Source organism: Zea mays, chromosome 8, assembly GCF_902167145.1.
Source record: "Zea mays cultivar B73 chromosome 8, Zm-B73-REFERENCE-NAM-5.0, whole genome shotgun sequence".
Classification (NCBI taxonomy): Eukaryota; Viridiplantae; Streptophyta; class Magnoliopsida; order Poales; family Poaceae; genus Zea; species Zea mays.
In genome coordinates, this window is record NC_050103.1 from 16692699 (window position 1) to 16836877 (window position 144179).

Sequence of the window (144179 nt, forward strand, 5' to 3'; positions counted from 1 at the left end):
CGCTGCATTGGTTTAAAAAAATCACCTTCTCTGTCTTCTGCCGCGGCCACGAGGAAGCGCACTACCGGCGCGTGCGGCAGTTCGCTTTTTCTGCACCCGGGTACTGGCACCCAAGGAGTATGACTCGTGGGCCTAGGCCCCCGTGTCATAGACTGGGCTGTTGTTTCTTGCGGCGGAGATGGAGAGGCGCGCTACCGCAGGCGGCAGTTCGCTTTTTGGGCGCGCGTGGCGGTTCACCTTTTCTGCACCAGGAGACCATCACACCGGCCGTATGACTTGTGGACCCGGGCCCCCGTGTTAGGGACTGGGCCGCCTGGGTGTCAGGTGCGCGTCGGACGGGGTTTCTTGTAGCATCTCGGGGCGCGAGCGGGAGAGTCTGCCTTGAAAAGGGATTCACCCCGCGTGCGGCAGTTACGCTTTCGCATTCTCTCCCAATCTCTACGCCCTTTCGCCTTTGAGCTCTCTATGCCCCCTTGCATTCGCGCTCTCCTGCTTTGTGCCCGCGCCGCCGCCGACGCCATGACTTCGCTAGGCCATCTCGAGCGCTTCTAGTCTGAGGGGGCGCTCAACCTGGTGCACCACCTACTCGGATGGAGCGCGTCGGTGCACGCCGGAAGGATCCGCGCCGGTGCCACTCCCCTCGGCGATCTCGCCGCCGGGGAGTTCGTGCTCTTCGTCTCCTACCTCTCCTGCGGGTTAGCGTTGCCGATCTCGCCTTTCTTCTTGCTGCTATTGGAGGAGCTCGGGCTCCAGCTTTAGCACCTCACACCCCACTCCATCCTCCAGGCGGCCATCTTTGTCCACCTCTACGAGATGATCATGGGGGTGCCCCCTGCACCTCCCTCTTTCACCATTTCTTTGTGTTGGTGAAGTCTGGGAAGGCTAAGGACCACCTCGGCGCCTACTACTTCCAGACAAGGCTGGACTTAGCCGTGGCCTACATCCCCACCCTTGGCGGCGCAAGGTGGGAGAACTGGCGCAGCGACTGGGTGATCGCTAGCGCCGAGGCCAACGACCGCCTCGTCCTGCCGAGCGACGGGCCAGCACTCAATCGGAAGCAATGGAGGGCCAAGCCATCGCTGGCGCCAGAGTTCTTGCCCGTGCTGGATAGAATCAAGACCTTGGCAACCGGTGGTCTGACCTCCATGCATGTGGTCGTTGACTTCCTGAAGCACCGGATCGCGCCGCTGCAGAGGAGGGCGCGCCTGTGTTGCTGGTTCACCGGCTCAAACGACATCGACCGGATCCAGTGCGGGCCGGGGACCGACCTGTCCTAGGAGGAGCTAGAACTTCTGGTGAAGGGGATTACTGGTGAGTCCTTCGTCCCTAATCCTCCCCTAGGGCATCCTTGCGCCCTACGACGACCTAGGGTTGAGGACGACGATCTTGGCTACGCTGCCAACCTTCGACGAGAGCGGCGTGGCGGTTCACCAGACCGGCGACCGGGACCCCCATCGCGGGATCCGGATGTCCGATGCGCTAGCTGGTGGCCCCCAGTCTATCGGCATGGCTCCCAGTACCCTCGCCGTGGCTCCCAACGCCCCCGCCGTGGCCCCCCCCTTGGACAAGGGCAAAGGGGCAGCAGGTAGTTCCTCCGCCCCAGGTGGTACCGGGGGGGGGGGGGGTCGGAGGAAGAGAGGCGACGCCGACTGCGCCGCGCCGATGGGTCATTTATTTCGGACCCCCAGAAGCGTCAGAGGACTACTGGTGGGGCCAAGGAGGCCGGCTCCTAGGCCCAGGGCGCGCAGAGGCGCGTCAATCCTTCGCCGCCACCACCACCAGGTCCGCCGCCACCACAACCACAACCACAACCACCACCACCATCGGTCCCGCCACCGCCACCACCACCTGGGGGTGATCTCCCCCAAGGGCACCACCAGCAGCAGCAACCACAGCAGTAGCAACAGCAGCAGCAGCAAAAGCAGCGGTCGCCCCGCTTCCAGGGTCGCTGGAAGGTCCAGGGCCCCAAGTGAGTGTAGCCCCTTTTTCCATTAGTCTATCTATTATGCCGATGGGTCTTAACCCATCCTTTGCTTGTCAGGGCTTCCTCCCCAACTGCTCCCAAGGCACGCGCCTCCTCCGCCAGATACCATGCCCGACGGGTCTGGCTTCCAGCAGTAGGTGTCTACTGGGAGTGGCGCCGGTGGCCCGCCCCCGGCTGCTGCAACTGCGCCGACAGCTACCGCAGCCCCAACAACGACGATGTTGTCGAGTACATCGTCGGCAACGGCGGAGGAGGGCCCAACTGTGCCTACCCCCGCCATCGAGGGCGACACGAGGGGCGTGTCCAGCTCTATCCCGCCGCCCACTCAGGAGGAGACGGAGGTGGTGTTTGGGCGGCGGCTCCGGTCCAGCGCCGAGCCAGAAGCAGCGCCAATTACCCTCCCTCGGGTGCTGTCTCGTGCCCATCAGGCTCTTCATGAGACTGAGGCGGCGATCCTGCGGGAGTGGGAGGCGCTTGAGGCCGAGCACCAGTGCCTCAGCGACTGGCGGACCCAGCTGGAGGAGTGCACCAAGGCGGCGTCCCGCCAGTTTGCCTCCGAGCGGTCCGAGCTCGAGCAGGACCACAAGATTACAAAAAGGACCTCTAGAAGGTGTATGCCCAGGAGCTGGAGGTGAGTCGGAAGGAGAAGAGGCTGGCCAAGAGGGAGGAGGTGGTGATAGAGCTCCGGGCCAAGCTGAGTGCCATGAACGAAATCCCTGAAGAGCAGCGGATCCAGCAGACTGCGGCTGTGGAGAGGATCCAGAAATGGGAGCGGGAGCTGGAGGACAAGGCCAGCAACATTGCCCTGGCCGAGGAGAACCTCAAGGAGAAGGATGCGTCCCTGGATAAGCGGGTGACGGATCTCGCCTAGCGGGAGAAGGACCTCGCCTTCAGGGAGGAAATGTTTGAAAGGCAGGATAAGTTGCTGGCCGAGCATGAGCTCGAGGTGGAGAAGAAGGAAAAGGAGCTGGAAGAGCGGATCCGTCGGTTTCAGGCGGCGCAGGCGGCACTGGGCCCCTAGGCGGTGGAGGCCACCAGGAAGGCTCTTGAGGACCTTCAGGCGGAGCACCGCGCCGGGGTCTAGCGCATCGCCGCATGGGCCGGCGAGGCGAGCATGACACTAGTGCCGCTAGGGATGAGTCCCATCCTGGTGTCAGAGATGCCGACGTCCATCTCCGACGCGCTCCCGGTGCTGAACTCTACCGCCGACCGCCTCTGTCGCCTGGACTAGATCCTTGGCGCCCGCCTGGAGGCCGAGGGCGGTAGGTTCTGCTGGGCGGTAATTGAGTATGTCTTGACGTGCTTCCGGAGCCACGACCCGGCCATATCCTTGGAGCCGGTGATCGCTGGTCCGGTGGCCGACACTGAAGACGCCACCTGGGAGGGCGTTCAAGGCGCCGTGGAGCTGGTGGCCGAGCGCTTCCAGCGGGATCCTGCTGATGACAAGTAATCTAACCTGCAGAGATAGAATAAGGGTTCCGCTGGAGAGCGGTTTGTAATATTTTTTGGTTTTGTAACATATTTTTGAGAGCTATCAATCAAACAACGCTTATCTGTATGCTATTTGTCCTTGCTGTGTGCGGCGTTACCAACTCCTCCCTGGTACTTGGCCCCCCTGGGATGTAGGCTCGACGTGTCGAGGCTAGATACCAGTATACCTAAGAAAGAGTTGGTGACCCGACCCCCAGGAGGTAGTCTCGACTAGGACCTGGACCTGTACACAGCTTCAACTAGGAAGTGTTAGTAGCACACCCATGGGACCCATCGTCTGGTATCTGCCATCCTTTGATTCATGCAAAAGGACCTACAGGAATTAGCCTGGGAAGCCAAGCCTCATGTCCAGACCTACAAGATCACAGCTCCAAATACTAGGGCACCCGTTGCAGAGTGGTGGAGGTGCAGGCTTAGGGTATGGGACCAGGCTAAGCGGCTACACAGCTCCGGACCACTCCAGGAAACAAGCGCCCATTCTCTAGAACCGGACCCGCAGGTTGCTGGACCCCCTGTATCAGGATAGGGGTCCCGAACTACAAGCCTGGCTTACTCAATTTGGATGTCATCATGCCAGCATGGGTGGGAACTGTATGGGTGGGTTAGATAAAAAATAATATCTGGAAACTGTAGCAGAATAAAACCATCACAGAAGCACATCTGGGGGGGGGGGGGGGTAAACCCTTTCTTTATAACTTGATATGCATGGGTGCAGACCAACAGGCCGGGCTTATGAGGGCGGACCTCACCGGACTGACGTACACATATGCACAACCTAGTTACAAAAAGAAGAAACCTTAACCCCTCAGACTTGCTCCCATGGATAGAACTTACGGAGATGCTCTTTGTTCCAGGGGTTGGGAAGAGGCACTCCTTCAGTTGTGGCAAGGCGGACACACCCGGGTCGGCATACTTCCGTCACCTTGAAGGGTCCTTCCCAACTAGGGGAGAGTTTGTGGAGCCCTTCTCGGTTCAGTACTCGCCTTAGGACTAGGTCCCCAACCCTGAGCTCCCTACTATGCACGAACCGTTGTTGGTAGCGCCTGAGCGCCTGGTTGTACCGTGCATTTCGGATCGCCGCTTGCCATCTGCGCTCGTCGATGAAGTCCATGTCCTCACGTCGTAGTTGTTCCTGCATAGACTCATCAAACAACTGGACCCGTGGGGAGCCCATAAGGATTTTCGGGGGAAGGCAGGCTTCGGCCCCATAGACCAGGAAGAACGGGGTCTCCCCGGTGGCTCGGATGGGTGTGGTCCGGTTCCCCCATAGCACGAACGATAACTCATTGACCCAATTTGCACCATGTATTTTCAAGCAGTCATAGGTGCTGTTGGGGACTTGTTCTCAAATGCTATGAATTAAGAACAAGGCAACATAGAGTGTTAAATGTCAACATCCTTCGTCCATGAAACATTATTCCCTTGAGGATAATGAGCCTTGGACGAAGGCTGATAAGAGCATAATTACGAAGCTTAAATCTTCGTAATAAAATTTCAGTAGAAATTATAAGATAACATAAAATAAAAGATATGAAAGGGGTAAATAAATCATAGACGAATTACATTATATTTACTTATTGAGTTATTGAATACAATAATACCTCTGCCTTGGCAAAAGGTTGGATTCCGAAAGATGCGATTGCAATTACCAGAATGTGTGAACAGTAACGGAATACTGTTCACTATTTATAGGCACAGGACGCAGCCTGTGAGGAATTACAAGTATGCCCCTTATAAAAGCTTACAACATTGACTCAGACCTTTATGGACTAAAAGGTCATTCTATGTTTAAGTCGGTTTGTAATGCCGAAGCTTCACGAAGAGGACCACTTCTTTCTATAAGACCTTCGGCGACGAAGCATAGACCCAACAGTAGCCCCTTTCGCGGTGCTAGATCGTTTTTCGTAACGAGCTTGATCCGTGAAAAAAGTCTCTTAAGCTTCGGAGCGCCGAAGGTCTAAAAAACACCTTCCCTGAGCTCGTTGTCGAGAAACGATTCAATCTCCCAGCGTGTAGCGGCCCCACCTTGCAGAGTTACTGTTCGGTCTCTGCGGTCCACCACGCAGCGAGTGCGAGCGGGTGACCGCCTGGTGTAAAAATTCTGGCGCTTCACCTTCTTACCTGCAGCACTATATAAACAGACGAGTAGGTGTGAAGTTACCACAGCATTCATTGCTATTCGCACTGTTTTGCTGCCAAAATTTTCAACCGTCGCCGAAGCTTGTCTGTCGGAATCGAACGAAGCTCCAGCTTGAAGCCTGCTTCGGAGGAAGAAAGTATTAAAGTTTTACAAGTTCATAGTTAAATGGCCAGAGTCCGTTCTACCGCCAGGGTTGAGCGTGAGGGGGACGAAACTGAAGCTTCGGAGACTGTCCCTATCTCCGAAGCCATGCAACGATCCGGGCTAGTGACTTCGGAAAAGATTCCTAGTGATGATGCAGAACAAGCAATCGCTGAAGCAGAGGAAGAAGATATTGAGGAAACTGATCCCGAAGATGACTATCGTATTGCCATGCCAAGCAAACCCAGCCACTTGGACTTTGGGAAATCTACTGTTTCGAAGGCCGATCTGTCCAAGATGGTAAAATCGGGCTTTTTTACTGAAATCAGAAGAAGCTATTGCGCTTCGGGGGAGAAGAGACTACCCCAAAGCCGGAGAAGGATGAAATTGTTATTTTCAAAAGCTTTCTAAAGGCTGGATTAAGGTTCCCCCTACATGGGATTATTGCAGAGGTACTGAATAGGTTCGGTATCTATTTTCACCAGCTGACCCCTAACGCTATCGTTAGGCTTATTGTTTATATCTGGGCACTCTGAAGCCAAGCAGTGGAACCATTTGCGGACAGCTTTTGCCGGGTTCACGAGTTGCATTATCAAACGAAGGCTAGAAAAGATGGATTACACGACAATTTTGGCTGTTATAACTTCGCCTATCGGAAAACTACAAAGTTTCCTGTAATTAGTTACCGAAGCAAATGGGCAGCAGGCTGGAAATCAGAGTGGTTCTATGTCAAGGTTGATGACGACAAGGAAAAGCTTGTGCAGAGTCCACTCGAATTAATCTTCGGAGAAACCCGACCTCGCTGCAATATGACACCCGAAGGTCCAACACAAAAAGCAATGAATGAATTCAGAATTATTGCAGAGCATATCAGCACAAGGGACCTGGTTCAGGAGTTTTTGGCCTTCAAAGTTTTTCCCAGTTTAAAAGAATGGGAAATGCCGAAGCTACAGGGGGAAAAGAAAGAAGGTGAACTTGTATGTTTACCTTACTACTTCAAGTTTAAGAAATACTTTAAAACACCTTGCCAAGAGTGGCTGGATACGATTGAAGCGATGTGCAATGAAATACTTGGCAATTATTCTAAAAAAGAAGATCAGTTGATGACCGCAGCCTTCGGCACCCGTCCGAAGCGAAGACTAAACCGAGTGCTGGACGCCCTGGGTTTCGAATACCCTGATTATGAAAATCTGAACAAAGGTGCCGGAGGCCAAAAAAGGAAAAGGATATCTGAAGCCTTGTATGAAGATGAAAAAGAACTACCAAAGAAGAAAATTCCGAAGAGGAAAAAAGCATCTTCTCCGAAGCGTAAAATATCCGACGAAGAAGAAATCCCCGCATCACCCTCTGTCGCTGATGTTGAGGAAATCCTGAAGGTAATGACTGAATCCTTACCTGCGAAGCTAAGTCCACTGGGGCCCCAACTGACAAAGTTTTTTCAGAAGGACAAGGAGCCCGAAAATCCGAAGAAAATAATCAAAGCAAAGAGACAAAGAATTATCACTGTGACAGAGGTAATTGACAAGACGCCGCCAAGAGCTTCAGCCCAGAAAACACCAGCGGCTGCAGAGGGGACAGATATTGAAATTGCACCTTCGGAGACCACAGCTGCCGAAGCTACCTCAGCTGAAGATTTGAACCTGGAGAGCACAATTGAACACATTGATCAAATACTGCTAGACATGGCTGCAGAAGAAGCTACCACCGCCGCCGAAGAGGCCGTGACCGCAGTGTCGGGGAAAGGAAAAGAAATTGCTGATGAAACTTTAGAAAACGAAGCCTTCATGTTCCAGAATTTAGTTGGAGAACAACTATCAAAAGCTGAAATAGAAGAGCTTAGAGAGTATGCCAAATCCTGTGGATACAAACCTGGGGCACTCCTCTTCGGAGGCGTTGATGATGAAAGATTAAATTGTATTCGAGATCAAACAGGAGCCAAAGTTATCAGTACTCTGTCCAAGAGTATCGGCTTCCCGAAGCTAGAAACAGACATCAGCCGCTACCGACGACAACATGTCGTTGGTAGTTTATTTTATTCCAACTTCAAGGTGAACTACTTGTCCCTTAACTTTTATTGTTTCTAATAATAAAAACATGTCTGACGAAGGTTGTTTTCGTGCAGAGCATGCTGTTGAGCAAAGCCTTGCAAATGCAGCAAGATTTTGAAGATAAGAAGCACGAAGTTATAATTGAAAATTTGGAAAGCAGAATAAAGGAGCAATCAGATGCTTTCGAGAAAAAGAACTTTGAGCTCCATGCAACCGAAGGTTTATTGGCGGAAGCTGAAGCAAAAATATCAGAACTGAACACGAAGCTTCTCCGCCAGTCTGAGCAGTTCGAACGAGAAAAACAAGATCTTAATGCAAAACTTGAAGCCGAAGCTCAACAAAATTCAGATTTGAGAAAACTACTGACAAATCTTCAAGAAAAATGCTTGGAATTTAGCAACAAATGCATTCAACGATTAAGAAAGATTTTTTACTCAGTTGGAGCCAGTAGTGAAAAATTCACCCCCTCAGCTGAAGATCTACCAAAAACCTTCGAACATATTGAGGGGGAGATTGACGAGCTCGACGAAGTCATAGCTGGGCATGGTGACTTCTGTGCCTGGGTGGCTTCTCGAGGCACTGCTGCAGCTTTCCTGAAGGCTGGCTGCGATCATGGAAAGATTGTCAATAGGCCAAATTTCACTTTATCACCATCAATCCTAGATGACATTCCTGATCTCGCCCGAAGTATCTCGAATAGATTTGTAAAAATGATATGGACAAAAGGTGGGCGAGAAAAGGCTGGAGACGAAGCTCGTAGCCACCTTGAACCAGTAAGAAACCATACCTTGTGCTTACCTTTTCCTGTAAGCTTGATTTTGACTTACAACGACCTTATTCATGTAGGATGACGAAGCCGAAGCCGATGATCAAAAATGACGCCGAAGCCGAAGCTCCTTGGAGATTAGATAGTAGACTGTAGACAGTACTTGAGAAACTTTTGAGATAACTTTTGTAAATGTAACTACAACTTATCTTTAATGAATTCTGTTCATACCTTGCTATATATCCTTATCCTTCCATTGATGTATGAGAAATGCTTTGATGTGGACGAAATTTTCTTTTGAGCCGAAGGCGAAAAAACACCTTCCCTTCTTTTCGTACGCAGCGAAGCATAGAAAACAACATTTTCCTTTTTTCCGAAGCTCTCTTTTTGTGCACGAAGCTCTTTCTTCCCCTTCTTTTTCCTCTTTTTGCCGAAGCAACCATTTATGCCATGAAGATGATTATCCTACATATGCCTAGATGAATGTTTATGAATGCAAATGCTATGATGTAATGTGATGTGCAAATGAATGGCCAAACACGTATCCGAAGCCATATTCATAGCCATTATTTTCTTAAAAACAATCACACCTCAGCTCTGCATTCCCTTAGGAACGACTTTGGAGCTTCTTCGCCTTTACTTTTGGCGGAATCAGCATTGACTTTTCGCTGTAAGCTCTGTATTCCCTTAGGAACGACTTTGGAGCTTCTTCGCCTTTACTTTTGGCGGAATCAGCGTTGACTTTTCGCTGTAAGCTCTGCATTCCCTTAGGAACGACTTTGGAGCTTCTTCGCCTTTACTTTTTGGCACTCGATGGTGCGTTCTCAGCTTTTACATTTACATTCCTTGGGGGATTTTGCTCTTATAGAACTAAAAAAGGAAATTACACGTGATGGCCCCATTAAAAACCTTTCTCCCCCTTCGGAAAGGAAAAGGGTGCCATGAAAGAAAAATAAAAAATATGAAAAATTACATCGAATTATACATAATATCGTCGAAGCTCATCCGCATTCCAAGATCTAGGAATGTCGTTGCCGTCCATATCCTTCAATCTGTATGAACCGGGTCTTGACGAAGATGCTACTAAGAAAGGTCCATCCCATTTCAACTGTAACTTGCCCACTGTTTCTGGGTTGGCCACTCTCCGAAGCACCAAGTGTCCTGGCTCAATATTCTTTAGCCGAACCTTTCTATCTCGTCATTTAATTGTTTCGGCTTGATATTTGTTGATGTTTTCCACGGCTTGCAACCTGATCCCTTCTAAAGCATCTTTTTCCACAGAATAATCAGCTTCGGAGCCTGATGCTGCCGAAGCTACTACCCTTATTGATCCGGTTTTAGCTTCTTCTGGAGTTATTGCTTCGTCACCGAATAATAACTTGAATGGGGTAAAGCCTGTAGATCTTGATGTTGTTGTATTATGGCTCCACACCACTTTGGTTAACTGATCTGGCCACTTTCCCCTTGGTTGATTGAAGATTGACTTCATTATTCCTGTCATTATAATGCCATTGGCTCTTTCAACGAGTCCATTTGACTCCGGATGTCTGACTGATGCAAAATGGATCTTCGTACCAATTTGATCACAGAAATCCCTAAAAGCTTCGGAGTCAAACTGTGTTCCATTATCCACAGTGATAGCCTTTGGTACCCCGAAACGACAAACAATATTCTGCCAGAAAAACTTTTGGACGGTGACCGAAGTTATTGTAGCTAAAGGCTTTGCCTCAATCCATTTAGAAAAATATTCCACCGCCACTACAACATATCTTAGGTTCCCTTGGGCCGGTGGTAACGGACCTAACAAGTCAAGGCCCCACCTTTGCAATGGCCAAATGGGTTGTATGAGTTGTGTTAGGGACGAAGGTTGTTTTTGATCTCGTGCACATTTCTGACAACCTTCGCACTTTTGAACTAATTCCGCTGCATCCGAAGCCGCCTTCGGCCAATAAAATCCTTGGCGGAAATTTTTTCCAAGTAATGGCCTGGATCCAATGTGAGATCCACAGAGGCCTGCATGTATTTCTTTCATCAACTCTATACCTTCGGTTCTGGATAAACACTTGAGTAGCGGAGCACAAACTCCATGCTTGTACAACTCTCCTTCTATCATAACATATGGACGAGCTCTTGCCTCTATCCTCCTGTTATAAGCTTCGTCATCTGAAAGGAATTTTCCCTGAAGGTAAGAGATGATCTCAGTTCTCCAATCCTCGCTATAAACAGGAGATATGTTGAGGACTGCTCTTTCGAGAAGTTCCACCGAAGGTGCTTTTATTGTTTCGAAGAACACATCCGAAGGTAAGGGCAGCCCCTGTGCTGCTGACTTAGCTAGCAAATCAACATGCTCATTTTGTCATCGAGGGGTATTTTTGACAGAAAACCCTTCGAAGGAAGCTTCAACTCTTCGAACCATATCCAGATATTTTTCAAGCTTCGGATCCTTAGCCTTGCAACTCTTGTCAATATGACCCGAAACAACCTGGGAATCAGTTTTAAGTATGGCTCTTCTGATTCCCATTGCTTTTAACTTCCGAAGACCTAGAAGCAATGCTTCATACTCGGCAATGTTATTTGTGCAACTAAAATCAAGTTTTGCCGCATAACAAGTTTTGACTTTGGAAGGTGAAACCAACACAGCAGCCGCTCCCGCTCCGAAGGTTCCCCAAGATCCATCACAAAACACTGTCCATGCTTCGTTGTCTTTATTCGTTTCTTCCTCCTGAGCCCCTGGCGTCCAGTCAGCAATGAAGTCTGTCAACGCCTGGGACTGAATCGAAGATCTATGAACATATTCAATACAAAATTCATTGAGCTCTGCAGCCCATTTTCCAATCCTTCCAGTAACTTCTCGGTTCCTCATAATATCCTTGAGAGGTTGTGAAGAAGGAACAATTATGTTGTAAGCTTGGAAATAATGCCGAAGCTTCCTGGAGGCCATCAAGACAGCATACAGTACCTTCTCCAACTCTGTATAATTTTTCTTTGATAAACTAAGAACTTCGGATACAAAATATATTGGGGCCTGCCTCTTGACTTGACCATCAAGCTTCTCCTGGACAAGCGCTGCACTTACCGCTGAGTGCGAAGCTGCCACATATAATAACAAAGGAGCCCCTGGCATTGGTGGAGTCAATGTTGTTAGATCTATTAAATACTGCTTCAGCTCTTCGAAGGCCTTCTGCTGGATTGGTCCCCATTGAAAGACTTCGGCTGATTTCAGCACTTCGAAGAATGGTAAGTTTCTCTCTGCTGATCTGGATATGAATCTATTGAGAGATGCCAACCTTCCTGTCAATCTTTGAGCCCCCTTCTTTGTAGTTGGTGGCTCCATCCGAAGTATAGCTTCAATCTTACTTGGATTAGCTTCAATTCCCTTTGTTGAAACCAAGCATCCTAGAAATTTCCCCTTCTTTACTCCGAAGACGCATTTTTCCGGATTCAACTTTAAGCCAGCTTGTCTGAAACTGGCGAAGGTCTCCTGCAAGTCAGCAATATGATTCTCCTGCTTCGTGCTTTTTACAATGATGTCATCAACATAAGTTAGCACATTTCTGCCTATCTGAGACTGGAGAACCTTCGCAGTCATTCTGCTGAAGCTTCCTCCAGCGTTTTTGAGCCCCTCAGGCATCCGAAGATAACAATATGTGCCACTTGGAGTTATGAAGCTAGTCTTTGGCTCATCTTCCTTCTTCATCCAGATTTGATGATAGCCTGAATAACAGTCTAACAGACTCATGAGCTCTGAAGAAGCTGCTGCATCAACTAAAGAGTCTATCCTTGGCAATGGGAATTCATCCTTCGGACAAGCCTTGTTAAGATCTGTAAAATCGATACACATTCGCCACTTGCCATTGGCCTTTTTTACCATAACAGTATTAGCTAGCCATTCTGGGTACTTTACTTCTCTGATAACTCCTGCACTGAGGAGTCTTTTGACTTCATTGCGAGCACCTTCGGCCTTATCATCTGACATTTTCCGAAGCCTTTGCTTTCTGGGTCTGAAGGATGGATCGACATTGAGCGAATGCTCAATAACATCCCTATTAACTCCGCATAGATCATTGGCTGACCATGCAAAAACATCTTTGTTGTTGAACAAAAACCTTATCAAGGTTTTCTCTTGTGCTTCGGATAACTGAGAGCCCAACAGCACCTTCTGCTCTGCTATATCCTCACATAAGAGCATGGGCTTCGGCTGATCTGTTGAAGCTGCTTTCTCCCTTCTGAATTTGTATTGTTCGCAAGCTTCAGCTCCATCTATGTTATGGATTGCTTTTGAATCAGTCCAGTTTCCTTCGGCCCTTCTGGCAGCTTCCTGGCTTCCATGAATAGTGATGGGTCCTTGATCCGAAGGTATCTTCATGCAAAGATAGGCAGGGTGAAGAATTGCTTCAAAAGCATTGAGGGTGCCACGACCAATAATTGCATTGTAAGGGTATTCCATGTCAACAATGTCAAACACAACTTGCTCAGTTCTAGTGTTGTTGATGAACCCGAAGGTCACTGACATGGTAATCTTACCCAGTGCTACAATTTGTCTTCCTCCGAAGCCACAGAGAGGATGTGTAGCATCATGAATCTTATCTTCTGGCTCTTGCATTTGTCTGAAGGCCTTAGCAAATATGATGTCAGCTGCACTGCCTGTGTCGACCAAGACATTGTGGACCAGAAATCCTTTGATAACACAAGAGATGACCATGGCATCGTTGTGTGGGTAATCCTTGAGCTGAAGGTCCTCTTGGGAGAAGGTAATAGGAATGTGAGACCATCTTGACTTGATGAAGGGTCCTTGCACTCCAACATGCTGTACCCTTCTCTGTGCTTCCTTCTTTTGTTTCTTGTTAGCTGGCTCTGAGGACGAACCACCTGTGATTGGGAGCACCAGCTTCGAGTCCGAAGCAGCTCTAGCTTGATCGTTGAACGAAGCCATCAGCTCGAAAAGTGGAAGTGAGTTCACCGGAGGTGGGCGCCAATGTTGGGGACTTGTTCTCAAATGCTATGAATTAAGAACAAGGCAACATAGAGTGTTAAATGTCAACATCCTTCGTCCATGAAACATTATTCCCTTGAGGATAATGAGCCTTGGACGAAGGCTGATAAGAGCATAATTACGAAGCTTAAATCTTCGTAATAAAATTTCAGTAGAAATTATAAGATAACATAAAATAAAAGATATGAAAGGGGTAAATAAATCATAGACGAATTACATTATATTTACTTATTGAGTTATTGAATACAATAATACCTCTGCCTTGGCAAAAGGTTGGATTCCGAAAGATGCGATTGCAATTACCAGAATGCGTGAACAGTAACGGAATACTGTTCACTATTTATAGGCACAGGACGCAGCCTGTGAGGAATTACAAGTATGCCCCTTATAAAAGCTTACAACATTGACTCAGACCTTTATGGACTAAAAGGTCATTCTATGTTTAAGTCGGTTTGTAATGCCGAAGCTTCACGAAGAGGACCACTTCTTTCTATAAGACCTTCGGCGACGAAGCATAGACCCAACAGGTGCATGTCTTGAGTCCCCTAAGGATTTCTGCATTTGCCCTCTCCACCTGGCCATTGCTCTTGGGATGAGCCACAGACGCAAAGCAGAGCTGGGTGCCGATGCCCTCGCAATACTCCTGGAAGAGCTGACTTGTAAACTGGGTCCCGTTGTCCGTAATGATATGGCTTGGGACCCCGAATCTGCAGATGATCGACTTGAGGAAGGCAACAGCAGCACCCTGGGTGATGCTAACCACAGGGGTGGCCTCAGGCCACTTCGTGAACTTGTCGATGGCGACGAAGAGGAATCGGTACCCGCCGACGGCCTTGGGGAATGGTCCCAGGATATCCACCCCCCATACGGCGAATGGCCAGGAGGGTGGAATCATTTGCAGAGCCTGAGCTGGTGTGTGTATCTGCTTTGCATGGAACTGACACGCCTTGCAGGACTTTACCATCTCAGCTGCATCCTGGAGAGATGTTGGTCAGTAAAAGTCATGCTGGAAGGCCTTACCAACCAGTGTGTGGGATGCTGAATGACTTCCGCACTCTCCTCCATGGATCTCCGCGAGTAACTCACGGCCCTCCTCCTGGGTGATGCACCGCATGAGAATGCCGTTGGCGCCATGGTGGTAGAGATCCCCCTCTACCACCGTGTAGCGTTTAGCCAACCGCACTATGCGCTCTGCGGACACATGATCTTCAGGAAGGATATTTTCCTTCAGGTAGTCCCAGATCTCGGAGATCCATGCATCGGGACCACTCTGAGACACTGGCTGTGGTGCTACAAGGTTGGCAGGACCCGCTGTAACACACACAGTCTTTGGTGGGTTCTGTAGATGGTACGTCACCGGGACCGCTAGCTTCGAGGTGCTAGTCTCGCCCCCTTTGTCTAGCTCGGCAGGCTGGGCGGTGGGTCTCAGCAGCCGTCTTTCGAAGACGCCTTTGGGCACGGGTGCCCAAGTTGATGCCCTCACGGAGAGTTCATCTGCCACCGAGTTGTCAGCCCGAGGAACATGTTGCAGTTCCAGGGCTGTGAAGTCTTTTCCAGCTTACTTACGTGGAGGAGGTAAGCTGCGAGCCTGGGCTCATTGCAGCTACATTCCCCGCGGACTTGCTTGATGATCAGCTGGGAGTCCCCCTTCACGAGGAGCTGGCGGATCCCCAGGGATAGGGCAGCCGACAAGCCGAAGATCAATGCTTCGTACTCTGCCATATTGTTGGTGGCCTTGAACTCAAGGTGCACCATGTACTTCACTTGATCTCCGTTGGGGTCGATGAGGACCACCCCAGCTCCACCAACTTGTTGATGGGTGGATACGTCGAAGAAGAGTATCCAGTGGGGCTTGGTGAAGACCGGACCCCTAGGCTCCACAGGTGTGGGGTCCGAATCGGGATCCGGACCCCCAGGAGCGCTTGGGGGAGGTGTCCACTCCACGATGAAGTCAGCCAAGACCTGGCTCTTGACGGCGTGGTGAGGCTGGAAGTCCAACTAGAACTCAGCGAGCTCCACAGCCCATTCGGCGATGTTGCCTATGGTGTTAGAGTTGTGGAGGATGGCCCTTAACGGAAAGGAGGTCACCACCACGACCCCGTGTGCCTGGAAATAGTGGCGCAGCTTCCTGGACGCAACAAGCACAACATAGAGAAGTTTGTGCATCTCAAGGTACCTGGCTTTTGCTTCATGGAGAACCTCGCTGACGTAGTAGACCGGCCTCTGAACGGTCCAGACCCCTGTAGCCGGTCATGAGCCCTCAGGTTCCTAGCCTTCTTGTGCCATCCTTTCGACGACCAGCACCATGCTCACCACTTCTGCAGCCGCCGCGATGTATAAATACAACGGCTCCCCAGGTTCTGGAGCTACCAGTATTGGTAGGGACATCAGGTGCTGCTTCAACTCTTGAAAGGCATGTTTCACCTCTTCGGACCAAGCGAATGGGCCGGACTTCCGCAACAGCTTGAAGAAGGGCAGCGCCCTCTTAGCCAGCCTTGAAATGAAGTGGCTAAGGGCGGCTAATGACCCCGTAAGCTTCTGGACGTCCTTGATGGGACGGAGGCCTCATCGCCTCAATTGCTTTGATCTTCTCCGGGTTTGCTTTAATGCCCCAGTGTAAAACCAGGAACCCCAGCAATTTTCCTGCGGAGACACCAAAGACGCACTTGTCCGGGTTCAGCTTCGTGCGTGTTGCTCGCAGCTTGTCGAAGACCAGGGTTAAGTCTTCCACTAGGGTCAGCCCTCTCTTAGTCTTGACCACGATGTCATCGACGTATACCTCTACTCTGTCCCTGATCAGGTCCCCAAAAGTCTTACTCATCGCCCGCACAAATGTTGGCAAGGCGTTTTTCAGACCGTAAGGCATTACGACATAGCAGTAAAGCCCATCCACTGTTACAAAAGCGGTATGCTTCCTATCTTCCCTAGACATCTGGATTTGATGGAAACCAGAGTAAGCATCTAAGAAGGACAATAGGTCGCACCCAGAGGTAGAGTCCACGATTTGATCTATACGTGGAAGTGGATACGAGTCCTTGGGACAAGCCTTATTAAGGCTGGTGTAGTCGATGCACATCCGAAGCTTCCCATTCGCCTTGGGGACGATGACTGGGTTGGCCAGCCACACTGGGTGATGAATCTCTTGGATGAAGCCGGCGTCTAGCAGCTTCCAGACCTCCTTTCGGATGAAGTCCTACCGCTCAACGGACTTTCTCTGAGGCTTCTAACTCACCGGTCTAGCGTCAGGGTTGATCTTCAGATGGTGCTCGATCACCTCCCTGGGGATCCCAGGCATCTGCGATGGCTCCCATGCAAACACGTCGGCATTTGCCTGGAAGAAGGCGACGAGCGCGAGTTCCTATTTTCCTCCAGATCACTCGCAATGCGAGTGGTCTGGGGGGAATTCGCGCAGAGTCGGATGGCCTTGTTGGGGACGTCGTCCGCCCCGGATTGCCGCACCTTTGGCACTTTGGTGGACGCCTTGGTGCCGAAGGTCGAGGGGTCCCTCCCTCCGACGTCCGGGCGAGCAGTTTCTGCCACTAGGGTGTGCAACTTCTCCACAGCCGCAAGCGCAGTGGCGCGGTCGCCCCGTACGGTGAGGACCCCGGCTGGGGACGACATCTTGAGGACCAAATACCCATAATGGGCAATGGCCATGAATTGGTACAAGGCCAGCCTGCCAATGATGGCATTGAACAAGATGTTAACCTCCACAACATCGAACTGGACGTTCTCTGTGCGGAAGTTTTCCTCTGTCCCGAATGTAACCGGGAGCGTGATGCTCCCAAGGGGATACACCGGTTGAGCGCCCACTCCGAAGAATGGACGAGAGGGCCCCAGTCGGGACCCTGGGATCTGCAGCTGCCTGAGCGTAGCGTGGCTGGTGACGTTGAGCCCAGCCCCATCGTCGATCACGACGTGATGCAGCTTGATGTTGGCAATGACAGGGGCGGTGATGAGCGGCAGTATGCCGGCCCTTGCCATGTTCTCGGGGCAGTCGGATGCCTCGAAGGAGATAGTGGTGCTCCGCCACCGCTAGTGTGGGGCTGCCTTCGGGACCCCTGGGGTCACCGACAGGACCTCACGGCGCAGGGACTTTACGTTCCTGCGGAAAGGTGAGCTCCCAGCTTCCGCCGTACATCACGTACAACTTCTTGTGGTAGTCGGTATCATCACCGGAGTCGGAGTCTCCAGTGAGGATGTCCTTGATTACCTGCTCGGGGGACTGATACTCGAGGTCCCGTTCTCCCGCGGCCACACCACCGTCGTCGACCCTCTCCTTGCCAGGCCGACGACGAGGTGGGGAGCCATCTTTGGAAGTCTGCTCGCGCCGCTCGCTGACGCGCTTCGCGAGCTTGATGATCTCGTGGCACTCCACGACGCTGTGGCGACTGTTGGGGTGCACAGGGCATGAGCCGCTGTTGCCTCCCTGTGGCCATGGGTTCTTGTTGCGCTTGTTCCGGCCCCCAGTCGCGACCGCGATGACCGAAGCAGCAGACGATGGCCTCTCATCACCGCGGTTCTTCTTCTTCTTTTTGCCGTCTTGGGTGATGGCGCCCGAGCCACCCGTCTGGGCGACTCCGATTTGTGGCGCCGAGTGCCAAGCACGGCCCTCGGCAGCTCTGGCACACTTGTCGGCCAGAGTGAAGAGCATGGTGACAGTCTCCACGTTATGCGTGGCCAACTTCTCCAGCATCTTCTCATCACGTACCATCTGGCGGAAAGCGGCGATGATGGAAGCATCGGTGATATGGGGTATAGCCCCTCGTACCTAAGTGAAGCGGGAGATGAAAGCCTGGAGAGTTTCCTCGGGTTCCTACCTCACTGCATGGAGGTGAGCCTCCATGCCATGCTGCTGATAAGCGTTGGCGAAGTTCGCTGTGAACCGCGCACAGAGCTCTTCCCAGGAGTAGATTGATCCTGGGGTGAGGTTCATGAGCCAAGTCCGGGCCGGCCCAGACAAGGCTACATGGAAGTATGTTGCCATTACAGCAGTGTCTCCACCTGCTGACGTAATAGCGGTGACGTATACCTGCAAGAATTCCGACGGATTTGACGTACCGTCGTACTTCTCCGACAGGTGTGGCCGGAACTTGGATGGCCAAGTCGCCGCACGGAGATGATCCGCCAATGCGGCGCAGCCCACGCCGACCAATGGGACACCCGCCTGGATCCGGGCGCCCGTTGGAGTTTGCGGTGCAACCGAAGCGAAGTCGTGGTCGAGGTTGCGACCCTCGACGTTTAGTCGGTGCTCACGCACCCTCTCCAGAGAGACTCGTGCATCCTCGCCCGCACGCCTACGGTTGAGTTCTACCTGCAGGTCGTTAGACCTCTCCAGAGAGACTGGAGAGTCCTCTCCCGCACGCCTGCGGTTGAGCTTCACCCGTAGGTCCTCAGTCGGTGTGACCCTCACCGAGGGTGAGCGCACTAACGCCGACGCCTTGTGTTGACACCAGGATGACCGAGGCCTGGGCCTGGCTGAGCCAGAATGCGCCATGCCGAGTAGACGATCGACATCGTCACGCCACTGCTTCATGGCCCCCAGCGAGGCTGTGGAGCTAGGAGGGTGGCGTAGCAACTCCCTGGCTGCAGACAGTGCCCCAGGCGCAGCCCTTGATGCCTGCGCAGGAGTGTGCTGCCACGTAGAGCGCACAGCAGCAGCACCAGGCGCAGGGCGGCTAGAAGCCCGAGGCATGGAAGACGCAGCTTCTTCCTCCATCGAGAAGTCTTCGGGATCGAAGTCATGGTGCTCGACGATCTGGACCATGGTGTCGAGTAGGAAAACAAGCAAAAACCTAATGCCAAGCCCCCTACCTGGTGCGCCAAATGTCGGAGAGGAAAATCTCCGGCCGGGTGGCGGAACGCACCCGCCCTAAATCCTAAGATGAGGAGGGGCCTAACCATTTTGCCTGCTAGGTGGATTCGGGATGAACACAAGAACACACAAGGGTTTAGAGTGGTTCTGGTCACCGGAGCGTAATACCCTACTCCACTGTTGTGTGTTGTATTGAGTTTGAGTGAACATGAGAGCTTGAGAGTCCAAGTTGGGTTTGTGTGAGCCTGCCTTGTAACGTAGTGTGCCCTCCCTTTTATAGCTCAAGGGGGGCACGTACAAGGATGCTGAGCCCCGACATGTGGGCCTAGGAGCAAAACAGAGGGAATACACTATAGAAGTAACTAATGCGAGTACGCCTGAGCAATCTCCTGGCGCCATGACGTCCGTAGTCCATGTAGTATTGATATGCTGCAGCTGCTTCCTTGGTGGCGCGCGAGTAATGATGAGCGTAGTGCATGCGGCAGCATGGGCATACTGCCTGCCAGTGGAATGGACATGCACGTCGCCTATGGTATGGACTGGTCGCCGCCTGCCCGCGGAATGGACAAGTCTCATTAAATGCGGAGGCGGCACATTGCCTGCCAGTGGAATGGACAAGGCTCAATAAATGCCGAGGCGGCACATCGCTTGCCAGTGGAATGGACAGGTGGCGCGCCTTGTCCGCAATAAATGCAGAGGCCGCGCAGCCTAGAGGCCTTACGTCAGGCTCCGCCCCATTGGTATTCTTTGTCCCAGAATCCCGAGACCATACTGTGAGTGGCCCGAACCCCACACAGAGGGGTCCAGAACCCATCCTAGGTGTCCAGTTTGCACCCGTGGAGGTCCTGGACCTTACCCGGAGGTCCGGTCTGTATATATAGGGGTCCGGCACTTTCCCATGGGGGTGCGGACTCACTTTTGATACCTTGGAGTTTATCATCTTCTCTGGCCACGCGGCGGCCCCAGAGCCGTCCACGTGGTGGGGTCGGGTGCTATTGCTGGCCCAGAGTAGTCGCCCAAGGATGGGGCGAGCCACGACCTGGTCCCACGCATAGCTCCTTTACCACGCGACTAAAGATAGATGCGTGGGTACTGTGTCTTCATATTGTAGTAAGGGGTACCCCTGTTTTAGGGTACTGACAGTTTGAATATATGGACAAGACCTAAAAAATCACTACATACATATGATCAGAATAGAGGATGAAGTGATTAAGAGGATATATTGGTCAAGGCAAAGTGAATAAGATATGAGGAATCGTGAATTGGCTTGACCATATTACTATCAGTCCATATATGCTTCTATGAGAATCAAACTAGAGCTTGATTGATCTTAACAGTTATATCTAGAAGACATTCAAGCAAGGTTCACAACATTGAAGAAATGATTCTCTCAATGGATGCTCAATATGATGTGACTCAAGAATGGCTTGATAGGGTGAAGATAGCAAGGAAAGGGCTTCGAGGAACTAAGCGAAGGTGAAGGCCAAGCGACGACTTGTGAACCGAGGTACCATGGCTAAGGTGAATAAGATAGTACTTGCACTAAGTCGATGAACTAATCAGCTATGAAGAGTTATAACATGTTGATGCATCAGTAAGGTGACTTGAAGCCATGATTTGAACTCATATATGGTGATATGGTACAAGTCACAGGGTTTGATTTGAGTTTGCTTCAAAAGGTGAGACAAAGATGTTTGTGATCCTTATGAAGCAACACCATGGAGAAATCACACACGAGACACCAATTACTCAAGGAGTTTACTTAATTATATTTTATTTAACTTGAGTATAGGAATCGTCGTACTATCAAGGGGGATCCAAAAAGAAGATTGGTGTTTGCCAAAGCTCAAGCCTTCAAATTCAAAAGCTATTTTTGAAAACCAAAACTCTCTTAAACGTTCTATGGTTGACCGTGGTTAGGTTTGAGAAACTGAGAGTGTTCTTGTTGAAAAGCAACTGAACTTCTTCAGCTGCAGTTGAGCTTTTCACCTGAACTAAACTTCAGCTGAGTTGAGCTTCTTCAGCTGAGTTGAGCTTTTCAGCTGAACTAAACTTCAGCTGAGTTGAGCTTATTCAGCTGCAGTTGAGTTTTTTTAGCTGAGCTGAACTTCAGCTGAGTTGAACTTCTTCAACTGCAGTTGAGCCTTTTCAAGTACAGTTGAGCTTTCTCAACTCCAACTGAACTTCAACTTCAACTGTGAACCTCTTTGACCATACACCAGTTGAACTTGCCTCCGAGCAGTTGAACTGAGGTTTTCTCTCCTAAACTCTCTGGTCAAGACCAGTTGAACTGGTCCTGAGGGGCAGTTCAACTAGTCTCTAACCCCTCTAACCTCTGACTAACAGTCTGCCAGTCAGACTGGCGAACAGGTCGACAGAGTCGTCAGGGGCGGTTCAACCGGTTTGGTCAACTTGGTCAGACTACACTTCACATGAGCCCCACTGTAAGTGAGCTCAGGCACATTATTCCCCACAACTTGTTGAGCGATGAACGCATGTGAGCTCACGCTTGCTGTACTCACATCCCCCAGGTCAAGACATGTGCCACAAGATAAGAAGCATGATGGATGCCACGATGAGTTCGTGAGAGATATAGGTCGTCGTCTCCCAGTCAACTATGGTTGCTGGATCGTTGTCTTCGTATGATGTAATTATTTAACTATTTTGTATAGAACTCCATTATATATTAAAGATGTGACATTCGTTTTTGTACCATGAGTCATCATATGTGTGAGACTTGATCTTAGCACACATTTGATTCACGCCCGGGTTCGCCCCTTAAATCCGGGTGTGACACTAGCAAGCAGAAGACCGCTCGAGGTTTATAAAGAGGCGAAGAAATTCCCGACTGTGCCCTGAGAGATGACCGATCACCGTAAAGACGACATCTGATTCTGAGGGGATGCCACCATGATTTCTCAGGGGACAAAAAGATGAAACATTGTCCGACCCGTCATCAGCCCCCGAAGGGAGATACTCTCCCCTCAGGGGGTTATTGCTAGGGAAGTGATCCATGGTCCCTGATCTCTGGGACTCGCCAGTTAGAGAGTGCACTTAGGAAATAGCCCCTGACCGCTAGGGCCGTTAGTCAGTTGGGAGAGGTGGATCTGTTAACCCAGAAAGAGTCTGCCCTCGGTCAAACCCTACGGCACCGAGCCTAGGGTCGGGCGTGGCGGAACCTTATAGGGGGAGTGTCGGAAGGAAACCACTCGAGTGGAACCGACATACAACCCCAGACTGACCTGCCATAAATAGTCGACCACATTTAACCACGCCTGGCACCAAGCCACAACACACGCGTCGGTCTGCTTCCCACTCATGACCCTCGGGTCGCATAGTACTCATGACCTACGACCCTCCTAGACTTCAACGAATTAATAGCCTGCACATCCCTTGGTCTGCGGCGCACTCATGGCCTGTCGTCCTAGGCCTTAGTGTGCGGACCTCTTGTAGGGCGCTACACGACGCGCCACGCCGATCCCCAGGCTACAGAGGCCAGGGGTCGGCATAGTCAAAATGTTGGTGCTTAGGACCATCACAACCTCGCGTCATCTGCCATGATATATACGATACAACCGGGCAATCCCGGATCCCACGAGTACGCGTGGCTTTACCCCGGGTAGAACGCCGCTTTTACCGTTGCCTTATGATTCCTTCCCAAGGAAGCCACAGCTAGCCGACCCCTCTCTTGACCTATAAAAGGGAGGGGTTGGCCTCCAGGCAAGGGGTTGGCTGGTTGGTCGAAGCGAGTTCTTTCGGACAATACAGAAGATAGCCGAACGACCTTGTACGCCTTTAGATGGAGCACCCACAAGGACAAACAGGAGGAGGAGGAGCGCCAATGAGGACCAAGAGGCTAGATGTAAACCCTAGTGTAGAAAACCCATGACTATTGTCATTGGAAATAATAAAGGAGTCATTTCGATTTTTTGACTTACTCATGAGGCATAATTATTTTAAACAAATATTAAATAAACACATGGAATTATGCATCATGCTGGATTTCCTTGGTTGTGCATTTAATTAGAGAATTTAGAACCTGAAGTTTGAAAATAGTCTAATTCAAAATTGAAATTGAACTGAAACTATGCATAAAAATATAGGATAAAAAAAGAAGGAATGTTAATAAAGTCATTGTTCCTTCTATAAATAAATAAATGGAAAGAGAATAAATAATAATAACAAATAAATAATATCATCTCATGCAAAAGAAGTATTAAAATTTTGTTTGACAATTGAAACCTAGAGATTAAAACAAGAATTTAAACTTACTTTGAAAATTTGAAAGTGCAAATGGAAAAGAAAATGAGATAAAAGGAAAAAGGAAAAGTGGAACCCTGTACTTGGGTCGAAAACCCCTGCGGCCGGCCCTTCCATCCACTACGCGGCCCAGCCCTCGGTTAAAAGCGTCGACAGTCGGGGCCCGCTCGCTAGTGACTCACCACGAGCGCGCTAGCTCCGTCCAGCGCCACTGCCGTGTGGGCCTACCCTGGGCTGGTTGACACACTCTTGCTCGGGCCGTCTCTGGGTAGTGGGGGCCACCCTGTTACCCTCGCTTGGCGCCGCGTATCTCGGTTCCGTCGTTGGTGGGTGGGGCCCAGTGACCAGGCGCCTCAACAACCAGGTCGAATCTACCGGGACTACTCCCTCGCGCCAGCCGCGGCCACCCCGACCAACCCGGGTTCGGTCTCCCTAAGGCTGGTGCCAATGCAGGCTATAGTGAGGGCGATAGCGCCCAGCAGGAGACGAGAGCGAGGCTGGAGGCGGGCGAGAGCGACCTGGCGGGCGCTACTGCCACCGCCCGGCGATAGGCAGGCGAGAGCGGGGCGACGCATTGGCGATGCGTCTTCGCGGGCGAGAGCGAGGGGCGACAGTGAGGTGGCGGCTTCTGATTGGTCCACGTGTGCTATAGCCTGAGGCTGTAGCCTGCTGCAGCCTGTGCATTGGAGCAGCAGGGGCGAGAGGGAGGCTGTGCATTGGACTCAGCCTAATAAAACCCAGGGCGCGGGGTGCCCACCAGATCGATTCATCAGGAGCCATCATTAGGTACCTAGGTCCGAGAGGGACAAATCCGAAAGGAAGAGAGCGGGGGATAGATCAGCCCCCGCGGCGGATTCTTGTCGGCGGTGAGAATCGAGCTTCAATTGAGCTACACGGTGGTGCTCCAGACCCTAGCAAAGTTGTGTGAGGGGTTAATTGAAGGGAGGCCCGCTGTAGTGCTAGGAATTTCTCATCGGTCGTGCAACCTCGCCGCAGATCACTTGTCGTCGTGGCGGAGCATCGTTGCCATACGATAGCAGATAACTGTCATCTCATTCCGTTCATTATGATGTGCGCTGCTTGTAGTACTCTTCGGGGTGGGTATCAGGGCCTAGAGCGTCGAACGGGCGCTCGCTGTCATGGCCCCATCGCCCGTCGGGGGGGGGGGGGGGGGGGGGGGGGGGGGGGGGCGACTACGCGTTCTGGTGACGGATGGAGAAGACGGTCCGCCAGCCGTTGATCCTTCTTTGGACGGCTTAGACTAAATCGCGCTTACCGGTTGGAGAAGGGAAGCCATGGATCGTCCGATCAGGATCTGGCGGCTTGGATTAGGTCGCACTTCATTTGATATCCACTGTAGATCTCCGATCTAGCGGTCAGCATAACGTACCGATTCACCTAATGTTGCGTTTGATCCTCAGCACCCAGTTCTAATCGGACGACCGAAATCAACCCATACCGTTGTACTCTTAGGAAACTAACCCGCCATCCTCTGCAGTAGTAATAATATAACATTCAGGTCCTCGGGTTTATGAAAAAGGTCCCGTGCTTTCACAATATTGTGTCCGCAGTCCAATCAGCTTATTAATTAGTGAAAATACACTGAAATCGAATTCCTTATATAAAGATAATTTCAGAATCTTGTTTAATTCATAGGAAATTCATTTTAACTCCTTTTTGGTCCATTCCATTTGCATTAATTTTGTATTAATATTGTTTATCACCTGGTAACTTTTTTATCATGAACCATAGATTAAAATTATCTACATAGTTTATTCCATACCAAACACTTGAAACTTTGGAAAATCATAACTCTTCAACCGTAACTCCGAATTTAGTGGTTCTCTAACCTACGATCTCGTTACGATGCGTAGAATATTATCATGCATTCTGTTTTCATGTTTGGTGTGATGTTAGTTTCTCCTGTACCATGTTTGTTTGTATTGTTGCGAGTAGACGGGCAAGCAACTAAGGACCCAGGTGCTCAGCAGGTGGAAAATACTGAGCATGAGCTCGTTAAAGGCAAGTTGTGCCTTTGATCACTTCTATTTACCCAATAATCTTCCTGTTAATCATTATGATCTGCATAGGTTAATTTTGATGGGACCTAATAGGTCACCCCAGTTTGGCTATCTTTATACCTTGTTTACCACTGAACTTTTGGGTAGTACCTGCTATTGCTTTATGTGGTTTTGAATGTTAAGACACACAATATTCATGATCATGCTTTTATTACCAATGTGTTATTTATTGTTCATGAAAAGATCATTATGTTAATTGGAACATGGAGCGACAACCCGGAAAAACATTGCTACCACAAGGGTGGTACGGGATGCCCTTGGCTGACTAATTAGGAAAGCTAGTGGAGGACTACCTTACTCGAAAGGGGCAAGGGAAGTAGGGGAGTGGTTGGTATAGGGAGGTTCTTGGGTTGATTTTGCTGTGATGACTTTTCAGACGGGGGATTCCTATACTGCGCTCTCTAGAAACTGTAGCGGGTTTTCTGAAGCTAGTGGAACTTTGTAAAGGCCTCGTAGTGTTACCCTCCCTCGCTTACTTGGTAGAGGTGTATGGCGTCCGATCAACCCCATGGCAAATGGGTTACATGACTTGTGGGTAAAGATGCGCAACCTCTGCAGAGTGTAAAACTTGTATATATCAGCCGTGCTCATGGCCTTGAACGGCTCGGACCCTCACATAAGTAACTTATGGAATTAAATTTAATTGGTAATTTGCATTGTATTGTGGTTTATTTATTAATTGTGATGTCTCATTATTTGGGTTGGTATTTACTTATACTTAGTAACTGCTAATAAAATTTGACCAACTTATTGAAAGCAATGCTAATCTTTAACCATTATTTGTTGATCAGCCTTACACTTCACATGAACTCCCACCTTTGGTGAGTTCATGCACATTATTCCCCACAACTTGTTGAGCTATGATCTTTTGTGAGCTCACCCTTGCGATATATAATCCCACACAGGAGAAGAACAGGTAGCCCAGGAGGAGGTCTACTACGAGGAGTACGAGCTTGTCTAGGTGGCGTTTCCTAGTCAGCTTAATGGCGCTAAGGAATAATTATTTAGTTCGCTTTATTGTTATCATTTATTTTTGTAAGACTCTTCCGCTATGTAATAATGACTGTGCTATTTATCTCTATACACCTGGTCATTATATGTGTTGTTCTTCTTTGGCGCACATATGAGTGAGAGCACCTAGAGGGGGGGGGGGGTGAATAGGTGATCCTGTAAAATCAAACACTAATAGCCACAAAACTTAGTTTAAAGTGTTAGTACGGCTAAGTAGCTTTGAAGCGAGTTCTTGTGAACACAACAATCACAGAGAAAGCAACACAAGAGACACGCGATTTTTATCCCGTGGTTCGGCCAAGCAACACTTGCCTACTTCCACGTTGTGGTGTCCCAATGGATGAGGGTTGCACTCAACCCCTTTCAAGTGATCCGATGATCAACTTGAATACCACGGTCTTTTCTTTTAGAGTATGTTTCCCGTTTGCGAGGAATCTCCACAATTTGGAGTCTCTCGCCCTTACAATTGAGATCACAAAGAAAGCACAGAGTAAGGTTGGGGAGAGCAACACATACAAGACTCAAATCTGCAGCACAACAACGCACACAAGTGAGAACGTGAGCACACAAACATAGCGCGAGGAGTTTACAACTCGAATAGTGCTCAAATCTCAAGAACAATGATACGATTGCGTGAAAGCGGAGTCTAGATGTCTTAGGATGTTTCTTGTAAGCTTGGTGTATCCCTCCATGCGCCTAGGGGTCCATTTTATAGCCCCAAGGCAAGTAGGAGCTGTTGGAGATCAACATGGAAGGCTATCCTTGCCTTCTGTCGAGTGGTGCACCGGACAGTCCGGTGCACCACCGGACAGTCATTGTAGCAGTCTGCTGCGCGATCTCCTTCCATATCTGGCGCATCCGACCGCACTGTCCGGTGCATACCGGACAGTCCGGTGTGCCCAACCGACCGTTGGCACGGGCCATGTGTCGCGCGATGATCGCGCGGCCGACTGTTGGCACTAGCGACCGTTGGCTCACCGGACAGTCCGGTGCACCACCGGACAGTCCGATGAATTATAGCCACGTCGCCTTTTCCATTTCCCGAGAGCGGCGAGTTCATCGCAGATGACTCACCGGACAGTCCGGTGCACCACCGGACAATCCGATGAATTATAGTCGTACAACTTCGTCGTTTCCCGAGACCGGCTACTTCACCGTTGACCAGCCTCGCGCACCGGACACTGTCTGGTGCACCACCGGACAGTCCGGTGTGCCAGGCCCGAGCAGATACTTGGATGTTCACAGCCAAGTCTTTTCCGATGCTTTTCTTCTTTTGTTGGCCCTGTTTCTAGCACTTAGACAAACACATTAAAATAATATACTAAGTCTAGAAACATACCTTACACTTTGATTTGCACTCTTCACACATTTTGCACATAAGTACTCAATTAATGTGTTGGGTATCTAATCACCAAAATACTTATAGAAATTGCCCAAGGGCACATTTCCCTTTCAATGAGACGCACCCGGCTTTATCCCTTAAATCCGAGTGTGACAGAAGTGGTATCAGAGGAAATGTTGACTGTAGGACGAAACCTTGATAGAACTAGACAAAACCCTTACCTACTTACCTTTACTCTGATTCTTTCTATACTTTTCTTGATCCGGTCTCACCTTTGGCTGTTCTACTCTAGCTACTCTTACCTTTTCTACCCTAGCAAGACAAGAAGGATTTCACACCTTGGAATCCTACATCTAAGACTCCCTCAAGAGATAGGAGACCTAAGACAAAAAATATATATTTTCTCTATCTAAAGTGTTTGGATGTTTGTTCTGATGATAAATGCTTGATTTGCTTTTTTGATTGACTCAAATAGTATAGCAGGGCATTCTAGCATGTACTACCATAAGGTAATTAGTTGGTGACACACTACTCTACTGAGCTATTAAAACTGAAAGGGAAATGTGCCCTTGGGCCATTTCTAAGTATTTTGGTGATTGAGTGCCAACACTAGTGGACTTATGTTAATCTAGTCAAAGTGATGGACAAAGTGCAAATCAAGTGAAAAGGTATGTTTCTAAGACTTAGTAAATTGTTTTGGAGACTAATGTATTGTGTCTAAGTGCTGGAAACAGGAGAAATCAAGTTGGAAAAGAGATGACTTTGTTCAGCCTAAGACAACTCAGTCTGGGTGCACCGGACTGTCCGGTGGTGCACCGGACAGTGTCCGATGCGCCAGGCCGGCGTCTGTCAACTGGCTGCTCTCGGGAAGCAATTAACGGCGTACGGCTATAAATCACCGGACTGTCCGGTGGTGCACCGGACTGTCCAGTGAGCCAACAGTCGGTCGGGCCAACGGTCGACCGCATAATCCGGCGCGAAGCGTGGCAAGAGCCAACGGTCAGAAGGGTCACCGGACTGTCCGGTGTGCACCGGACAGTGTCCGGTGCGCCAACGGCTCCATAGCGCCAACGGTCGGCTTCGCCAAAGAAGGAAAGAAATCCGCACCGGACAGTGTCCGGTGGTGCACCAGACTGTCCGGTGCGCCAGGCGACAGAAGGCAAGAATTGCCTTCTTGAAATGCTCTCAACGGCTCCTAGCTGCCTTGGGGCTATAAAAGGGACCCCTAGGCGCATGGAGGAGAACACCAAGCATTCCTTGAGCATTGTTGATCACTCACACTTCATTCTTGCGCACTTGTTCGACATTCTTAGTGATTTGAGCTCCGTTCTAGTGAGAACCTCGAGATATTGTCTTGAGCTCAAATCTTGGTATTGTGTGTGCGTATTTGCTGTGGATTTGAGTGTGTTGCTTCCCTCCCTTACTCTAGTGCTTCATTGTGATTCTTATTGTAAGGGCGAGAGACTCCAAGTTGTGGAGATTCCTCGCAAACGGGAAAAGAGCAAAGTAAAGAAGAACACCGTGGTATTCAAGTTGATCATTGGATCACTTGAGAGGAGTTGAGTGCAACTCTCGTCCGTTGGGACGCCACAACGTGGAGTAGGCAAGTTTCGTACTTGGCCGAACCATGGGATAAATCCTCGTGTCTCTTGGGCTTGTCCTTATTGTGTTTATTGTGCTTCACAAGAGTTCTCCTCTCTACTCACTTGATTTCATTGTTCTAACTCTTAATCAAGTTTGTGGTGTTAAGTTTTAAGTTTTACAGGATCACCTATTCACCCCCCCCTCTAGGTGCTCTCAATTGGTATCGAAGCCGTTCTCTTCAAGAAAGGGACTAATCGCCCGAAGAGATGGATCCTAGGGGCAAGGGGATGGTGGTCAATGATAAGGAGAAGGAGTCCTTCGTCAATGATCCAAAAGATGACAAGCCTACTGACTTGGGCTCAAGCCACAAAAGAAAAGACGGGAAGAAGAAGAAAACAAGGCGCATCAAGGAGATCGTCTACTACGACGACAGCGACGAGTCCTCTTCTTCCCAAAAGGACGACGACAACTACGAGAAAAAGAAAACGGTCAATTCAAACTTTTATTTTGATTATTCTCGTATTCCGCAAAATACAAATGCTCATTTACTCTCCATTCCACTTGGTAAACCTCCTCACTTTGATGGAGAGGACTACGGATTTTGGAGTCACAAAATGCGTAGTCACTTGTTCTCTCTCCATCCAAGCATATGGGAGATAGTAGAGAGTGGAATGCAATTTGATAGTACTGATAGTCCCACATTTATCAATGAGCAAATTCACAAAAATGCACAAGCTACTACTGTTCTTCTAGCATCTTTGTGCAGGGATGAATACCATAAGGTGAGCGGCTTGGATAACGCCAAGAAGATTTGGGACACCCTCAAGATCTCTCATGAGGGAAATGATGTCACCATGCTCACCAAGATGGAGTTATTGGAGGGCGAACTTGGGAGATTCGCAATGATCAGGGGCGAGGAGCCAACCCAAACATACAATCAGCTCAAGACCCTCATCAACAAAATAAGGAGCTATGGAAGCACGCGATGGACGGACCACGACGTTGTCCGCCTAATGCTAAGGTATTTTACTATCCTTGATCCACATCTTGTGAACAATATTCGTGAGAATCCTAGGTACACCAAGATGACGCCCGAGGAGATACTTGGAAAGTTCGTAAGCGGGCAGATGATGATCAAGGAGGCTAGATACGTTGATGATGCGTTGAATGGCCCAATCCATGAGCCTCAAACCGTGGCTCTCAAAGCAACGAGAAGCAAGGAGGCGCTACCTAGCAAGGTGGCACAAGTTGAGGCGGCAGGGCTCAATGAAGAAGAGATGGCCCTCATCATCAAGCGTTTCAAGACGACACTAAGGGGTCACAAGTAGCATCCCAACAAGACCAAAACGAAGGGGAAGCGCTCATGCTTCAAATGTGGTAAGATTGGTCACTTTATCGCTAATTGTCCCGATAATGATAGTGACCAGGAACAAGGGAACAAGAGGGAAAAGAAGAAGGTGTACAAGAAGGCTAAGGGCGAGGCACACCTTGGAAAGGAGTGGGACTCGGATTGTTCGTCGTCCGACTCCGACAACGAAGGACTCGCCGCCACCGCCTTCAACAAGTCGGCCCTCTTCCCAAACGAGCATCACACCTGCCTCATGGCAAGGGAAAAGAAGGTAAGCACTCGTGAAACCAGTACTTACGCTTCCTCAAGTGATGAAGAATCTAGCGATGATGAAATATACTATTCATGTTTATTCAAGGGCCTAGATAGAACTAAGGTAGATAAGATTAATGAATTAATTGATGCCTTGAATGATAAAAATAGGTTGTTAGAAAAGCAAGAGGATCTTTTGTATGAAGAACATGATAAGTTTGTAGAGGCACAAAATCCCTTGCTTTAGAAATTAAAAGGAATGAAATGCTTTCTTGTGAATTGTCTACATGTCATGACTCTATTTCTAGCTTAAAGAGCATAAATGATGATTTGAGTGCTAAGTTAGAAATAGCTATTAAATCAACATCTTGTGTAGAACATGTTGTAGTTTGCACTAGGTGTAAAGATTTTAATGTTGATGCTTGTAGTGAACACCTAGTTTCAATTTCTAAATTGAATGATGAAGTGGCTAGTCTTAATGCCCAACTTAAGACTAGCAAGAGTGAATTTGAAAAACTAAAAATTGCAAGGGATGCCTACACGATTGGTAGACACCCCTCAATTAAGGATGGTCTTGGCTTCAAGAGGGAAGTCAAGAACTTAACAAGCCATAAGGCTTCCATCTTCGCCAAGGAGAAAGGGAAGGCCCCTATGGCTAGTAGTGCTCAAAAGAACCATGCTTTCATGAATCATGATAGGAGACATTCTAGGAATGTTTATAGAAGTTATGATGCTTTTGATTCTCATGCCATGATTGCTTCTAGTTCTTCTATTATGCATGATAGAAATGTGGCTAGGAAAAATGTTGTTCATCATATGCCTAGAAGAAATATTGTTCATGTTCCTAGGAAAGTAATGAATGAACCTTCTACAGTTTATCATGCTTTAAATGCTTCCTTTGCTATTTGTAGAAAGGATAAGACAGTAATTGCTAGGAAATTAGGGGCCAAATGTAAGGGAGATAAGACTTGCATTTGGGTCCCTAAGACTATTGTAACTAACCTTGTAGGACCCAACATGAGTTGGGTACCTAAGACCCAAGCCTAAATTTGCCTTGCAGGTTTATGCATCCGGGGGCTCAAGCTGAATTATCGACAGCGGATGCACAAACCACATGACAGGGGGAAAGAGGATGTTCTCTTCCTACGTCAAGAACAAGGATCCCCAAGACTCAATCATATTCGGTGATGGGAACCAAGGCAAGGTGAAAGGGTTAGGAAAAATTTCTATTTCATCCGAGCACTCTATTTCTAATGTGTTCTTAGTTGAGTCGCTTGGATATAACTTGTTGTCTGTGAGTCAACTGTGTAATATGGGATATAACTGTTTATTCACAAATGTAGATGTGTCTGTCTTTAGAAGAAGTGATGGTTCACTAGCTTTTAAGGGTGTACTAGACGACAAACTTTATTTAGTTGATTTTGCAAAAGAGGAGGCTGGTCTAGATGCATGCTTAATTGCTAAGACTAGCATGGGCTGGCTGTGGCATCGCCGCTTAGCACATGTGGGGATGAAGAACCTTCACAAGCTTCTAAAGGGAGAACACGTGATAGGTCTAACTAATGTAACCTTCGAAAAAGATAGACCTTGTGCAGCTTGTCAAGCAGGTAAACAGGTGGGAAGCTCTCATCATGCCAAAAATGTGATGACAACATCAAGACCCCTGGAGTTACTTCATATGGACCTCTTTGGACCCTTCGCCTATCTAAGTATAGGAGGAAGTAAGTATGGTCTTGTTATAGTTGATGATTTTTCCCGCTTCACTTGGGTATTCTTTTTGCAGGATAAATCTGAAACCCAAGGGACCCTCAAGCGCTTCCTAAGAAGAGCCCAAAACGAGTTTGAGCTCAAAGTGAAGAAGATAAGGAGCGACAATGGGTCCGAGTTCAAGAACCTTCAAGTGGAGGAGTATCTTGAGGAGGAAGGAATCAAGCACGAGTTCTCCGCTCCCTACACACCACAGCAAAATGGTGTGGTAGAGAGGAAGAATAGGACGCTACTAGACATGGCGAGGACAATGCTTGGTGAATTCAAGACGCCTGAACGATTTTGGATGGAAGCCATGAGCACGGCTTGCCACGCCATAAACCGGGTCTACCTTCATCGCCTCCTCAAGAAGACTTCATATGAGCTTCTAACCGGTAACAAACCCAATGTGTCTTACTTTCGTGTATTTGGGAGCAAATGTTACATTCTAGTGAAGAAAGTTAGAAATTCTAAGTTTGCTCCCAAAGCTGTAGAAGGTTTTTTGTTAGGTTATGACTCAAATACAAAGGCGTATAGGGTCTTCAACAAATCATCGGGTTTGGTTGAAGTCTCTAGCGACGTTGTATTTGATGAGACTAATGGCTCTCCAAGAGAGCAAGTTGTTGATCTTGATGATGTAGATGAAGAAGACGTTCCAACGGCCGCAATGCGCACCATGGTGATTGGAGATGTGAGGCCACTGGAACGAAAGGAGCAAGACCAACCTTCTTCCTCAACAATGGTGCATCCCCCAACTCAAGACGATGAACAGGTTCATCAAGAAGAGGGGTGTGATCAAGGGGGAGCACAAGATGTTCATGTGATAGAGGAAGAAGCACAACCGGCACCTCCAACCCAAGTTCGAGCGACGGTTCAAAGGAATCATCCCGTCGGCCAAATATTCGGTGACATAAGCAAGGGAGTAACTACTCGTTCTAGATTAGTTAATTTTTGTGAGCATTACTCCTTTGTCTCTTCTATTGAGCCTTTCAGGGTAGAAGAGGCCTTGCTAGATCCGGACTGGGTGTTGGCCATGCAAGAGGAGCTCAACAACTTCAAGAGAAATAAAGTTTGGACAATGGTGCCTCGTCCAAAGCAAAATGTTGTGGGAACCAAGTGGGTGTTCCGCAACAAACAAGACGAGCACAGGGTAGTGACAAGGAACAAGGCACGACTTGTGGCAAAAGGTTATGCCCAAGTCGCAGGTTTGGACTTTGAGGAGACTTTTGCTCCTGTGGCTAGGCTAGAGTCAATTCACATATTGTTAGCCTATGCTACTCACCATTCTTTCAGGTTGTTCCAAATGGATGTGAAGAGCGCTTTCCTCAACAGGCCAATCAAGGAGGAGGTGTACGTGGAGCAACCCCCTGGCTTCGAGGATGAATGGTATCCCGACCACGTGTGTAAGCTCTCTAAGGCGCTCTATGGACTTAAGCAAGCCCCAAGAGCATGGTATGAATGTCTTAGAGACTTTTTAATTGCTAATGCTTTCAAGGTTGGGAAAGCCAATCCAACTCTTTTTACTAAGACTTGTGATGGTGATCTTTTTGTGTGCCAAATTTATGTCGATGATATAATATTTGGTTCTACTAACCAAAAGTCTTGTGAAGAGTTTAGCAGGGTGATGACTCAAAAGTTTGAGATGTCAATGATGGGCGAGTTAAGCTACTTCCTTGGATTCCAAGTGAAGCAACTCAAGGATGGGACCTTCATCTCCCAAACGAAGTACACACAAGACTTGATCAAGCAGTTTGGGATGAAGGACGCCAAGCCCGCAAAGACTCCAATGGGAACCGACGGACACACCAACCTCAACAAAGGAGGTAAGTCCGTTGATCAAAAGGCATACCGGTCTATGATAGGGTCTTTACTTTATTTATGTGCTAGTAGACCGGATATTATGCTTAGCATATGCATGTGTGCTAGATTTCAATCTGATCCAAGGGAGTGTCACTTAGTGGCCGTGAAGCGAATTCTTAGATATTTAGTCGCTATGCCTTGCTTCGGGATCTGGTATCCAAAGGGGTCTACCTTTGACTTAATTGGATATTCAGACTCCGACTATGCTGGATGTAAGGTCGATAGGAAGAGTACATCGGGAACGTGCCAATTCTTAGGAAGGTCCCTGGTGTCGTGGAGTTCTAAGAAACAAACTTCCGTTGCCCTATCCACCGCTGAGGCCGAGTATGTTGCCGCAGGACAGTGTTGCGCGCAACTACTTTGGATGAGGCAAACCCCCAGGGACTTTGGCTACAATCTGAGCAAAGTCCCACTCCTATGTGATAATGAGAGTGCTATCCGCATGGCGGAGAATCCTGTTGAACACAGCCGCACAAAGCACATTGATATCCAGCATCACTTTTTGAGAGACCACCAGCAAAAGGGAGATATCGAAGTGTTTCATGTTAGCACCGAGAACCAGCTAATCGATATCTTTACCAAGCCTCTAGATGAGTCGACCTTTTGCAAGCTGCGTAGTGAGCTAAATGTCTTAGATTCGCGGAACCTGGATTGATTTATAGCATACATGTGTTTTATGCCTTGATCATGTTCCTTAATTTATGGTGCTCAAGTTGTACAAGCACTCCCCGGACCTCACAAGTCCATCTGCAAGTGCTGCACATATTTAGGGGGAGATGTGCTACAACTTGACCCTTTGAGACTAACTGTGTGCTTGAGTTTGCTTAATTTAGTCTCAAAGGAGGTTTGAAAGGGAAAAGGTGGACTTGGACCATGCAAGACTTCCACTGCACTTCGATGAAAGAGTAACTAATTCCAAGTTCATCTCTGTACTCTTATTGACTCTTAGTTGAAGATTTTTGTGAGGCAATGGGGTTAAAGGGCCGAGATTGATCCTGTTTTGGTGCTTAATGCCAAAGCAAGAAATGGATCAGCTACCACTTGAGAATTTTGAAAAAGTAGAGTTTTTGTTTGTCAAAATACTCTTGTTTGTCTCTTATTGTCAAAAGTTGATCTCTTATGGGGAGAATATTTGATTATGGGAAATAGGGGGAGTTTTTGAATCTTTGATCAATTTCTCTTGAAATATCTCTCTTTATGTTTCAACAAGTGTGTTTGCTTAGAGTTAGGAAATTGAGTTTGATTTGCAAAAACAAACCAAGTGGTGGCAAACAATGATCCATATATGCCAAATTTGAATCAAAACAATTTTGAGTTCTCATTTGTATTGATGTTGCACTTTCTTTAGTTGCTTTTTATTGTGTTGGCATAAATCACCAAAAAGGGGGAGATTGAAAGGGAAATGTGCCCTTGGGCCATTTCTAAGTATTTTGGTGATTGAGTGCCAACACTAGTGGACTTATGTTAATCTAGTCAAAGTGATGGACAAAGTGTAAATCAAGTGAAAAGGTATGTTTCTAAGACTTAGTACATTGTTTTGGAGACTAATGTATTGTGTCTAAGTGCTAGAAACAGGAGAAATCAAGTTGGAAAAGAGATGACTTTGTTCAGCCTAAGACAACTCGGTCTAGGTGCACCGGACAGTGTCCGGTGCGCCAGGCCGGCGTCTGTCAACTGGCTGCTCTCGGGAAGCAATTAACGGCGTACGACTATAAATCACTGGACTGTCCGGTGGTGTACCGGACTGTCCGGTGAGCCAATAGTCGGCCGGGCCAACGGTCGGCCGCATAATCCGCGCGCGAAGCGTGGCAAGAGCCAACGCAGAAGGGTCACCGGACTGTTCGGTGTGCACCGGACAGTGTCCGGTGCGCCAACGGCTCCAAAGCGCCAACGGTCGGCTTCGCCAAAGAAGGAAAGAAATCTGCACCGGACAGTGTCCGGTGGTGCACCGGACTGTCCGGTGCGCCAGGCGACAGAAGACAAGAATTGCCTTCTTGAAATGCTCTCAACGGCTCCTAGCTGCCTTGGAGCTATAAAAGGGACCCCTAGGCGCATGGAGGAGAACACCAAGCATTCCTTGAGCATTGTTGATCACTCACACTTCATTCTTGCGCACTTGTTCGACATTCTTAGTGATTTGAGCTCCGTTCTAGTGAGAACCTCGAGATATTGTCTTGAGCTCAAATCTTGGTCTTGTGTGTGTGTATTTGCTGTGGATTTGAGTGTGTTGCTTCCCTCCCCTACTCTAGTGCTTCATTGTGATTCTTATTGTAAGGGCGAGAGACTCCAAGTTGTGGATATTCCTCGCAAACGGGAAAAGAGCAAAGTAAAGAAGAACACCGTGGTATTCAAGTTGATCATTGGATCACTTGAGAGGAGTTGAGTGCAACTCTCGTCCGTTGGGACGCCACAACGTGGAGTAGGCAAGTTTCGTACTTGGCCGAACCACGGGATAAATCCTCGTGTCTCTTGTGCTTGTCCTTATTGTGTCTATTGTGCTTCACAAGAGTTCTCCTCTCTACTCACTTGATTTCATTGTTCTAACTCTTAATCAAGTTTGTGGTGTTAAGTTTTAAGTTTTACAGGATCACCTATTCACCCCCCTCTAGGTGCTCTCAAAAACCCCACAAGATCAGGATCTAAAAGTGGATATCCCGTAATTACTCGTCTTATCTGCAATTCTATCTTACCGCGTCACAACTTTCTCGAAATATTCTCAAATTTTTATCACAGTCTCTACATATAATATCATGACATTTTTCGAGTGACTTGCAGTTCAAATCTGAATTATCTAAGGAAATTCAATTAAACGAACAAAATCTAATAGGTATAGCAAACACTTTTATAATTGTGCCAAAATGGAACATGTAAGTCTATATAGTGTAGGAACAAACCACAGAAAGTTTGGTTGGAAAAAGAAAAAAATAAAAATATACTTTGCCGAGTGTCCAAAAATGGTACTCGACAAATCATACGTTGCTGAGTGTCCAAGAATGGCACTCGGCAAATCATACGTTGCTGAGTGTCGGACCTGAGACACTCGGCAAAGTAGTTTCTTTGCCGAGTGCCAAAGCCTAGCTCTCGGCAAAGGTAACGACCGTCAGCTATAGACGACTGCTGACGACCCTTTTGCTGAGCGTCGCCGTTCGACGAGTGTTTGTTGCCGAGTGTCTTCATATGCCGAGCGTCCTGCTCTCGGTAAACGCCGTAGTTACTGAGAGTAGGATTTGACCGAGTACGGAGTTTGTCAAAAATTTCTTTATCAAGTGTCCAATAAAAAACACTTGGCAAAGCGCCGAACATTCGGCAAAGAGCCGAATTCTGGTAGTGCAACTTATATCATAAGAGAATTATTATGCGACTAGATTTTTATTTAGCTGAAGATGACATGACCACTAGAGTTGTCAATGGGCTGTATTCATATTCTATACATGCTCGACGACTTCGAGGTTCGCTCCTAAACTTTACTACCTCTTGTAGCCGCATCGCATCCTAGGTAGCATAGATCCATCCGTTTTGTTTAAGGTGGGAGTACGTAACTGAATGAAACGATGCCTATCTCAGGGACGGATGGAGGAGTATTAATACAAACAGTATTTTTTGGTTAGGGCGTAGGAGTAGTATTAATACAAGTCAAAGGCAGCATAGCCACCTCTCGTCGAAATCAGGGAATAAGCATTCTGAGTTTTTGAGCTATAAAAGGGCCGCCGGACTGCCGGAGCTGAGCGCGCACACACACCTACACAAACGCATGCCGTTATCTAGTTGGACTAGCTAGCTACTAGCAGTTTCTCCCTAGCTTGTACTTGGATCGGTTGCATTGCATTGCATTGCATGCCCCTTTGCACTGCACGCGTACAGCATGTGGAAGCTGAAGGTGGCAGCGGAGGGCGGCGGCAGCCCCTTGCTGCGCTCGACGAACCGCTTTGCCGGGCGGACCGTGTGGGAGTTCGACCCTGACCTCGGCACGCCGGAGCAGCGTGCCGAGGTGGAAAAGGCGCGCCGGGACTTCTCCGACCACCGCTTCCAGCGCAGGCATTCTGCAGACGTCCTTATGCGCATGCAGGTATTAGGTGATGTTGTTGGAATGTACGTCCTCCGTGTTCTGCAGATCATCAGATCATTTAGGGGCCGTTCGTTTCTTTCGGAACGGAGGCATGGAACAATTCCTAGCCGATTTATTTCTCTAATTTATATAAATTTTGATCAGCTGGAATAATTCCTAGTCTATTTCTCTATTTCTGGACAAACGAACAAGACATTACACTAGTACAATTTGGCTCTATACAAGCGGTAGGATTTTTACATCACAGGTGGTTCGGTTAGAACACCGCCTGTGATGTCCCAGGCGGTTTAGTACGCCTGTGATGTAATAGTATCACAAGCGGTTTTTGTTTAGGACCGCCTGTGATGCTCTATCCTTTTCACAAGCGGACCCTAAGACAAAACCGCCTGTGATTGTAAAATTATGAAAATACAATTTAAATATGAAAATAATTTTAATTTTTAATAGAAATATGCAAATACAATTTAAATGAATTAATATTTAATTTTTAACAATAATATGCAAATACAATTTAAATGAATTATAATAGCACACATAGATAACTAGAGAGATTTTAAATTAATTGGCAACCACAATTCATATTCGATCATACATGATAACAAATACAATTTGATTCATACAATTTTTCATGAACTACCATTTTTCCGCATGTATGGCTTTAAGTTCTTATCAATTTTCTTTTCCACACGCTTGATTCTCTCTGGACCGTTAAAGACGAACATCTCTTCATACTTATTGTATTCCTCATCTTGGTCTCCCACATTCTCAACTCCAACAATTTTTTGCTTTCCAGAAATAACTACATGCATCTTCTCATCTGCTGGATCGAGTACATAGAACACTTGTGCAACACATTCGGCGAGAACCCACGGGTCATCTTTATATCCTACTTTCTTTAAGTCTACCAGTGTGAGTCCGTAGTTATCCACTATCACCCCCACGGGATGTTGTACCCATTGGCACTTAAACAAGGGTATTTTCATGCTTGGGCCATAATCAAGTTCCCATATTTCCTCTATGAATCCAAAATATGTGGTCTTCTGTCCATGTAGGTCAAAAGCATCGATACGAACACCGCTATTTTGTGCAACACTTTTCATGTCTTTTGATTTAGTGTAGAATGTGTACCCATTGATGTCATATGCTTGCCATGATGTCACAAAACACGATGGCCCAGAAGCCAAATTCTTCATTGTTTTCTCATCCGAAGAGTCTCCGAATGGGATGTTTTTGTCCATTAACCATTCGCTGAAACGATGTTTGTGCTCCCTCATGATCCAGTCCTCTGTGCGGTTCTGATTTTCTTTACGAAGCTCATTCAGGTGTTCCTCTATGTAAGGCTCGGCTATCGTGAGATGTTGTAGTACACTACCATGAGCACAATGTACTAGCTTGTAATCCTCAACGCGAAAAGTTTTCTTGCCCATTCTCCCTCTCCCACATAGTTTACCCTCATGTTTAGGTACAGGCACACCTATCATTGTTCCGTCACTGATGTAATCTATACAGCTCTCAATCACTTCTTCTGTAGTGTATCCCTCCATGATTGAACCCTCTGGGTGAGCGCGATTTCGCACATAACCTTTTAATACTCCCAGGTATCGCTCCAACTGAAACATATGATGTAAATATAGTGGCCCTAATATTTTTATCTGATCCACGAGATGTATGATTAGGTGTACTTGCATATCAAAAAATGATGGAGGAAAACACATTTCAAGCTTGCACATAGTCTCGATGATGTATGCCTTTAGATAGTCCAAGTCTTCTAAAGCTATTACTTTTTGTGAAACCGCATTGAAAAAGTAACACAAGCGTGTGATGACAACTTTGACATGCTCTGTTTTGAGGGCTCTTACCGCAATTGGGAGGAACACCGTCATCATCACATGACAGTCATGAGAGTTGTAGCCAAATAGAGACAAGTCCTTCATCCTGACTAGTCTGCTGATATTGGATGAGAAACCTGTGGGCACTTTGACCCCACGCAAACATTTGCAAATCTTTGTTCTCTCCTCAACTGACAAGTTGTAGCTAGCTGGGGGGAGGTAAGGCTTCCCTTTGCCACTATCCACTGGATGAAGTTCCAGTCTGATTTGAAGATCTACTAGATCATTGCGTGATTTAAGTCCGTCTTTTGTCTTACTCGGCATGCCCAACAAGGTTCCAATGATGCTGTCAAAAACATTTTTTGTTACATGCATCAAATCAATGCTGTGGCAAATTTCCATATCCTTCCAGTATGGGAGGTACTTGAAAAATATTGATTGCTTCTTGAAAGTTGTGTAAGTTGAAGGGTCAGTTCTCTTTCTATTTTCTCCTTTGTTTTTTCCCTTTCCGAATACAACATGAATGTTCTTTATAATTTCAAAAACAAGTTTCCCACTATAAGGCTTTGGTGCACCTTCACTTTCCAGTTGATTGTTAAATTCCTCTTTCATCTTTCGGTACTTATGCTGCTTCATCAAGAACCGTCTGTGTCCCATGAACACCAACTTCTTGGATGATTTAAGGTACATGGAAGCAGTTCCATCGACGCAAACTACACAACCATTCTTTCCTTTAGTCTTTTGCCCTGATAGTGTGGCGCCACCGGGAGAATCATGGATGGTAACAAATATAATTGCTCTTAAGTTGAAATACTCACGGCAATACTCATCCCATATTCTAACTCCTTCATTCCAGAGCTTTGTCATATCTTCCATAAGAGGTTCTAGGAACACATCAATATCAACACCAGCTGATTTCGGACCTTGAATAAGAATAGTCAACATAATATACTTTCTTTTGTGACACAGCCATGATGGAAGGTTGTACATCGTTAAAGTCACGGGCCAGGTGCTATGTACACTTCTTTTTTCACCAAATGGATTCATTCCGTCTGTACCCAAAGCAAATCTTACATTTCTGGTTTCTTTGGCAAACTCAGGATACATAAGATCGAAATTTTTCCATTGTGATGCATCAGCAGGGTGTCGAATCTGTTTGTTATTCTGCTTGCGATTTTCAGCATGCCAACGCATAAGCTCAGCCTCCCTAGGGTTTGAGAACAAACGTTTTAAGCGATCAATTACTGGAAGATACCACATCACCAAAGCTGGGTTCTTTGACTTCTTTTTCCCATCCATGTCATCAAAAGTGTCATCGTCACTTTCAGGTCCAATAGTGGATTTCTTGTTTTTATTTTTCTTCGGGAATTTTTTTACACAGTCTTGATTGTAGCTCTTCTTGTATCGACTGACATTGCAAACTGGGCATCTTGATGCGTTCTCAAAATCGCCACGATACAGAATACAATGGTTCGGACATGCATGAATTTTTTGCACACCCAGAGCTATGGGAGATATAAGCTTCTTCGCTTTATAAGTGCTTGTTGGTAGTTTGTTGGGTTTTGGTAGTAATTGAGACAGAAAATTCAAAAGATCTGTGAAGCTAGTATCAGACCATCCGGCGCTAGCCTTCAACTTCAGAAGTTCTAGAACTGTACGCAGTGTAGTAAACTCTTTGTCACAACCCTTTGATTCATCATATAAAGGTTCTTTTGAGGCACTTTCCAGTCCCTCCATTTTAGATAGCCCTTTCTGCGATCCCACAGAACTTAACATTTCTGGTTCCATATGGCGCAACATCTCTTCACAATCAAATTCTTCAAATTCTTGATTAGCATCCACATTATCCACTTCACCATCAACTTTAAGATCTAAAATTCCGACAACTCTCTCGTCATTACCAGGCACTTCACACGGATCCAACTCACCATGTTCTGACCATATCGTGTAATTGTTTTTAAACCCTCTTTTTAGCAGATGTGATTGGATTACTCCTATATCTCTCCAAGCTATCTTATTATCACAATCGATGCACGGACATAATATCTCCTTGCTCTTTCGCAAATTCACGTGCTTGTTGGCCGCTTCAATAAAGCTTCTCAAATTTCGAATGTACGACGGATGTGGTCTTGGCACATTGTACATCCAACCTCGGTCCGCCATTACCTATCCCTATATTGATTAACGTCAATATCGAGATGTAACATGAAAAAATAAATGTTCATGAAAGTGAAACAAGATCATATCGAGATGTACCTAGTATATGAGACAAAATTTTTTAAAATATCCCTAATTAATTGAATTTAATCCCTAAATCATGAACGAATTAATGTGCATGAAAATGAAACAAGATTGCAGCAATATAGGTACCTTGAGGTGAGACAACTCTTCAAAAAAATCTTTAAATCAGATCAACTACAAGTCTAAATCTTGGAATTCCTGAGTTTTTCTTCAATTCCGGTCTATATTACAAAATTGAGGCAAAAAATCGTATCAAAATGAGAAATAAAACAAACGGAGATCATATATATGCATAAACTCTTGAAATCAAGCCCGAAAATCAAAAACAAAACCTTTTCCCCGTAGATCAAAAAAATCCGCCGCCGCTACAGTACTGTGCAGCCTAGCGGCGTCGGGCTCCGGAAGTTAGGGTTCCTGCGCTGGAACCGAGCCTTTTATACTACATACACATCACAGGCGGATTTTAAGAAAAACCGCTTGTGATGTATACGTTTTTTATTCCGACCGCCTGTGATGTTTACATATCACAGGCGGTCGACATAGAAAACCGCTTGTGATGTTATACATCACAAGCGGTTTTTCTTACAATCCGCCTGTGATGTGTTTACTATATAAAAGCGTCGGTACGGTGGCTTAGGGTTTAGTGTTTTCGCCCGGAGCTGATACTACGCCGCCAGGCTGCTGCGCCGTCGTTCCCGTCCCCGTCCCCGTCTCCGAGCCGTGAGCGCCCTCCACGCCGTCGCCGAGCCCGAGCCCAACCACCACCGTCTCCGAGCTGGGCGCCCGTCCCCGTCCCCGAGCGCCACCGTCTCCGAGGCGCCCTCCACCCCGTCCCCGAGCCCGAGCGCCGCCGAGCCCATCTCCGAGTGCGCCACCGTCCCCTTCCCCGTCCCCGAGCCCGAGCGCCACCGAGCCCTTGAAGAGACTATTGATGAAAGGGTACAAAAGGCTATTAATGACGTGATGAACAAAATGAAAAAAACAGAATGCATATCATTTGAACTCAAGCCAAGCCACATGAGTCCACCTATAGTCCCTAGCAGCGTTGGATCTGTGCAAGACTTGACCAAGTACCCTGTAGACGATATTGTTGAGGACAAGCCTTGCTTTCTTCATATTCCAATCAATCGATCTGGGACAAAAACAAAGCAAGCTGCTACTGGTTTGGTAAAACCAGGACTTGTTAACTACAAGGACAATCCTGTCCCGCCACACTATGCTGTGGTCGAAGTTCTAGAAATCACAGACAATGGTTGTGAAGATTGGGAGATAGATTTTCCAGTTGAGGGGATCATAACTTTGCATGAGGCAATTAACGAGTTGGTCCTTTGGCATCGACGCGACATCAAGTTTGGTGATGAGCCGAATTCAACACCAATGCAACAAAAAGCTAGTTCGATCATTCCACACCCCATGGTGCAGGAAGATATGACACCGACCTCCAAAAAAATCGTTGAAACAATCATATCGCCTCTTGCGAAGGAACTCGACGAGGGGGGCGTAGACAAAATTGTTCCTCAGAATGTCGACGTCAACATAAAAAAGGAACCAAAGGTTGGCACCAATGTTGAAGGGCCAACTATTTCAAAGAAGATTCATAAGCGAATCGCCACAGACGATGTCAAGAAACCGTCAGAATCAGTGGCACGCTACCTGCATAAATTGCAGAGAGTTATGACTAATCAATCAAAAGCAGTATCAGCATCTCATGGAGTAGGCACACGGCCGGCCCAAATAGACAATTTCGAAGTATGGGAAGAAGATGGAATGATTCATACTCGAGAATCATTACGTCTTAAAACCAATATCTCGGTATACAAGAAGGAGGATGTTCCTCCTAAATTTGTGAATGGGAGGCCGTTCTTAACGACGGTGCAACTTTCTAAGTTGTCGACTCCGGAGATTAGAATGCATGAGTGGTACATGGTGGCTAGCAACAAATACAAACTCGAGGAATTCACATTTGTTGTGCCAGAAGATGCATTTTGGAGCAATGATCATATAAATCCTGTGCGGCATTTATTCTTTGACGATCTCTGGTCGTTGTACCACCGACAAAGGATGGAAACGAACTACTTAACCCTCTTCTGCTTGTAAGTACCTCTAAACTTTCATATTTGTTAGTTTTGTACACGCACACATAAACGAGAGTCTAACGATTAACACTATTACATGTAGGATGCAATACATGGATGATAAGAAGAAACAACTTAAGACAGGGTTTCTTGACCCGTTGATGATATCCCAAGCTCGCTACAAAGTAGTTGCTCGGAGGCAAGGAGAAGAATACAAAGACTTGGACGATGCTGAATTTGAGAAAGCCGTCAAACAGAATCAGAGAAAGAAAATGAAGGTAATGGCGGCATACATTGGACGAGCCATGTACAATCATGTACAACATGGCAAGGACTTAATAATAGCTCCGCACCACTTTAAGTAAGTTATCGACATGGTTTAATTTTGAACTATAAATTATGGCAATCGTGATATTAACATGTGTTTTCGTCTATGTCTATATAGTGACCACTACATTTGTATCATGATCTGGCCAAAGGATGGTAAAGTCGTGGTCTTCGACTCACTGAGAATGGAAAAGGCTACGTATAATGACTTCTTGAAGATTTTAGAGAAGTATGATTATTATTGCACACTTGTACTTATTACATCTTAACAAATGTATTCTTAATCTCACAATGCTATTCTTATATGCAGTGCATACCGTTTTTATTGGAAAGATCTTGGCGGCGAACATCCAGAGGACAAGCCTAATTTGTCAATATCATTATTTCCATATGGTGACAAACAACCTCCGGGTACTGTCCTGTGCGGTTATTATGTATGCGAATGGTGTCGTGTCACCTTCCATTACATGGTCAATCGTGAGGATGTAAGTTCGCTATCATTGTCTATATTGCAATTTTTATGTTATATTGTTGCTCATCACATTACTCTTAGCACCGATTGCTTTTTGCTTTCATTGCAGGTTCCTAAATCTAAGATCAATGCTGAATGGTTAGAAAGAGATATGGTTTCCACCGGCGTGGCTAAGGTTGTAAGAGACTTGCTTTACTTTATGCGCCGTGAAGTTCTTCATCAACAAGGGCTATTCTACAATGTAAATGGAAATTTGCAAAAATTCCCAGAACTAAGTTTGTACACAATATCACACAGTGTTTAGGTCTTTAGTTAGGAACTTTAGATGTTTAGTTGTCTATGGAACTTTGAGATGTTGAGTTGTTATGCAACTTGATGTGTATAAATCTGTGTATGATGGAACTTGATATATATGTGGATGAATCTGTGTATGTATATGGGGATGTTTGAATCTTTGTATGATGAATCTGTTTATGGAACCTGCTATATATGTGTTTGAATCTGTGTTTGAATCACAGGCTGTTATTAATTCTGTTTCTGTATATGAATCTGGAAAATATATATGAATCTGCTTCTGTATATGAATCTGGGAAATACAAGCGGCTTATAATTAAAACCGCCTGTGATGTGTGTCTATCACAGGCGGTTCTTTTAAACCGGACCGCCTGTGATGTGTGACTATCACAGGCGGTTCTTTTAAACTGGACCGCCTGTGATCTGTGTCTATCACAGGCGGTTTTTGATTGACCGCCTGTGATGTTGTTTTACATCACAGGCGGTGCACCACAAGCGGTTCCTGGAACCGCCTGTGTAGAGACTAACCGGACCGCCTGTATAGAGGATACTTGTAGTAGTGTTACTCTAATCGTCGGTCCCAGGAGTGGTTGGAGTAGCGTCGTTATCAGTTATCACACACAAATGGGAAAAAAAATCCATCACGAAAAATTCCTTATTTGGCATCAAAAGTTGACATGATTTCTTATTTAGCATCACCATCAACTGTGAGCGAAAGAGGCCATTTTACACCTGTTTCATGTGCACACACATTAGTGTAATATTTTAGTTCATAGATTTTTTTTGATAATACCATATTAATTAGTATATTAAATATTTTGACATTACATACAATTTTTTTGGACCAATAATATTCTTTGGCAGCATAACGTTTGTTACACAATTATTTAAGATAGTGCAATTTTGTGGACAATACCAAAGCACACAACTTATTTATGTGTAAACTTGGTGTACATTTGGTAATATAAAAAAATAATCATTATCCACAAATGTATTGCCACAAACAATCCTTGCAAAAAAAATATACTGCCAAAAAATATTCATGGAATGGAACAGAAAAGCTGTACTCTTCTTTGTCCTTCGGTAAATATATTCCTAGAGTTATCTTAAGTCAAAAAATTTGATCTTTGATAGAATATCTAGAAAAAAACCATCAAAATTTATGACATTGGTCCCTCCGTTCTTAGATAAATATATTCCTAGAGTTACCTTAAGTCAAAATTTTAAACTTTGATAGTATATCTAGAAAAAAACCGTCCAAATTTATGACATCAAATTAATAATATAATCAGATATACTATAGAATATATTCTTATAATATGCTTATTTTGTGTCTTAGATGTTGTTACCCTTTCCTATGTAAGAAAACGGTACTATAAAAAATGTATAATAAATTATTATTGTTACCCATAAAACAAGGATAAAATGGTATTTTCTCCTCACAGTTGAAGGTGTTACATGCCACATCTAAGTATCTAATGACAATGCTATATAGAGAATAATAGTTAGTTGCTATTGTGTTACTACGGTTTTCCTATATTTACAATATCTATTCTTTGTTAAACACAAATGGTTGTGAGCTTTGGTGTGATTAAAACTTGGACATGGGAGAAAGGAGGGTGATGGTTTGAAGTTTGAACCCTAACACCACACTTATTTTTGGACTTTTATTTCACTCGCTGGAGCCTGGAGGAGACGGCGCACGAACACTACCGGAATCCGAGGCTTTGCCGAGTGTTGTATTCTTTGCCGAGTGCCTTTTGTCGGGCACTCGGCAAAGCAGGCTTTGCCGAGTGCCGCCCTCGGTAAAGTAAGGCTCTCGGCAAAGAGCCCCTTTACCGAGTGCTGAACACTCGGCACAGGTAGGCACTCGGCAAAGGCAAGTTTGCCGAGTGTCCCACACTCGGCAAACGGGGCTCTCGGCAAAGGGCCGTCAGCGGCCGTCCCAGAGCTGACGGCCATCAGTCTTTACCGAGAGCCAACGGCTGGCACTCGGCAAAGATGCTTCTTTGCCGAGTGCCATGTAATAGACACTCGGCAAAGTCCTCTTTGCCGAGTGTCATCTCCAGACACTCGGCAAAGTGTATTTTCATTTTTTTTATTTTGTCTCCCAAACTTTTTGTGGTATGTTCCTACACTATGTAGACCTACATGTACCATTTTGAGACAATTATAACATAGTTTCCATAGTTAGTAGATTTAGTTCGTTTATTTGAATTTCTTCGGAAAATTCAAATTTGAACTGCAGGTCACTCGAAACTTGGAAAACCGTGCATGAAAAAATGATATTCATGTTACTTAGCATAAGTTACGACCGATTGCAGAAGCGTACCGGAAACTTCGAGCAACATGCTCACTAAACATGGCCGTGAACTTGGCATCCACATGTTTAAAAATTGTATAAAACACAAACAAAGTCAGAAAATCATGAAACTTGTCCACGTGTCATGATATCATATGTATAGGCTGTGATAAAAATTTTAGAATGTTTGGAGAAAGTTGTGAGACACTATGTGTACAAACCTAAGAGATCCACATGAAATAACTCTTAGATTTCATGTGGATCTCTTAGGTTTCTACACATAGTGTCTCACAACTTTCTCGAAACATTCTAAAAATTTTATCACAGCCTGTACATATGATGTCATGACACGTGGACAAGTTTCATGATTTTCTGACTTTGTTTGTGTTTTATACAATTTTTAAACATGTGGATGCCAAGTTCACGGCCATGTTTAGTGAGCATGTTGCTCGAAGTTTCCGGTACGCTTCTGCAATCGGTCGTAACTTATGCTAAGTAACATGAATATCATTTTTTCATGCACGGTTTTCCAAGTTTCGAGTGACCTGCAGTTCAAATTTGAATTTTCCGAAGAAATTCAAATAAACGAACTAAATCTACTAACTATGGAAACTATGTTATAATTGTCTCAAAATGGTACATGTAGGTCTACATAGTGTAGGAACATACCACAAAAAGTTTGGTTGCCAAAATTTAAAAAATTTAAATGTACTTTGCCGAGTGTTACATTATGACACTCGGTAAAGATAGCTTTGCCGAGTGTCAATCGTTTGACACTCGGCAAAGAACATAGAAAAAAACTTTGCCGAGTACCTATCAGTTGACACTCGGCAAAGCCTATTCGAAAGATGTCTAAAGACTATTCGAAAGAAATGTAGAAATAAATGCAAAATCGAGGCTTCCATTGCAGAGGCATACATTCTAGACGAGGTCTCAAACTTCACAACAACTTATTATGGTGACAAACTGCCGAGCGTGCATAATCCACCCCCTCGTTACAATGATGGCGACAATGAATCGAACCTTAGCATATTTCGAGGCCAACTCGGAAGCGCAAGTGGCTCGACCACCAAGACCCTGAATCATGACGAGTGGCGACATATCATGCTATACGTATTGACCAACCTTGAAGAGGTGACGCCATACATGGAACAATTTCTTCATGAATTCTGGCGTCGATCAAGGGACCCCACTCCACAGGAATATGACGCTCTTCTTAGAAAGGGTGCGCGAAATGGGTTGCCCGATTTCATTTCCTGGTTCAAACGTAAGGTACGTGCTTAGTTTGTAAAAGAGATACGTCTTTGAACTCAATTTAGCATCTTTTAACTTGCGAATACTTGCAGGGCCAAAGAGATCCGTCTATGAGTGCCGAGTTGAGACAAGTAGCCAACGGCTTTGCTTATAGGGTCAAGAAATATTCTGGGTATGACGTCAATGGATACCGTTTTCGCACAACACACTACGACCAAAGTCGGCCCAATCGGAAAACAACGTGTTCTGGAGTCTTTACGCCGGGCCTTGACATTGTCGATTATTTTGGACGAATTGAAGAAATATATGAGCTCAATTTTTATGGTTCCAAACCTCTTACTCCAGTGATATTCAAATGTCATTGGTTTGACCCTCAAGTGACGAGACGGACACATTCTAATCTTGGGATAGTCGAAATTCGACAAGATTCCACCTTAGCAGGAGACGATGTCTATATCGTGGCCCAACAGGCCACACAAGTGTATTATCTCCCATATGCGTGTCAAACGAAAGAACATCTTAAGGGTTGGGATGTTGTGTATAAGGTATCGCCGCATGGGAGGTTACCTGTTCCTAACGATGAAGATTACAACTTAGACCCGGACACATATGATGGAGAGTTCTTCCAAGAAGATGGGATAGAAGGGCGATTTGAGATAGACTTAACAGAAGCTATCGGAATGGACGTAGATATTGAAATGGTTGTTGATGAGGAGGATGATGAGGTGCAAAATGATAATGACTTAGTAATCCTTGAAGGCAATGATGAGGTTGCGTCTTCCGATGGTGTTGAGATTGAAATGCTTGATAGTGATGATGAGAGTTATGATCCGGCTAACCCCGACACATATGAAGATTATTTTTAATCGATGTAATGCTATATGACTTTTTATTTCGCACCTGTTTTTAAATTGCACTTATTTTATATGCACTTATTTGTTTACTCTTAATTGCAGGTTGTTGGACAAATATGGTGGGCGGTTTCCTGAGGAGGAGGAGGGGGAGGAGGAGTAGGACGGCGGACGATGCAGAGCAGGCAGCGCAGCAGCACGAGGCAGAGCAGGCAGCGCAGCAGCAGGCGGCGCCTCAGGACGACGACGACCAGCAGCAGGACGACGACGACCAGCAGCAGGACGCCTCAGGTTCAGGCGGCTCTAGTTCGAGGAGCATCTACCTGCGAGGCCCCGCGAGTCTCCCGCCGCGTCCCATACTTCGGGACAGACGACCGTTGATTCGGCCGGAAGGGGAGAGGTATGTAACTTTATGTTCTTCATTCTTGTTCATATTATGTGTTCAAAATGATAATATAAACTAATACTTTTTATTTATCACTTGGATAGGTCTTGGACGGTTTTGGATTATGCTGGGGGTCATCGTCGCCCCCCCAACAACATGCTCGGCCTGCTGTGCAGGGAACACTTCCCTGGACTTGTGGAGTACGCCGGAGTGACGGGCCCAGCCTTCACCTTCGACCACTACGCCGTCGCCCCCGATGCAGTAGACCGGGACGGCAGGGAATTCAATAACAAGGCGGAGCGGGTGAAGCAAGAGCTGTGGGTAAGTCTTAGTATAATATAAAATATGTCGCATTCGTTGCAAATTCTTGAAATAATGTATGGATACATCGTTTTTGTATGCAGGATTTCTTCAGATGCGATGCTGGATACGAGGCTAGGGCGGATGTGGTGGCCACCACGTCCTGTAAGAAGCTCGTCGTGGACATGCACTATGAGGCCCGCATCCAGGCCATCATCACCTACCACGGCTCCGTCCTTGGGGAGAAGGTGACCAAACCTCAAGCCCGAACCATGTCGTTGACCAGGGAGCAGTACCTGCAGGTAAAGTCATGCATGTTTGGTACCAGTACTCCATGCATGAATTTTATTTTATCTTCTGATATGCACTTTATGTGTTTACTTTGCAGGTGATTCCACATTGGTGCGCCGCACATCCTCTATGCTGGGAGCAGATGGTGGATAGGTGGTGTTCGGCTGAGTGGGACGAGGCGCACACAGCTAGCCGGGAACGGCGTTTGATGATGCAAGGCCCTCGCACCACCAAGGCAGCCGGAGCCTGGGCCAATATGCCGAAGCATGGGTACGCCAACTATTTTATTTAGATATATAGCACTAAGTTAGATATTATTTCTAACTATCTCGTTGGTTTTCGTTACAGTCGGCGTCACATGGTGGCAGGCCTTGTTCCACCTTCTCGGCCTATGCTATGGCCCATAAGGGTAAGGCGACGTCCAACGTCACCTACAACCCGGATGACGGGCCCGAGGCCTACACCAACCCCGCCGTCTACAGCCGCCTCCATGACTACACCGCCATGGCGCAGGAGGTCCATGGCCCAGACTATGATCCGAGCACCGAGCCTATCGACCCCGATGTGCTCATGAGGGTCGGAGGAGGCAAGAGACATGGGCGGTACTGGATTGCCGATGGGGCAATCGACTCGTCCTCCACTCCCACTCTGTCTCAGGTGAGAGCAAGGAGCACGGGCTCGAGCCCAGCCATTCGACCTCGGCACGACAGCTCACAGCATCGCATACAGCAACTCGAGGTTAGTGCTTCTATAACTCGTCCTTCCTTTAGTTATATATCTAGTCTTTGAGTTACTATAACGTTGGCTTGTAATATTACAGACCCAACTAGAAGAGATGGAGGCGAGGATAATGGCGGAGCGGGCGGCGGCTGATCAGAGGATGGCTGAGATGTTCCAGTACATGCAGAGCCTTGGCGCCGCACAGGGCATCGCTCCGCCACCTCCATTGTTCCCCCCAGTTGACCCTACTCTCTTCCACACTCCTGTGAGTATCAAAATTGTAGTTAGATGTTTGTAATGCATCTGGTATAACACATGCTATCTCTTCTCTGTGCAGGGCCAATCTGGGGCGGCATCCAACAACCCTCCGGAAGGGTTCAGCCCAACGCAGCCCCGGCCAAATCGCCCACCTCCATGAGTCATTGTTTTAGACTTCAGAACTTATGTATAATACTTATGTTTCTGTTTGATACTTATGTGAGAGCTTGCGACGTTTGAGACTTATGTTTGTGTTTAATACTTGTGTTGAACACTTATGTTTGTGATGGATATTTATGTTTGTGGTCACGGTTTTATGTTTGTGTTGGCTATTTATGTCTGTGATGATATCTGTGATGTATATATGTGATATCTTCTGTTTGTGTGGATGGAAAACAAAAAACAAATAAAAAAGGTACATACTGGTCACTTTGCCGAGTGTAACACTCGGCAAAGAGGCTCTTTGCCGAGTGTCTGGGTCATAACACTCGGCAAAGAGCACAGACCTGGGCACCGGCTTAGGTTCTTTGCCGAGTGTTATGTCGCTGGCACTCGGCAAAGAGGTCGGCTTTGCCGAGTGCCTATTGGGGCACTCGGCAAAGAGCCTGACATGGGGACCCTCCCTGGCGGGCTCTTTGCCGAGTGTCCCAACTGGCACTCGGCAAAGAGGTCGGCTTTGCCGAGTGCTTCCAGGCAGACACTCGGCAAAGATATCTTTGTTGCCGAGTGTCACCGTTGACACTCGGCAAATCCGCCGTCTCCGTCAACCGGCGCCGTAACGGTCGCTTTTCTTTGCCGAGTGCTCCCTGACAAAAGAAGTCTTTGCCGATGCACTGTTTGCCGATGCACTGTTTGCCGAGCCTTCTTTGCCGAGTGTTACACTCGGCAAAGCCTTTGCCGAGTGTTTTTAAGGCTTCGCCGAGTGCTTCCGGCACTCGGCGAAGCTATTGATTCCGGTAGTAGAAGGGAGAAACTCCCACTTAAATATAGTACAGATAAAAAGCGAACCTCATACTATATTAGAACAAAAAACATTTTCCAGTGCTAAATAAGAAACCATGTCATTTTATGCTAAATAGTATATGTAGTTGAGTTCAAAATACCCATGAACTGTACTGAAATTACTGTTTAATCAATGAAGATTAAGGTGAGTAAGGAGGGCCGTGGCCTATCTTGGCGTCTATAAGCTCCGCCCCAGATCATCCGATGTTAACTAGCTAGGACTAGGCTAACCATACTTCATCGAGATGAACTAGTGTTCTATCTTAATATATTGTTAATATTCCTAATTAGAGGTATTCAATAGAGTCTCCACATTAAGCATCTTGAGACAGGTGCTAGAAAACAAGACAAATCTTTAAATTCTAACAAAAAAATAATGATAATATGATAGGTTATGATTATCGTTACGAGTAGTTACTGGATCTATAACGCAAAATATCCTCTAAATTTGCTTTAAAGCCACTTATATCTTTTATCATGCAAGATAACACACCTTAAAGATGGACTACAGGACTAGCTCACTGGGAGAAGTGAGAATACTAAGAGTATGTTTGGTTCAGTTTTTTATTTCTATTTTTTAAAAAGCAGAAGTCGAATTAAATGGGTTCAACTTTTAGAGAGCTAATTCGAAAAGGTAGCTTTTGTAGTACAAATTAGAAAACAATATAGACTCTCCTTTTGTTGTTTATCCAAATTTGTTATATTAATAAACAGACGTGGTAAATAGAAACTAAAATGGGATTAAATATAATTAAGTGTTATAATAAATAAAATTAAAATAGTTTTAGTAAAATATTATTTAAATGGAATTATACAATTGATTTATTTGTAAAAATATCATTAACATAAATGTGAAATCGATTTTTAATTAGACATATTGATTAAGAGATATGGTTAAACAAAGTGCATATAAACAATATACAATTTGTTTATAACGAACAATTCACAACAGTTTCAACCAGACGATTTTCAGTCTTTTTCACATTAGATAGCTCACAACAGTTTTGACAGTCCACGACTGAACCAAACACACGACTGAACCAAACACATCTATCTAATTTTCATCTGGTGTTGTGGACCATGCAAGTGCTAGACTGAACCAATAAAAAACAATTATTAATAATAAATAAAGCATGTCATATATATTTCTAAATTAAATATTTTTATCCCTATTCAATTAAAATCAAGCATAAATGACATGTGCCACTATGTGGTCAAAGTAATCATATAAATAATATGATAAACAATAATTTCTTAATGACTACGAGAAATGTTATCTTAACAAACCCTGTACCAATGGCACTAATAATTCACTTTAAACTATACTAATACGTTATGATTTCTCAAAATTTAATTTTATAAGCTATTGATTTATATAAGTTTGTACATTTGACATATAATACTAGCAGTGCAATTTAGTTTAAAGCGCACTACGTTTTATAATCAAGGTTGTCGAACAAATCATTCTTCAATTCCACATCATGAGTGTGTGACAATGTAGTCACCAAGCGGAACGGGTCACGAATCGAGCGCGCCCACATGTGACTCCCGCGCGTCCAGCTACGTGCACTACCGGAATCGTGTTCTTTGTCCAGTGTCTAAAACACTCAGCAAAGACTATTTTACACTCGACAAAGCCTTTGCCAAGTGTAACACTCGGCAAATATTTTATCGGCAAAGAGTTCTTTGCCGAGTACTTTTTTTTCAGACACTCGGCAAAGACTTTGCCGAGCTCGACAAAGAAAAACACTCGGCAAATTAAGAATCGATTTTTTTTAAAAAAACAGCAAAACATTTTTTTTAAATTCTATGAATAACTCTCCAACCCACCTTATTTAACCTTACCCGTTGTCCTATCATTTTTCACTATTTTACACTCGACAAAGCCTTTGCCGAGTGTAACACTCGACAAAGAACACTCGGCAAATATTTTATCGGCAAAGGGTTCTTTGCCGAGTACTTTTTTTTCAGACACTCGGCAAAGAAAAACACTCGGCAAATTAAGAATCGATTTTTTTTAAAAAAACAGCAAAACATTTTTTTTAAATTCTATGAATAACTCTCCAACCCACCTTATTTAACCTTACCCGTTGTCCTATCATTTTTCACTATTATTTTGAATTAAACTTATATGTTTTGTAAATAGTGAGATTCGAACTCGCAACCGCTCTCTCGCGCATACCCTCCTATACCACTACACTACTGTCGGCGTTTCGAGACCGGAGGGTCCCCGAGCCGACGAGTGAGTGTGCTACGTGCCCCAGCCCAGATGGGTCGAGCGCGTGGGCGAGCGGGAAGGGGGGAGAGGCGAGGTGGCCGGAGATGGGCGTGAGAGAGGTGGAGATCCTGCGGCCTTCGTGTTCGTCCCGCGCCCTGGTCGGGTGCGCTTGCAGTAGGGGGGTTACAAGCGTCCACGCGGGTGAGGGAAGCGAGCGGCCCCAAGAGAGCGCCTGTCTCGTCCTCGTCCCCGCGCGGCCAACCTTCTCTAAGAAGGCCCTGGTCCTTCCTTTTATAGTCGTAAGGAGAGGATCCAGGTGTACAATGGGGGGTGTAGCAGAGTGCTACGTGTCTAGCGGAGAGGGAGCTAGCGCCCTAGGTACATGCCAATGTGGCAGCCGGAGAGGTCTTGGCACCTTGCTGGCGTGATGTCGTGGCTGTCGGAGGAGCAACAGAGCCTGGCGGAGGGACAGCTGTTGGAGCGGTCGAGTCCTCGCTGACGTCGCCCTGCTTCCGTAAGAGAGCTGAGAGCCACCGTCGTCACAGAGCTTGTGGGGCGCCATCATTGTCCATCTGGCGGAGCTGGCCAGATGGGACTCCGGTCTTGTTCTCCGTGACCCGAGTCGGCTCGGGGTAGGATGATGATGGCGCTCCTTGTTGACGTGGTGGGCCTGCGCCCTAGGTCGGGCGACGTGGGGGCTCCTCCGAAGCCGAGGTCGAGTCTGTCTTCTGTTGCCGAGGCCGAGTCCGAGCCATCGGGTCGGGCGAGGCGGAGGTCGTTCGGCCGAGGCCAGGGCGGAGTCCGAGCCCTGGGGTCGGGCGAGGCGGAGTTTCGTCGTCTTCTGGGGCTGAGCCCGAGTCCGAGCCCTGGGTCGGGCGGAGCGGAGTTCGCCGTCTTCCGGGTCTTAGCCCGAGTCCGAGCCCTGGGGTCGGGCGGAGCGGAGTTCGCCGTCTTCCGGGTCTTAGCCCGAGTCCGAGCCCTGGGGTCGGGCGGAGCGGAGTTCGCCGTCTTCCGGGTCTTAGCCCGAGTCCGAGCCCTGGGGTCGGGCGGAGCGGAGTTCGCCGTCTTCCGGGTCTTAGCCCGAGTCCGAGCCCTGGGGTCGGGCGGAGCGGAGTTCCCTATGGCGCCTTTGGCAAGGCCTGACTGCCTGTCAGACTCACTCTGTCGAGTGGCACTGCAGTCGGAGTGGCGCAGGCGGCGCTGTCCTTCTGTCAGACTGGTCAGTAGAGCGGTGGAGTGACGGCGGTCACTTCGGCTCTGCCGGGGGGCGCGTGTCAGGATAAAGGTGTCAGGCCACCTTTGCATTAAATGCTCCTGCAACCTGGTTAGTCGGCACGGCGATTTAGTCAGGGTTGCTTCTAAGCGAAGCCAGGGCCTCGGGCGAGCCGGAGGTGTGTCCGCCGTTAAAAAGGGGGGCCTCGGGCGAGACGGAAGTCTCTCGAGGTCGGCTGCCCTTGGCCGAGGCTAGGCTCGGGCGAAGCATGATCGAGTCACTCGTGTGGACTGATCCCTGACTTAATCGTACCCATCAGGCCTTTGCAGCTTTATGCTGATGGGGGTTACCAGCTGAGAATTAGGCGTCTTGAGGGTACCCCTAATTATGGTCCCCGACAGTAGCCCCCGAGCCTCGAAGGGAGTGTTAGCACTCGCTTGGAGGCTTTCGTCGCACTTTTTTGCAAGGGGACCAGCCTTTCTCGGTTGCATTTTGTTCCGGCGGGTGCGCGCGAGCGCACCCGCCGGGTGTAGCCCCCGAGGCCTCGGAGGAGTGGTTACACTCCTTCGAGGTCTTAATGCCTTGCGTAATGCTTCGGCTGGTCTGGTTGTTCCCTCATGCGAACTGGCCGTAGCCCGGGTGCACCGTCGGGGCCCAAGCTCTCGGGCTGGTATGTTGACGCTGTCAACGGTTTGGCCGGAGCCGGGTTTGCGAGAGCAGCCCCCGAGCCTCCGCACAGGGCGAGAGGACGATCAGGGACAGACTCGGCTTTTTTACATACGCCCCTACGTCGCCTTTCCGCAAGGAGGAGGGGGGAGAGCGCCATGTTACCCTCGATGGGCACCGAACATGGTGTCTCCGGTGAGCTGCAAGCGGGTAATCCGAGTGGACGTCCGTGCCCCATTCGTTGGGGGTCGGCTAGGGGCCCAGAGGCACGCCCAAAAGTACCTGCGGGTGATTTGTCGGACCCGGTCCCCTGGCGACGGGGTCCGAGGGCTCGATGCCTCCCTCCGATGGGATTCCGTTACAAGATCGTTCCCGCTGGTCTCGGAAATGTCCTAGGGTACCTCGGGAGCGCAGCCCGAGCCTCGGTTATGTATCGAACGTACCCCTGGTCATCCCTCGCTCGGCGTCTGAGGCGACTGTGAACCCTTCGGGGGCCAGCCTTCGAACCCCTGATCAGTAATGGGCGCGGAGCTCGAGTAGCCTGAGGCGGCCATGGAGCCCTTCGGGGGGCCGGCCTTCGAACCCCTGACCAGTAGTGGGTGTCGGGCCCACGCGATCTGAGGCGACTGTTGAACCCCTTGGAGGGCCAGCCTTCGAACCTCTGATCAGTAGGGGGGGCTCGGAGCCCGGTTCCTTCACAGAGAAGGATCCTTTTCGGGGTATCCCCCTTTCCCGGTCCCTGTTGCAAGAGATAGAGAAAGAGGAAAAAAGGATACGAAATCGAACGACGTGGCGTACCTTTTTTGACGCGGTTATTACGGCGAAGGCGACGCGTCGTCCGCTTCTCCTGCCAGAGGCGCCGCCTGTCTCGCCGTGGAGTTAATGCGACGGGGCAAGTGGTTGGTGGGGCGGCCGTTGCGCGTGCGCGAGCCGTTCGAGGAACGGCTGTTTCGCCTCGCGTTTTTTGAATCCCGCGTCCGGTCCGGGTGGAGCGCTGGAAACGGTTTCGCCCTGGCCTTCATATACTCGAGAGGGGGTCCGGTGACGGTTCTTTGCTCTGCTTCCTTCCTTTCCCTTTAGGTTTTCGCAACCCGGGAAACTTTAGTCGGAGAAGAGAAAAAACCGCCCTCCCTGCCCCCCGCGCCGCCATCTCTTCCATTTTGGTGATGGCGGATCGAGTGACCATAATCCCCCCGCGCGATCCGTGGCCTTTTTCCACGGTGACGGCGAGCGATCTGGAGGAGCTGGTCGGCGAGGGTTTGCTCCGCCCCCTCACCGATAAGCAGCGGCCAGAGTGGATTCCTCCCGTGGGCGGAGCCGCTCCGTCCCCACCGCCGGGGTACGTCGTGAGCTTCGTCTCCTTCCACGAGCGGGGATTCGGTGTGCCGACGGGCCGCTTTATGCGGGCCATCCTGTTCCACTACGGGGTGGAATTGCATAACCTCACCCCCAACTCCATCTCGCAGGCCGCTATCTTCGTAGCGGTATGCGAAGGGTACTTGGGGATCGCCCCCCATTGGGATTTGTGGACTCATCTCTTCCTCGCCGAGCTTTTCGCCTTATCGACGGGGGAGAGGAGGGTCCGTGCAGCGGTGCGGGCCGGCGGCTGCACTCTTTTGCTGAGGCAGTCGCGGGCGTCACAGTACATTCCTGCCATTCTTGCGTCCTCGAACAAGGGGTGGCAGCGCCGGTGGTTCTACCTCCGGAATGACGGTGAGTTGCTCCCACCGTTCTCCCAGCGAGTAGTTACTGCTGCCACCGACGCCTGGCGCCACGGGACCCCGCACGAGAGACAGAAGAACCTCGAGCCCCTTCTCCAGGCCCTGAAGGAGTTGCGGGAGGGGGGACTCACCGCTGCGGGAGTGATCGCTGCCATCCACCGTCGGAGGGTGCTTCCATTGGCGGAGCGGCGGCTGCCGCTCTGGGAGATGACCCCAGAGGCTGACTGGGAGGGCTCGCGAATGTCCCCTGATCCTCTTCCCTTCAACGCCCTCCAATGGCGGGTGTCGGCTGCGATGGGGAAGCCGGACCCCCACGCATACTCCCAGCTTCGGATGCGCCCCGACCAGGGGTGCGTAACTTTGGTGAGTGTTCGCTCCTTCCTTCTTCGTACATCGGGTCGCTCCGGGTCCTTATGATCGGGTTCCTTTCTCCCCTCCTTTTAGGATGTGGGGTGGCACAAGCCCTCCCTGCCACGGGTCCCGGAGGACGCGGTGGACCGTGCAGCGCGGCGGGTCGCCGCGGAGGAGAAGAAGAAAAAGAAGGACGCGGAGAAGGCCCGGGCCCGCGAGCGGAGGCGGGCTCGGGACGCCTTGGAGAAGCGCCGTCGCCAGCAGGAGAGGGAAGGACTCCCGAGGGAGCCGTCGCCGGAGACGCCCGACGACGACGATGACGATGATGATGAGGAGGAGGACGACATGGCCGCCCGTCTCGGCCTCGGCCCCGGCTCGGGGTGTGGCCAGGAGTCGTCGAGCCAGCCCCCGCGCGGGCCAACACCATCAGTCCCTGGAGTTGGGGCATCGGGGTCCCAGTCCGAGGCACGGGGGCGACCCGAGGTGTCACCTGTTCCCTCGGCCGGAGGAGCTGAGGTGGCTCCGGAGGGCCAGGTCAGGGCGTCCGCTCCCCAGGGGCCGCCGCTCGCACCGGTGGCGCATGGGGGTGACCCTCAGGTCGTCGCGACCGTGCCCGGGCAATCTGCTTCCCGAGCGTCCACGGCGAGGGTGGCGCCGAAAATGCCGGCGAAGCGGACCTCGGCGGCCGTCTTGGGAGCCGGGATCCAAGAGACCTCCCCCCAGGCGCGGTGGATAATGGCCCGAAGTGGGTGAGTATTTCGGGATGTCTTCATCTTGGCTTCCCATTCATATGTCTCGGTCGTGATCTTTCTTTCCTCCTCTTTTTTTATATCCAGCAAGCGAAGTCATGGCCAGACCGACCTGGCACCCCGGAAGGCCCTCAAGACGGCGCCGGACTGTGTGGCCAGCGCCGCCTCGGGCCTTGTCATTCAGCCGACCCTTTCGCGGGGTACTTCACCGCAGGGGGCTCGGGCGTCGCCGGTCTCTGAGGAGCGGGCTCCCGAGACCGGCTCTTCTGCCGAGGCGGCCATCGTGGTTGAGGAGGCGGCTGACGCCAACGTGGCCCTGAGCCCGCCTGTCGTGCCGGCCATGCCGGCGCCCGCCACCGCCGAGGTTGCCGCCATCCCTGTCGGAGAGCGACCAGTTGCCGCCAGCGTCGGGATGGCTGATGCGTCGGCGCCCAAGGCCTCAGAAGAGGTGGGCGTGGACGCGCGATCCGTCCAGCCGGGTGACAGCCTCATCGCTGTGCGGCGAAGCCCCGAGGCCCGGCGCCCGTTGCTCCGATTCCGGACCCGCGAGGCCTCGGACCCTGTCTTCGTTCTCGACGATGAGCAGGAGGACCAGTCCTGGGATGAGCTCCGCGAGTGTGCTGAGGCAACGGTGGGGTCGCTCCGGTCGTCGTTGGAGGTTTTCTGCAGAGACGTCCCCAAAATCCTCCAGGTAGCGGTTTCAGGCATACCTTTTTCCTTCTGTGAGCGAGACACTCGCCGTGACGCCCTGTTTCCTTTCCCCAGGATCTGACGGACCGGAGCGCCGCCAAGTCGTCGTTCATCCGCCGCGAGGTCGATGTCTGGGGCTCGCTGCGATCCCTGAGGTCCTCGCTCGCTGGGGCTACCGCGCGCCTTTCTCAGCAGGACGCCAAGGTAGCGGACCTCCAGCTGCTCTGCGCCGACCTGAGAGCCGAGGCGGCAGCAGCGCGTGCGGAGGCGCAACGGCAGCGATCGGAGCTCGTCCAGGTCGTCGAGGAGCAGGACCAATCTCGGGGCCGGGCTGCCGATGCCGAAAGCCGAGCTGAGACCCTTGCGGCCGACCTAGCCGCGGCCCAGGTCGCGACCTCGGAGCATCGTGTCCGAGCCGGAGGTACGTCTTGGTCCTCCCTGGTTCTTGTTCTTGTCCGTTTCCTTTGCTTGTGCTTGAGGTATTTCCCCTGGTTGCTCGCAGAGCTTGAGTCCGCCCTTGATGAGTCCGCCAAGGCGCTCGCCGAGGCGCTTGCCGGAGCTGCCGAGCAGAGGGAAGCTGACCTCGCGGCCATGTCTGAAGCCGTCTCGGACTTTTATCGTATCCTCGGCTCTGGCGACGTCCCTTCAGGAAGCTCCCCTCAAAGCCGCCTTCGAGCCTTGGGTGATCACGCGCGCGGCAGAGTCCGCGAGGCGCTACACCACAGCGTCAGGCGGGCCTTCGCCGTGCTCGCTTCCCACTACGTCGTGGACCTGGAGCGGGTTAGTGAGGGGTACTGTCTTCCTGACGAAGACGATGCTGCCCTGGCAGAGGTCCAGCGGCTTGACGCGGTCGCCGCGGGTCCGAGCGCGGTGCTGGCGACCACCTTTGAGGCGGAGATCCTTCCCCCTGCGCCATCACCGGAGGCCGAGATGGACCTCACCGACGGCGGGGACGGAGCTGAGGGCGCGGCTCCTTCCCAAGGCGGCGCCTAATTCTTGTTTGAACAATTTCTTGTTGGATGCGCGTCCCACCGCGGCCGCTGAGGCCTGAACACTTTGTCTTTCTTGCATGAAGTCGTACTCTCCTTTCTTTCCATCTGCGTGTTCGTCCTAGCTTGTCAATAATAGGGTGGCTTCTCGAGTTGGGTCATTCTTCGTGGCAGGTGATGAGTGAGGTATTCCTAACCCGGAGGCACAGGAGTCCCTCGGCTCAGTCGGCCTTGCCATTTACATGTACCCGTGTTCGCTCCTCGAGACCCTGCTTCTGACATAGCCAGGAGAACGCAAGAGGCCCCTTTTTTGATTGAAAATTTTCGACGCGGAGAAGTATGCCCAATCTCGACGCAGAGGGGTTCCCCCTTTTTAGCCCCCGAGGGAGGGTCGGGCTCTGCCGAGGCGAGGCCGACCCTTCCTTGATGACCGAGGCGCAGAGGCTGCCTGACGGATCAGACTCAGGTCCGAGTATCCAGCGAGTGCTCGGCGACATCCCTCGGTATGCCAGGCATGTCCGAGGGACTCCACGCAAAGACATCGGCGTTTGCGCGGAGAAAGTCGACGAGCACTGCTTCCTATTTGGGGTCGAGCCCGGACCCAATCCGGATCTGCTCGGAGGTGTCGCCACTGGGGTCGAGAGGGACGGCCTTAACCGTCTCCGCTGGCTCGAAGTTGCCGGCACGACGCTTCACGTCTGGCACCTCTTTGGAGAGGTTCTCCAGGTCGGTGATGAGGGCCTCAGACTCGGCGAGGGCCTCGGCGTACTCCACGCACTCCACGTCGCATTCGAACGCGTGTTTGTACGTGGGGCCAACGGTGATGACCCCGTTGGGGCCCGGCATCTTGAGCTTCAAGTAGGTGTAGTTGGGGACGACCATGAACTTCGCGTAGCATGGCCTCCCCAGTACAGCGTGGTAGGTTCCTTGGAACCCGACCACCTCGAACGTCAGGGTCTCCCTTCGGAAGTTGGAGGGCGTCCCGAAGCAGACGGAGAGGTCGAGTCGTCCGAGGGGCTGGACGCGCTTCCCAGGGATGATCCCGTGGAAGGGCGCAGCGCCTGCTCGGACGGAAGACAGATCGACGCGCAGGAGCTTGAGGGTCTCGGCGTAGATGATGTTGAGGCAGCTGCCCCCATCCATCAGGACCTTGGTGAGCCTGACGTTGCCGACGATGGGGTCGACGACGAGCGGGTATTTCCCCGGGCTCGGCACATGGTCGGGGTGGTCAGCCTGGTCGAAGGTGATGGGCTTGTCGGACCAGTCTAGGTAGACTGGCGCCGCCACCTTCACCGAGCAGACCTCCCGGCGCTCTTGCTTGCGATGCCGAGCCGAGGCATTCGCCGCATGCCCACCGTAGATCATGAAGCAGTCGCGGACCTCGGGGAACTCTCCTGCTTGGTGATCTTCGTTTTTGTCGTCGTCGCGGGCCCTGCCACCCTCGGCGGGTGGCCCGGCCCTGTGGAAGTGACGCCGAAGCATGACGCACTCCTCGAGGGTGTGCTTGACGGGCCCCTGATGGTAGGGGCACGGCTCCTTGAGCATCTTGTCGAAGAGGTTAGCACCTCCGGGGGGCTTCCGAGGGTTCTTGTACTCGGCGGCGGCGACAAGGTCCGCGTCAGCGGCGTCGCGTTTCAATTGCGACTTCTTCTTGCCTTTCTTCCTGGCGCCGCGCGGAGTAGACGCCTCGGGAGCCTCTTCCGATGGGCGGCCCTGGGGCTGCTTGTCCTTTCGGAAGATAGCCTCGACCGCCTCCTGGCCAGAGGCGAACTTGGTGGCGATGTCCATCAGCTCGCTCGCCCTGGTGGGGGTCTTGCGACCCAGCTTGCTCACCAGGTCGCGGCAGGTGGTGCCGGCGAGGAACGCGCCGATGACATCCGAGTCGGTGATGTTGGGCAGCTCAGTGCGCTGCTTCGAGAATCGCCGGATGTAGTCCCGGAGCGACTCTCCCGGCTATTGCCGGCAGCTTCGAAGGTCCCAGAAATTCCCGGGGCGCACGTATGTGCCCTGGAAATTGCCGGCGATGGCTTGGACCAAGTCGTCCCAGGTGGAGATCTGCCCCGGAGGCAGGTGCTCCAACCAGGCGCGAGCAGTGTCGGAGAGGAACAGGGGGAGGTTACGGATGATGAGGTTGTCGTCGTCCGTCCCACCCAGTTGGCAGGCCAGGCGGTAGTCCGCGAGCCACAGTTCCGGTCTCGTTTCCCCCGAGTACTTCGTGATAGTAGTCGGGGGTCGGAACCGGGTCGGGAACGGCGCCCGTCGGATGGCCCGACTGAAGGCCTGCGGACCGGGTGGTTCGGGCGAGGGACTCCGATCCTCCCCACTGTCGTAGCGTCCCCCACGCCTGGGGTGGTAACCTCGGCGCACCCTTTCGTCGAGGTGAGCCCGACGGTCGCATCGATGGTGCTCGTTGCCGAGGTGGCCCGGGGCCGCAGGCGCGGTGTTGCGCGTGCGCCCGGTGTAGACCGAGGCTTCCCGCATGAATCGGGAAGTCGCGGCATGAGGTTCCGAGGGATATCCTTGCCTTCGGGAGGCAGTGCTCTCGGCCCGTCGGGCCGCAGCGCCTTCCAGGAGATTCTTGAGCTCTCCCTGGATTCGCCGACCCTCGGTGGTTGATGGCTCCGGCATCGCGCGGAGGAGCATCGCTGCGGCTGCCAGGTTCTGACCAACCCCGCTGGATGCGGGCGGCAGCCTGACCCTGACATCGTTGGCGACGTGGTGCTGGAGACCCTGGGGCAGGTGACGTATTTTTCCGGCCAGGGGTTGGCCCGCCCATACCTGCCCGACGTCCCGGCGGATCGTCTCAAGCGCTCCTGTTCCCTCGTCGAGCCTGGCCTGCGCCCCGCGGACTTGCTCGAGCTGTGGGTCGTGACCCCCCGCCGGAACGGGGACCACAACTAGCTCCCGCGGGATGTCGGCGCGAGGCACGGGCCTAGGAAAATCACTGTCCTCCGGCATGCCAAGATGGTTGCCTTCGGAGGGATCCCCCAGCTCAACGTGGAAACATTCGCGGCTTGGGCCGCAGCCCTCGTCGTCAAGGCTGCGGCTTCCGTCAGAACAGTCGGGGAGGCAGTAATCACATGCGGTCATGAAGTCTCGCATGGCACTGGGGTTGCCAAGTCCAGAGAAATCCCAACAGATGCTGGGATCGTCATCTTCCTCGGACCCGGAGGGCCCGTAGGTCGAGACGTCCGTCAATCGGTCCCAAGGCGACCGCATACGAAACCCCAGTGGGGTTGCACTCGCCTCAATGAGGGCGCCCGCCAAAGCGAGGTCGCTTGGCGGGTTGAGGCCGAGTCGAAATGACGTAAGATGGGAGTTAGCCGGTACCTTTTGGTCGACGCGGGGCGACGTGGTCACATCGGGGACTGGTTGCACCGTCATCTCAGGTACGAGGGCGACGTCCTGCAAGCTCCTCGCGAGTGTGCCGGCGTCGTCCACTTGCTCGGGATCAGCGTGTCGCGGGGGGACGGCGCTTGCCTTCGTCTCGAACGCGAGGTCGACGCCCGGCGCGCCTTCCGTCGGGGCGCTGGGGACGTCGATTCGCTCGACAGCCGACGAAGCGCGGCCTCCCGCTTGGCCTTGGTTGCCCCGCCTCCTCCTCCGTTGGCGGGGGAGAGGACGGGGCGAGCTCGAATGTTGTTCTTCCACCGCGCGGGGAAGATGTCGCCGATTCCGTCGCCGGCGGGCGGGTTGTCGGCCGCCATTGTCGTTGTCGCGCGGCGGTGGAAGGAGTATCATGTCGTAGCTGCCGTCGAAGGACATGAACTAAAGACTCCCGAAACGGAGCACCGTCCCGGGCCGGAGAGGTTGCTGAAGACTGCCCATCTGGAGCTTGACGGGAAGCTGTTCGTCAGCACGCAGCAGGCCCCTACCTGGCGCGCCAACTGTCGGCGTTTCGAGACCGGGGGGTCCCCGAGCCGACGAGTGAGTGTGCTGCGTGCCCCAGCCCAGATGGGTCGAGCGCGTGGGCGAGCGCGAAGGGGGGAGAGGCGAGGTGGCCGGAGACGGGCGTGAGAGAGGTGGAGATCCCGCGGCCTTCGTGTTCGTCCCGCGCCCTGGTCGGGTGCGCTTGCAGTAGTGGGGTTACAAGCGTCCACGCGGGTGAGGGAAGCGAGCGGCCCCAAGAGAGCGTCTGTCTCGTCCTCGTCCCCGCGCGGCCAACCTTCTCTAAGAAGGCCCTGGTCCTTCCTTTTATAGTCGTAAGGAGAGGATCCAGGTGTACAATGGGGGGTGTAGCAGAGTGCTACGTGTCTAGCGGAGAGGGAGCTAGCGCCCTAGGTACATGCCAATGTGGTAGCCGGAGAGGTCTTGGCACCTTGCTGGCGTGATGTCGTGGCTGTCGGAGGAGCAACGGAGCCTGGCGGAGGGACAGCTGTTGGAGCGGTCGAGTCCTCGCTGATGTCGCCCTGCTTCCGTAAGAGAGCTGAGAGCCGCCGTCGTCACAGAGCTTGTGGGGCGCCATCATTGTCCATCTGGCGGAGCTGGCCAGATGGGACGCCGGTCTTGTTCTCCGTGACCCGAGTCGGCTCGGGGTAGGATGATGATGGCGCTCCTTGTTGACGTGGCGGGCCTGCGCCCTAGGTCGGGCGACGTGGGGGCTCCTCCGAAGCCGAGGTCGAGTCTGTCTTCTGTTGCCGAGGCCGAGTCCGAGCCATCGGGTCGGGCGAGGCGGAGGTCGTTCGGCCGAGGCCAGGGCGGAGTCCGAGCCCTGGGGTCGGGCGAGGCGGAGTTTCGTCGTCTTCTGGGGCTGAGCCCGAGTCCGAGCCCTGGGTCGGGCGGAGCGGAGTTCGCCGTCTTCCGGGTCTTAGCCTGAGTCCGAGCCCTGGGGTCGGGCGGAGCGGAGTTCGCCGTCTTCCGGGTCTTAGCCCGAGTCCGAGCCCTGGGGTCGGGCGGAGCGGAGTTCGCCGTCTTCCGGGTCTTAGCCCGAGTCCGAGCCCTGGGGTCGGGCGGAGCGGAGTTCGCCGTCTTCCGGGTCTTAGCCCGAGTCCGAGCCCTGGGGTCGGGCGGAGCGGAGTTCGCCGTCTTCCGGGTCTTAGCCCGAGTCCGAGCCCTGGGGTCGGGCGGAGCGGAGTTCCCTATGGCGCCTTTAGCAAGGCCTGACTGCCTGTCAGACTCACTCTGTCGAGTGGCACTGCAGTCGGAGTGGCGTAGGCGGCGCTGTCCTTCTGTCAGACTGGTCAGTAGAGCGGTGGAGTGACGGCGGTCACTTCGGCTCTGCCGGGGGGCGCGTGTCAGGATAAAGGTGTCAGGCCACCTTTGCGTTAAATGCTCCTGCAACCTGGTCAGTCGGCACGACGATTTAGTCAGGGTTGCTTCTAAGCGAAGCCAGGGCCTCGGGCGAGCCGGAGGTGTGTCCGCCGTTAAAAAGGGGGGCCTCGGGCGAGACGGAAGTCTCTCGAGGTCGGCTGCCCTTGGCCGAGGCTAGGCTCGGGCGAAGCGTGATCGAGTCACTCGTGTGGACTGATCCCTGACTTAATCGTACCCATCAGGCCTTTGCAGCTTTATGCTGATGGGGGTTACCAGCTGAGAATTAGGCGTCTTGAGGGTACCCCTAATTATGGTCCCCGACAACTACTACACCAATTATGTCTATATTACGTTTTCATTCCCCATGTACTATAACAAATCGAGAGTAATTTGATTATTTAAGACACTAAATGAGTTCATTTGAAAATGTGACCAACTATAAAGTTGCATAACTTTTTGAGATCTACAAGTTTTATTTTAATAGTTTCTACATCCGAGACCGTTTACAAAATTTGAATTTTAAATTTGAAAACTTCACACAAATTTTTCAATGATAAGATGATTTCAAATCAAAAAATTGTCAACTACAAAGTTTCATTACATTTCAAGACCTACAACTTTTATTTTGGTGGTTTTTCCATCCGAGACAGTTTGAAAAATTCAAATTTCAAAATTCAAACATAGTTTTGCATAACAAGATGATTTCAAACCAAAACATTATCAACTACAAAGTTTCATAACTCTTCAATACCTACAACTTTCATATTGGTGGTTTTTTCTTTCGAAGTCGTTTTCAAAATTCAAATTTTAAATTTTTTAAATTCAGACGTAGTTTTCGTTGACAATATGACTTCAAATGAAAAAGTTGTCAACTATAAACTTCTATAACTTCTCAAGATCTACAAAGTTTATTTTGGTTGTTTGATCATTTGTTTATCTCACATGATGGTTCTAACAATATGCACAAATTCTATACGTCTCTTTCGTAGTTTCATAAACTACGAGAGAGATATAGGTTTTATGAACAAATTTATTTTTATTTTGTCATATGAAGAAATGTTCAATATATAAATTGTGCATCATGATGAGTTATAAAAATTTGTAGTTGAAAACTTTTTCATTTGAATTAATTTACTACTTTAAAATGTGATTTTTAAATTGTCTTTGCCTAGTGTTGGAGAAAAAACACTCGGCAAAGAGCTCTTTGCCGAGTGTTGTATTTGTGACACTCGGCAAAGAGCCCTTTGCCGAGTGTCAAAAAAAGACACTCGACAAAGAAATTATTTGCCGAGTGTCAAAAATAAAACACTCGGCAAAGAGCTTCTTCGCCGAGTGTTTTATTTTACCCAGGGTTTTTTACGTGGCACTCGGCAAAGAGCTTCTTTGCCGAGTGCCCGAAATAAAACACTCGGCAAAGAATATGGCACTCGGCAAAGAGCCAAATTCCGGTAGTGGTGCTAGGGCATCTTTTCAGTAATTTCTGCTCTTTCAGTGATCCATCGTTCAATTTCAGTAATTATCAGCAAACACAATAATCGTTAGTGTAAAAAGAATAATTACTGTTAAAACATTATTAATTTATCACTTCAGCAGTGAAGCAATGTTCAGTAATTACTGACGTTGTGCTCTTTCAGTCATTTATCGCTCAATTTTAGAAATTATAGTAAGCACAATAATTATTAGTGAAAAAGAATAATTATTGACGAACCATTCAATAATTTATCACTACGGCATTGAAGAAACTTGTGTTAATTATTGACGAAACGTTAAGTAATTACCGACATTGTGATCTTTCAGTCATTCATCGCTCAATTTCAATGATTATTAGTAAGCGTTGTAATTGTTAGTGCAAACAAAACAATTACTAACAAAACATTTAGTAATTTATCACTTCAAAAGTGAAGAAACGTTCAGGACGAAACATTCGATAATTACCGACGAAACGTTCAGTAATTACTTATGGAACGCTCAGTTATTACTGATGAATCGGGTACGTGAGGTGGTAGGGAAGCAGATCATGGATTCATCGTGTGCGAGTCTCGGGGCGATCGAGCGCGTGGGACAGAGTGCACACTGGAGGGTCAGTGGGCTAGGTGCGTGCTGGGACGGGGTGGCGCGAGGGGCAGGACGAGTATATATATTATTAAATAAAATGTTGAATAAGATACGGTAGGAAGAGCGTAATGAGAGTTGATACAACTTAAACTCAGATTTCAACTAAGTATAATTTGAAGGTCCTTGGAAGTGCAATGCAAAGGATGACATATGTATATCTCAATATTGCTAACTAGAAGCTCTCTAAATGAAGCCACCAAATTAATCCTCACAAGATATTCTAGAAAAGCAGAGATAGATACTAAAAATTACCATAAGAATTAGAAATATATAGACATTAATTTGACCATCTCTAATCATCCAAGAGAATAATAGCCATTGGATCAGTGGCGGAGCACCCATTATGGTCTACTATGGCTAGAGCCATACCTAAAAAACATGTTTGGTGTAGTGGTAAGCATATATTGCTTGCAATCAGTAGGTTCCAAGTTTATGTCCTATATGTTGCATGTTTTTTTTCTTTTTTAGCCATATTCAGCCATACCTAATTATTATTCCGTCCTCCGCCACTGCATTGGATCTACTTGTTTCAAAAAATACCCCACTTCTGTCATTATGGAAAAACCAAATAACCCCTTAAAAGCTTCATTTAAATTACCAATACTTGCCATTACGAAAGATAAGTTATAATATTCCATAAATTCTCTTTTTATATACAAACATATACCATTATGAAAAATAAGACAAAGTAACCCCTTTATTTTATCTAAATTACTAACATTTAATATTATAAAATGTAAACAAATAATAGGGTATTTGGTTTAAGGAATCACTCGGTCCTATATGAGGTGGTGCATCATGAGTCTATTTCTCAAATTTGGTAAAATGACTTCATTTCTCATACTAGTACCGATTATTAGAGGAATGAAGTGATGATGCATCAATCTATTCCATTCCATGAACCAAGCAAAAAGTGAGGAATGAGTATATGATACTAATTCATTCTCAAACCAAACAATTGATATATCTCTCAAATGTACATCTAAATTACAAATATAAGTTATTATGAAATAGGATTAGATGACGACAAAGTACACTATATGGTTTTCTAAATTATCTAGGCCTACTATTACTACTTGAAACTATAGATAGCGAAAGGGTATGCATATCCCAATTAAAATTTCTACAAACTCAAAACACTAGGAAAAACGATTGGTTCATAAAATGATCCTAATAGCCACTACTTTGCTTAGCCTATTCAAAACAATGCAAGCTACCTACATAATTCTAGTTGCAACAATAAGTAATTAAGAACACAACTAAGCAAGGAACTAGAACAACTTGTGATCCAACAAGAGAGCAACAACTACAACTATAGTACTCACTAGAGCTAAGCTAGGCTACCAAACAACAACACAAGCAAAATACATGATCTGTAAATACAAGTGTTGAGAAAACAAACCACCGAGGGCAAGTAATATAAAATATTTCTCCTTGAGATTTGGTTGCTTGCTAGCAACTATGTTCGTGTTGAGGTGGATCCCAAGAACGTCACTTCACAAAAAAGATGGTAGATCACTAGGGATGTCACCAAACCTTGATTGATTTCACTAGAGTAACTCTTCATGAATCTCCCATCAGGATGAGCATAAAGCCCTTTACAATAGCCAATAACCCGAGGCAATAACAATCACCAAGATTTCTTCAATAGTCCACCATAAGCACCAAGTCACCTAGGTGACGACAATCACCAAAAGTATCAAGAAATCCCAATTCACAAAGATAATCTAGTGTCACTAAATGCAATCTCAGGAGCAATGCACTAGAAGCTCTCAATCTCCTCACAAGCTTGAGCACTAAGAAAATAGAGTGAGAGGGGAGAGAATTGTTCTCAAAATTTTGGATCTTTGAAAGGATCACGATGCACAAGAGGGGTGGGTGAATCGGGTTTTTCTAAAATTTCTTGTGATAATTAAATCTTAATTTTAAGTCCAACTTCACTCAAGTGCCTAATGCGTATACAAAAGTTTTTCAGCCCTAATATCCATCCTAAGCTAACATGGCAATCCTAAGAATGTAAATTATTAAAGTAGGTTGCACAAATATAAATTTGAAAAGCAAAACAAAGATTTAAAAGATTCCTCAATTTTTATCAAGGTTCTAAAGAGTTAGCACCCAATAATCCTTGTTGAAGCACCCATGCAAGGGTGTTATTTCCCTTGGTCCATGTAAGGACCAAGTGCTCTCTATGAGCTAGTTCTTCACTAATCCAGCATGTTGAACCACTCACAATTGTATACAAATCCTGAGCTAGGTCACTCACAACCTCTCTAGGTGATCACTACACTTTGATTGCTATCAAACCATCTAGGTGACGTCGATCACCAAAATAATAAGCACAAAATCTCACTTGACTCTAACAATACCAAGGGGATCAATGAGTGCACACTAACCTCTCTTATTTGCACTAATGGGACCACTAATCACATGAAATCCAACTCTGAAGTCCCTCATTATGCAATGGTGCCTTATCACACTCTATATGGATTGCTTTGGTTATTAAATGGGGGGTAAAGGGCAGTGTGTTGGCCGGTTGGTGGGATATTTATGCCCCCAAGCTGCCAACTAGCCATTATAGAAAACACAGGTTGAAAACATGACCATAAAATCATTTGAAAATCGCTGTTCAACCATCTTGCAGGGTTCGAAGAGACACAACAGTAACTACTATACTATATATTGTGTTAGAACTAGCCATTTGAATACTACCTTAGGCGTATGGTCTGGCAACCACCATTGAAACATTTTGAAGTTCACCATAACCTCTCTGGTCACTACACGGTACTTGTTAGACCCATCGATATTGGTTTGACAAGGCAACTATTCATAGGTTTTGAAGACCCTATAGCCAAAACCCTAGATGTAACATTGATGTTGTATGGTCTAACACACCCTTTGCAACTGTTAGATCTGATCACATAGATTATCGGACCCAACACATTGGTTTTCGATGGGATACTATTCATAGGGGTCTAATGATTGAGCGCTCTCGAGTTGTCTATGTGAAGGCGTCGAACTGATCCACTATGGTCCGATGATCATGAAACGTAGGGTCTGATGCCTCAAAAACCCTTCTAACTTGTTCAAATTTGAAACTTTGGAAATGAGTTCTGATCCTTACTAATTTTGGGCCTCTCCTAGGCCCATTAGAGCTAAAGACAACTAGTTTGCATCATTAATAAACTCATTAGACTTATATAGATCAAGCTACTAGTTCATACCCTTTTATAATATGGTTAAAGGAAAAACAAAGTCCTAAACTACTCTAAGTGTCTTTGAACTCTAAGTTACACTTAGAACTAGTCCATCCTTAACCTTGTCTCCCATCCTTTCAAAATCTATAACAAAATCCATAAGTAGGGGGCATAGAAACCATACATCGCCCAAACCATTCTCCATCTTTGTAACCTAACTCAAATTTGTCTTTTGAAAACACATGTTAGTCATAATAACATTATGTTAACATTAATCACTAGAACACTTGAGGACCTATATGCTTTCAATCTCAACAATTGAGCTAGGGTTGTAAGAGATGAAAGATAAAGGGGGGAGAAAAGGATATATTCAAACCCCCACTCCTTGAGCCAATAGCTAATGTACAACCAACTCACCTTAGAAATTCTAGCCAAGCAACTCAGAATTTTCAAGGTGCCCCCTAGCCGCTAATGGTCAAACAAACCTTGGCTCACTAACTATGGTACCCAACCCCAAATTCTAGGGTAGGAGCCTAGAGTTTCTAGGGCGGCTTTTCCTAACCCACTAATAATCAACGTCGTCCATGTTCTCATGTCAGAAATGCTAGGGTGGCCCAACCCAAACGCTGGGCTAGCCTGCAAAAATGACAGAGCGCCAACAACCAATAATTAGGGCATGGAAAGAACGTAATTTCGGCGAAGCCCAAAAGCCACCAGAGATGCCCTGGCCAACAAATAACGAGGCCAAAATTTCTAGCTAAGCACAATCAAAGCCTAAGAAGTAGGGGAAAGCACACCATATTTAAAGTGCCAACTCCTTGAAGTATACCAAAACAAATTGAGTAGTAGATTTAGCTTTTACAAATAATTTCCAAGTGTTTTCTCTTTCAATTTCACCACGTCACTAAGTGCAATAGATATACAAATGAATTCTTAATTAGTGGCGCTAGATAAGCACTGCGCTAAAGATTTTCTATCATTATAGTAAGTCTATCTATCCTAAACCCAACCATGGACTCTATTGAATCTTGTTTGGTAAAAACAAAGTCCTACCATATCCTTTACCTTGTGGTTTGATTTTTCTTCAACTCCTCTCCATTCGATGAACCATTGCATGTATATGATCATGATCTTCATTTTCATCACCTCCTATGCCTTTATTCATTAGCATCAAGTGGACCATAAATAATCATCATCAATGAGAGCATTAGTCCATATGGTTGCTACTTAATTACCAAAATCAAACTAGGGCTTCCACTACTACTAAATATATCAATTTTTGTGGTTTAATATAGAGCAATACATTTTTCTAGATCAATACTATTACACAAATAAATTGAACTTATTTTTCCTAACTAAGAGTGGAGTTTAGGACATATAATTCATTTTAAAATAAATCATAAAAGAAAAGGAAATCTAGAATGAATTATGTTCCCTTGTTTAGAGTTAATCTAAAAATATCCAGCCACTACCAGAGCAATATTCAGTCATTACCATGAAATTACTAAAGATTATTCAGTAATTATCGACTAGTGAGTGAAGCTTCACCTAGGATCACACACACACACACACACACACACACACACACACACACACACACACACACATATATATATATATATATATCACTCTTAATAGTACTCTCTCACTCTCAGATTTCCTATTTCATGCACATAATTAGATTGAGTTACTCACATCTGTTCCCTTGTCCACCAGTATGCAAAAATCAACTCTAAGTTGGATCTTCCTGCTATCAAACATGGAGAGAATGAAGACATTACAGAGGAAGCTCTTTTGATCTCTTTGAAATGGGCTATGAGCCACCTCTCCACTGTCCAAGCACATGACGGACACTGGCCTGGCGATAATGATGGTCCTTTGTTCCTTTTGCCAGGCTTGGTACTTCCAACTTGATCACCACCGTATTTTTTGTATCCTAACAAAAACATCGTACTAGATAACTTTTTTGTGACCACACCAATGGAACATGCATGAAGGACTTGGCACCTGGATATCGATCATTTTTTATTTACATTCTGTATAATATGTTTTACAATATTTTGTTAAATAAAGTTATTGACTACATTATTGTAACAGATTATAATGTTGTATGTGACTGGAGCGTTGAACAATGTTTTATCATCAGAACATCAGAGGGAGATGCGATGACACCTCTATAATCATCAGGCAATTTACTTTAATTTATTGATTAACAAAGGAAACTAAATCATGCAATGGAAGATATTTTCACTATTTTATTTAATTTGCAATTCTAAGTGTAGAATGAAGATGGAGGGTGGGGGTTGCACATTGAGGGTCACAACACAATGTTTGGCACAACCTTGAACTATGTTACATTGAGATTGCTTGGCGAGGGCCCAAATGCTGGTGATGGAGCTATAGAGAAAGGTCGAAACTGGATCTTAAAGCACGAAGGAGCAACATATACAACATCCTGGGGCAAGTTTTGGCTCACGGTATGCATAAAATATTTCTACGTTCATAATGGCAGTCTTATTTGTTCTTGTTCTATAGCCTAAGTTATGGTTGATGTATCTCCCTTTAATGGAACATTTAAGGTACTTGGAGTATATGATTGGTCTGGTAACAACCCGATGCCACCAGAAATGTGGTTGTTGCCTTATCACCTACCTTTTCACCCAGGTTCCAACCTCTGCCTTTTCACCAGAAACTAGTTTTGAAGTTTTTTTATCTCCATAGTTCTTGTTTGCAATCATTTAAGATACTAATCTTGATATACTGTGTGGGTCAATATGTCATGGGCTAATGGCCCTATGTTTTGTAATTGGAAAGGATCAACACCCAAGTTCTTGTGTGGAACCATCTAATAAGATACTATCTTTGATTGCAATTGTTCGAGACCATATATATATATAATAAGGTTTTATCTCAGATAGTTCCAACCATATAACTTATTATATCTTAGATGAGTCCATGTGTTATTGTTATATTGTTTCCATAGGGAAATCACACTAAATGGTATGATTGTGAACTTAGAAAGGCTAGGGCTAGACGGTAAAAGAAAGTTAGTAGATTGTTTTTCAATATAGACACATTCAGTTTATCGCCCAAACCAAAAGTATAGGTACAAACATTATTTCAATTATGCAACAAATACAATACCAATGTTGATTTTCCATCTTTCAGAAAAAGCAATTAACAACAAACATATAATAAAATCCACAAGTTCATATATAGAAATGTCATCCAAATAAAGATCATAAGTATGTTGTTCGATGTTTTGTAAATCATTTTTTCATTTGGTGCAACACATTGGTATAAGTGTTTCAAATAGTATCAAAGATGAAAGGTAGGTGACACATGAAATCGTATTTAAAATGGAACAATGAGTTCTATATGATTGTACCAAATTAGAATTCTGGGGGCACTACAATTGCAAGCCAAGATGAAGACTTTGTAACATTCATCCTTGAAATTACAAATTATGAAAAAAGGAAGTATACTTTTACAAGACGATTCATAAAAGCATAATTTTCATAAAATGTTTACAATTAACCATAGTATAACTTTTATAAATACCAGTTCAATGGCCAATGCTATTATATTTTAAGTTTTGTTTGTTGTATAGTTTTAACATTAGAAGGACCCAAATAATTCCAAAATTAAAATATTTATCCGTGTGCCCACCATATTTATCTAGTACAATATTTACTATAATATGATGATAAGTAGTATCATTTAGGCGACCCCTTAGACATGTTATTATTGATTCAAAAAAATATTGCAGGTCGGCTATGGTGTCATAGTCGAGCAGTGTATTTGCCCATGTCTTACATTTATGGAAAGAGGTTTGTTGGTCATATGACACCCCTTGTCTTGGAATTGAGAAATGAAATCTATGAAGACCCATACAGTCTGATTGATTGGAATAAGGCTCGAAATCAGTGTGCAAAGGTTTGTTGGAGAAACTACCTTCTAGCATTAATATATTAATCCAATAATCCTAGACAACTAGAGCCTGATGAACTTTTATTATCAATGATTGCCTACCTATTTATTACTTATGATAATGAAATATGAGATTTTTTACAAGTCCACCAAGTGACATTATGAAAGATATCACCAAAAATTATAGGAACACATGTATCTAAATATATATTAACGATATTGTAGATTAGTTCAATCATTATTGTTAATATAGGTGGCCATAGAGTACACATTATGCACACAATACCATAAAACCCTTGAATATGAGGTACTAAACATGAAACTATCATGATTATGTCATAGACACTTCGATGTGTATAATCACATTTCTAGATTTATATTGCTCATTTCTAATAATGAGTGTATGAGCGAAAATAGTATATGGTAGAAATTTATTATAAGTGGCTAGATTGGGCCTATGTAATATATGATTAGTCCCAACTGAATCTTATTTAGCCAGTGTGGTCCATATTCCTTGTTAATTGAGAACAAGAATTGACTAGCCACTTTAATTTCTGAGGTTAATTGATTTCAACCTATTGTATGCTTGGAATAGATCTAAAAACTGTATGTTGAAGTACCTTTTTATGCCATTCACAAAGTTACTACAAGAAAGAGAACTAATTTGAGAAGTTATTCTAATAAAACCTGGAATTAAGATAAGTTCTCCTTTTTTGCGCCGCCTGTGATATGTATTTTAGAATCTAGCATATATATATATATATTCTCTTGGAAATTGTGTAAAGTTTGTGTATACTTTGTACTTCAGGAAGATTTGTACTATCCACATACTTTTCTTCAGGATGTCTTATGGGCCACTCTACATAAGTTTGTTGAACCAATTATGCAATGGCCTGGGATAAAAATTAGAGAGATTGCTTTGCGCACTGCCATGAGACACATTCACTATGAAGATGAGTGTACTCAATATATTAACCTTGGTCCTGTAAACAAGGTAAACAAGAAACTATGATTATGTGTTGATCCTTTACGAAGGAAATTATATGTACTCTCTTTTACTATTCTTTCCCCAACATGTTAAGAACATTGTCACATTGCATTACATTACACTGCAAAGAAAATATGTGTGCTCATGCACTTAAATCAACAAAATGAACAACGCAAAATCTAAAATCATAGATGCCATAACATTGTCATATGTAGATGTATATTATACCATAGCTTTGGAAATGTTCATATATAGCCACACAGACAACTAGGGCAACATATAGCCTAGCATATTATGCAAACCCTTGCCATAGTCTTTGTTGGTCACTCGTTCTTAATTGCTATATGCAATCAAAAACAAGGCAACACAATATTAAAAGAGACAGTCAGCCTTCGTCTTCAAGCAGTAATCTCTTTGGGATAACTCCTTCGAAGTCGAAGATTGAAATTTTATCGAGTGAATCATGATTTATTATTACAAGTAAGTAAATGAATGTATCAAAGATATTAAGTTTAAACATGACAACTTGTCTTACATAACAATAACATGTTTCTTCTCCTTCATACATAAAATTTACAAACATACCTTCGGCTCTAGAAAATGTTTTAGAGCGAAAGTGAAGTGAGGAGAAGGTTACACACAACAATTATTCGGCCCTCCAAAAGAGGTACATTATGCAGGGCACTATTCATCTATTTATAGGGAATCGTACAACTTCGTACGATATTACATTTATGCCCTAAGAGATTATACACCGGGTTTACAAATAGCACAGGGACAACATTGTTTTTTGCCTTCGGCATCTTGGATGACACCTTCTCCTTGCATCATCTTCCTGGGTTGTTATGACGTAGCTACCTTCATTACCCTTTCACTGTTCTATATCGAAGATAGTCTGATCCCGAAGCTCCTGCAATGCTTGACAAATATGTTGATAACCAATGATTAATCGTGTTTTTGAGGACCTTCGAGAAACGAAGCCCCCAACAGTCTTTTATTTAAAAATGGACTCAAAAGGCCAAAACAATTGCTCATTGATGCTATGGTTGAGTAGATAAGATCTACTTAATTACTCTTCCTACTCGATCCACTGTTTTTAAACAATGTAATGGGGTACATGAGCACATTAACTAGTACAACCCAAAACTTTTTATTTCTTGTATTTCTAAAGAGAGAAATGATCATCCTTAGTTGCATGTTTGCACCTCCCTCTTACTCCCTATGTGATACAAACATACCCTTCTAAAACATCACAAAAATAGGCTTTGATGAAAATTGCTCTTATATTGATAATTGGGGGCTTCAAGTAAATGTCATTAAAAACTTGGATGGGAAAGACCACCCCCATAGTACTATATTAAAAAGCTGAATAAGAGCCTGACTAAGAAAGGTCATGAAAGCTAGCCCCTATGCAGCATGAGGGTTCGTTCCCTATAGGACAGATCTTACTCGTGCTTTGAGTCTCCTCGCCCCTACACGAGGATGAGGATCTACATCCCATAGGCTAGTCTGTCTCGTGTGCACATACTAGGGGAACCAGCGAATGATATATTAAGTCCCAGCCTAAAATTTTCCTCCCAATGGGAGTTGAACTAAGAAACTAAGGGGTGCTACTAGAGTCATCTAACAAACTCATCTAAAGGCCTCTTAACAGTAAATGTCATTAGCCTTAGGTCTAGAACTAGAGAAAACTAGCTGAAAACTTTAGACTGGTGAAATGTGGACCCTTTGCATGATTGTAAAAGAAAATTGGTTTTGACTTTAATTACTTCAGTTGATAGTATTTAATTAATACTCGCAAGATTCAAACTCAAGACACATGGCCATGATTTTAAATTGAGTTGCATACTCTAATTATTTTAACGTAAGCTGATAGAAGAAGGTGGCAAATTCACTTATATTTCAACATTCCATGTTCTGTTAGAACTATGATTGCTTCCACTATACATGGAGTTAGCCTTTTGATACTAAAAGTTACAATTTTAGCTAATGAATCAGTAGCTTCTCCTGCTACCATTGTAAGCTTTATGGTTATATCTCTATAACCCTAATGTTTTATTGGTAAATTAAGTATATGTCTATGGTGCCTGAGAAACTTTTGAATATTTTGATTTATGTGCGAACAATAGTCTTCAACAACAATTTATATATGGATATATAGTTAAGGAAGTACAAAAAGTTTAACCAAAACAACTATGGAATTCTTTTTATATTTGGTTCTTATACAATACTAAACATGTTAGAAAAAAATTAGAGCATATGCTCATACTGACCACCTTTGTCGGCGTTTCGAGACAGGGGGGTCCCTAAGCCGACGAGTGAGTGTGCTGCGTGCCCCAGCCCAGATGGGTCGAGCGCGTGGGCGAGCGCGGAGGGGGGAGAGGCGAGGCGGCCGGAGCCGGGCGTGAGAGAGGTGGAAGTCCCGCGGCCTTCGTGTTCGTCCCGCGCCCAGGTCGGGCGCGCTTGCAGTAGGGGGGTTACAAGCGTCCACGCGGGTGAGGGAAGCGAGCGGCCCCAAGAGAGCGCCTGTCCCATCCTCGGTCCCGCGCGACCAACCTTCTCTGAGAAGGCCCTGGTCCTTCCTTTTATAGTCGTAAGGAGAGGATCCAGGTGTACAATGGGGATGTAGCAGAGTGCTACGTGTCTAGCGGGGGGAGAGCTAGCGCCCTAGGTACATGCCAATGTGGCAGCCGGAGAGATCTGGGCATCCTGCTGGCGTGATGTCGTGGCTATCGGAGGTGCGGCGGAGCCTGATGGAGGGACAGCTGTTGGGGCGGTCGAGTCCCTGCTGACGTTGTCTTGCTTCCGTAAGAGAGCTGGGGGCCGCCGTCGTCATAGAGCTTGTGGGGCGCCATCATTGCCCCTCTGGCGGAGCTGGCCGGACGAGACGCCGGTCTTGTTCTTCGTGACCCGAGTCGATTCGGGGTAGGATGATGATGGCGTCTCCTGTTGACGTGGCGGTCTGTGCTCTAGGCAGGGCGACGTGGGGTTTCCTCCGAAGCCGAGGTTGAGTCTGCCTTCTGTTGCCGTGGCCGAGCCCGAGCCAGGGGGTCGGGCGAGGCGGAAGTCGTTCGGCCGAGGCCAGGGCGGAGTCCGAGCCCTGGGGTCGGGCGAGGCGGAGTTTCGTCGTCTTCCGGGTCTTAGCCCGAGTCCGAGCCCTGGGGTCGGGCGGAGCGGAGTTCGCCGTCTTCCGGGTCTTAGCCCGAGTCCGAGCCCTGGGGTCGGGCGGAGCGGAGTTCGCCGTCTTCCGGGTCTTAGCCCGAGTCCGAGCCCTGGGGTCGGGCGGAGCGGAGTTCGCCGTCTTCCGGGTCTTAGCCCGAGTCCGAGCCCTGGGGTCGGGCGGAGCGGAGTTCGCCGTCTTCCGGGTCTTAGCCCGAGTCCGAGCCCTGGGGTCGGGCGGAGCGGAGTTCGCCGTGGCGCCTTTGGCAAGGCCTGATTGCCTGTCAGACTCACTCTGTCGAGTGGCACTGCAGTCGGAGTGGCGCAGGCGGCGCTGTCCTTCTGTCAGACTGGCCAGTGGAGCGGTGGAGTGACGGCGGTCACCTCGGCTCTGCCGGAGGCGCGTGTCAGGATAGAGGTGTCAGGCCACCTTTGCGTTAAATGCCCCTGCAATTTGGTCAGTCGGTGCGGTGATTTAGTCAAGGTTGCTTCTGAGCGAAGCCAAGGCCTTGGGCGAGCCGGTGATGTGTCCGCCATAAAAAGGGGGCCTCGGGCGAGACGGAAGTCTCTCGAGGTCGGCTGCCTTTGGCCGAGGTTAGGCTCGGGTGAAGCGTGATCGAGTCACTCGTGGGGACTGATCCCTGACTTAATCGTGCCCATCAGGCCTTTGCAGCTTTATGCTGATGGGGGTTACCAGCTGAGAATTAGGCGTCTTGAGGGTACCCCTAATTATGGTCCCCGACAGTAGCCCCCGAGCCTCGAAGGGAGTGTTAGCACTCGCTTGGAGGCTTTTGTCGCACTTTTTTGCAAGGGGACCAGCCTTTCTCGGTTGCATTTCGTTCCGGCGGGTGCGCGCGAGCGCACCCGCCGGGTGTAGCCCCCGAGGCCTCGGAGGAGTGGTTACACTCCTTCGAGGTCTTAATGCTTCGCTTTACGCTTCGGCTGGTCTGGTCGTTCCCTCATGCGAACTGGCCGTAGCCCGGGTGCACGGTCGGGGCCCAAGCTCTCGGGCTGGTATGTTGACGCTGTCAACGATTTGGCCGGAGCCGGTTTTTGCGAGAGCAGCCCCCGAGCCTCTGCACCGGGCGAGAGGACGATCAGGGACAGACTCGGCTTTTTACATACGCCCCTACGTCGCCTTTCCGCAAGGAGGAGGGGGGGAGTGCGCCATGTTACCCTCGATGGGCACCGAACATGGTGTCTCCGGTGAGCTGCAAGCGGGTAATCCGAGTGGACGTCCGTGCCCCGTTCGTTGGGGGTCGGCTAGGGGCCCAGAGGCACGCCCAAAAGTACCTGCGGGTGATTTGCCGGACCCGGTTCCCTGGCGACGGGGTCCGAGGGCTCGATGCCTCCCTCCGATGGGATTCCGTTACAAGATCGTTCCCGCTGGTCTCGGAAATGTCCTAGGGTACCTCGGGAGCGCAGCCCGAGCCTCGGTTATGTATCGAACGTACCCCTGGTCATCCCTCGCTCGGTGTCTGAGGCGACTGTGAACCCTTCGGGGGCCAGCCTTCGAACCCCTGATCAGTAATGGGCGCGGAGCCCGAGTAGCCTGAGGCGGCCATGGAGCCCTTCGGAGGGCTGGCCTTCGAACCCCTGACCAGTAGTGGGTGTCGGGCCCACGCGATCTGAGGCGGCTGTTGAACCCTCGGGGGGCCAGCCTTCGAACCCCTGATCAGTAATGGGGGGCTCGGAGCCCGGTTCCTTCGCAGAGAAGGATCCCTTTCGGGGTATCCCCCTTCCCCGGTCCCTGTTGCAAGAGATAGAGAAAGAGGAAAACGGAAAAGGATACGAAATCGGACGACGTGGCGTACCTTTCCTGACGCGGTTATTAAGGCGAAGGTGAAGCGTCGCGCGCTCCTCCTGCCAGAAGCGCCGCGTGTCCCGCCGCGGAGTTAATGCGACGGGGCGAGTGGTTGGCGGGGCGGCCGCTACGCGTGTGCGATCCGTTCGAGGAACGGGTCACGGGTGCACCGTCTTCACGCCGTGAGAGGAGGCTCTCTTGCTGTCTCAGGATGGGACGTGAGCCTGGCTGACGACGCGACCGCTGCGCCCGCCCGCCTGCCACCGCTATTACTGCCGGCCCACTTTCGGTCGCTTTGACCGATGCGCCAGTCTGGCGCTGTTGGGTCGCCTCGAGTCGTGGCATAGGCTTCGCAACCGAAGAGGCGCGATGGTGGCACAAGTGGCGGTGCGGTTGCTTGCATGCAGCAACTGGCGCGCCGGTTGCTCGACGCGTGGGCCTGGGTCCCAAGCTGGCGTGTCAGAAGTCGGAGAAGCGCGTCCATCTGGCGCGGTTGCATGCCGCCTTCATGGCTGCTCGCCCCTTCTGCCCGTTGGTCTGGGCGAAAATGGGGGGTCGCCTGTAACCGCTGGACGGTCGTGCGCATCACGCGCGGCGGTTTGGCTTCTTCTGCCCTAAGCCGGCTTGCATGACATGCGGGACCCAGCCCCCGCGTCGCGGGGGAGGGTCTTGGAGTGTGCTGGAGAAGACTCGGCCCGCGGCGCCTGGGGACGCACGTAGGGGGAGTTGCCTTTAAAAGGAGGGGGGCTCCTTTCGTAAGGCAACCATGTCTTCTTCCTCCCTTAAGCGCCGGGTCTTCCCGTCTTCCAAGCCCCCGGATGGGGGATATCCGCCGCCTTTCCGCCTCCTCGTTGGAGGAACGCGACTCCATGGGAGTTGGTACCTCTCAGCCATCGTTCGGCTTCAAGGATTTTCATCACGCAGCCCGGTCGCACCCCTTCACCGGCGGTCACCCGAGATGGCGACCTCCAGCTTGATGGTGGGGGAAAGCGAGCCGGGCTGCGGCCTCTGCCCCTTCCTCAGCCTCAAGGATTTTCATCACCAAGGCTGGGGAGGGGAGAGTGCCGAGTTGGGGTCGGCCCCTGCGTGGGCGGTGGCCCGCTCCTTCACCCAGTGATGGGGGGAGAAGCGGGCATTGCTCGTGGCGTCCGGCAGCTGCAGCGTGCCTGGTCTTCAGCCGCGAGTGGCTTCGGGGCCTCTTGCGGCGTCGGCGTCTGCCACGGCAGCCGGAAGAGGTTCTTCCGCCGGCGCGGCGGCCGGGACCGGCCACGGGCTGACCTCCAACTTCTACGGCCTTCTGCCCGTCCTTGCCTCACGAGTTTTGGGCATGGGCGGGGGCCACCTGGCAGCGGCATCCACCCTGAGGTCAGCGTTGCCGCTGTTCGGCCCCCCAGAGCAGAAGTCGCCGTCGTCGCCACTGCTGGAGCAGGTGACGGCGCGCCGACCGTCGGCCTTCCGTTGCTCCGCAGGCCTTCCCCCTCGGAGTGGGGTTGTTCGTACCTGCGGAGGGGGAACCGGAGTTCCGTTTGTAATGGCACTTCGGATGCCAGTGAGTTCGTTCATTGTGGCTGTCGAGGCCTGAACGTGTATGTAATTTCGGCACGGAGCCGTGTTTTTTCCTCATTTTTGAGCACTAAGTCTCGCCTGTTTGATTATCTGAACCGCTTTACCAAGCATGAGTTGCCCCGTGTCAAGGTGACGGGTGAGGTATCCGTATCCCGGAGGCGTAGGAATTCCTCGGCCCGTTCGGCCTTGTTACGTGAGGCTCCTCTAGCTTAGTCGAAGGGACCCCTCGGCCGCCCTTTGGTGGATTGAGGCCGGGGGTAGCGATATCAGTATGAACAGAGGCGGAGTTGGCTCGAGAATGGGGAACCTGGTTGGCCGGAGCCTAGCCGTGTCGCCCGTCAGCGGAGCCGACGCCCAAGTCGGTCAGTCGAGGCCTCGGATCGGGCTAGCGCCCTTGGAAGCCGGTCGCCCGAGGCCCTAGGGGTAACCGGTTGAGCCGCCTGCTCGGGCCGGATTCCCGGAGGAGCCCCTGGACCTCGGCGCCGCCCGAGGCTGGGTCGGGCTTTGCTGTAGACGTCGTCGATGCCGAGGGTGCTACGGCTCCCTTCGGCGTGAAGACCCGAGCCTGCAGGATCAGATCGTCTTGTAGCGTGTGCTTTCTGCGGCCGCCGAGGCCAGAAGAACACGCCCTCGCCGCGCTTGCGAAGCTGCGTCTTTTTTCCTCCTGTTTCGAGCATCTGGACTCTGTCGGTAACAGGGATGTTTGTGTGAGCGAGAGTTGCTTTTCGCGGAAGGGACGAGTGAGGTATCCGTATCCCAGAGGCGTGGGAATCCCTCGGCTCGGTCGGCCTTGCCGCTTAAGCGTACTTTCACCCGTCCATGAGGCCCTGTCCCCGACTTAGTCGAGAAAGCTTGAAGGACTGCTTCGGCAGGAAAGCTTCCGAACGTGATGACTCGTTCGGTCCACGGAGTCGCTTTACCCGAGCGCAAGTTACTTATCGCAGAAGGGGACGAGTGAGGTATCCGTATCCCGGAGGCGTAGGAGTCCCTCGGCTCGGTCAGCCTTGGCTGCTTACGTGTACCTCGTCGTTTCCAGGATCCGCTTTCCGAAGTAGTCAAGAAGCACGGAAGAAATCCTGCTAAAAAGAGATCCTTTTTCGAGGAAAAAATTCGACGCAGAGGGGGTCTCCCCCCTTTTAGCCCCCGAGGGAGGGTCGGGCCTTGCCGAGGCTAGGCCGACCCTTCCTTGACAACTAAACTTTGCGTAGGTGCGAGGTATATGAACAACTTGAAAACATCTTAAGGGTAGAAGCGACGTAGCTGTTTGATGTTCCAAGCGTTGCCGTAGATCTCGCCTTGATTGTTGGCCAGCTTGTATGTTCCGGGCTTCAGAACTTTGGTGATGACGAATGGCCCTTCCCAGGGGGGCGTGAGCTTGTGCCTCCCTCGGGCATCTTGTCGCAGCCGAAGCACCAGGTCGCCCACCTGGAGTTCTCGGGACCGGACCCCTCGGGCGTGGTGTCGTCGCAGGGACTGTTGATACCGCGCCGAGTGTAGCAAGGCCCTGTCCCGAGCTTCCTCCAGCTGGTCCAGCGATTCCTCTCGGCTAGCTTGGTTGCTTTGTTCGGTGTAGGCCCTTGCCCTCGGGGAGCCGTATTCCAGGTCAGTGGGCAAGATAGCTTCAGCCCCGTAGACCAGGAAAAACGGCGTGAAGCCCGTGGCACGACTCGGCGTCGTCCTTAGGCTCCAGACCACCGAGGGGAGTTCCTTCATCCATCGCCTGCCGAACTTGTTGAGGTCGTTGTAGATCCGAGGCTTGAGCCCTTGTAGAATCATGCCGTTGGCACGCTCTACTTGCCCATTCGACATGGGATGAGCCACGGCGGCCCAGTCCACCCGGATATGGTGATCCTCGCAAAAATCCAAGAATTTTTTGCCGGTGAACTGGGTGCCATTGTCGGTGATGATGGAGTTTGGGACCCCGAAGCGATGGATGATGTTGGTGAAGAATGCCACCGCCTGCTCGGACCTGATGCTGTTCAGAGGTCGGACCTCGATCCACTTGGAGAATTTGTCGATGGCGACCAGCAGGTGCGTGTAGCCCCCGGGCGCCTTTTGCAAGGGGCCGACGAGGTCCAGACCCCATACAGCGAAGGGCCAGGTGATGGGTATTGTCTGCAGAGCCTGAGCGGGCAGGTGTGTCCGCTTCGCATAGAATTGGCACCCTTCGCAGGTGCGGACAATTCTAGTGGCGTCAGCCACCGCCGTTGGCCAGTAGAAGCCTTGCCGGAAAGCATTTCCAACAAGGGCTCGGGGTGCTGCGTGGTGGCCGCGATCTTCTCCGGGTTGGCCTCGATGCCTCGCTCGGAGACGATGAACCCTAGGAGCATGCCTCGGGGCACCCCGAAGACACACTTCTCAGGATTAAGCTTGACTCCTTTCGCCTTGAGACACCGGAATGTCACTTCAAGGTCGGAGAGGAGGTCGGAAGCCTTTCGAGTCTTGACTACGATGTCATTGACGTAGGCCTCGACCGTGCGACCGATGTGTTCGCCGAACACATGGTTCATGCACCGCTGGTACGTCGCGCCTGCATTCCTTAAGCCGAACGGCATGGTGACATAGCAGTACATGCCGAACGGCGTGATGAAAGAAGTCGCGAGCTGGTCGGACTCTTTCATCCGGATCTGGTGATACCCTGAGTAGGCATCGAGGAAGGACAGGGTTTCGCACCCAGCAGTGGAATCCACGATTTGGTCGATGCGAGGCAGAGGGTGGGGAACCTTCGGACATGCTTTGTTGAGACCAGTGTAGTCTACACACATCCGCCATTTCCCCCCTTTCTTCCTCACAAGCACAGGGTTGGCAAGCCATTCGGGATGGAATACCTCTTTGATGAACCCTGCCGCCATTAGCTTGTGGATCTCTTCGCCAATCGCTCTGCGCTTCTCCTCGTCGAATCGACGCAGAGGCTGCCTGACGGGTCGGGCTCCGGCCCGAATATCCAGCGAGTGCTCGGCGACATCCCTCGGTATGCCGGGCATGTCCGAGGGACTCCACGCAAAGACGTCGGCGTTCGCGCGGAGAAAGTCGACGAGCACTGCTTCCTATTTGGGGTCGAGCCCGGAGCCGATCCGAATCTGCTTGGTGGTGTCGCCACTGGGGTCGAGGGGGACGGCCTTGACCGTCTCCGCTGGCTCGAAGTTGCCGGCATGGCGCTTCACGTCTGGGACCTCCTTGGAGAGGTTCTCCAGGTCGGCGATGAGGGCCTCGGACTCGGCGAGGGCCTCGGCGTACTCCACGCACTCCACGTCGCATTCGAACGCGTGTTTGTACGTGGGGCCGACAGTGATGACCCCGTTGGGGCCCGGCATCTTGAGCTTCAGGTAGGTGTAGTTGGGGACGGCCATGAACTTCGCGTAGCATGGCCTCCCTAGCACGGCGTGGTAGGTTCCTCGGAACCCGACCACTTCGAACGTCAGGGTCTCCCTTCGGAAGTTGGAGGGTGTCCCGAAGCAGACTGGGAGGTCGAGTCGCCCGAGGGGCTGGACGCGCTTCCCAGGGATGATCCCGTGGAAGGGCGCAGCGCCTGCTCGGACGGAGGACGGATCAACGCGCAGAAGCTTGAGGGTCTCGACGTAGATGATGTTGAGGCAGCTGCCCCCGTCCATCAGGACCTTGGTGAGCCTGACATCGCCGACAACGGGGTCGACGACGAGCGGGTATTTCCCCGGGCTCGGCACATGGTCGGGGTGGTCGGCCCGGTCGAAAGTGATGGGCTTGTCGGACCAGTCTAGGTAGACTGGCGCCGCCACCTTCACCGAGCAGACCTCCTGGCGCTCTTGCTTGCGGTGCCGAGCCGAGGTATTCGCCGCATGCCCTCCATAGATCATGAAGCAGTCGCGGACCTCGGGGAACCCCCCTGCTGGGTGATCTTCGTTCTTGTCGTCGTCGTGGGCCCTGCCACCCTCGGCGGGTGGCCCGGCCCTGTGGAAATGACGCCGAAGCATAACGCACTCCTCGAGGGTGTGCTTGACGGGCCCCTGATGGTAGGGGCACGGCTCCTTGAGCATCTTGTCGAAGAGGTTTGCACCTCCGGGGGGCTTCCGAGGGTTCTTATACTCGGCGGCGGCGACAAGGTCCGCGTCGGCGGCGTCGCGTTTCGATTGCGACTTCTTCTTGCCTTTCTTCTTGGCGCCGCGCGGAGCAGACGCCTCGGGGGCTTCTTCCGATGGGCGGCCCTGGGGCTGCTTGTCCTTTCGGAAGATAGCCTCGACCGCCTCCTGGCCGGAGGCGAACTTGGTGGCGATGTCCATCAGCTCGCTCGCCCTGGTGGGGGTTTTGCGACCCAGCTTGCTCACCAGGTCGCGGCAAGTGGTGCCGGCGAGGAACACGCCGATGACATCCGAGTCGGTGATGTTGGGCAGCTCGGTGCGCTGCTTCGAGAATCACCGGATGTAGTCCCGAAGCGACTCCCCCGGCTGTTGCCGGCAGCTTCGAAGGTCCCAGGAATTCCCGGGGCGCACGTATGTGCCCTGGAAATTGCCAGCGAAGGCTTGGACCAAGTCGTCCCAGTTGGAAATCTGCCCCGGAGGCAGGTGCTCCAACCAGGCGCGAGCAGTGTCGGAGAGGAACAGGGGGAGGTTGCGGATGATGAGGTTGTCGTCGTCCGTTCCACCCAGTTGGCAGGCAAGGCGGTAGTCCGCGAGCCACAGTTCCGGTCTCGTTTCCCCCGAGTACTTTGTGATAGTAGTCGGGGGTCGGAACTGGGTCGGGAATGGCGCCCGTCGGATGGCCCGACTGAAAGCCTGCGGACCGGGTGGTTCGGGCGAAGGACTCCGATCCTCCCCGCTGTCGTAGCGTCCCCCACGCCTGGGGTGGTAGCCTCGGCGCACCCTTTCGTCGAGGTGAGCCCGACGGTCGCGTCGATGGTGCTCGTTGCCGAGGTGGCCCGGGGCCGCAGGCGCGGTGTTGCGCGTGCGCCCGGTGTAGACCGAGGCTTCCCGCATGAATCGGGAAGTCGCGGCATGAGGTTCCGAGGGATGTCCTTGCCTCCAGGATGCAGTGCTCTCGGCCCGCCGGGCCGCAGCGCCTTCCAGGAGATTCTTGAGTTCTCCCTGGATTCGCCGACCCTCGGTGGTTGACGGCTCCGGCATCGCGCGGATGAGCATTGCTGCAGTTGCCAGGTTCTGACCGACCCCGCTGGATGCGGGCGGCGGCCTGATCCTGACGTCGTTGGCGACGCGGTGCTGGAGACCTTGGGGCAGATGACGTATTTCTCCGGCCAGGGGTTGGCCCACCCATGCCTGTCCGACGTCTCGACGGATCGGCTCAAGCGCTCCTGTTCCCTCGTTGAGCCTGGCCTGCGCCTCGCGGACTTGCTCGAGTTGTGGGTCGTAACCCCCCGCCGGAGCGGGGACCACAGCTAGCTCCCGTGGGATGTCGGCGCGAGGCACCGGCCTAGGGAGATCACCATCCTCCGGCATGCCAAGGTGGTTGCCTTCGGTGGGATCCCCTAGCTCGATGTGGAAACATTCGCGGCTTGGGCCGCAGCTCTCGTCGCCAAGGCTGCGGCTTCCATCGGAATAGTCGGACAGACAGTAGTCACATGCGGTCATGAAGTTCCGCACGGCACTGGGGTTGCCAAGTCCGGAGAAATCCCAACCGATGCTGGGATCGTCATCTTCCTCGGACCCAGAGGGCCCGTAGGTCGAGACGTCCGTCAGTCGGTCCCAAGGCGACCGCATACAGAACCTCAGTGGGGTTGCACTCGCCTCAATGAGGGCGCCCGCCAAAACGAGGTCGTTTGGCGGGTTGAGGCCGAGTCGAAATGACGCAAGATGGGAGTTAGTCGTTACCTTTTGGTCGACGAGGAGCGACGTAGTCACATCGGGGACTGGTTGCGCCGTCATCTCTGGTTCGAGGGCGACGTCCTGCAGGCTTTCCGCGAGCGCGCCGGCGTCGTCTTCTTGCTCAAGGTCAGCGTGCCGCGGGGGGACGGCGCTCGCCTCCGTCTCGAACGCAAGGTCGACGTCCGGCGTGCCTTCCGTCGGGGCGTCGGGGGCGTCGATCCGCTCGACGGCTGACGAAGCGCGGCCTCCCGCCTGGCCTTGACGGCTCCGCCTCCTCCTCCGTTGGCGGGGGAGAGAACGGAGCGAGCCCGAATATCGCTCTTCCACCACGCGGGGAAGACGTCGTCGATTCCGCCACCGGAGGGCGGGTTGTCGGCCGCCATTGTCGTAGTCGCGCGGCGGTGGAAGAAGTGTCATGTCGTAGCTGCCGTCGAAGGACATGAACTCGAGAGTCCCGAAACGAAGCACCGTCCCGGGCCGGAGAGGTTGCTGGAGACTGCCCATCTGGAGCTTGACGGGGAGCTGTTCGTCAGCACGCAGCAGGCCCCTACCTGGCGCGCCAACTGTCGGCGTTTCGAGACAGGGGGGTCCCTAAGCCAACGAGTGAGTGTGCTGCGTGCCCCAGCCCAGATGGGTCGAGCGCGTGGGCGAGCGCGGAGGGGGGAGAGGCGAGGCGGCCGGAGCCGGGCGTGAGAGAGGTGGAAGTCCCGCGGCCTTCGTGTTCGTCCCGCGCCCAGGTCGGGTGCGCTTGCAGTAGGGGGGTTACAAGCGTCCACGCGGGTGAGGGAAGCGAGCGGCCCCAAGAGAGCGCATGTCCCGTCCTCGGTCCCGCGCGGCCAACCTTCTCTGAGAAGGCCCTGGTCCTTCCTTTTATAGTCGTAAGGAGAGGATCCAGGTGTACAATGGGGATGTAGCAGAGTGCTACGTGTCTAGCGGGGGGAGAGCTAGCGCCCTAGGTACATGCCAATGTGGCAGCCGGAGAGATCTGGGCATCCTGCTGGCGTGATGTCGTGGCTATCGGAGGTGCGGCGGAGCCTGATGGAGGGACAGCTGTTGGGGCGGTCGAGTCCCTGCTGACGTTGTCCTGCTTCCGTAAGAGAGCTGGGGGCCGCCGTCGTCATAGAGCTTGTGGGGCGCCATCATTGCCCCTCTGGCGGAGCTGGCCGGACGAGACGCCGGTCTTGTTCTTCGTGACCCGAGTCGATTCGGGGTAGGATGATGATGGCGTCTCCTGTTGACGTGGCGGTCTGTGCTCTAGGCAGGGCGACGTGGGGTTTCCTCCGAAGCCGAGGTTGAGTCTGCCTTCTGTTGCCGTGGCCGAGCCCGAGCCAGGGGGTCGGGCGAGGCGGAAGTCGTTCGGCCGAGGCCAGGGCGGAGTCCGAGCCCTGGGGTCGGGCGAGGCGGAGTTTCGTCGTCTTCCGGGTCTTAGCCCGAGTCCGAGCCCTGGGGTCGGGCGGAGCGGAGTTTGCCGTCTTCCGGGTCTTAGCCCGAGTCCGAGCCCTGGGGTCGGGCGGAGCGGAGTTCGCCGTCTTCCGGGTCTTAGCCCGAGTCCGAGCCCTGGGGTCGGGCGGAGCGGAGTTCGCCGTCTTCCGGGTCTTAGCCCGAGTCCGAGCCCTGGGGTCGGGCGGAGCGGAGTTTGCCGTCTTCCGGGTCTTAGCCCGAGTCCGAGCCCTGGGGTCGGGCGGAGCGGAGTTCGCCGTGGCGCCTTTGGCAAGGCCTGATTGCCTGTCAGACTCACTCTGTCGAGTGGCACTGCAGTCGGAGTGGCGCAGGCGGCGCTGTCCTTCTGTCAGACTGGCCAGTGGAGCGGTGGAGTGACGGCGGTCACCTCGGCTCTGCCGGGGGCGCGTGTCAGGATAGAGGTGTCAGGCCACCTTTGCGTTAAATGCCCCTGCAATTTGGTCAGTCGGTGCGGTGATTTAGTCAAGGTTGCTTCTGAGCGAAGCCAAGGCCTTGGGCGAGCCGGTGATGTGTCCGCCATAAAAAGGGGGCCTCGGGCGAGACGGAAGTCTCTCGAGGTCGGCTGCCTTTGGCCGAGGTTAGGCTCGGGTGAAGCGTGATCGAGTCACTCGTGGGGACTGATCCCTGACTTAATCGTGCCCATCAGGCCTTTGCAGCTTTATGCTGATGGGGGTTACCAGCTGAGAATTAGGCGTCTTGAGGGTACCCCTAATTATGGTCCCCGACAACCTTGAATTTAATCAATCAATTTACCCTACAACATTGGTTATGTCACCATTTCTCTGTTTCATTTGCCACATTAGTGGTCTCATTCCTTTTGCTTGGCATGTTAATCCTACTTGTACATTTTAGGTAAGGAACTTTTGTTAGGATATCTCCAGTAGTCTCTCCTATCCTATCTTCTATTTTAAACTCCACTCTGTAAACAGTACAATCTATGGTGCAAAACAATGCAATACAGTGCTTTCACGGTCATATGCACGGTCTGCTCCAAACAACCTTAGAAGTGTGTGCCTTAGTGACTAGATTAGTATGATATTTCTCAACTATTTCCTATAAGCTTGTTACATGAATCGCTCCCAAATATTAAATAAAGTTATACACAGGTACTGAATATGCTTGCTTGCTGGATTGAAGATCCAAACTCAGAGGGATTCAAACTCCATGTACCTCGAATTTATGATTATTTGTGGATTGCTGAAGATGGAATGAAAATGAAGGTAATCGTTGATAAATCCACTTTTTGGTTGAGGCTAGCTGATAATTCTTAGTTGCATCATATGCTTATTATTATGTCCAATAATGATGCAATTATCAAGGCATATAAGTATTCATGCAAGTTGAACACCCTGTCCACTACAAGAAGAATCTTTTCTACACATTTTGTCCTCACACATGCTCACAAGAAAAAACTTCCTGGTTGGTTACCCATACCAAAACTGCTATCATCGAAGCACACTTAACCTCGAGGTTATTTGAGACATTCTTCCAGAAAAAGAAGGTGCACCTTATTGGTATAAGAATTCTATCAATCATATTAAGATTTGGACCAGGATATCACCCAATTGACCCGGGCTAGAATATCATAATCCACCCCCTTATAAGACCGACATCCTCGTTGGTAAACCCCAAGCTAGGAACCTCCCCTCTTCGCCACATATGTGTGTCTAGTGTTGTCATATGCCATGTCATGTGGGCACAGTAGACTAGGATATCATAATACACCCTCCTCAAAAGACTGATGTCCTCGTCGATCAACCCCAAGCTGGGAACCTCCCCTCTTGGTCACGTCTATGTGTCCAGTGTTGTCATGTGACATGCCATGTGACCACTCTATGCCCACATACACCATATGCCTAAACTCCTAGCCCACACAAGCCTGTGACACCACCAGGGTCAGCTTTGATACCATTTTTAACTCCCCGGTCACTCTCGGACTAGTAGGACTTACTCATGGCAGCCCTCATGGATCATAGACTATCCCCACAGACCAACATGAGTATTTCCTGTGCACTCTGTCCTCACTCATGCGCATCGAGAAAAAACTTCTCGATTGGTAACCCATCCCAAAATTGCTCTGAGCCATGCACGCTTACCCATAGGTTCTTTTGGAACTTGCTTCTGAAAAAAGAAGGTGTGCCTTGTTGATATGGGTATTCTATCAATCTTATTAAGCCTTGGACCATCACACAATCCACACAGGCCATGATATCATACATGCATCATGCACTTCTCATTTTTCTATGTGTGTCTATCAAGATTCTATGTTGACCACTTATGCCTTTAGTGTAAACAACAATAACACATGTAACACGAACATGCTTGATTCAACTTTAGTTTTAGATGGCTAGACTCACCTAGTGACTAACATGACAAATGACATATGTTACACCTATTTCAATTTTTGTTTAATTTTCTTTAGCAATCTAAAAGGGACTCATCTTATCTTTGTTATATATATTGTAGGGTAACAATGGCACCCAACTATGGGATGCAGGTTTAATAGTTCAAGCAATTGTGAGTACCAACCTCACGGAAGAGTTTGGTCCAACTCTTAAACTAGCACATGCCTTCATTAAGAATTCACAGGTATAGTATCCTAGAGACCTAGACTTTTGTCTATGAAATGTAAATTTCACTTGTCATGCATAAGCTTATAAACTGCATATTTTTTAGATCCTTGATAATTGCCCTGGAGATTTGACCCAATGGTATCGCCACATATCAAAAGGTGGATGGCCATTTTCTACCGTTGATCATGGTTGGCCTGTATCAGATTGCACTGCAACTGGACTAAAGGTGAATACTACCAATTAGTATATAAAAACGAATTTTATCTCTAATTTTTTCTCCACCATCATGATAAAAAACCTTTAATATGCACATTATTAGAGTATAGTATAAATATTTAATATACATAAGATTCAGCTCTTCTTTTTAGAGTTTTAATGTTATTTTTGAATCACTTCAAGGTCATTGTCATATACTCATGTTTAAATATTTTTCTGGTGTAATTTTATGTAACCCACAGGCAGCTCTATTATTATCAATGGTTTCTCCTCAAATAGTTGGTGAGCCGATGGAAGTTGACAGACTTTATGATGGTGTAAATTGTCTCATTTCTTTTATGGTAAGCATCTTTCAAACTTTTGCCTTTCACTCTACATGAGTTGTAAGTTGTAGCATCAATTTTTGCACCACATGCTTAATATTGCAAAATACGGCGCATCGTTCGAAATATCCCTACTTGTCCTTGTAACTATTGCATCAATGCAATAGTAATTTTTTCACATTTACTTTTAGTCTAATTATATTTGTTGTTTTTTCAAAAATAAAATTGTCTCTATTGATCTCAAACAATTGCATCAAGGAGGTGCAATCCATATATCTAAGACCAGCCAAGGTTTCTGCATAGCTATGATACAAACAAAGTTATGTATGATTATTGAAGGACATCGACATGACATTGTGTTGCAATGAGAAACAACCCAAATCATAATCTTCAGTTCCATGCATGACCATGGCAACACATGGACCATAAGAAAGAGACTCCTAAGGAAACAATAATAAGAAAAAAGACATGCAAAGCGCACCACAATGTTTGCTATGATCTAACATCAATAGATTTTCACCAAAGATCAATTCATTGAACTCTACATACAATAGCTTCAATAAGGAAGCAACAATAGCACCACCACTGCTAGGTACACAATACAACCAACTAAGGACACACCTAGAGATTTCTCCTTAGAGTTGAGGAAATCTAAGCTGACACCACCAAATCTAAGTTCCCCAATACCGCCTCCATCTTGTTTCATGTCAATGCAGCATGCCTTCCAGTCTTGGTTAACTACAACCGGACACCAAACCTACGAGTCACACATGTCCAAAATGTGCATACATCAAAATAAAAGATTACATGGGTCAATACCAAGTGACTCTAGGCAGGCATGATAGCCTAGCTATGACTATAGGTGAGGATGTCATTATGAACAGTGGTGGCATATATAGTCAACCAAGATCAAACTTGACTACATCTTGAACATAGAAGTCGACGACAACTCATTTGAAATAGATTAAATGTCTCCACATTAGATTTGAGGATATAGAATAACATTGATTTTTTTATAGTTGAAAGAACTTATACACGTAGTTATAGTCTTATAGAACTTTGACATTCATTATTTCTTTTAGATCACAACTTAAAGGGGATGCAACCCAACTTAAATGAACTCATTAAGATTTGAACTTTTCTTGTTATGTTTCCTTAATTATCAATAGTTTATCTTTGGTGTTACCTTTCAAATATTTCTATATGAGGAGACATGTCTAATACATTTGTCTTAACCTCACAGAATGATAATGGTGGATTCTCAACATATGAACTCATGAGGTCATATGCATGGTTGGAGGTCAGCTAATTAATTTCTTTCTAGATCATCCTTGTACGTTTTTGATGTGCTAACACTCCATAGCCTAGCAACAAGCACCCTAGTTGAGTGAGACTATAACAATCTAGCCCTTTGAAAGTATGTAGTAGTTCTGTTATTGATCCATGTGACACATAAGAAATTGTAGATGGTGGGTTTAGTACCACCTTATAAGTTTAGGAGGCCAAGGTTCCAATCTTGATGGCATAACTACAATTTCCCTTTAGGATTAGGGTTTAGGGTTGTTTTTATTAACAAAAATGTAGTAGTCTAGTGGTAGAGTTGTTTGTTATAAACAATGAGACCTAGGTTTGATTCCCAAATTTGACCAAAAAAATAGTGTTATTTGATCGATGCAACTAATATGTATTGCAACATTTTATTTTGTTGCGGCAATTGGAGCTATTGCAATGGGGCTAAAAACAGTTGCCATAAGCTTTTGTCACTCTCTTTTCTACAACGGTTGGCAACGAAAGTGACATTATGGAAAATGGTAGAACTTGCCACGATTTATGGCTTTTTGCAGCGATTTTTGCCCATTGCTAGAGGGTGATTTTTTAGTAGTGAGACATCACACTAGAATTCTGACAATTCAACCATTTCTAGGAGCATCAAATAAAAGTACCAGACATATCTAGTGCTTCAATGTGGGTGACCGTAAATTTCTGTGTGCACAGGATGTAGCATCGAATGTCACACCAGACATGCTAGTGCTATTTTTCAACGCAATCTATTTTTTTTATTTGAGGCATAGTTTTAGCTCTGAACTTTGATTTTGATGATCTTGGACCTCTTTTTGGAAAGCTAATAAAAATCTCTACAACTTTGAGTTGAAGCCAAGTCAATTTGAGTAGATCCAAAATCATAAACACTTCCCATTCAGACAGCTCTTTGTCTCAACTTTGGTAACTTCACTTTTGTTTATGTCTTTGCATCTGGAATTCCACTTCTTGGTGTCTTAGACTCTTGCCATGTCTTGTAGGTCTTTAATATGGCTTATAATGTCTTATTTAACGTGTTGCTAATTCAAACTATCACTTTGTCTAAGTCCAAGTCCATCTTACATACATTTAAACTACCTTATATATATTAGCAAACAACATTAGTCCAAAAGGTCATGCTATTTATCAAACACTAAAATTTAAACATAATAGTCCTTAGAGTCATTTTCCTTACAACGTGAAATTAAAATAGAGATAAACTAAACCAAACTGGTTATTAGATCCACAACATTTTTTACCTATGTTAATATAGAACCGCATATGGCTAGTTAATCAATAAACAAAGTAGAGACAATCTGTTCATTTTCAAGATTTATACTTAATGCGGACTTATCCACAATCCGAACAGGACATATGTCTTGTCAAATTTATGTGTCTTAACAAAATCTATGTTTTTATCGTCATTGATAATGGATATGGGTGCTCCCAACAATAAAAGTTTATCCTGTTGTTTAGTATGCTAGGCCGACATTGTTTAGCATGCTAGGTCAATATATTGTTTTCTAATGTTTTGTGCGCACATGATATAACACCGGATGTCACACCAGACATGTCTGATGTAATTATTTTCAGTATATTTCATTTTTTGTATTTTGGCCATAACTTTGAGCTCTAAACTATAATTTTGATGATCTTGGACTTTTTTTTGGAAAGATAATAAAAAGCTCCACAACTTAGAGTTGAAGTCATCTCGATTTAAGCATATCTAAGTATGAGACACTTCCAATGTAGCTACCTCTTTGTCTCATCTTTAGTGACTTCACTTTCGTTTATGTCTTTGCGAACTTCCATTTTTTGGTGTCTTAGGCTTTTATCATGTCTTGCATGTTTTCAATATGGCTTCTAACGTCGTGTTTGAGGTGTTGATCATTCAAACCATCACTTTTTCCAAATCCAAGACCACCTTGCATCCATTTGAACTATACCTTATATATTAGCAAACAACATTACTCTAAATAGTCATGTTGTTTATCAAACACCAAAATTCAAACATAATTGTCAATAGGGTCATTTTCTTACAATGTGAAATTAAAATAGAGATGAACCAAACTGTTTTTAGATCCATGACAACCACAACACATGTTTTACCTATGTTAATGTAGAACCACATATGTATAGTTAATCAATAAACTAAGTAGAGATAAGTCGTTCATTTTCAAAATTTATTGGACTCAACACTGACTCATCCATAATCCAAACATGACATATGTCTGGTCAAACTTATTTGTCCCAACAAACCATTGTCTCGGATGATGGATATGGTTGGTCCCAACAGTAAAAGTTTCTTCCATTCTTTAGTATGTCAGGCCGATACATTGTTTTCTAATGGATATTTAGGGTATTAGAATAATTAAGTCAAAACTATGTATAAATAAACTAGCACATGTATGCTCCAGTCGTTGATTATATGATTTATTAAAAAGCACAACCACATGTATCAATGTGGATTGTTGATCAAGTTCTATCTATATTGACATGTTTTATCTCTCAAAATTCAGCATATTAATCCTTCTGAGACCTTTGGGGGCATAATGATTGATTACCCGTAAGCTGCAATAACCCTTTGGTTTTCTTACATTGCTTTGTTAGAAATATGAAAAATAAACACAAATAAAATGCATAATTTAATTGACAGGTATGTTGAATGCACATCATCGTCAATTCAAGCTCTAGCTTTGTTCAGGAAACTCTACCCAGGGCACCGTAGGAAAGAGGTGGACAACATTATCAACAAGGGTGCAAGTTTCATTGAAAGTATGCAAAGGAATGATGGTTCATGGTTAGTATTTGGATATACATGAGAGTATACTACTTACTTAGCATATTTATGACTCTACATGAATTATTCCCAATTTGTATCTCCAACAGGTACGGTTCTTGGGGTGTTTGTTTCACCTACGCCACATGGTTTGCAGTGAAGGGATTAGCTTGTGCTGGGCGGACGTTCAACAATAGTCCTGTAATAAAAAAGGCATGTGATTTTCTTTTGTCGAAGGAGCTTCCATCCGGTGGATGGGGAGAGAGTTATTTGTCATGTCAGAACAAGGTAACTTGTCTTATACTCTTTCCGTTCTTTTTTATTTGTCGCGTTTTAGTTTAAAAATGAACTAGCGGACGAGAATGGAGATAGTACATGTGGTTCTGTATTTCTGTTTGCTGCAATGTATTTATCACTTGTAACTCGTTATCAAATGTTCCTATATTGGTCGTATATCAAATCGATCGAGGTACTATTGGATCCAATATATAAATGTTATTTATCACCTAATATGATTATCACCTACTCTAGAATGACTTCATAAATTTAAGTTGTTTGTGGTCTTTGTAAGTCATTTCTTAAGTCATTTTAGAGTTGGTGATCATCATCTAAAATGACAAATAGCACTGCTCTCTAGAGTCGGTGACCATTACCGACTAGGTGAAACTTTATCTAGAGTGACGACTCGTGCTTTGCAATGGTATTTATATATATCATATAGATAGACATTGACATTGATTAAATGATATATTTATTCAAACATGATTATATTTTAAATTTTTTCAAATATTAATATATGCATATATAAATTATTGTTCATTTCTATACATAAACACATATGTGGTTTGGTGGTAGCCGCCAGATGTTTGCAGCGGGGGTGCGTGTTCGAGCGAGAGTACAACAGTATTGCTAATGCTATTACTATTACGATACCTACCCTCACATCTTCTGACTTGGATTGAAACAGGTTTACACACATCTCGAAGGCATGCGACCTCATGCAGTGAACACAAGCTGGGCCAGTTGGCCCTAATTGGTGCAGGACAGGTTTGTCGTTTTGTTTTATGATCCGACTGATAGATTTTATTGATGTGCATACCTACTATAAAGAATAATATACTTTGACTCGTTGTTATAGGCTGAAAGAGATCCAACACCACTGCATCGGGCGGCTAAGGTTTTGATCAACTTGCAATTAGTGGACGGAGAATTTCCACAGCAGGTAAATAATACTCCCAACTGACCCAAGAGAAATAAATTAACATTCATTTACACTTTCGTCCACCTCACACATTTTTTATTTAAAAACCTTTGTGTCTTAAAATTCAAATGAGAAAATGGGTTTGATTTCGTCCCTATGATTATAGAATCACGCATATGGAACAACAATATAACAGATCTAATTATAAGAGAAGTTTATAAAGGTATTGTAGGATTATGGAGAGGTTACGCTAAAGCAAAACAAAATTTCAACACCATAAAACCAAGATCTACTATTGTTATATATTACGGGATTACCACTAGATGCGCAGGACGGCAGAAATCGTCTCGATATAAATGAATCTGTCGAATAGTGTCGTGCAGTCGCCGACGTCCATCATGTGTTCGCACGGTTCGTCCTAATGCTCCAAATGCAACACTGTGAATCATCTAGGCCCCTTTTAGTAATGTTTTGGTAATTAATGACAACTACTTGTGGACTAACGATTCTTGGAGAAATAAGAATGCAGGGTTGGACCACATAAAACAGGAAATGTTGAAGAGTCATACGCATTGGTTGTGGATCAGATGAAGGCAAAGGTATAATATAGGTTTTACTTTTGCCGGTCTTGAGGAGTTTAGAGAAGATACCTGACCGGATTAGTAGGCTAGATAGCCGTACTATTAAGAGGGGTCAATGACTTAGTTCTGTGTAAAACTTAGTGCCTCATAGAGCATCAAGTAGTTGCATTTGCATGAGGACTAACAGCGCGTCTCATTTCGTGAGTTAAAAGTTCATTCAAAAGCATGTTTGAAATTTGAGAAGTCTTGGTCGCGCGGACTGTCCGGCCCTTGGGGGCGGACCGTCCGCGATCCTCCAGAGGGTCCGAAGTCTGACCATTTGTGTTGGAACTGTGTTCTATTGCACTGCGGACCGTCCGGGATTTATAGCCGGACCGTCCGCAGTCCTGACCAGAAGAAGGTGGCTTCGGGTCAGTCCCTGAATTATAGGCGGACGGTCCGCCTGTGAGGGGCGGACGGTCCGCATGTGTCTATCTCGTTTTTGGACAGGGACTGTGTGTTTTTATTGAGTTGTACTACGGACGGTCCGGGAGACCAGTCCGGACAGTACTGTCTCAGGTCGCGGACGGTCCGGGATTTATTGTCGGACGGTCCGCGTGTGTTAACTCCGTTTGATCCGAGGCTCAGGTGTTTGAAATTGCCTGGTCGCGGACGGTCCGACCTTGAAGGGCGGACTGTCCGGACCCACCTTTTGAGACGTCTCTGACATGTTCCAACGGTCATTATAGCCGTTATGGTGTACGGCGGACCGTCCGGCCCTAGGGCGCGGACGGTCCGCGCGTGCGCAGAACTGCCCTCTTTTGTGCATAACGGTTGGTTCTAGATGGGGGCCTATAAATAGAAGGGTAGCTCGTGTGTGACTTCTCTCTTGGCCATTCCTTGCACACATTGAGCTCATTTGTGATCCTCCAACTCACTCTCTCACACTCTTTGCTTGAGATTGCATTCTAGTGAGAGATTGAGGGTTCCTAGTGCATTTGCATCATTTGGTGATTCTTGAGGCACTAGGTGGTACACCGAGCAAGCGTCGTTGGCTTGTTACTCTTGGAGGTTGCCGCCTCCTAGACGGCTCGGGTGATTGTCTCCGTCGAGCTCTCCAAGAAGATTGTGGAGAAGCCGCGGTGTTGATTGTGAGGGGTTCGCGCCTACCTCGCCGGAGCGGCAAAGGTGACATTAGTGGAATCGAGGTATTGAGTGATTTCTTGTCCACTTGGCTCAAAGATCAAGTCGTGTCTTGATAGAGGAGCAAGTGAGAGCTTGAAGTCCACCTCAACGTGGATTAGGGGTGATCGGCAAATCACCGATACCACGGGATAAATTTCGGTGTCTATTCCTTCTAGCATTACTTATTGCCTTGCAATTGATTAGTGTTTTGCTTATAGTTCTTCAAGTATTCAATCTCCGTAGTTGTCTTTCATACATTGTTTACTTATTGACACTAGTAAATTTATTCTCCTTGTTGTATTGATTAAATTTACTTAGTATTGTTGTTTTTAGTCAAAACCGTCTATTCACCCCCCCTCTAGCCGGTGTCCTAGATCCTACAAGTGGTATCGGAGCCGAGGACTCCATTGTTTGTGGATCTAATCATCCCGGAGTGGGACAAAATGGCTAGTAACAACAATGTGCACATAGGGAAGCCACCGCACTTTGATGGAAACAATTATGATTATTGGAAAATAAGAATGTCAATGCATCTTAGAGCAATGGGTGGAAAAATTTGGCCAATTGTCAGAGATGGATTTGTTGTATTGAAGGAAGATGAACCATCCGTTAGTGATAATGAGAATATCCTCACAAATGATCAAGCCATGAATGTCTTTTATGATGCTCTTGATATAAATGAGTTCAATCGTATCAAGAATCTCACAACCGCTCATGAGATTTGGGTAAAGCTAATGGAAATTCATGAAGGAACTACAATTGTGAAGAGTGCCAAACTATATGTGTGCAAAGGGAAGTTTGAGCAATTTATTATGAAAGAAGATGAGAGTGTATCCGATATGTTCAATCGATTGAATGAGATTGTAAATGAACTCAAAGGACTTGGTTTTAATGTTCCGGATGTGGATTTCACACACAAGTTCCTTAGATCACTTCCGGAGAAATATGAGACTATTGTGACAATGCTAGTAAGGAGTGATCTATCTACAACCTCTCCAACCGAAGTATTGGGAGAAATTCTCACTCAAGATATATTTAAGAAGTCACAAGCCGATGCTTTAAGTTTGGCAAAGAAGGTGAAAAATGAATCTATTGCTCTCAAAGCCAAGGCCTCAAAGGCAATTGAAAAGGAAGATAGCAATGATGAAGAAAATGAAAGTGAGAGTGATGGTGACATGGCTTTATTTGTAAGGAAATTCAATAAATTCATGAAGATGAAAAGAGGTCAACCTAGAAGAGGTCAAACATCTAGAAGAAATGCTTTCAATGATAGAAAATGTTTTGAGTGTGGGGAACCCGGTCACATTGCCATGAATTGTCCAAGCAAGAAGAAGAAGGGCAAAGATGAAAGTGACAAGAAGAAAAAGAAATACTATAACAAGAAGAAAGATGGCAAAGCCTACTTAGTTGAATGGGACTCGGATGATAGCTCGGATGATGATGATGATGACACCTCATCCAAGCTAAATGCCGGAATTGCCATCAAGGAAGCTCCCTCACTCTTCTCATCCCCCCATTGCCTCATGGCAAAGGGAGATGCTAAGGTAAAAATCATCACCGATTTAAATGATATAAATGATGATGATGATATCGATGATGTTGATGATGATGGCTATTCATATGATGATCTTGTTAGAATGTTAGGTGAGGCCGATGACTACATGCACAAAGAAAAAGAAAAATTTAAGGCCTTGAAGGAATTGTATAAAAACCTCCAAGTGTCTTTTGAGGAGCTCAAGATCTCTCACAATGATCTCAAAGAAAATTGTGAGAAGCTTGCGGATGCTCAAAAATCATCTATTGTGCATGAAGTTGAGGTGGTCACTAAGGATGTTGGAGTCACTTGTGACTTACTTGATAGTCTTACAAGTGAACCACTACCTACTAACTCTATTTGTGATAAATGCAAAATTTCTCTCAATGATAATATTGCTCTTGATGAATCAAAAATTATTGTTGAGAATGAAGTGTTAGTGGATAAAATAAATACTCTAACTCATGACCTAGAAAAGGCATATGGTGGTAAGAAGAAGTTGGATTTCATATTGGGAAGTCAACGATGTTCTCTTAACCGTGAAGGTCTTGGATATGTTCCCAAGAAAGGAAAGAATGCTTTTGTAAAGCAAAAGACATTGTTTGTGAAAGAATGTGACAAAGTGTGTCACAAGTGTCACAAAAAGGGACATGTTAAGAAAAATTGTCCCAAGTTCAAACATGTATCCTCCACTTGTTTTGAGCATTGTTATGTTCTTTCTCATAATGCAAAAGGTGTTCATGCTAAATTTGTTGGTACTTCAATTGTTGGAAACAAAAAGAAAGCTATTTGGGTGCCAAAGACCTTGGTCACTAACATCCAAGGACCCAAGCAAGTTTGGGTACCTAAAAAAGATTGATTTCCTTTTGTAGGTAAACTACAAGGCGGGAGGGAATCATTGGGTGTTGGATAGTGGATGTACTCAACACATGACCGGGGATATGAAGATGTTTACCCAAATGAGTGAGGAAGATTGCTCAAATTATGATAGTATCACATTTGGAGATAATCGTAAAGGAAAGGTTAAAGGTTTGGGTAAAATTGCTATTTCAAATGATCATTCTATATCAAATGTGCTATTGGTTGAATCCTTGAATTTTAATTTACTTTCCGTAGCTCAATTATGTGATTTAGGATTTTGTTGCAATTTCACAGTTGAAGATGTTATTATCTCTAGTGTTGACGGTAGCAATCTTAAATTTAAAGGTTTTAGACATGAAAATCTTTATCTTGTTGATTTCTCATCTAATGAGGCAAAGCTCACAACTTGCTTATTTTCAAAAGCTTCACTAGGTTGGTTATGGCATAGAAGACTTGGTCATGTTGGGATGAAGCAACTCAATCGGTTAACCAAGCATGACTTAGTTCGAGGCTTGAAAGATGTGAAGTTTGAAAAGAACAAATTGTGTAGCTCTTGTCAAGCCGGTAAGCAAGTGGCAAATACTCATCCAAATAAAAGTCAAATGTCCACTCATCGACCTTTGGAATTACTTCACATGGATTTGTTTGGGCCCACATCTTTTGTAAGTATTGGTGGTAATTCTTATTGTCTTGTGATTGTGGATGACTATTCAAGATTTACTTGGGTTTATTTTCTACGAGACAAATCTAATGTGTTTGAAACATTCAAGTCATTTGCTATATTGGCTCAAAATCAATTTGATTTCGACATCAAAAAGGTTAGAAGTGATAATGGGTCGGAATTCAAAAATGCAAGGATTGATCAATATTGTGATGACAAGGGTATCAAACATGAATTCTCTTCCAAATATACCCCGGAACAAAACGGTATTGTTGAAAGAAAGAATAGAACTCTTATTGATATGGCAAGGTCTATGTTAGCGGAATATAATATATCGGATTCTTATTGGGCCGAGGCGATAAATACCGCTTGTCATTCATCAAATAGACTATATTGTCACAAACTCTTGAAGAAAACTCCATATGAATTGCTCATTGGTAGAAAGCCAAATATCTCATATTTTAGGGTATTTGGTTGCAAATGTTATATTTTGAGAAAGGGAAGCCGGCTTTCTAAATTTGAGAAGAAATGTGATGAGGGTTTTCTTCTTGGATATTCATCAAATAGTAAGGCTTATAGAGTCTTCAACAAATCTCATGGTATTATTGAGGAAGCATATGATGTTGAATTTGATGAAACAAATGGGTCTCAAGATGAGAGTGATAATCTCGATGATGTTGGGGGAACTAAATTGATAAATGCAATGAAAACAATGGCCATTGGTGAAATAAAACCTAAGGAAGATGATGATGAAGATAGTGTAGTTGTTATTCCTTCATCCTCAACTATAAATAAGGAAGATCACCAAAGCCAACAACTCGATGAAACCTTGGATACTCATGATCAAGGTACTTCAAGACCTACGGTTCCTCCCAATGCTTCAACAAGCAACTATCAAACGGTATCAAGAATTCATCATTCCATTGTGAAGGATCACCCGGTTGATCAAATTGTGGGTGATATTAGTAAGGGTGTTCAAACTCGCTCTCGCATAGCTTCATTTTGTGAACATTTCTCTTTTGTATCTTGTATGGAACCTAACCGTGTAGATGAAGCTCTACTTGATGTTGATTGGGTGAATGCAATGCATGAAGAATTAAATAACTTCGCTCGAAATGAAGTTTGGGAGCTTGTTGAGAGACCAAAGAACCACAATGTTATTGGTACAAAATGGGTGTTTCGCAACAAGCACAATGAAGATGGTGTGGTAGTAAGAAACAAGGCAAGACTAGTTGCACAAGGATATACTCAAATTGAAGGATTGGATTTTGGGGAGACATTTGCTCCCGTAGCAAGATTAGAAGCAATCCGGATTCTACTTGCTTATGCTTGTGCACACAATATCAAGCTCTACCAAATGGATGTAAAGAGTGCCTTTCTAAATGGTAAGATTAGTGAACTAGTGTATGTTGAACAACCTCCCGGTTTTGAGGACCCCAAAAGACCTAACCATGTGTTCAAGCTTTCTAAAGCTCTCTATGGGCTTAAGCAAGCTCCACGCGCTTGGTATGAAAGGCTTAGGGATTTCTTGCTTTCCAAAGACTTCAAAATTGGGAAGGTTGACACTACTCTATTCACTAAAAGAATTGGTAAAGATTTATTTGTTTGTCAAATCTACGTTGATGATATTATTTTTGGATCTACTAATGAATTATTTTGTGAGGAGTTCGGAAAAATGATGTCAAAGGAATTTGAAATGTCTATGATAGGAGAATTGAGCTTCTTTCTTGGCCTTCAAATCAAACAATTGAAAGATGGAATTTTTATAAGTCAATCAAAATATTTGAGGGACATGCTCAAGAAGTTTGGTTTAGAAAATGCTAAGCCTATCAAGACTCCAATGGCAACAAATGGTCATCTAGACTTAGATGAAGGAGGTACAATAGTTGATCAAAAACTTTATCGTTCAATAATTGGTAGTTTGCTTTATATTACCGCATCTAGGCCCGATGTTATGTTTAGTGTATGCATGTGTGCTCGATTTCAAGCTTCTCCTAGAGAGATTCACTTGAAGGCCGCTAAAAGAATTCTAAGATATTTGAAGTATACTCCCAATATTGGTCTATGGTATCCCAAAGGTGCTCAATTTGAATTAATTGGATATTCGGATTCGGACTATGCGGGGTGCAAAGTTGATAGAAAAAGCACCTCCGGTTGTTGTCAATTTCTTGGTAGATCTCTTGTTTCATGGTCTTCTAAGAAACAAAATTCGGTTGCTCTATCTACCGCCGAGGCGGAATATATATCGGCCGGAAATTGTTGTGCTCAACTATTATGGATGAAACAAACCTTATTGGACTATGGAATTATTTTCAAGAATGTGCCTCTCATGTGTGATAATGAGAGTGCGGTGAAATTGGCTACCAATCCGGTCCAACACTCAAGAACCAAGCATATTGATATACGGCATCACTTCTTAAGAGATCATGTTGGCAAGGGAGATATCTCTATTTATTCCATTGGCACCGATGATCAATTAGCAGACATTTTTACAAAACCTTTGGATGAAACAAGATTTTGTTCTCTAAGAAGTGAAATGAATGTGATCGATATCTCAAATGTGACTTGAAGTTGATCACACATGTGTCGCCTTGCATCTTGGGTCTAAGTATGCTTTTTACGCTATTTATTTGGTACTATTTGTGCATTTTTCATTTCTAATTGCTCTAGATAGTTTAATTCAAAAATCTTGCATTTCTCGAATACATCATAAGTATATGCATGCATACCAACTTTTGGATTGGTCAAAATGTCCATATATGAGCACCAATTCGGATTCGGAATTCAAAATCAGAAAGTGGACAGAAATTGGAAAAATGAGTATCAGGCCGCGGACCGTCCGCCTATGGACCGCGGACCGTCCGCAGCATCAGGAAATGGACAGTCCGAGCAGCCTCGCAGACCGTCTGAGATCATCAGGGCGCGGACCGTCCGCCGCCCCCGCGCGGACCGTCCGCGACAGGGCAGAAAAAGGGACAGAGCCCGCAGTCTTGCCAGTTGTGCCCACTCGGTTGTTCTCTTTTGCTCTCCTCTCGCATATACTCTCTTGTGTCGAGTGTGCGCGGACCGTGAAGAGAAGTTGCGTGCGGACAGTCCGACAGCTTGCAACGCCATTCCCTCAACATGTCTTCATCACGGTATCTTCAAATCTTGTGGATTTAATCAAATTTCATCAACCTTGAGATTATTTGGGTTTCTTCTCTGATCTGAAATTGAGCAGTGGGTTTCAAAATCTGATTGGTGGGATTGTTAGTTCTTCTCAATATCAATGCTATGCAAAATTTTCAACTTATTTGGCTGGGTATTATCTGCAAAACCATCAAATTGAACCCTTGTGGCGGCTAGGGTTCTTGGAGTCGCCCCTGGTCGGTCGCGGACCGTCCGCCTGGTGGATGCGGACCGTCCGGGCCTCTGGCGCGGACCGTCCGACCCCCTAGCGCGGACCGTCCGGACCCTGACAGTGTGTTACCATTCCATTCCTTCTTATAAGTGGCGATTGGTATCAATTATTTATCTCTGGTTGTCTGTCACCTTGTTGCAGTGGTTTTGGTGGTCTCCGCAAGAAACTTGCCGGTCGCTTTAAATCAAAGCGCCCACGTGGCAATGATGATGATTATACGCCGACCACTGATTCAGAGGCCCAATCCTCAGCTGGGGGCACTGAATCCATGGATGCTGAAGATTTTCTTCATGTTCATCCAGATTATCCCATTGATATCCAAGGATGGACTTATCCCAAGCGGCGATTTTCTATGGCTGAGTACTGCTCTAGACGGACTGTGAACCAATATGGTCTGCCATCAGATACCAATATTCAGTTTTTCCACACTCAGCTGCAGTTTGACGTCTTTTGGGGCACCCTGGTGGATACCAACTTCCATAAGCATCAGGTGATTGATTGGTCTTTCTTGCTCAGTCAATCAGTCATGGAGGGTCTTATCCCCAAATTTGAAACATGTGGGTTATATCAGTTTATGGGGCAGCGCACCGATTTCAATGAAATGGCAGTGAAGCAATTCTTGGCTACCTCAGAGATTGATATTGCAGAAGAATCTATCACCTGGATGACTGGCTTCAAGCGGTATTCTGCTTCTTTTGCTGACTTTGCCGCTGCCAACAGTCTGGACTATGGCACTATTTCTGCTGGGGTGGATCTATATACTGAAGATAACTTTGAGGATTTTGTGCAGTTTTATGAGCCAGTCAGGCTCGGTATACCCAGGAGATTTGGAGAAACAGCAGGACTCAGACATCATCCTGCTGTCATCAACAAGATTGCCAGAGTCACCATTCTTCCCAAGAGTGGTGATAAGAGTAAAATTCGAGATAAGTTCTGGAACATAATTCATCACATTATGAATGGAGAAGTCATGAACATTGTTCTTTTCATGATGAGGCAGCTTAATGATTTAAAGATGGACAAGAATCAAAACTTGGCATATGCTCCATACATTATGGCTCTTATCAAATCCAAGACAAGATTTGAGGGCCCATGTGAGATTGTCCACACTCCATTCAGGCCTTTTAAGAATGAGATAGGGTTTCTCACCAGGCCACTCACTCCATTCCCAGATGATGAGGAAGACCCTGGCTATGAGGGTGGAGCAGCGCCTAATGTTGAGGAACAGCAGATGCCTCCTCCTCCACCTCCTCCTCAGCCTCAGCACTATTGGGAGCCTGCTCCAGGATATTTTGATTCTTATTTTCACAACATGCAGCAAGGGCTGGAGGCTCGTATTGATACTCGATTTGAGGGGTTGATGTCACATGTGGATCACCGCCTCGATGACATGCAGTCTCGCTTTGACAACAACTGTGATGTGCTCAACTCTGAATTTTCTGACCTTCGTGATCACATTCACACCAATGTCACTGATCCCATCATGTCAAGGCTGAATAATATGCAACAAAGCTTTCAAGATAACATGGGTGCTCTCTCCAGTCAGTTTGATAATCTTTCTACAACTGACAACATGCATGATATCAGTCAGAGGCAGCAGCAGCTCCAGCAGGACTTTGCCCAGTTCTCCTCCCTGTTTGACACCTTCAGCACTCATTATTACAACATGCATCCTCCGCCGAGTGATCAGTAAAGCCTCTCCTTTGTGGCAATTGATGCCAAAGGGGGAGAGAAGTGATGAGAAGTTGTCAGGCGTCTCCTTCAGGGGGAGTTGGTGGCTCTATGTGGACACTAAGACCATGCACATGCATTTTATCTTTTTTGTGCCGTTTAAGTTTATGTCTTATGCATTTGGAACTTGGTTCGATCTATTAACTCTATGTCGTATGTCTGTGGATTATTATCTGTAATATTCTGTGGGATGAACTATGTTTTAGTTCAAATTACTCTGTGTGTGGTTAATCGAGATGTGATTATAATTGCTGCGCTCACTCTACGAATCATCGCTTGTATGTCTCGATAACCATGTTTGTAGGAAAGTCTCCATCAAGCTCCAATATATTATGTGTGTTATATCTTCAACTTCAAATAATCCTGCACACACTTAGGGGGAGCCTTTCTTGCATACTGAGTTTCTATTGGGATTTATCTATCTTTTGGACAGAACTTCAATTCAAGATAAGTCCTATGAAACTCATCTCCAAAATCTATTTTATACCTTAAGTATGAGAGAGATTTGGAGAAACTAAACTTCTCTTTAATATACTATGTGGTGTTGTCATCAATTACCAAAAAGGGGGAGATTGTGAATCATCTAGGCCCCTTTTAGTAATGTTTTGGTAATTAATGACAACTACTTGTGGACTAACGATTCTTGGAGAAATAAGAATGCAGGGTTGGACCACATAAAACAGGAAATGTTGAAGAGTCATACGCATTGGTTGTGGATCAGATGAAGGCAAAGGTATAATATAGGTTTTACTTTTGCCGGTCTTGAGGAGTTTAGAGAAGATACCTGACCGGATTAGTAGGCTAGATAGCCGTACTATTAAGAGGGGTCAATGACTTAGTTCTGTGTAAAACTTAGTGCCTCATAGAGCATCAAGTAGTTGCATTTGCATGAGGACTAACAGCGCGTCTCATTTCGTGAGTTAAAAGTTCATTCAAAAGCATGTTTGAAATTTGAGAAGTCTTGGTCGCGCGGACTGTCCGGCCCTTGGGGGCGGACCGTCCGCGATCCTCCAGAGGGTCCGAAGTCTGACCATTTGTGTTGGAACTGTGTTCTATTGCACTGCGGACCGTCCGGGATTTATAGCCGGACCGTCCGCAGTCCTGACCAGAAGAAGGTGGCTTCGGGTCAGTCCCTGAATTATAGGCGGACGGTCCGCCTGTGAGGGGCGGACGGTCCGCATGTGTCTATCTCGTTTTTGGACAGGGACTGTGTGTTTTTATTGAGTTGTACTACGGACGGTCCGGGAGACCAGTCCGGACAGTACTGTCTCAGGTCGCGGACGGTCCGGGATTTATTGCCGGACGGTCCGCGTGTGTTAACTCCGTTTGATCCGAGGCTCAGGTGTTTGAAATTGCCTGGTCGCGGACGGTCCGACCTTGAAGGGCGGACTGTCCGGACCCACCTTTTGAGACGTCTCTGACATGTTCCAACGGTCATTATAGCCGTTATGGTGTACGGCGGACCGTCCGGCCCTAGGGCGCGGACGGTCCGCGCGTGCGCAGAACTGCCCTCTTTTGTGCATAACGGTTGGTTCTAGATGGGGGCCTATAAATAGAAGGGTAGCTCGTGTGTGACTTCTCTCTTGGCCATTCCTTGCACACATTGAGCTCATTTGTGATCCTCCAACTCACTCTCTCACACTCTTTGCTTGAGATTGCATTCTAGTGAGAGATTGAGGGTTCCTAGTGCATTTGCATCATTTGGTGATTCTTGAGGCACTAGGTGGTACACCGAGCAAGCGTCGTTGGCTTGTTACTCTTGGAGGTTGCCGCCTCCTAGACGGCTCGGGTGATTGTCTCCGTCGAGCTCTCCAAGAAGATTGTGGAGAAGCCGCGGTGTTGATTGTGAGGGGTTCGCGCCTACCTCGCCGGAGCGGCAAAGGTGACATTAGTGGAATCGAGGTATTGAGTGATTTCTTGTCCACTTGGCTCAAAGATCAAGTCGTGTCTTGATAGAGGAGCAAGTGAGAGCTTGAAGTCCACCTCAACGTGGATTAGGGGTGATCGGCAAATCACCGATACCACGGGATAAATTTCGGTGTCTATTCCTTCTAGCATTACTTATTGCCTTGCAATTGATTAGTGTTTTGCTTATAGTTCTTCAAGTATTCAATCTCCGTAGTTGTCTTTCATACATTGTTTACTTATTGACACTAGTAAATTTATTCTCCTTGTTGTATTGATTAAATTTACTTAGTATTGTTGTTTTTAGTCAAAACCGTCTATTCACCCCCCCTCTAGCCGGTGTCCTAGATCCTACAAACACCTCCGAGGTATCCACACATGCAGGGAGAAAGCGACGCGTACTGGACTGCTAGGTCCACGACGACTGCGTGGCGAGGTCAAGAGAAGTGTGGCTGCTGGTGTTCTACTGAGCAAATTAGGTTAACCCTAATCGTGCATCCACCCCCTCATTACATAGGCGTCCTGATGGGCTTCTGACTCTGAGGCCCATCAGCAACCCTAAACCCAGTCTAATTCGGATCGTATCCGAACTCGGATTCATTCCCCTTAAGTGTCACTAGTACAGAGAAGCGCTATAGTGGCGGTCGTAAACCTATTTATAGTGGCATTTTTCGTAACCGCCAGTGCTAGAGGCCAGTAGAAATCATCATTTTTAGAGGCGCGTAACTGAGGGCCGCCAGTGGAAATCGGTTTTCACTGGCGGTCGACGTAATAAAACCGCCAGTGAAAATTGTTTCCAGGAAACATAAAATGGGTTTTAAAAATAGCAAAAATATTATTTTTATTAGGGGAGGCCTCGGCCCACCCACCCGTCTCCGTCAAAGTTGCGGCATTTTTCGTCCACTACGCGGTTGCTTCGAATCAAACCCCTCAACCTCACCCTCAAGCGTACCCTTCTCTACCACTCCGTCTATGACATGCTTTGTGTCTAGTTTGTAGTTTTGTTGCCCACATATTACAACCAACTGAGTGTAAATTGGTTGTTTGAGACCGTAAACCAATTCAAATAAAAAAGTTGTCAACTACAAAGTTGAATAATTTTTGAAGTTCTACAACTTTCATTTTGACACTTTTTTCATCCGAGATCGTTTGCAAAATTTGAATTTTAAATTTGACAAATTTAGATACAATTTTTAAGAGCCGAAATGATTTCAAATAAAAAAGTTGTCAACTACAAAGTTTTATAACTTTTAGAGATCTACAACTTTTATTTTGATAGTTTCATCATACGAGGTCGTTTGAAAAACTCGAAAAATTAAGGATAAAAATGATTTCTAGTGGCGGTTCCTTAAGAAAACCGCTACTAGAAATCGATTTCTACAGGCGGTTCCTTAAGAAAACCGCCACGAGAAATCATGGATTTGTACATGCGGTTTTCATAAGGAACCGCCTCTAGAAATACGATTTCTAGTGGCGGTTTTCTTAAGAAACCGCCACTAAAAATAGCACAGACGATTGATAACCGAATCCGCCTGTAAAAATATACCGTACCACAGGCTTTGAGCCTTTTTCTACTAGTGTGTGAGACCCTATAGGTTCATGTATACATAGACATGACCTAAGTACTCTTACTTAGCCTAATAATTAACAACAACCTCTAGCAAGACATGTCAACTTCTATGCATACGTAAGATCATATCAGATGAACCATCACAACATTACATACATGTTATTCTCTATCTCACGATATTTGGTCTAGCTCTAAGCTGACCTCTCTTTCTCGATACTATGATTCGGAATCCTTTTATAGGTTAATACTTAACCTTAGCACGACCATGCATTTATTGACCCAATCACTCGAGTAGCCTAAAGATATCTCTCTTAAGTAGAGAGGGACAAATTCTATCTTAACTGACCATGCCTCACGACATGCTTCCTAACGAACTCAAAACTATCTTTATAACTACCCGGTTATGAAGTAACTTTTGATAGTCCCTAAGTAGGTCAATTAAGATCTTGAGAACACGCGACAATCTCGGGTCTAAGGACACAATGTACATGTTGTAAAAAAGATAGAACTATATTACAAAACTCATGTTGGGTCCGTCCAGACTCATGTCATACATGTTCCTACATTATTAGTTTTATATCTCCATGTTCATGACTTGTGAAACATAGTCATCAACTAATTCATGTGCTAGTCATCGAATCTGACCAGATATATCTTTTAGAATAACCATACAAGTAAAGAATCTCACATACAATTCACATAATTGCTAATCAATACAATGTGCCTTTCATAGATATTCAAATAAGCAATATATCATGGATACAAAGAAATATGATCATCTCTATTATTATCTCTAGGGCATATTTCTAACAGGTATAACAACACATTTGCTTAACAAACTACTTATTGTTTTTTTATATCTTCTAAATATTGGACTTGGATTGAAGGCATATATATATTATTAATTAGGGTTGACCCATGGTTGCACCGCAATTGTCATGAGTTTACCAATATTTTACAAGTTATTAATTTTTAGGTATCACATATTAATCAAACAACTAGGATAAAGAATAGATATTTGGTGCAAATTACAACGTAGAGTCTCGTCCACGATATTTGTTGATCTTTCTAGTACTCTCTTTTCATCCCTTCTAGCTGATTTCTGACGTAGCCGCTTTACTGAAATGATTATTTTTCAGTCACAAAACTTTACTATCTTCTTATTTGTTAACATAATTTGAACTATGTACAACGACAGGAGATCATTGGAGTCTTCAATCAAAACTGCATGATCGGTTACTCCCAGTACAGGAATATCTTCCCTATATGGGCTCTAGGAGAATATCGTACTAGGGTCCATGTTGCAGGGAAGAAATAGCTGATATGCTTCTGATTCAATGTTGTGGGAGAGAAGTCAACCGTTTACTATGCGCAGCTTCTACACGCTCGTTATCTAGCTACAACTGTTGTAAACGTTAATCTATCCTTTGCATTTGCTAAAATAAACGACTCCATGGTTAGTCGAGAATAGCAGCGTTATGTGTACTTTTTCTTTTTATTTACAATAAGATACAGAAGTTAGTATCATACACATGTACTTGTTATATTGTACTCACTCTGTCTCAAAATAGTATTCGTTTTAGCTCTTGTTTTTATGTCTATATTCAAATGAATGATGATGAATCTAGACACATATATAAAACACATAAATCAAGTGTTGTATGAATATGTTAATTATCTAAAATGAATTTTAATTTGGGATGGAGGGAGTAGTAAGAAATCACAAACATTTTTAGGTGTGCTAATCTTTAATTTGTGCTTTACGCCTTGTGGAGACCTAGAGCAATGCCATAAACCATGTTAATAGGCAATATGTCTTGGTGAAGAACCGAAATGGACAAATAGAGGAGATAAATGGAAGCTATTAAGTTTTTGTTTTAGGCAAACTTGACTTGTTTTTCAGAACTTTATCAAGCACTCAAGACAGCAAAAATGATAAATGAGTATCTCACGAGCCAAATAGTGCTGGGTTATTCTCGGTGACGAACGATAAATATCACTCAATCTAGTAAGAAACTAGACACAACACCCAAAGCCTTCGAAATTGAAAATAATGCTCTCCATTCCAAACAAGATAAAGTAAGAGCACACACGTAAATCACTCAAACCAACTATTGATTTGATGACTTAGAAAAGTTCTTGGGCAACTTAGGACGCTACCAAAACAAAAGAATCAGAAACGTACACCTGAAACTCAAAAACACCTCCCAAAGGCTAGGTCTAGTTGAGATGAAAGACTGGTTTGATTGGTTTGGGATCACTGGACAGGCAAACCCAGCCTAGCATGGAGGTTGAACAGGTTGCTAGATTGGCATATCCTACTTTGGTAGACTCAACAGCCCTAAATCCAACTCCCAAAAGGTAAAATCCATTTAAACGAAGTCTGAATGATCCCAATTTGTGTAGATGTATCTAAGGATGCTTAGAAACTATCCCTAAAGTATCACCCCAAAAACATTAAGGAAACTCTGCACATCAAAAAATATATTTCCATGATCAGGGTTTTCTCAATTTTCCTCGACATTCACAAAACTTGAGCTCATGAGGAATCTAGTCAAATCAACTTGTAGAAATGTTCCTTTTGTGTCATATCTAGTAATAAAATCCCTAAACCAAATCTAAGATCCCCAGATAATTTAATCACCCAAAAACTAAAGAAAAGAGGTTTAAGAGAGGAAAACCAGAGGTTCAAGAACTCATATCAAGAACTTAGATCTTGAAGTCACAAGGACAAGAGGAGGTAAGGGCCTGTATTTCCAAGAGAAATTGCAGGCTACAATATTCAATTACATAGATGAAAGATCATGGAGTGGTTAAAACATCTACAGACCGCCTATAGGAGTATAGAGGAAGGGAAAACCTAACAAAGAGGTAAACTATGACAACTAAAGAGATGAGGCTAGTTGGGGAAGCCCCCCTTTTATTTATAGAGGCTATTATATGTTCCTAACATTTTATACTCGATTGGTTGAGGAAGTTGTCTAGGCAATACTGAAAGAGAAGGATCAACCTGATCTAGCACTAGCATCATGTAAGGTAGCTGAGGACTAGACCAAGCAAGACTACTACATCGCTCATAACACGATGCACGGTTTGTATTGTTGGAGCCGGGGTTAGAGGCCACTACTTCATCGACTACGTGCACTAGTGGAGTCATATCGATGCAGCATAGCAAAGCACACCATACCCCTATACGGTACACCAAATATCAACGGGATGAAACACCACAATATCAAGGATACCAGAGAAAATCAGAGACAAAGAGAGGGGATATTGGCCTAGGACTGCTGAACCTGAGCGCCAATATGGTTGTATGCACATATACGATGTAGGGAGGCTCATGCTACTTAAGCATAATATCCTACACCCTTTCTATGTTGAATGATTAGATACAATTATGGGTAGATCTTACACATTCAGGTGATATCTAAGCTAGCCAACCAGAATAGCCCAAGTTGTCACTTGCATTGTCTATAGAGAGAGCTAGATCGCCCTTTAGCACTGGAGTTGAGAAAGGAGAACAAGTCGAGATCCTCAAATCTGAGAAGCCCTTTTTGTGTTGCTTTACACCATCTTTTTATATCACAAGGGACTAAAGAATTATATTCCTATATGGGTAGCGAGACCTATCCGACAGAGGTCCAACTACTCCTGTCTTATCGTAGTTATTGCACTCTTTGTGGAGCATGCCTTTGACATGCCATAGTGGCAAGTCTTACACCCCATCACAACAAAAATTCATGAAATTCCCGTTGGCTAGGAACCAACGGGAATTAACATGTTACAGATGAGAATTAGTTATTCCCATCAGCAAAGTCTTAATTTCTATCGGATCTTGATTGGCGTGAGTTATTAGACATGGTTTATTTAATTCCCATCAGCCACTGATGGCAATTAAATAACCTTCATCGGCTCCTTGTATCCGACATGTATTAATGGTTGTCGAGAATAACTCATGTCGGTTGACTCGACCGATGGGAATTAAGTCGATGCCAGCAGTAACTCCCCTTGGATTAACCATAGCTGGCGGGAGGTAACATGTTCCTATAACATAATAACTCTCGTCGACTATGGTCAAGCCAACAGGAGTTAACATGTTATCCTGCAAAACCAACAACCTATTCTGTTATTTTTCATTCAATTTACACAAAACAACAAAGATATAACACATATCCAACACATAAATCATATACATCATTCATAACTCACATACATCACATACTTCAGATTAAAAATTTATCAAATCAACAAATAGCTCCCATATCCATTCAAATCCCAAAACTTCATAAGTTCAGTCATTTGTTCACTAGACACAGTTCAACTCATGAAACCAATGCATGAAACTCAGTTGAACTCATATCATCCATCATGCACAACCAAGATAAAGCACAAGTTCAAATATATAAGTACCATATAATGGTTCCCATGGCCAAGGACCGCCACTTGGTTGATTTGAGCTTTGGCTGTTGTCACCAGTAGGAGGAGGGTACGCAAAGAGGGATTCCATGAAAGTTGTTCTAGCTGGTTCAGTCCCACTCCCACCCGCATATGTCATAACTTATGTAAGAAGAATGCAAATATTAATAAGTTAAGTACATAAATAAATAAATCATATGAATAGTTTGAGAGTTACAAAACGTACATGGTAGCTGCGGTCAGAACTCTAGGAATGTTACATTCATGCCTTTTTGCTTCATAGTTGCCTATTAAAAAGTATCACTATTGCTTTGGTTTTTTCAAAATATATGAATGTAGAGTTTGCATGAGTTATACTTACTTGAAACATTACTTATTGTTGTTGCAAGCAAGCCAAGAAGTATTTCCTTTCTTGTATCATCTCCTCACGCATCCTCGCCAGCTCCAACTCATGCTTATTTGGTCGATGAGAGCATGAGCTACGTGACGATGGACTCATCCTCTGAGCTCTCACCTCAGACAAGTTAATCTATTCGTTGAAGATTGTGTACCTACAAGTGTTTCGAAAAGTTTGCTTAGTGCATGACCATTTTAGACGAGTGTGTACCTCAGACAAGTCAATCACTCTATCGCGCTGGTGGAGACGTTGCAGGGTGGGCCAAGGAGGTGCTGAGGGTTGGGGCGTGTTGGTGGAGGCGCTGAGGGGACGTGGTGATGGCGCTCTGATGCAGTGGTGGTGACTTGGCGATGGCCCTGCTGCAAGCGGTGGCGGCATGGCGCTACTGCAAGGGGGAGGTGAGTGGAGGTGAAGAGCAATGGCAGCAAGAGGCGAGCATCGCTGGTGAGGGCGAGCAGGGCAACATGCGGCGATGGGTAGGGATGACGCATAGAAATAACGAGCAAAGACAAAACGTGTGAGAGGAGTGCATGCAGGAGAAAGAAAGGTTGGGCGCGAGTCCTCATTAACCCTTAATCTTCGTCGGCCAGGCTGTCAGCCGATAGGAATTACTTAATTTTCATCGGTCAAAGGTAAAGGCCAACGAGAATTATTTGTTTGAATTAGGCTCACTAGTGTGTGACCCAATTCAATAAGGAAGCCAATGTACTGTGTAGAGATGGCATTGGGCTTAGTTCCATATTGCTCATCTAGGTAGGAGAGAACCAAACTATTTGTGGGAGTGTTCTCTAATCTTCACATGAGACAAACAAAGGGCTATAGAGGCTGCCACGCGCTCGCGCGCTCGCTCGTGTTTCGCGTTTTTTTGTGTTATTTATCGTGTGACTTGTGACTTGCGACGATGCGCGTTCGCGTCGTGACGTTTTCTAAAAGACAATTTATTTGGTTATCAAATACCACACCTAGACTGTCACATCAACCGGGAGTGATGGACACGCACGTTACGTGCAAGATCTCCGGGTGGTTGCATATAGAGAGATTCCAGGGGACGGTTCTTAGGATTTAGCAGATCCAATTAAGGAGGTTGCAGCGACCCCTATATAAAGGGCAGATGTCCTTCAGCCATAGGACACACACGAATAGCAACCAACTCATCTTCTTCTTCTCATCTCTCTGTGTCGCTGCTTCTGTGGTCTGCCATCCCTTCGTCTGTCGTGCAGCAGATCAAGGAAGAGCGGTGTCTCTTAACCACCACTGGTGGTATGACATCATGCATGGGTGCCGATGAATCAGGTTTCTGGGAAGTGCTTCACGCACGTCCGCTCGGGTTCCTCACCATCACTCATCACCATCGCTAGTGGAAATCACTATAAATAAATCTGTATTTTCATTTTATTGTGATGACGGTCTTATATTTAGACCTGTTATCGATTCTTCTTTTATGCGTTAATCTTGTTGAGTAAGTTTAGATCTATTATGTTCTAATGTCATGGATACACATCTGCCAATAGATCTAGGTTTTATGTTTTATGGTGCATTATCAAATTAAACTTAGACCTTGCTAATTTTATAACATTATTTAATCCTTGTCAGCTGACAGCTTGGACGACTGGGATTAATATAACTCAAGTTAGCTCCAAATCCACCGACATGGATTGATTAATTCCCATCAACCTTTGGAAAAGCAGACGAGAATTATCTTAGCCGACATGAACTTCCCGAATTCTTGTAGTGTATAGTATTAGGTATGGGTTCCCACGTTGCTAAGTACAATATAGTTGGTAGCTGCTGAAGACGCTTGCATAGCACTCATGGGGTACACCTGCATAAAGTGTTGCTACAATGACGCCTTTTAACCACTACATCGTCTTTCACAATAAACGCAAAGAACTAGAGCCTTATCTCAATAGCATGACGTCATGCACATATGACTAGTTGAAAGTTGCCTAGAGGGGGTGAATAGGCAAGCGGAAATATTTTCAACAAAAACTAGAAACAAAATAGGTAAAACCGGCTCAACCGGTGTCAAAACCGGTTCAACCGGTTTGAATGAGCTCAACTTAAAAATGAGATATAAAACTGAATTGATCTCGAAAATCACCTAGTTAACTTTGGAAATGAAATGTTCTAGATAATCCACAGGGTTCAAAGTAGTAGATTTGAGAAGTGCACTTCTCAAAATCCACACACCAAAAAGATATAAACAAATCTTCCACGGCATGGTGAGAGAACTAAGAACACAAACAAACACAATGAGCGAGAACACAAGAGACACAAGATTTATCCCGAGGTTCGGTCACACCATAAAAGGTGCCCTACTTCCTCGTTGAGGCGCCCACAAAGAGCCGGGTCTCTTTCAACCCTAATCCTCCCTTCGTCGACCACAAAGGTCAAGCCCACACACTAATCTTTGCTCAACAAGCAGATAATACAAACTTTCTTGTGGTCTTCCACAAGATTTGGAGACTCACAAGAGACACCTAGTCGTCTAGGAGCTAGAAGCTCCACGAGTAATGAATCCACAAAGAACTCGATGTAGTACCAAAGCTCGAATGAAGAAGAGCAAGAGGGATTTAGATATGAAGCACAAAAACCACAGCTCTCAAACTCACTCAAAGATTTCTCTCCAAAGATTTGAAATGGGAGAGACAAGAGATGTGTGAGAGAGAATGGGAGGTGTTTCTTAAGTTAGAAATGGAGTTTGGGTCATGCTCTTGTGTGGGGAGAGAGGTAGGAGTGAGTATATATAGGTGGGGCTTCAAAACTAGTCGTTGGGCTGATTTTGGTTGTGGAGGACCGGTTGAACCGCCCCTAGGACCGGTTCAACCGCCTGGGCCAGACTAACACTGACAGACTACAAAAATAGGTCCTGACACCGGTTGAACCGCCCCTAGGGCCGGTTTAACCGCCTGGTGGTCAGACTGACAGTTAGTCTTCCAGTCAGGAGGTCAGACCGGTCAGGTGACCCTGACACCGGTTGAACCGCCCTAGGGCCGGTTCAACCAGTTTTGACCAGTGAGGCCCGGGGAAAAAACCCCGGTTGAACTTTCCTTGGACCCCGGTTGAACCTCTCTGGACCCCGGTTGAACTTGCCCTGGACCCCGGTTGAACCTGCCTTGACCCCGGTTGAACTTGCCTGGACCCAATTGAAGTTGAAGTTCAACTGCAGTTGAAAAGGCTCAACTGCAGCTGAAGACACAGTTCAAGTTGAAGTTCAACTGTAGTTGAAAAAGCTCAACTGCAGCTGAAGAAACTCAGCTCAGCTAAAAAAGCTCAACTGCATCTGAAGAAGCTCAACTCAGTTGATGTTCAGCTCAGCTGAAAAAGCTCAACTGCTTTTCAACAGGAACACTCTCAATTTCTCAATCCTAACAATAGTCATATACAGAATGTCCAAGGGATTTTGGTTTTTTGAAATAGCTTTTAAATATAGAGGCTTGAGCTTTGGCAAACACCAACCTTCTATTTGGATCCCCCTTGATAGTACGACGATTTTTATACTCAAGTTAAATAAAATATAATTAAGTAAACTTCTTGAGTCATTGGTGTCTCATGTGTGATTTTTCCATGGCGTTGCTTCATAAGGATCACAAACATCTTTGTCTCACCTCTTGAAGCAAACACAAATCGAGCATGTGACTTGAACCATTTCACCATATATGAGCTCAACTCACGACTTTAAGTCACCTTACTAATGCATCAAAACAATATAACTCTTCATAGCTGATTAATTCATCGACTTAGTGCAAGTACTCTCTTCTTCACCTTAGCAATGGTACCTCAGTCCACAAGCCGTCGCTTGGCCTTCACCTTCGCTTAGTTCCTCGAAGCCCTTTCCTTCCTATCTTCACCCTATCAAGCCATTCTTCAGTCACATCATTGTGATATCCCAATTTTCTGAAAAAAAGAAGTTAAATTTCTTTTTCTCTTTTCTTTCATGTTCTGTGGCATTGGGGGTTGGAGTTTCAGGAGGCATTCCTCAGGGAAACAGTAGATATTTTGGCATTTTTTCCGCTGGGGTCGGGAGCTCAGATGGGAGAGCGTGTTCGGGCCTTTGATCTCGATCCGATGGATGGGAGCCCCCCTTCCCAACCCTAGCCGACCCCTCCCCTTCTGCCAATTTGTTGCAGCCGCCCCCACCCTTTCCACCCCTCTGGCCGCCCCCTCCCTCTCCCTCTCCTCACCTTGGGCAGCCGCCCTCTACCCTCTCCATGGCTTCCTCCTCCCTCTAGATCTCCCCCACCCCACGCAGCAAGGATCGAGAAGAGGAGGAGCACGTTGAATTGAAGAGGGAGAGAGGATCAAGGAGGTGTTCTTCCCCATCTCTTCTTAAAGATTTTCTTGGGGAAAACCCTAGGTATGGATGAAATCCTTGTTCCTCCCTGTAATTATGTGCTTTTGGAGGTTGTGGATCATGGGGATTAAAGGATTAGAGGATGGATTAGATGTTTGGTTAGGTTTTGATCTCGAATTTAGTTTTCTGCAGAATGGCAGATTCGACAGTTTCTGTTCATGCCAGTTTTCTGTAGTATTAGTGGCCTCAAAAAAATAAAAAGTCTATATATGAGTCGTAGATAATTTGTAGGTCTTTCCGTGGCCATGAAGAACACCTCAATCGGACATCAAATAAGAAAGTTATTGCAGTTTGATTATATCAGTTTTTCAGTCTCACAATTCTGTGCAGAATCTGTTCTATTATGATTTAGGAAATTTTATCAACATAATTAAACTTTAGGTTGGTAAAAGAAAATGTAGATAATTTCATAAGCTTTCCAGATTGTTAAAGAGTGCATTCATATGAATTTTGAAACTCCAGTTATGTTTGTTTTACTGTGGCTGTTCCTGTTTGCCTGACAAAAATGAGCGGGTCTGTTCACTGGTAGGTTTCATCTAGTAAATGGCCGAACTGGATCTTCCAACTATGGAGACTTTTGTAGAGGGATAAAAGTTATTAATTCCAGCAGATATTCATAATTTTTGGTTGAGTAGTTTGGGAGATATTGAATTTTGAAGTTAACTATGCTGTTGTCTGAAACAGATTTAGTCAGTTATCTTGTTAGATGTTTTAGAACTTATAGATGACAAACTTTAATTATCCATTGAATACCGAAGTTGTAGAGTATTTTGTGTAGAAACCCCTAGAGTATTTGTTTGATATCACCACTGTTATAATTTTAAAGATACAAAATTAACAAACAGCACTGCTGCTGTTTGGCATGTGGTTCAGGGTGGGAGTCATTCCACCGGGTCTTGGTTTCAAGTGTAGGAGCGATTTGTTGATTGTTGGCAAATGTTTGTGAAATATTTCTACTAAGTTTTATGCCCCACAGCAGGTGTCTACACTCCGGATCATGCCTAGTACCTTTTTCTTCTTCGATGAAGGCAAGTGAATGTAGTGGTGGTTGCTACCGTTTTGATTTGTTGTTTCATCGCCTACACTCTAATATTCAGAATCATCGAATTCTTTCATAATTTAACTCTATGGTGATGCATTACTTGATTGTATTATATTGATGCTTAATCATACATTGATGATGATGATGATTCGAGTATGACCCACGAGATTAATTCACACCCCTGAAGGTGAATGAAGTATTATTTGAGATTTGTATTGTATCTAAAGGTAAATGAAGTATTGTTTGAGGTTTGTATTGTATATGAAGGAAGTGAAGTATATTGATAAATGCAGCATGCCATATACATTGCATGATTCACTTGCATCTGAAGTTTTGTCGTGACCTATGGTCCAACCGTACCGGTACAACTTAGCATCGTACGTTGCCCGATGAGGGGTACGATGCGGCTTCAGACCCTTAGAGGTATGAAGGCAAAGGACATATGCATTCATTGAAGCGATATTTGTAGATGGTGTGGTTTTATACTCTAAGAGATATGAATGCAGAGGACTTACACATTGCATTCCTATGTATACTTTGAAGTGATATTTGCATGTATTGATGACGCAGGGAAGTGTTATACAACCTATTGTGGTTGTTCGAGGAAATGAGATGGCATTGGTTATTTTGAGACTATTGAGTTCTATATCTACAAGTATTTCTGATCTCAATTGTGATCCCTTTAAAATGTTGATTAATTTAATTTTTTGGTTTAAATATCTCGTCAAAACAATTTACTTGCTGAGATGTTTTCATCTCACTCTTGCATTACTCAATGCAGGTACTTGATTCATGTTGGGAATGAGGGAAGTAGCAGCACGTCCACCTTCACTCTCATAATAACGCTGCCCAGGCACAACCATGATTTAATTAGAAACTTCTTGTCAAGGATGTTTGTTTTTAACTAGTCGTGCACACTAGTTAACTCAGTTTATGTTGTTATGGTTATTTTCCCATTGCTAGCAGATTATTAATGTCTAGTATGTTTTCTTATCATGATATATGTTTATACTCTGTTGCTTCCACGTTTATGCAAATTTTCAAAGGAGATGCTGTCGAAATTTTATATATGAATGTTAGTTGTGTAGTTTAGTAGCATTTCGGGGTGTTTGTGGATCCCGGGGTGTTACAGTTGGTATCAAAGCATAGGCTTTAGAGTCTTGGCAATTTGAAGATAAATTTGACACACTTGCACATATAGGAAGGGTATGGGTACAAATATCTTTGATATATGTTAATGTCTTTGAAGTGCAGATGAAATAATTTCACCCTCCCTATTCCTTTACGGTGATGTGGTAAGTTGTTTATGACTTAATGTGTGATATAATTCATTTCTAAATTTTGATATTGTTTTATTAATACGATTGATATCGCTGGTCTTTTGTGAGATTGAAGTTGTTATTATGCTTGTGATATACATGTATGCCTATGTTGTTGTCAACATGTTTTTTATGGTTGAGTTTTATTACAATAATATTGTTATATATATTTGATTGAGGATGTTTCTAAGAAGAGTGTGAATTGCGTGTTTTGGGTTACAAGGTAACCATCGATTTGGATTTAAGTTGTTGGGCGGTTGGTGGATAGCTCCAACTATCTTTGCAAGGAATGATTGTTTATGCCGAGAAACCAGTTCTGAAAGAAATGAATATTGGTACTTTTATATGGATTTTGGGGGAAGTCTTTACATAGCTAGCTAGAGTGGCTTACATGTCTCCCTTCTATCTTGTGTTTTAGTAGCCACAAAGCCTAGATGTGGTTTAAAGTGGTTGCATGTTAGTCATGCTAATTGTAGAATAAATCTTTGATTTTCTTGATCCATTGATTGTATATTAATACGTTGAGGATCTGATGGTTATCTCCTTGATGCATGCTTGTGGAGCCATTGTTGGACCACTTATCTATTGGTTTAAATGAAGTCATTGTCTAGCCTAGAGTTGGTTGGGTGTGGTTAGTCACCTATTCCTAAATGATGTGGTTTTTACATCAGCTTGAGATGTTTGTCAAATGTGTAAAGGATTACGGGGTTATTATTGACCCTGTATGTCTGGTACTTTGAGTGCATCATATGATAGAATGAAATGTAAGTTTCTGAACTACAGTAGATGAAGACTTATATCATGTGTAGGTTAACCTTACTAGTTTGGATATTTTTCTTAGTTGAGTTTTGGATGAAGTATAGTGACATTGATTAAGCAAGTATTGTGTTGTTGTTGTGCTGTCAGTGATCTTTGTGGAGTTTTGGCATTTCTTCGATGAGCTGTGCCGCGCAGAATGTTATTGTCTTCTTGTCGGTTTTATTGCTCCATTATTTCTGTAGACTTTCTCCCTTTTGTGGGGTGCAAAGAATGTGAGATTACATGATTATCTTTTCATGATGGCAAGAACAAGGTTTAGGAAGATTAGGAGTTTTGTTTCAATAGAACCACTTGTTTTGTGGTGCTTTGAGGTGAGGTGTTTGATCTTCTTATACATTCATCTGGTGTGGATGTTTCACCATTGAATTAAAATGAATTGTTGAAGCTGGTAAGGGTTGTGCTTAGTGCATATTACCCCTTCATAAAAGAGTGTTGTTTTAAGACATTGATGTTGATGTATAGCTGCATCCAAATTCGATGGTGTGAAATTGTAGTGTTGATTGCATCTATAACTTCCTTTGAGCTTCATTGCATGTTGATTCATGCTGGATATCATGTTGTGTAGTTTCCTTAGACAATTAGTCCGAGGTAGAAGTTCTTGTGTTAATTAAGACCAATAATGGACCCATGTTTTGAATGGTGGTGCTATATGGGGTACCTTGGATGCTTTGCTTAGAGTGGTCGAATTCGAGGTCGAATTCTTTTTAAGGGGGGTAGAGTGTGATATCCCAATTTTCTGAAAAAAGAAGTTAAATTTCTTTTTCTCTTTTCTTTCATGTTCTGTGGCATTGGGGGTTGGAGTTTCAGGAGGCATTCCTCAGGGAAATAGTAGATCTTTTGGCATTTTTTCCGCTGCGGTCGGGAGCTCAGATGGGAGAGCGTGTTCAAGCCTTTGATCTCGATCCGATGGATGGGAGCCCCCCTACCCAACCCTAGCCGACCCCTCCCCTTCTGCCAATTTGTTGCAGCCGCCCCCACCCTTTCCACCCCTTTGGCTACCCCCTCCCCCTCCCTCTCCCTCTCCTCCCCTTGGGCAGCCGCCCTCTACCCTCTACCCTCTCCATGGCTTCCTCCTCCCTCTAGATCTCCCCCACCCCACGCAACAAGGATTGATAAGAGGAGGAGCACGTTGAATTGAAGAGGGAGAGAGGATCAAGGAGGTGTTCTTCCCCATCTCTTCTTAAAGATTTTCTTGGGGAAAACCCTAGGTATGGATGAAATCCTTGTTCCTCCCTGTAGTTATGTGCTTTTGGAGGTTGTGGATTATGGGGATTAAAGGATTAGAGGATGAATTAGATGTGGGGTTAGGTTTTGATCTCGAATTTAGTTTTCTACATAATGGCATATTCACCAGTTTCTGTTCATACCAGTTTTCCGTGGTCTTAGTGGCCTCAAAAAAAATAAAAAGTCTATATATGAGTCGTAGATAATTTGTAGATCTTTCCGTGGCCACGAAGAACACCTCAATCGAACATCAGATCAGAAAGTTATTGCAGTTTGATTATATCAATTTTTCAGTCTCACAATTCTATGCAGAATCTGTTCTCTTATGATTTAGGCAATTTTATCAACATAATTAAACTTTAGGTTGGTAAAAGAAGTTGTAGATAATTTCATAAGCTTTCCAGATTGTTAAAGATTGCATTCATATAAATTTTGAAACTCCAGTTATGTTTGTTTTACTATGGTTGTTCCTGTTTGCCTAACAAAAATGAGCGGGTCTGTTCACTGGTAGGTTTCATCTAGTAAATGGCCGAATTGGCTCTTACAACTATGGAGACTTTTGTAGAGGGATAAAGGTTCTTACTGCCAGCAGAATGTCATAATTTTTGGTTGAGTAGTTTGGGAGATATCGAATTTTGAAGTTAACTATGCTGATGTTTTAAACAGGTTCAGTCAGTTATCTTATTAGATGTTTTAGAACTTATAGATGGCAAACTTTAATTATCCATTGAATACCAAAGTTGTAGAGTATTTTGTGTAGAAACTCATAGAGTATTTGTTTGATATCACCACTATTATAATTTTAAAGATACAAAATTAACAAACAGCGCTGCTGCTGTTTGGCATGTGGTTGAGGGTGGGAGTCATTCCACCGGGTCTTGGTTTCAAGTGTAGGAGCAATTTATTGATTGTTGGCAAATGTTTGTAAAATATTTCTACTAAGTTTTATGCCCCGCAGCAGGTGTCTACACTCCGTATAATGCCTAGTACCTTTTTCTTCTTCGATGAAGGCAAGTGAATGTAGCGGTGGTTGCTACCGTTTTGATTTGTTGTTTCATTGCCTACACTCTGATATTCAGAATCATCAAATTCTTTCATAATTGAACTCTATGGTGATGCGTTACTTGATTGTATTATATTGATACTTAATCATACATTGATGATGATGATGATTCGAGTATGACCCACGAGATTAATTCACACCCCTGAAGGTGAATGAAGTATTATTTGACATTTGTATTATATCTGAAGGTAAACGAAGTATTGTTTGAGGTTTGTATTATATATGAAGTGAAGTATATTGATAAATACAGCATGCCATATACATTGCATGATTCACTTGCATCTGAAGTTTTGTCGTGACCTATGGTCCGACCGTACCGGTACAACTTAGCATCGTACGTTGCCCGAGGAGGGGTACGATGCGGCTTGGACCCTTAGAGGTATGAAGGCAGAGGACATATGCATTGCATTCATATGCATTCATTGAAGTGATATTTGCATATGAATGCAGAGGACTTACACATTGCATTACTATGCATACATTGAAGTGATATTTGCATGTATTGATGACGCAGGGAAGTGTTATACAACATATTGTGGTTGTTCGAGGAAATGAGATGGCATTGGTTATTTTGGGACTATTGAGTTCTATATCTACAAGTATTTCTGGTCTCAATTGTGATCCCTGTCGGGGACCATAATTAGGGGTACCCTCAAGACTCCTAATCTCAGCTGGTAACCCCCATCAGCATAAAGCTGCAAAGGCCTGATGGGTGCGATTAAGTCAAGGATCGGTCCACTCAAGGGACACGATCTCGCCTCGCCCGAGCCCAGCCTCGGGCAAGGGCAGCCGACCCCGGAGGATTTACGTCTCGCCCGAGGACCCCCTCCAGCAACGGACACACCTTCGGCTCGCCCGAGGCCCAGTCTTCACCGAGAAGCAACCTTGGCCAAGTCGCCACGCCGACCGATCGTATCGCAGGAGCATTTAATGCAAAGGTGGCCTGACACCTTATCCTGACGCGTGCCCTTCAGTCGACAGAGCCGAAGTGACCGTAGTCACTTCGCCGCTCCACTGACCGGCCTGACAAGAGGACAGCGCCGCCTGCGCCGCTCCGACTGCTGTGCCACTCGACAGAGTGAGGCTGGCAGCACCCAAGTCCGGCCTCAGGCGCCATAGGAAACTCCGCATCGCCCGACCCCAGGGCTCGGACTCGGGCTCAGCCCCGGAAGACGACGAACTCCGCTTCGCCCGACCCCAGGGCTCGGACTCAGCCCTGGCCTCAGCCGACGGTCTCCACCTCGCCCGACCCAGGGGCTCGGACTCGACCTCGGCCTTGGAAGACAGACTCGACCTCGACCTCGGAGGAGCCTCCACCTCGCCCAACCCAGGGCTCGGACCGACCACGTCACAGGAGGCGCCATCATTACCCTACCCCAAGCTAACTCAGGCTACGGGGAACAAGACCGGCGTCCCATCTAGCTCGCCCCGGTAAACAAGTAATGATGGCGCCCCGCATGCTCTATGACGACGGTGGCTCTCATCCCCCTTACGGAAGCAAGGGGACGTCAGCAAGGACTCGACAGCCCCGACAGCTGTCCTTCCGCCAGGCTCCAGCGCTCCTCCGACGGCCACGACACCACACGAACCGGGTGCCAAAACCTCTCTGGCTGCCACGATGGCATGTACTTAGGGCACTAGCTCTCCTCCGCTAGACACGTTAGCACACTGCTACACCCCCCATTGTACACCTGGATCCTTTCCTTACGCCTATAAAAGGAAGGTCCAGGGCCCTCTTACAGAGGGTTGGCCGCGCGGGGAAGGACGGGACGGCGCTCGCGTAAGCCGCTCGCTCCCTCCCGCGTGGACGCTTGTAACCCCCTACTGCAAGCGCACCCGACCTGGGCGCAGGACAAACACGAAGGCCGCGGGTTTCCTGTCACACCCGGCTTTATGGAACAAAGCCAGGTGCATCTCATACATGCGCCAAGAAGACAACATATATAATAACAGAGTGTATAGAGATAAATGTCACAAAACATCAGAGTACTTATTACATAGCGGAAGACTTATTACAAAATAAAAGGATAAACATAAAACGAACTAAGGATCGTCGACGCCAATGTCAACTGAGAAACGCCACCTAGATTAGATCAAACTCCTCGCCTTGTGGCTCCTCCTGAACCACCTGCTCTTCTCCTGTGGGGGGGTGTGAGACAGCAAGGGTGAGCTCACACATGATCATAGCTCAACAAGTTGTGGGGAACCAGTGGACATGAACTCACAAAGGTGGGAGTTCATGTGATGTGTAAGGCTAATCAATGACAGTGGTTAAAGCTGAGCATTGCTTTTAAGTAGTTGGTCAAAATTTTATTAGCAGTTACTAAGTGTAAGTAAATACCAAACCTTAAATAAAGTAATAAAACAAATTAATAATAATCCCATGCAAATGCAAATGACAAAATTGAATTTAAGTTCCATAAATTAATCATCAGAGAGTCCTGAGATGCTCATGACCGTGAGCTCGGCTAGTATACCAGTTTTACACTCTGCAGAGGTTGTACCCTTTACCCACAAGTCATGTTACCCATCTGCCAAGGGGTTGCGACTCCCATACACCTCTACCTAGAAGGCGAGGCAGGGCAACACTACGAGGCCTTTACAAAGTTCCACTAGCTTCCGAAAACCCGCTACAGTTTATGGGAAGAGCACTTGCAAGAATCCCCCGTCTGATCGCCATCGCAGCTAAATCAACCCGAGAACCTCCTTGCATGCAACTCCCCTACTGCCCTTGCCCCTTTCGGATAAGGTAGTCTTCCACTAGCTTTCCTAAATAGTCAGCCAAGGGCGTCCCATTAATCCCTTGTGGTGGCACGTGTTACTCAAGTTAAGCTCTATGTTCCAATTAACATTAATGATCTTGACATGAACATAAATAGAATAACGAAAGAATTGGAACATAGATATAATAAATGATTATCCCAAAACCATGTAAAGCAATAGCAAAACTACCCAAGTGATTCAGGGGTAAACAAGGTAATGAGATAAACAATCTAGGGTGACCTATTGGGTCCCATCAAAATTAAACCTATGCATGATTAAGCGACATTAAAGAACGTTATTGGGTAAAAAGTAGTCAAGGGCACAACTTGCCTTCAATGAGCTCCTGCTCAGCTACTTCTATCTGCTGCTCACCAGGATCCTCAGTCACGGGCTCTTCTACTCGCCACAATACAAACAAGCACAGTATATAGAGGAAATTAACATCACACCAAACATGTAAAAGAAATACACAATAATAATCTACACATTAAAATAAAAACCTAGGAACAAGAATCATAATTTTTAGTGTTATAGATTTTAAGTTATGAATTTTCAAAGGTTTTATATGCTTGGAATAGGATTAAATGAGAATTAAATTTTCTTACTGTTTTCATGACAAAACAGAGACTCTAAGTGATATAGAATAAAATTATAAAATTTTAGAAACTGGAATGGGGTGATTTGGAGGTCATATGAATTTTCTATGAATTTTATAAGTTCTAGTAATTCTTTTTCTCATTAAAATCATTTTCAGATTTTATTTATCCATTTATTATGAACTCTGGTCTGGGCGCACTAAATCTGAGAAAGGCAGGGGCTTAAACGCGAAATATACAATGACTCAGAGCGCCACAGCGCAGGACTGCGGGTTCATTTCCTACATCCAGAGGGGCTCTTTAACAAAAGTGCCAGCGCGAAGGGGTATGAAAAGACTTCGGCCGTTGGATCAGACTTGGGCGCTCTAGATTAGACTGCTGTATACGCGAACCGGTAAGGAATCGTATCCGTTGGATCCGCCAGATGCGGCCCGGATTTAAAATAACCAGACACGGTCGCAACCATTGGATCACAGATCTACGGTCGCAGATCGATTGGACGAAGGGGTATTGGTGATCTAATCTACATCGCCCATCTTCGATCCGACGGTCCGAAGATCCCCTTCCCCAGCTAATCCCAACGCGGCGGCGTTACACAGGGGCGCGGCGGCGCCATCGCCGGCCATCCGGATTCCTCGGTTCTAGCGCACTACTCTCAACCCTACGGGGTGATACGCAATCACAGGGAGCTAGTGATCAAGGCGCAAAGTATACTCACTGGGAATTGGGCGCGATGCGGCCAGTCGACAACGAGCTGCGGATCCGCGGCGAAGTTCAATCACGGCGAGAAATTCCCGGCTGCCCAAGACCTCCCGCACTCGGTTTCTTCCCCGAGCGCGACCCACGCGCACGCCCGAACGTCCGGATCCCGATTACTGGAGCAGGGTCGTGCTGATGGCGTGGTTTGACAGCGGCGGAACCTTCTTCCCCCACGGGCGCAGCGATGGCGGCGTCGATTGGCGCTGGGGAATTAAACTCGCGCTAGGAGGTAGCCTGGGAGAGGAACGGGTCACGGGTGTGCTAATATACGGCGCGGGTGAAGTCCGAGGACGGCCTGCCCAACAGCCAGCTCCGGCGTTCTGGCGGCGGCCGTTGCGCGCCAGCGAGAGAAGAAAGAGGAAGGTTCTAGTGGACCGGGCCCGCGCAGCAGTGGCAGGTGGAATTTGCGCACGCCGACTGGGATGGCCCACCAGCTAGTGGGACGGTAACCACGCAGAGAAATGCCCCGGAGCGGCCCGAGCAGCAGACTTACGCAGCTGACAGGCGGGTCCCACATGTCGGCGCCGTGCTCCCGAGCTGGGCCGCGCGCGGGCAATTGTCTCATGGGCTAGAAGCGGGGTTAGTTGGCCCACGAGACCAATTCTGTTCTTCTTTTTATTTCCTTTTATTTTCCTTCTCTCCTTATTCACAATTCAAATTTGAATTTGAATTTGGTTATGAAGTTCACCCTTGATTAAAAATGTATTTATTCATACATTAGTAGAAGGCAATTATATTCCTATTCATATATTTATTTTTATCTCATTTGAATCTCTGAATTGAATTTGAATCTTTTTGTGGACTTAACCTTTGAGTCAAATATTCAAAATCCAATATGTATAAGAATAATATATATGTTTTTATACTTATTTTTATTCACCTATTAATTTCTCTCCTTCTCTTTTTCCCCAATTCCGGGATTTATTTTAGGATTTAAATCCTCATTTGGATATTTAACATATTTCTTTTTACATTATTGTAATACTGTCACAAAAATGCACACAAAAATAAAATCCCAGCATGATGCATGTATTATCTTTGGGTATTTCTTGTTAATTATGTATTTGTGTAAGTAATGTGTTCACATGAAATGATAAACATGGGTAACACATATAGATATAGAGTAATATACTTTCTCTTTTTATCCTTTCATACAAAGTGGGTGTTACAAATCCTACCCCCCTTAAAAAGAATCTCGTCCTCGAGATTTAGGAGGAACGAGGGAAAAGATGGGGAAAATCTATACGAAGCTCTTCTTCTCTTTCCCATGTTGCTTCATCTTCTCCGTGGTGACTCCATTGCACTTTGCACATCTTTATCACCTTATTTCTTGTAACTCGAGTCAACGTATCCAAAATCTTGATCGGGTACTCCGTGTATGTCAAATCACCCTGAACACTGAGCTCTTCCATTGGTAACTGTTCCTCAGGGACACGAAGACACTTCTTCAGTTGAGATACGTGGAATACATTATGCACATCCGATAGACTAGCAGGTAGCTCGAGTTGGTATGCCATCTCGCCAACTCGCCTAAAGATCAGGAATGGTCCAATATAGCGAGGGGACAATTTGCCCTTAACTTTAAATCTCTTCATTCCACGGAGTGGTGACACCTTGAGGTACACATAATCTCCTTCCTCAAATTCCAGTGGTCTTCTTCTATTATCTGTGTGGCTCTTTTGTCTGGTTTGAGCTACCCTCAAATTCTCTCAAATTATACGGACTTGTTCTTCTGCTTCTTGAATCAGTTTAGGCCCAAAGAACTGTCTTTCTCCAGTCTGATCCCAATATAAAGGAGTCATGCACTTCCTCCCATACAAAGCTTCAAAAGGTGACATCTTCAGACTGGCCTGATAACTATTATTATATGAGAACTCAGCATAAGGCAGACTCTTATCCCAACTTCCTCCATGCTGAAGGGCACATGCTCTCAACATATCTTCCAATACTTGATTAGTCCTTTCAGTCTGTCCATCAGTCTGAGGGTGATAAGTCGTACTAAAATTCAACTTTGTACTCATATTCTCATGAAAGCTTCTCCAAAATCTTGAGGTAAACTGTGAACCTCGATTAGACACGATCTTCTTCGGTACTCCATGTAAACACACAATCCGAGCCATATATAACTCTGCCAATTGAGAACCTTTGTAAGTAGTCTTGACAGGAATGAAGTGTGCCACTTTAGTCAATCTATCCACGATCACTCATATAGCATCATATCCTTTCTGGGTGCGAGGCAATCCAGTAATGAAATCCATACCAATCTCTTCCCACTTCCACTCAGGTATCTTCAGTGGGTGCAGTAGTCCAGCTGGCCTCTGGAGTTCAGCCTTAACTCTTTGACACACATCGCACATAGCCACATGTGCAGCCACATCTCTCTTCAATCCATACCACCAATATTTCTGCTTCAAATCCTGATACATCTTGATACTACCAGGATGAATAGAATAATCCGAGTCATGGGCTTCCTTTAATATAGTCTCCCGAAGGCTTTCAATATCAGGAACACATATCATGTCCTTGAACCATATGGTGCCTTGCTCATCTTCCGTGAATTCCGGACCTCGACCTTCAGTAATCAGATCCTTAATCTCTTGTATTTTAGCATCACCAATCTGTCCTTTGCTGATTTCTTGCTCCAAGGTAGGTTCCACTTCAATAGTAACTCCTTCAATGTGAGTAACTATCCCCAGGTTAAGTCTCATGAAATCCTCAACAATCTCATCGGGTAGCTGGGCAACAACAGCTGAATGAACATGCTCCTTTCGACTCAAGGCATCTGCAACCAAATTCGCCTTGCCCGGGTGATAGTGAATCTCCAAATCATAATCCTTAATAAGCTCCAACCAACGGCGTTGCCTAAGGTTGAGGTCCTTCTGAGTGAATATATACTTCAAACTCTTATGATCTGTGTACACTTGGCACTTGGTTCCCATGATATAATGTCTCCAAATCTTAAGCGCATGCACAACGGCTGCCAGTTCCAAGTCATGCGTGGGGTAGTTTAATTCATGTCTCTGCAACTGTCGAGAAGCATAGGCAATCACATGTCCTTCTTACATGAGCACACACCCTAAGCCTTGGCCACATGCATCACAATAAATGTCAAATCCCTTCTGTAGATCTGGCATAACCAACACTGGTGGTGACATCAATCTCTTCTTCAATTGATCAAAACTATCTTGGCACTTCTCGTCCCACTTAAATTCTCTTCCCTTCTTGTAACGCCCTGAATTTGGGGGTAGATTTTTTTTCTTCTTTTCTCTCACCAAATTCAGACGTTACCCTTTCCTTTTCCCTTTTCCCCTCGCTAAACCTTAATCTTTTCCAAAGTTATAGCGGGTTTTGGCTTTAGACCTCGTGTAAAGCAAAACCTTAAAATACTTTATTTTGTGTGATGCACCATGCCGAACCATGCATACTTTTGATTGTTTAAAAATGTGAAAGCATTCATCTAGAGGAAATTAGATTTTAGAAAAAAAGAAAACATTTTCCTTCTCCTTTCCCCCCTCCTTCCCCATTTTCGGCCCAGCCGCCCCCCCCCCTTTCCCTCCCCGCCGTGGGCCGCCTGGCGGCCCAGCCGCGCGCCCCCTCCCCCTTTGGGCCCAGCCGACCCAACCGCCCCCCCTCCCTTTTTCTTTTTCCAAAAATCCCCTCCCCGCGGGGCCCGCCCGTCATCCCCTCTCTCTCTCCCTCACCCTAACCCTAGCCGTCGACGCCTCTCCCCGGTGCCACCGCCGCCTCTCCCCGGCGCCGCCGCCGCCGTCCTCCCCTCCGGTGAGACCCGCCCTCCTCCCTCTCTCCTCCCTCCTCTCCTCCCTCCTCTCCTCCCCTCCCTCCTCCTTCCCTCCCCGTCGGCGCCCTCCCCGCGCCCGCTCGGCCCCGGCCCTGACCCCGCCCGCCGGCGCCGCTCCCCGGCGCCCCGCGCCTGCCCCCGGCCCCGGCGCGCCGCGCCCCGGCTGCCCCGGCTCGGCCGCCCCCCGGCGTTCCCCGCCCGGCCCCGGCGCGCCGCCCTTCGGCCGCCCGCTCGGCCGCCCTCCCCGCGCCGCCCCCGGCTCGGCGAGCTCGGCCGCCTCCGGCGAGCTCGGCCCCGGCCCCGGCCACCCCCGCGCCCGGTCGCCCTCGGCCGCCCCACGCTCGGCCGCCCGCTTGGCCGCCCGCCCCTCGCCGCCCCCCGGCGTTCCCCGGCCCGGCCGCCCCCGTGCGAGCCCCACTCGGCCCCTCGCGTCCGGCCGCCCCCGTCCGCCCCGGCTCGGTCGCCTCCCGGCGAGCTCAGCCGCCCCGTGCCCTGGCTCGGCCGCTCCCGTCGCGCCCCGGCTCGGCCACCCGCCCCCGCGCCCGGCCTCGCCCGGCCGTGTCCTCGCCCGGCCACGTCCTCGCTCGCCCGTGCTCGCTTGCCCCGGCGCGCTTGCCCGCTCGCCCCACTGTGCCTTTCTCGCGTCGTGACGGCCCCGACGTGGCCTCGAGCTCGGCCCAGCGTGCCTTTAGCGCGCGGCTTTGAGCTCGGCTAGCGCTCGGCCCCGACGTGCGCGTGGCTAGTTCGTGGCGTGTGCGTGCGGTCTCGCGCGCGTGCTCGCGTAGTGCGCGTGCCTTGGCACGACCCGTCGTGCCCCGTCTACCCCCAGACGCCCCGTCTACCCCCCATGTGTCCTATGTGCGCTAATCACGTGTTTTTATTAATAAGATAGGAGTCTCAATTTGGAAATTGGTTACGTTAGTTAATTTGTATAGCTAATCATCTACCTCATTCAATGATAATCTACTAAAAGTGGTCGTGTTTACGTTAGTGCATGTAGCTAATTCTTTTGTTAGAACCAATTGGAACTAGAGCACGTGACGTTTAGTCATTTGTTTACCCGTAGTGTGTCTCGGGCGTAAGCTTTAACTCTCGCGAGACCTTTTCTCATTTCTTTCTAACCATGGTAAGTTCATTATCGTATGTGATATTCTATGCATATTTACTTCATTTGTTCTCTTGTATGGTGTACTGTTTGTTTCCTAATTTGAATGGATGGGTGTATGTATGCTTGCAATCACATAGAAACGATCCGGTTGAAGAGCCCGAGGAACTCGCAGGAGAAGCCCCTGAGCAGCAGTCGGTTGGTGGAGGCAAGTGTCCCTTGACCTATCTCTGTCCTATTCATTCTTTAATTCACCTCACGCATTATACACTTATACCTAAGGATTGACTAGCCTTGTTATTCATGTCCTTGTTTACCTATTTGGGTTGGATTATTATTGTCTAGCTTTATGCTATTGCTTAAATCTAATTAATGAACATGATGAGATTATCTATGATACGCTGTTTTCCCCCCTCTCTTATGATGATGTTATACTTGTGGTCTTCAAGGGGGCTCGAGCGGTTTCTCGAGTGCCTCTCCGTAAGGACCTGTTCTTTGGATGACCGCCCGGGAAAACAGTGCAACCATGAGGGTGGAATGGGATGCCCTTAGCTGAATAATTATAGGATCCGGGGTGTAGTTCGCTTAGCCGTTGTGCCGTCAATGGGGCTCGGTGTATGCGGCTCGCTCTGCTAAGTTTGGGTTCGCCCCTTGGGGAGGAGTGCGGTGCATTTAGGAAACCTAACGGGTGGCTACAGCCCTGGGGAATCTTTGTAAAGGCTACGTAGTGATGCCCTGCTAGGCCACCTAGGTAGTGGTCAATGGGGAGTAGCTCTCTCCGGGCAGAAAGGGAATCACGGCTTGTGGGTAAAGTGCACAACCTCTGCAGAGTGTTTGAAAACTGATATATCAGTCGTGCTCGCGGTTATGAGCAGCCAAGGGAGCTCCAGTGATTAGTGGTACTTGATCAGAGACATTATGGTACAGGTGGCTATGAGATCGATGGTTTTGGTTATGACTATGATGCTGGTAAGTGGTATTCTTTCCGTTTGGAAAGGTTACATCGGGCTAATAACTTGGGTTAATGCTAAAAGCTGGCTTTCTATTAGTAAATAATAATCTGACCAACTAAAAGCAACTGCTTGACTTATCCCCCACATAAAGCTAGTCCACTACAGCCAAACAGGATACTTGCTGAGTATGTTGATGTGTACTCACCCTTGCTCTACACACCAAACCCCCCCATCCCCAGGTTGCCAGCATTGCAACCACTGCTCAGGAGAAGATGAAGCTGTGGAAGGAGACCTTCAGGAGTTCCAAGATTACGACGAGTTCTAGGCGTGGGTTAGCGGCAACCCCCAGTCGGCTGCCTGTGAAGGCCGCGGTTATCTACGTTTCTTTTCCGCACTTTGATTTATTGTAAGGACTATATGGACGTCTCAGACGTATGATGTAATCGACTATTATTTCCCTTTTAATACTATTTGAGCACTGTGTGATGATGTCCATGTTATGTAACTGCTGTGTACGTGAATAACTGATCCTGGCACGTACATGGTTCGCATTCGATTTGCCTTCTAAAACCAGGTGTGACATAAGTGGTATCAAAGCCGTGCTGACTGTAGGACCGCTAACCTAGAGTAGAATGGTCGTTCTAAGGACTATAGACCTCTGTCCCTGCCTTGACTTTGGTATCCCTTCAAAAGTTGGTCATACCGACCAAACCTATATTCTACTATATATTATACCTTGCTGAAAATTGTGTTTTATTCTAATCCTTCATTTATTTATGATTCATTATTTGCTGGTCATATTAATTCTGTTCTCACCCTTTTGCTTACGGTGTCTTTTGTAGATGGCTCGACTTAGACACACTGCACGAAAGTCCGTCATCCCCTTCTTACCCTCCCGCCTTGCTGATCGTCCGCTTCGCCGTCCCGTGGCCGGACAGTCCAGCCACTTGGAGAGACTGCACCACCGCCTGCATGAGGAGCAGGAACGTCGACGACAGGAGCAGCAGGGCTCTTCTTTCTCGCTCCAACAGGAGATAGAGTCCGTGAGGAGCTGCTCCCATGTGCTTCCCCTGGAGGCGCCCCCTGCACCACCACTGGGCGCCCCAGCCTCTGGAGTAGCTGCTGGAGGAGACCCAGACGATGGAGGTGGCGACGACAGCTCGAGCCACGACACCGACCTCTCTGCTGACCATGAGCCGGAAGGATGGGTTGCTCGACCCATCACTCGCGACGCTGCTCACGGGTGTCACTTCCACGATGCGCTCGACACCCAGCTACGTCGGGCACTTAACCGGCGTACTTGGTCCATCGAGTATCGTTGTGTGGTCTACCAGCACAGTCGCGGGGTCTACCCGGACCGCTGAGAGGCGACCTGCTTGGTGCGCCGTCCGGAGAACAGTCTCTAGGGTGCGGAGGCCTGCTCAGAGCACTATTCTATCTCTGAGCGGGACTCAGCTGAGGCGGCCGTGCAAGATGCTGCACGGCGTGCGCTTTCGCACTACTGCTCGGTGCTCGGTGGGGTAGCTGACGGTCTTGACCTGAAGTATTACCCCCGTCGTCCATCTGGCAGCACAGGAGGCGTGATTGTTTCACCTGTCGGTGAGGACAATCCTAGGTTGAGCAGCATAGTCAACCTAGCCGCCGTGCTAAACACGGAGCTAGACCATGCATTAGATGAGCTGAGTAGGGCTCATGCTGAGATCGCCCTGCTGCGGGCTGAGCGCGCGGAACGTCGTCACCTGGATGATGGTTCCCCCACTCCCGTTGGGACTCAGCACCCGTACCGCTCACCTCGGCGTGGACGCCAGTCTTATGGCAATCCCGACTGCAAGACCAAGATAAATCTAGAACCATAAATCGTTAGAGTTGGATCTTGTAATTAATACAAAAAATATATATACGTAGAAGCTTCAGTCTTAGCGTTAGTCTCGCTCTTAGTTAGTCTTAGTTAGACAGGGTAGTTTGCTATATCCTGTGCATTTATGTTTGTCATGATGAACTATGTTTGGTTTGGATCTTTGTAATGACTGTCACCAGAGTGTGGGTATCCCCTGCATTATGGTTTACCTGTTATATGTTAATGGAGTTAGTTATATAGTTGGGAAACCTTTCATTCCACTTTCCTCTTTATCTGAGAAGTTGTGTGGTCTGTGTTGGAGATCAGTGAAGATGCTCAATCTGTTCAGTGCTGTTGAAGAATTCTATACTCTTTTCTTATGTTGCAAGATTTGCCAGATCAGTTCTGATGTGTGGTTGCATTCTGCAGATGTCAGAGAACAGGCGCAGAGGAGGAAGGCATGCTCAGCAGGAGCGAGCCGCTCAGCAGGAGGAGGTGCCCCAGCAACAGCACCTGCCGCCCCGCCCCCGATGCCGATCGAGCAGATGTTTCTGATGCAGACTCAGGCAGTTCAAGCCATCGGTCAGACTCTGGCCGCCATTCAGCAGCAGCAGCAACAGCAGCAAGCACCACCTCAGCCTCAGATGCCTCAGATGCCCAGAGACAAGCGTGCTGAATTCATGAGAGGTCATCCACCAACATTTGCTCATTCTTCTGACCCCATGGATGCTGAAGACTGGCTGCGCACTGTGGAGCAGGAGTTGCACACCGCTCAGTGCGATGATAGAGAGAAAGTCTTGTATGGTCCCCGTCTGTTGAGAGGAGCAGCTCAGTCATGGTGGGAGTCTTACCTCGCCACCCATGCCCACCCCGACACCATCACCTGGGAAGAGTTCAGAGGAAGCTTTCGTCAGTACCATGTTCCTGCAGGTCTGATGACAGTAAAGGAGGAGTTCCTGGCCCTTAAGCAAGGGTCATCGTCTGTCAGTGAGTATCGGGACAGGTTTCTGCAGTTGTCTCGCTATGCTCCTGAAGATGTCAACACCGACGCCAAGCGACAGTACCGTTTCCTGAGAGGCTTGGTTGACCCTCTTCAGTATCAGCTGATGAATCATACCTTTCCGACGTTCCAGCACCTGATTGACAGAGCAATCATGACAGAGAGGAAGCGTAAGGAGATGGAGGATCGTAAGCGCAAGATCAGTGGACCCCAGCCTGGAAGCAGCAATCGTCCTCGTTTCTCAGGCAATCAACCTCAGCAGTTCAGGCAGAACCAGCGTCCACCTCAGCAGCATCAGCAGTTCCAAAGGCAGTATCCTCAGCATCAGTACCAGAACCGTCAGAGCAATCAGTCAGGAGGTCAGTTTCAGAGGCAGAATCAGCAGACACCATGTCTTCCTGCCCCAACAAACCAGCAGAGCAATCAGGCAGCACCAGCTCAGGTTGGAAACAGGGCATGTTTCCACTATGGAGAGCAAGGCCACTGGGTGATGCAATGTCCTAAGAAGGCAGCCCAGCAGCAGTCAGGCCCCAATGCCCCAGCAAAGCAGAATGTGTCTCAGCCTGGAGCAGGCAACCGCTCTCAGCCGCGTTATAATCATGGGAGACTGAATCACTTGGAGGCTGAAGCAGTTCAGGAGACCCCTGGCATGATAGTAGGTATGTTCCCAGTCGACTCCCATATTGCAGAAGTGTTATTTGATACTGGAGCAACGCATTCTTTCAATACTGCATCATGGGTAGAAGCACATAATCTTCCAATTACTACCATGTCAACCCCCATTCAAATTGACTCAGCCGGTGGTAGAATTCGAGCCGATAGCATTTGTTTGAATGTATGTGTGGAAATAAGGGGGATAGCGTTTCCCGCCAACCTTATAGTAATGGGTACTCAGGGAATAGATGTCATCCTAGGGATGAATTGGCTAGATAAGTATCAGGCAGTTATCAGTTGTGATAAAAGGACAATCAAGTTGGTGTCCCCACTAGGAGAGGAAGTGGTGACTGAGTTAGTCCCGCCTGAGCCAAAGAAAGGAAGTTGTTATCAGATAGCTGTTGATAGCAGTGAAGCAGACCCAATCAAGAGTATCAAGGTTGTGTCCGAATTCCCAGATGTGTTTCCAAAGGACTTACCGGGTATGCCACCAGAGCGGAAAGTTGAATTTGCCATAGAGCTTCTTCCTGGAACCGCCCCTATCTTTAAGAGAGCTTACATAATATCTGGACCAGAGTTGGTCGAACTTAAGGAGCAGATTGATGAGCTGTCAGAGAAAGGTTACATCCGGCCAAGCACCTCGCCTTGGGCCGCCCCTGTCCTATTTGTGGAGAAGAAAGATGGCACCAAAAGGATGTGTATCGATTATCGAGCTCTAAATGAGGTCACAATCAAGAACAAGTACCCTTTGCCCAGAATAGAAGATCTGTTCGACCAGTTGAGAGGAGCCAGTGTGTTCTCCAAGATTGATTTGAGGTCAGGTTATCATCAGCTCAGGATCCGACCTTCGGACATTCCGAAGACAGCATTCATTACCAAGTATGGTTTGTATGAGTTCACTGTGTTGTCTTTTGGTTTGACCAATGCACCAGCATTCTTCATGAATCTGATGAATAGTGTATTCATGGACTATCTCGATAAGTTTGTGGTGGTATTCATTGATGACATTCTGATTTATTCTCAAAGCAAAGAAGAGCATGCAGATCATTTGAGGATGGTATTGCAGAGATTGCGAGAGCACCAGTTGTATGCAAAGTTGAGCAAATGTGAATTTTGGATCAATGAAGTCCTGTTCTTGGGTCACATAATCAACAAAGAAGGATTGGCTGTGGATCCGAAGAAAGTGGCAGACATTCTGAACTGGAAAGCGCCAACAGATGCTCGAGGAATCAAGAGTTTCATTGGAATGGCCGGATATTATTGGCGATTCATTGAAGGGTTTTCGAAGATTGCGAAACCAATGACAGTGTTGCTAGGCAACAAGGTTGAGTTCAAGTGGACCCAGAAGTGCCAAGAGGCCTTTGAAGCGCTGAAAGAGAAGTTGACTACAGCGCCTGTCCTAGTCTTGCCTGATGTGCACAAGCCCTTCTCGGTGTATTGTGATGCTTGTTACACAGGTTTGGGATGTGTGTTGATGCAAGAGGGAAGAGTTGTGGCTTACTCATCCCGACAACTGAAGGTTCATGAGAAGAATTACCCAATCCATGATCTAGAGTTGGCAGCAGTGGTTCACACACTGAAGACATGGAGGCACTACATGTATGGACAGAAATGTGATGTTTACACAGACCACAAGAGTCTGAAGTACATATTCACTCAGTCAGAGTTGAATGTGAGGCAGCGAAGATGGTTAGAGTTGATCAAAGACTATGAGATGGAAATTCATTACCATCCGAGCAAAGCGAATGTAGTGGCAGATGCTTTGAGCAGGAAGAGTCAAGTCAATCTGATGGTCGCTTGCCCGATGCCTTACGAGTTGGCCAAGGAGTTTGACAAGTTGAGTCTCGGGTTTCTGAACAATTCGCGAGGAGTCACAGTCGAGTTGGAACCTACCCTGGAGCGGGAAATCAAAGAAGCGCAGAAGAATGATGAGAAGATCAGTGAGATCCGGCGACTGATTCTAGATGGCAGAGGCAAAGATTTTCGAGAAGATGCAGAAGGCGTGATATGGTTCAAAGACCGCTTGTGTGTTCCCAATGTCCAATCTATTCGGGAGTTGATCCTCAAGGAAGCTCATGAGACAGCCTATTCGATTCACCCTGGTAGTGAGAAGATGTATCAGGATCTGAAGAAGAAATTCTGGTGGTACAGAATGAAGAGGGAAATCGCAGAGCATGTGGCTATGTGCGATAGTTGTCGAAGAATTAAGGCAGAGCACCAGAGACCAGCTGGATTGCTACAACCATTGCAAATCCCTCAGTGGAAATGGGACGAAATCGGTATGGATTTCATAGTCGGATTGCCTCGCACACGAGCCGGCTACGATTCCATTTGGGTAGTAGTGGACCGTTTAACCAAGTCAGCCCACTTCATAACTGTTAAGACCAACTACAGCAGTGCAGTATTGGCAGAATTGTACATGTCTCGGATCGTTTGTCTTCATGGTGTGCCAAAGAAGATAGTGTCAGACAGATGAACGCAGTTCACCTCTCATTTCTGGCAGCAGTTGCATGAAGCCTTGGGCACACATCTGAATTTCAGTTCAGCTTATCATCCGCAGACATATGGTCAGACCGAAAGAACCAATCAAATTCTTGAAGACATGCTGAGAGCCTGTGCGTTGCAAGATCAGTCCGTATGGGATAAGAGATTGCCTTATGCAGAGTTTTCCTATAAAAACAGTTACCAGGCCAGTTTGAAGATGTCACCATTTCAGGCGCTCTATGGGAGGAGTTGTAGAACTCCGTTGCAATGGGATCAGCCTGGAGAGAAGCAAGTGTTTGGGCCAGACATTCTGCTTGAAGCCGAAGAGAACATCAAGATGGTCCGAGAGAATCTAAAGATAGCGCAATCGAGGCAGCGAAGCTATGCAGACACAAGAAGAAGAGAGCTGAGT

General features: G+C 47.1%; 1 pseudogene; it reads left to right on the forward strand.

Annotated features, from left to right (window-relative positions):
- The first annotated feature begins 38610 nt into the window (after nucleotides 1-38610).
- On the forward strand, nucleotides 38611-114501 carry LOC103636781 (cycloartenol synthase-like; annotated as a pseudogene).
- Nucleotides 114502-144179: the final 29678 nt, after the last annotated feature.